This window comes from Cyprinodon tularosa, unplaced genomic scaffold (assembly GCF_016077235.1).
Source record: "Cyprinodon tularosa strain WSP-4 unplaced genomic scaffold, ASM1607723v1 ctg63, whole genome shotgun sequence".
In the NCBI taxonomy this organism is placed as follows: Eukaryota; Metazoa; Chordata; class Actinopteri; order Cyprinodontiformes; family Cyprinodontidae; genus Cyprinodon; species Cyprinodon tularosa.
The window spans coordinates 3,015,391-3,133,369 of record NW_024039374.1 but is presented as its reverse complement, the minus strand read 5'-3'; the positions used below and the strand labels follow the sequence as shown (position 1 = coordinate 3,133,369).

The 117,979-nt window shown below is 37.6% G+C and overlaps 3 protein-coding genes across 3 annotated transcripts; 1 reads left to right on the top strand and 2 right to left on the bottom strand.

Annotated features, from left to right (window-relative positions):
- Positions 1-6,834: 6,834 nt before the first annotated feature.
- Positions 6,835-38,058, bottom strand: plcxd3 (phosphatidylinositol-specific phospholipase C, X domain containing 3). The gene is made up of 6 exons (XM_038308160.1): positions 37,849-38,058; positions 16,383-16,639; positions 15,965-16,138; positions 12,910-13,085; positions 11,465-11,566; positions 6,835-8,387 (listed from the first exon to the last, which is right to left on the bottom strand). The coding sequence occupies exons 1-6, from the start codon at positions 37,949-37,951 to the stop codon at positions 8,225-8,227; spliced, it is 975 nt and encodes a 324-aa protein (XP_038164088.1). The 5' UTR covers positions 37,952-38,058; the 3' UTR covers positions 6,835-8,224.
- Positions 38,059-43,191: 5,133 nt separating this feature from the next.
- On the bottom strand, positions 43,192-107,500 carry oxct1a (3-oxoacid CoA transferase 1a). The gene is made up of 17 exons (XM_038308150.1): positions 107,305-107,500; positions 104,900-105,008; positions 103,674-103,764; positions 101,175-101,310; positions 100,858-101,007; positions 99,740-99,846; positions 98,829-98,889; positions 75,962-76,069; positions 75,635-75,749; positions 75,127-75,221; positions 74,462-74,510; positions 71,946-72,018; positions 69,943-70,018; positions 56,158-56,247; positions 53,224-53,304; positions 45,332-45,433; positions 43,192-43,924 (listed from the first exon to the last, which is right to left on the bottom strand). The coding sequence occupies exons 1-17, from the start codon at positions 107,407-107,409 to the stop codon at positions 43,889-43,891; spliced, it is 1,584 nt and encodes a 527-aa protein (XP_038164078.1). The 5' UTR covers positions 107,410-107,500; the 3' UTR covers positions 43,192-43,888.
- Positions 107,501-109,419: 1,919 nt separating this feature from the next.
- On the top strand, positions 109,420-113,971 carry cunh5orf51 (chromosome unknown C5orf51 homolog). The gene is made up of 6 exons (XM_038308110.1): positions 109,420-109,545; positions 110,107-110,216; positions 111,633-111,779; positions 112,044-112,175; positions 112,882-112,996; positions 113,085-113,971. Exons 1-6 carry the CDS (start codon positions 109,452-109,454, stop codon positions 113,318-113,320), a joined length of 834 nt encoding a protein of 277 aa, XP_038164038.1. The 5' UTR covers positions 109,420-109,451; the 3' UTR covers positions 113,321-113,971.
- Positions 113,972-117,979: the final 4,008 nt, after the last annotated feature.

Sequence of the window (117,979 nt, the reverse complement as noted above, 5' to 3'; positions counted from 1 at the left end):
AAGGGTTGTCACACAAGTTAAACATTCCAATAAAAGGTTCAATTGAAAATGAAGAAGAAATAACTAAGCTAAAGATAGGTCTCTACGATATGTATCTTTTTAAGTCTTGCTGAAATGCAAACGTACATTTTAAATATTGCATGATTAGTTATTTCACCTTTCCAATTCATGATCCACCACTGGTTCCTTGTTGGATTGCCAACTTGAAGAGGGAGGATTTGCCATCGACCTTCCGGCCAAAGAAAAAACATTTAATTAATCCATTACTCTCTGCTTCGCATTTTGGTCTTCGACATCATGGATAATAGCGCGTTGTGACAAACTCCAGATACAGCACTGGGACTTGCTCAACAGCCGATACCGCACCGTGACGTCACAAACCGGTGGATGGCAGTAGAGTTCTTTGACAAACATGGATGTCTCCCGTAAAGCACATTCAAATGAAATAACTCTTAATTAAAAAACACTTATCATTTATTGAAAAGTATGTAATAATTTGTATTCTGAATGTGACCAAACCTTTCCTTTCAGTCAGATAACTGACTTAAACGTATACCCTGTGTAAGTCTGTCTGGTTGGTCAGGCTCCTTAACATGTTTACATGCACACAACTCCCTTGCCTGTGTCTGTCATAGTACTGATGTCTCCTTTATTGTCATAATGATGTTTTTAAGTTTGTATACAACTTTCAAACACCCAAACAAAAAAAAACCCAGAAAACTGTAGCTGCAGTTTTTTTTAATCAATAATAAAAAAAAAAAATCCCTTTGCACATGGTAAATACTTACATTTGCATATATCATTTGCATTTATGTGGAAGAATTTGGGATGTGATCAAATTTGCTTTCAACTAACCTAGATCGATTGGAATGTTTTCAAACTAATTCACAATGCAAATCCCTGAGGTGAATAAAACATTATTTGGCTAAATAATGTTCCATTAAATGGTTTGCTTAATCAGGAACCAGTAATCTTTAGTTAAATTATTCTTTAGCTTCCTTGAAAAAACTAGCCAAGAATAGATATGAGGATTCCATTAAATGACTTTTGGTCATGAAAATGTAAAAAGCTCATGAGAAAACAAATGGACGCTAATGTTAAATCAGTTTTTAAAGTCTTAGTGAAATAAAAACTGTCAAAGCTTCAACAAAAGCTCAAAACATATTAATGTAGCAGAGCATACCATGTAATCCACCCTGCAAGGGCATAGGTTTGATTTCAACCTTGGTAGGGACACATTGGCCTGATGTCTTTGGTCCTATGCAAAAATATCCATGCTCTTTTTTTATGCTTAATGTGAGCATCAGGGCACATTTTGTCCAACGAGAACAGCAGCATTTCATCCTACATTAATACAAATCTTAATAAAGAAGAATAAACACTACACACACTAGATGATGTTTATCAATGTTTAAAGCATCACTGGCTCTGATGAATGTGGAGTTAGGACTTTTTTCTACTTTGAAAAGGTTTGCATTTAAACTTACCAGCGACTAAGACAGTGTCTATTTAACCAAAGTTAAAAAGTCTAAATATTTCTGTTATATGTGGATTTATCCTGTGTTTTCTTCTGAAGATTTAGAATTAGAGGTAGAGGTAAACCTAGGTAAACCCCACTCTTATTTACCGTATTTATTTTTTTATATCTAATATGCTCTTTCTGGATCATGCAAAATAATACATTCAAGGGACGGTAAATAAATGTATTGTATTTACATGAGCACTAGAACTATAAGAGGAACTGACACTAAGCATTTAAAATATTAATATTAGAAGTTGTATATCTGGGCTGTAGTTACTCTGTCTAGCTCATTTCATGTATTTTATCTAGGGCTCATCATATTAACAAATTATTTAAACAATTGTCAACTAATTTAGTAATTGATTAATCGTTAATTGGAGTATAAGGCCACTAAAATTTGCCTTTAGCCGACAAAGCGACCTACTTAGAGCAGGAATTATACCAAGATTGTAAAAAATATGTAAACATTTTGTATTTAAGATGAAAAAAAATTAGAAAAAAGTTTTTGTCTGTCAATATTCTCCATTCAGAACTCTTCAAGAGGAAATGTTTCTGTTTCACCTGGTTTCATTTCATAAAAGATCTTTAAGGAGCCTTTTGTTGGGATCCTGAGGCTTGCCCACCAGAGGGCGCCGATGATCCTCTTCTGTTTTTATTTGTTTTCTGTTAGGACTGTGGTTACTGTTGAGATCTGGAGATCTACCATCTGTCTCCAGCAGAGAGCGCTGTGGGTCTCCTGGGCTGGAGCTTCCAGCACACCTGAAGCTCATCAGCCCCTCAGGAGACCTTCCTTCATAAGCAGCAGTCAGACCTTCCTTCGACGCCGGAGTGTTTGACCAAGTTTGGTTAGCAAACCTAAGCCTCTGTTAATATAGTGAATCACAGTAGACTCTAGAGAGAAACTGAATTCTAACCTGCCTCTGTCTTCTTTACTCACAGAAAGCCTTATTTGGACTAGTTTCGTAGCCCAATATTAATTTGTTTTAGCGTCTTTTTTTTTTTGCGCTCCCAACACCCACGCGCACACACATACAGACTAGAAAACACGCAATTTGAAAGAGAGAAGGCGGAACTAAAGGCAGAATAATCAGAGAGTTAAACAGCGCAGCACAGTTGATGCGCTGCTATGTGAATGGGACAGGAAAGACCAGGCAGCTGCAGCTACCAGGCAGAGGAGCTGCGAGAGGAAAAGACGCGGGTGCTGCAACAATGCTGTATAGTAAATTATAAACATGTTGTTCACATCGAATTATTGGTAGGGACAAATAGGTCGGTCCAAAATTTTGGTAGGGACATGTCCCTATGGTCCCTATGCAAACCTACGCCCATGCCACCCTGTTAGCTTTGTCTTTACTCATCAGTGAAAACATGACTTGAACAAGATCATGAAACACAGATCAATGAAATCAAGTCATATTTGGGCAGATATCCCCTTTAAATGAGAGTATTTGGGCTTTAATCAGTTTCTAGCAAGTCGGCTGACATCAAAACGCCCTGCTAGAAATGGATTAAAGGCCAAATGTGGTTGAAGAAAGGTGATTTTTGCCTAAAAAGGACTTGTTCTATTTAAAATAAGATGCTTCTGAATGAAATCAAGTCATATTTGGGCAGATATCCCCTTTGAATGAGAGTATTTGGGCTTTAATACATTTTTTGCAAGTCAAAATGGCTATTTTGTGTTGTAATGGTCCTTTAAAAGAGTTCCAAGCTGTTTTGTGAGCTCGGATCTTTAAATCATGCATCTCCTGAAGGAAATCTAGACATATTTAGGTAGAAATAACCTTTGAGTGACTATACTGTGCCTTCAATCAATTTTTGACAGGTGAAAACCGATTGAAAACTGCAAAACACATAGAAACATGGGAAACTCGTGCTATATACGGCCAGATCAGATAAAACACAATGCAGAGTCACGAGGATCGTTGCAAAAGGTATCATATCTTTATTGAAACCCCTCCAGTAAATCATATTTATTGTAGTGTAGTCTCCAATGTCAGGGCTACACAAAGTCATCAGACCGAGTATAGAAACATGTCTATCACGTAACTGCCGTTATGTGACAAACGTTAAGCTTTCGAATCTTTAATTAGGCCTATATTATAATTTAATTAGGCCTATATTACAATGCAACTGTGTGTATCTGCATGTCATGACCGTTTAATCCAGAGAAAAGCAGGTTTACGCTACCGCTCAGTGGGCTGCGGTGTGCGCTCCCGCGAGCGCAATCAGATTCTCGCAGACATTCACTTTTTCGCACAACACCGGCATCAAAGTATTGCTTAATAGCAGCATGTACCTCGTCATTTGTGGCGCACATGATTTGGAAAAATGGAAACAAACCCCGTCTGTCGTTTTCCTGTCGCCCAAGGGTACCTAGCATTTCCGTTTTGGTTAATGTCGCTGTGTTTTCTCTTTTTGTGTTGTGTTTTCTGATTTGCTGTTGTGTTTTCTCTTTTTGTGTTGTGTTTTCTCTTTTTGTGTGTTGTTTTCTGATTTGCCATTGTGTTTTCTCTTTTTGTGTTGTTTTCTCTTTTTTTGTTGTGTTTTCTGATTTGCCGTTGTGTTTTCTGATTTGCCGTTGTGCTTTCTCTTTTTGTGTTGCGTTTTCTCTTTTTGTGTTGCGTTTTCCCTTTTTGTGTTGTGTTTTCTCTTTTTGTGTTGCGTTTTCCCTTTTTGTGTTGTGTTTTCTCTTTTTGTGTTGTGTTTTCCCTTTTTGTGTTGTGTTTTCTCTTTTTGTGTTGTGTTTTCTGATTTGCCGTTGTGTTGTCTGACTTGCCGTTGTGTTTTCTCTTTTTGTGTTGTGTTTTGCACCTCAGGGCCACTGTAATCCGTGGTGTTGTTGGAAGTATTTGTTCCTTTCTCAGTTGCAGTATCTTTGTGAGTACTGCCTCCTTTTTTTCTTTAAATTCACTTATTCATTCACTTCTGTATGTTGACTGCCTTCTGTCTAGCCAGTGGATTTACTTTTCTTTTTAGCATCTTTTCTGGATGTATCTTTCTTCTTATTCCTTGTTGATTTGGGTTGATTTGAGTGGGTTTCTTCCAGAGAATAAAAATCTCTGTCCTAAAGGGGGAAAATCTGTTTCCCCCTTTAGGACATCACAGGAAGCCCGATTGAGGTGGCTTCTTCTGATAGGGCTGATCTCTGTGGAGGATGGTCACTCAGTATTTCTGTCTTTCTTTGCATTATTTTGCAGACTCAGACATTTTTAAATGTTTTTATTAGTGGTTTTTCTGTATTCTTTTGCCCATCTATGCCAGTTATCCATCTTTTATCTGTAACATGTTAATCCTCTTCAGGATGAGCTGGAGGAGTGCTTGACACAAAAGGGATGGAGGAAAACACCTGAAAGGTAATTTCTCACAGGTGAAAGCTTGTACAAGCAAAAGCAAAAATATTTTGTAATAAAAATGCACACTGTAGACAGAGCAGCTGTCACCCTGTGCACACATGTACCTTAACAAGTATAGACAGAAGTGCCTGTAAAAACACTTCAAAGTTTTATGAAGCAGCACATCTCGCCACTGCCCCTCTTTAAACTGTCTGAATGCCATCATCCATCTCTGCCTCCCACACCTCAACCTCCTCTTCACTGCTGTGCGTGACAGAGAGAGACAGACATTTGACATGCACACTCTCTTAAACAAATCATTTGCATTTTCTCATCTTTTTTTGGCAAATTTATAATTTGCACAAATCCCTGGTAGCTTTGCAGAGCCATTTTTTTTTTCATTTACTTTTATTATATTAGCTATGCAAATAGTGCAACACATTTAGGTAAGCCTAGGTTTGGTTGAAAATGATGATTAGATTCCAACACTTCCACTCTGTGATTTGTTATTAAAGCATTTCAGTAAGACAGAGTTAGAACAAAAAATAATAATAATAATAACAGAACAAAAAATGCACAAGCACAACAATGAACAATGCAGAGTTATTGTTTCCTCTTCAGCACCTGGCTGCTAAATGTCTGAAACACAAGCTCAGCAAGGTCACACCAGGTGCTGCTGCCCACCCTCTCTGCTTGCCCATCACCCTGGAAACAGGTAGTTTTCAGATGCTGCTCTGCACAAACATGAAACAAGATGCTGCTATGCTTGCTTAACACCTGAAAAGTAATCTGCATCAGATCGGAGTAATGCAATAATGCTCATGAAATTACAGCCATGTTGAGCTTATTAATTTTGTCTTTTCTTTCAAGAAGCAAAGCAAGAAAGCGACCAGACAGCAAGCACTCAGTAAACTGCTCACAGAATAACCCTTCTCTGAAGGCATAGAAGCTTTATTTGATTGGCCTTTTTCCACGAAGAACAGTCACTTTATTTTGAGCAACATAGTTTGAAGATTTACAACAGCAAAGGACTCTTTTCACATCAAAAAACAAGGTCAATGACAACAGTTTGGACAGGGTGGAGACACAAATGTCCTTAAAAACACCATGTGGAATTTTCTCATTGGTGGGGTCAGGTGATGCACTGAGAAAAAACAGATATTTTTCTTAGAGGAGAGAAACATTTCCAGTTAAGATGTACACATGCTCTTTAGGGTTATAATGTAAAAACGAAAGTAGGTTTAGAGAAACCTCCTAGGGGCTTTCATTCATGCAAAAAAAGTGAAATACCAAATAGATCTGTAAATCAATACAAGAAATAGAAGAATATTTAAGTAAATTACATTTTTTCAGCAGTTGTAGAATGTAAAAACCTTTCACAATATAAAATGTTTGACGCTGCATGGTACCATGGAGAGGAGAAAGCACTGGAGCGGAAAATACATGTGTTCTGAAAGTCAGTCACTCAGATCAGACTTTTAAGAAACGACACATTTGCTCACAAAACCTACATTCAGTATTTCAAAGAGCTGAGTATGTTGTTTTTTTTTTGTTTTTTTCGACAACACCAAACTTTCCTAGAATATCCTGACAGTTTACATTCCCAACAGGAAATGTCACATTAATCATGATGTTTGCATGATATATTTTCTGCATGTTTAAGACCTTTACATTTTTTTGTATAATATGGAACATCCCGAAACCAATTGTTATTCCTGCGGATGGGCTCCTCTGAGCGATTTTGCACACCCAATTTTTAACAGTTTAGCACTTAAGCTGAGAAAATGGACTCAGCAATCTAATCTTGCAAAAGTCAAAATTATCTTAAATATCCTTTTAAAATAGTTAACAAATCATAAGCATATCAAGGCTGACCTGCAGAAACTTCAACTGGGACAAAACATCCGACTGTGGGAGAAAACACTGCAGTGTCTGGAATATTGTTGGTGACTGAAAGCGATACTAATGAGCCGAAGTGTATTAATGGAACTTCATAGCTACCATGTTTTCATGTGTTTACATGGCATTGACTCTATTAATTTTAACCAAGTAACAAATTATGACTTAAAATTCATAAAGGGGCCAGGTGTAGATTCAGCTTATTGTGATCAAATTTAAAATGCTTAATCTATAATGTATGCAATTTAATGACTTAAGTTGCTAAGTGACTGCTTGGTGTTTTGTCACCCTTTATTATAAAATACACATCTCATGGTGACTCACATATACTGCTGTATGGCAGTAACCACAAACACACAAAAAGGCAAGCTAGCAGCAAAGAAAAGCTGGATATGTGGGCGTACTCACGTATCAAAATATGTATTTTTTACACTTTGCTATCACATCTTAAGATCCACCATGTATAGAAGGAACAGTTTGATGCTTAACCATTAAAAATGGCAGCATGGGTGCATTTAGTCCATTTCTAACAGAGTGAATAGATGCTTGTCATGGAAATGGGGTAATTATTGTGGAGTGCAGACGGAAAAAATGTGTGTGTACTAACAGTGTTAATGCTTTTCTCCAGTTAGCCAAGATGCACTCTAAATCTCTCTTCCTGTGTGGTTATAAATGAGCGATTCTAGGGTTTTAATCAGTCGATCAATCCACAGCTTCCGATCCCATTACTGAGCAAAAACTTAAATGAAAGATTACTGCTGGGGGACAAACATGGAAATCTTTTTTGTTGGTATAATGAATATACCCACTGGCACAACACATTTTAAACACACGCATTCAGACATCAGGAGGAGGTTTTGAAAAACACCTGCAGATATATCTAAGAAGATGCATAATGTTTAAAACACAAAAAAAGAAGACTGCACTTGGACTGATCTTCTTTACAGGACATACAAGAGCTAGCTACAATTTACGAGCCAATGACTTCAGTTAAACATTTATTTTAAACACCCTCTGGCAAAACTGTTACTAGAATATCAAGACTGATGTAAAAGTCAAGCTATTGGAGGGTCAATGTGGCCTTAAGACACATGTGTTTGATAGAGTGGTATGCCTGAAAATGGTACATTTGTGGAAAAAGCTGATAGTTTTACAGCTAAGGGAGTAAGTAAAATAACCATCAATTCTGAAAAATAAAAAAAAAACCTTGATCCCAAAAACAGGAAACAAATAAACCTCATTCTCTAAGTGCTCCAACCAAACATTTGTGAAATGTTTACCAGCCTAAGCTTGGTCTCTTCTTCGCCCTCCCTGATCTCTCAGTTCACTATAGCCCTAAATAAAGAGAAAGGAGCCGAAATGTCACTTTCCTCCTGAAATAAATGCCAAAGAGTATAGGATTAGAGCACAGACCCAACCACCCCTTATTTGGTGGTGCCGGCTGCACTCTCCAATGCCCTACTGTGGCCTCTCAGGTTGCATCATCGTCCTCGTCTTCGTTCAGATGATGATAATTAAGGCTGATGACAGCGCTGATGAATTCTCCAAGCTCAACAAAATCTGCTGTTATAATGTTGATGCCGTTTTCACCAGGTCTTTGTGATCTTATCCACTGCATCATGCCTGGTAATGCCCTGCGAAGAAACAAACACAAATCATGTTAAAAATATGGAGCAGATGGTACATGTAGATGTTATTGAGTCATCATCATTTATTTTATTCTGGTTTTATGCAAAGGCAGTAGTGGCCTAGTAGTTAGAGGGCAATGAGTTTGCATTCTGGAGAGGCCACAGGTTCACCAGTTTGAAACTGATTTGAAAAAGACCTTTAGCCACAGAAAGCTTCCTGGGTGCTGAATAGCAATCAACTAAGCCCGAAGGGATGGGTTAAATGTAGTTGTTGGAATTTAAAATTGCATGCGTAAATAAAAATGTTACACTATTCTAATTATTGCTGACTTCTTCTCAGAGCTACCACAAGGCTAGAACTGATGCAAAACTCCGCAACTTGATTTTCAAATGGTACAAGATAATGTTGCATTTACACAAATTTTGTATCAAGTAACCAGCCTCCAGTTAATTTCCCATGTCAATTTTTTGTTGTTTAAGTCACCTAAAAGTGTGCTGCATTTAATTCATATGAACTGCTAGACCTTTTAGACCATCCAGTTGTTTTCAACTATGAGATCATTACCTTTAAAGGTTTTATGGTCAAATTACAGCCTCAGAGTTAATGGTGCCTTTTTATTGCAGCTTCCAAGACCCACATTGTGCAAACATATTTATCAAACCTAATTTTATCTTGTTAAATTAAGAATTCAGTGATTAGCAATGTCTATTCTTTGACAAAAACATGAAGTGGGTTAATAGATGCCAAAAAGCAGCAGTTAGAGCCATTATGTACAAATAAGAAAACATAAAACAACGATGGGGCTTCCAAAGAGAGGCAAGTCCAGAGCCTCAGAGATAATGGGCGACGTTTCGAAGAGCGATAGGACATTAGCCGCTCACACCATTAATTCCATAGACATTAGTAAATCATGCTAAACTACAGAAAAATCGACAACAGATCTTAAATATCGCATAATGTTCTCTGCTCCCCACTAGCGATAAGTAATAATAATAATATGTTAAAAATGGACAAACCCGACTGTTAATTTGTTACATGAAGTTATACAAAGTACAATATCTAAAATAAATATAAATTTATAGAGGGCAGTATTTGTAAGACTATATAAACATTTATTTAACACCTAATATGTTAGTACAAAAGGATATTCATGTTACTCTACTTATCTTTGATCACATAAAAGAAATGTTAACATCTATAAATGTTGCATATGAGTGAATGTGAGTGAGTGAATATGAAGGCAACAAATTCTAGATAAAAAAAAAAACACATTCCACACGGCTAACTTGCACGGCTTGCTAATTTATCAATATTCTGGATCCAACAATCCGAAAGACAAATAAAATGACGCCAAGAGGAGAGTATGGAAGCACACAGCACCGCTGAGCAAAAAGGTGTGCATCTTGTATCATCTATTATAAGGTTCACACAGCACTTCACAATAAGAGCATCAGATTTACAGTCAGAGAGTTGTGACAGTTTGATGATCTGATTCAGGACGTTGTCGAGATCTGCCTCCATTCAAAAAATCCTGAAGGAGAATATTGACTCAGTTTTCACCTTAAGCTTTGGTGCAATTCGGCAACAATTTTTATCATTGCAATGTAAAGGACTTTTCATTACCTACTGATGCTATTTGTTGCCAATGGTGCCACATTCCCTAATTAGGTATAGAGCCAATTTGGGCCAAGGTGATGTGGATAGCTTTGTATCTTTTGTAATTACACATGTTATTGTACATCTGAGCATGAAATTGGGTCAAAATATGTAATTGTGCGAAAAACAGCAAGTACTGTCCCTAATGAAGTAGATAAATACTTTTTCTTAGCCCCATACATCCCATTTAAAACTGTCATTTTATTTGCTGGCTTTCACACTCATGACCTCATTGTATTTACTCTGTCCTTATTGGTTTGATAGTTGTGCACTCTTGTATTGTTCGTATACCTTTGACATCTTGTGTGTGACTGTGCACTATTTATTCTCTCACCATCGTTTGGCTAACCTTGTTGTTTCTAAAATGCAAAATAAAAACAACAACAAAAAGAGGTACAGTACAGCACTGTATGGTTTTTCAGGGAAATGGATTGATCATTTTTGTGCAGAGAAGAGTGAGGAGTGATATAAGATATATTTTCACACAGCATGTCATGTCTGACTTCTGGGTGTCCTTCTCACAGCTAGTGTCAAGCTGTGAGAAGTGCACGCTGAGCGCACATTGGACATGTTCATAGATGTCAAACACCAGGGAAGGACATTATCTTCACAGTACCTTGCTTCACATATTTCTGGCTGATAGAATTGTAGGAGCTTTCTTCCTCCCCCCCTTGTGGAGCATGGTTGCTTTCTTGTGAGGTTTCGTTTTGTGAAATGAACCCTTGCAATTTTGAAGGATGTGTGCATCAAAGTAGCTAGCTGCCTGGTGTGAATTGTAGATAGACAAATTATCAAATGAATAATTCATTCATCCATCCATCTTCTCCCACTTAATCCGTCAGCAAATGTGGTGGGGCCTGTGCCTATTTCCGGCAGTCTATGGCCGAAAGGTGGGGTACACCTTGGACAGGTTGCCAGCCTGTCGCAGTGAATAATTCATGCAAGGAAAACAAAAGTTTGGGTTTTGGTGCCAAAGCTTTAACAGACTGGTGACAGATAGAAAAATAGACAAAGCAGAATTTCAGAAAATTAATCCTGCAACTTGGGGGGGATACAAATCGAGCGATGAGGGAAAAAAAAATATGGTTGTTTTTTAAAAGCAACAAACCAGCTCAAATGAGGTCAGTGTCAAATGCCAGGGGACATGTGTAAAAACCAATACTCATGTTGATGAAGTTATTTTATGCCACAGTGGCTCACATATTTGTATCTGTGTGTACCCACACTGCGAGTTGTTATATGTAAATTATCCCACCTTAGAGACCACTGGCGCTTGAGGTGTTACAACAGTTATGGTCCCAGAGTGCCAGCTGTTTATTGCACTGTGTCCTAATTGGTGCAAACTCTGCATGATTTGCATGCCCTGTCATTATGCCGAAAACAAACATTAAAAAGCCTTTTTTTTGTGTGTCTCTGGAAAACAAACCTTTCTGTTATCGTCTCCCTCAGTCCGCTGGCCATTCCCTTCATCACAGTGCTTGCCTTCGGTGTTAACACCACCTGGGAGACAAAGAATGTCCCCTTCCTCCTGCAGAAAAAAAAATGACACTTTTTTAAACTCTTGTTTTTAACCCAACTATTTTGCTAGTTTTGGAATAATGCTTCTGTCTGAATTGCCACTTAAAAAAATGTTTTACATGTTTTTACATATCACATTTAGTGCTTTTTGCCAAATTCTCCTCCTATGTATTAATAACACTGTAATTAGGGAGCGTTTGACTATTTACTATTCTTACAGACATGAGCTGATTTTTGTTGGATTTGCCTCCTTTTAAGATTTAAAATGATTTTAATCTTTACTTTCCACAATAGTAAATACAATTAAATAACTATGATAGTTTCCTCTGAATCAGAGGAAGGTAAAACAGAAACCACCAAAATACATGACTCTTAACAGAACAGCCTCTTTTGTTTGAATCAAGCATTCATCTTATTTTTGGAAATAAAACAGATATGCTTATAATGGGGATGATGTCATACTAATGGGTTTAAGATTCATACAAAATATTTCTTTCTTGGTGAAATGATGGCACAACAGATGTCAATGATGTACTTGAAAACCTGTACTTAGTTGAAATGTAATTTTTTTTTATTGTGCAGGCTTAAAAACTATGCATATATATATATATATATATATATATATATATATATATATATATATATATATATATATATATATATATATATATATATATATATATATATATATATATATATATATATATACCTTTGCCTAATACCTTTGCAAGGTAATTATGTAAAGGTACCTAATACCTTTGCAATTTGGAACCATTTTAGTTAGCCATCAGCAAACTGTTTACATTATCTGGCAGTATTTATGAACATTTTTCTTTGCAGATAAATTCACTGTATGTAAACAGGAAGGTTTCCTGGCACTGACTTGATATTTGAGCATCTTTTTAAGCTGTTAATAAACACATATAAAAGCCTTGCTTTATAGATAGACTTGACTGATATCAAGCGTCTGCAATGACCCTGACCTAACTCTTATTAAATATACATAGCCTTTGCTTAAAAGTCAAGCCAGCGACAGGAAACCTTGGAATGGTAATGCAGAGAAAGCATGTTAGTTATCCAACTGAAATAATGACAGAATCTTAAGGTATATGAAAAATATATCCCTGCAACCTGCTAATTGACATTTATACAAAGAAGACTTGGAATGGAGATAATATTGGAGGTTATAGACATAAATTTGATTTTGCACGATTTAAAGAAATTCATACAAATTAATCAGTACAAATACAGTAATAAAAGACGAATAAAATAACATAACATTTATGCTTAGGTGGCTTGTATGTAATCTGATGAAAATTGTATTTGAGTTGCCAATTGAAGTCTGCCACAAACCTGCGGTCAGTTACAGATGCCTGGAGAAACTGAACCAGCTTTTCTGGGTCAGTGGTGTTTGCCCACGGAGCAGGCATCATCTGGCCAGGCCAGAGGAAGGGCACCTCTAGGGCCATGGGGTGGTGATAGAAGACAAGCACCTGGTACTCCTTCTCCCAAAGATATTTCAGGGTCACCTAGGCTCAATCACATAACATTCAAGGTAAAAAGTAATGTAGTGAGACAAAATGTGAGACAAAAAACAGTTTAAGAGAGCCAAATCATATGCATAACAGAGGATCCAAAACTCAAAACAATGAACATTATACATTAGGGTTCCACTAAATTTGACAATAGAAATACAGCTCATTACCACTGTTTCATTTCATTTCGGTACATGAGATAATATTTACAGAATCATCCAATATTTATACATAGTGCTGATTCATTTTGATAAAACCAAAAAGACTCCTACAAACCCTAAAACGTCTATATATTTTGGAATATATTCCAAAATCCACAAAAAAATATTAAATACTAAAATGATTTGAACAAGAAATGTTTCTATATATTTTACTCTGTGCATGTTTAATTCAAGGAAATATTTAACCTACAAATGAGCAGAAAAATTTAAGCATTCAGTGTTTCATTGTCCTTACAAGCACACAGAAATTTCTTCTACAACATGTGATTTTATGCCAAGCTGCAAGAGGGATGCCAAAGACTAGTAATTCTAAGAGCCGCCATCCAGGATTGTAAGAACAAATTACATTACAAAGATGCAGACAATGGAACTGTTAGAATTAATTTCTCAAGCAACAGAAACAGATTGCAAGGAGAGGACCACAAGGAACCACAGAGCAAAATACCTACTCACTCCAGAAGTCTGAGTAATGGCTGAAGAGCAGCAGAAAGCATATAGGTACTTATCATAACTGCAAAGAAGCAAACTCTAGATCCAAGGAAAATAGAGGCTGAAGCTGTCATGATTCAGCACTGACCTAATTGCTCATTTCCCTCACCTGCCTTCCTCTGCCAAGTTACCCATTATCACTCATCTCATCCACCTGCTCCTGCAACTTTATATACGGCTCAGGCCCAGCTATCGGGGCCAGATGGTTGATGGTGTTTGTTGAGTTGGGATCATTGTAGCTTCCATAGTTAATGTTCTCATTCCCGGAGGCCAGTGGTGAGAGGTTTTTAGTTATCGTAGCGTTCCTGATCATTTCCGGTCTCTTATTCAACGATAGTTGCCTGCTCCTGTTCTTTTCTCAATGGAGGGAGCTAGTTTTAAAGTACCATAGTTTTCCTGTTATCATTCCTTTTTCTGCCTCTCAACTACTGAGCTTGCCTGTTCCCATCTGAACGTTCTGCCTAAACTCTCTGGAACTGGAACCCTGGACCTGTCTGTTCCTGTTTTGAGCGGAACCCCTTACCAGGTTACGGACTCCTGGATCTCTGAGCCTATCTGTTCTGAACTGTTTCCCTGACCTTGCTCGCATTCATGCTTGTTTACTGGGGCTGCAGCATCTGGTTCACTTTGGGCGGCAACCGCCGCAACTCGTTTGGCAGTCCATCGGTTGGATCCTGCCTCACTTTGAAGGGACGGACTGAACTGTTAAACAAGGTAAATTACTCTCATGGATAATCATCTTCTTTCAGATTATCATAGTTACTTACCTGTGTGGTTGGCAGTTCCCCTGCCTCCCCCGCTGCCGCTGCAGATGCACAGCTCCACATCCTGATTATATTTTCTAAAAAAAATTTTAAGCGTTTTGAATCTTGCCACAGTTCCCCTGGCCTCGAGTATTGGGTCCTAAGTTCTGAGCTCATTACAGAAGCAAAGGGCAAGACCCAGGATGCATTTACTCCAAAGAGATTACTATAAACCATCTAGAAATAACATATGAGCTAAGTGCAGGTTTAAAGGCTTCCCATCATCATCAAGACTTGACTGTAATGATCAAAATAAAATCCAGCACGGGGGGGTGAGGGGTGGATGAGTTATACTGCTCTCTGCCCAGGGACTTATTGAATCATGAAATGGCACATAACAAATGTCGTCAATGGTAATAGTTGTCATTGCAGCAATGTGAACCAGGAAAGGTAAAGGTTAGATGGTACAACTTCTGATATCTTACATGAGGGCAGTTCTAGCAGCAGCTAAGATGTGGAAAAGCGAGGAAAGAAAATACTTCCAACTACATGTCAACCAATTGTTTTATAATTTGTCAATTTCTGTCAGTCACAAAGAAATCAATATTGAAATCCTAAATGGAGGCCACTATTATAAGAGAGTGAGAAAGTATCATCTATATGTGATAAGCCAAAAGCTGGGAAGATGTGAAGAGAAAGTCATTTAGAATCATTCAGGCAAAAAATGAATTTGAGTAGATGCAAAGCGGGTAGGGTTTTGAGGGCGTGACGACAAAGCCGCGCGAAACTGGAGAAAGTCCAACAAGAAAGACGGCAACAACTATTGAACAGTTCTCGTTTTACTCAGCTTTGGAATCAGTTTTGGAAAAACTACACTTGGGTTTTTTTGTTAAAACGAGACCAGGAAGAGGCTCTATGCTCATTCATTTTTAAGAAGGTAGTATTCACCGCTTTACAGACAGGCTGTTTTTTTTACACTCCCCCACCAGCTTTCTGTCGCGCTTACTACATCACAGTCAGTTGCGCTCATTTGTCAAAGCGTTGGCCAATAGGCACAGATATGGTTTGAAAAACAACGGGTTGTTCTCATCAACAATCTTCCGTCTTCTGTCTCATTCGTCAGGGCCAGACTAAATTACACATTTAATCTCACATTTAGTATGGTTTATCAGGCTACTTATTATAAGCATCATAGTGAAAACAGGAGATCAAAACATAAACAGGCTTTTGTACAGGGCAGAGAAGATGAAAATGAACCACCACCATAAATCTATATTAAATTCTATTTGTGATACGTTGTTTAAATTAAAAAGCCCCCTAAAATAAAACACATGATACTGATAATAATCTATAATGAACACAAATTTACTTGAACATTCTTACTGCTACACTCCTTTTTAGAATTTAAACACATTTGTACCTCTTGAGCAAAAATCACTGGGCAGAGTTTCTCTCCAAACACTTCTTTAAGCATGGTCACTAGCTTTTCATGATGTAGGTTCTGTACACCGTAGAAGTGGTTGAAGTCCAGGAAAACAACCTCTTTGGCATGAGCTGACAGGAAACTGCTGATCTGCTCCAAACCTTCCCGTACCTGAAAACAGACACATAAAATCCCCCTATTAAGAAATCCTTTCACTGGCTGCCTGACATCAACTGACTTCCCACTTGAACCCCTTGTAGTGACTTAAATGATTAGGCTCTCAGTCTGCACTTGAGAGTAAGCTTAAATAAACTACCAAATGCAGGGAAATGAAATAACATCATTAAGCAACAACAAACATAACTAAAAAGCCAGTATATCAAAACCCATGAGGGCTGTGTGCTACTCTGCTGACCGTGGCGCTGAAGAGCCCGTGGGCGAAGTAGAGCTCGTTGTCAGGGTCACGGGGCTTGGTTGAGATGCGCAGGTCAAAGAAACGGATCCCAGCCTCCAGCTGGCAAGTGAAATTCATAGTTTGTGTGGCCAACCATTTTCTCATTAGCTTCTTGGCTACTGTACCGAAAACAGACACAAAGTTCTGCACCGTCTCTGGCTGCTCTGGGCCCACTGGAGATGCTTCATCAATGTAAAAGCTGAAGGAATCGTGAGAACCTGGGGAGGACACAAGCATAAGTCTGCATGAAGGTCCTGTCAGTTGCAGGTTGTATTTCTGGTTAAATTCAGCTGTAAAGAAATCACGGTCAATATAGGAAAACAGCAGGATGCCATGGCAACAAGCAACTGAATAACAACAGCTGCGGCCGATTAGTCTTATACCACAATATCTAAAAATGTCAACTCTGAATGGTTGGAAAATATCTTTCATTGATCATACTTTAAAATGTATTTTTCTTCTGTGCAAAGTTTACTTACAATATGTGTACGCACCTTACAATAATTCACTTTACAATGAAGTGTGCTACCACAAAGGTTTATTTCACTTTCAAGGTAAAGTAGGGAAAACAATTGACCTTTAATTGTAAGCAGATAAGGATATTTTCCTGGCTCTGAATGTTGAAAAAAAAATACAAGTAAAGTTCTGGAAAGCATTTTGTGCACATGTCAGAGCGTGTGAGCGGAGCATGGAGAGGAGCGGAAGAAATATGGTGGAGCGCAGAGTAATTTTCAAGTCAAAGGCCGACGATTTAACTCCGCTCCAGTTTGCTCCGACTTTATTTAAATTCATGTTTGACTTAAAACCTAGGCCAAGGCCTATGCTGTAGTCTGTTTCAACTTTACCACGGAATCGCTGAGACGAAGATTGCATATTGTGTGATAAAAAGTGGGATAAAGTATAATAAAAACATACACTAACTATACTTAGTAATTTACATAAAATGATCATTGTGGTAAGATCCTGTTTTTGAAAATGGATCGCATACGTGTATTATACGCTAGTATCTCATTTGCAATGGGATACAAAGTGACATTTTTTAATGTAATCTTGTAAAATGAATTAATAATTAAATAGGAAACGTGGGGCAATATGAATGGAGCGAGTTGTTACATTCACAGCCTGCTATGCAAGTTCTTCTACTTAGAATAATGAGAGGGTTCTGTTTTTTTAATCATAGGTACACTTCAACTATGAGAGACAAAATTAGGAAAAACAATGCAGGAAATAACATTGTAGGATTTTTTTAATATTTATTTGTAAATTATGGTGGAAAATAAGTATTTGGTCACCCACAAACCAGTAAGATGTCTGACTCTGACAAACCTGTAACTTCTTCTTTAAGAAGCTCTCCTGTCCTCCACTCGCTAACTGTATTATTGGCACATGTTTGAACTTGTTATCTGTATAAAAAACTCAAACAGTCACACTCTAAACTCAACCAAAGAGCTGTCGAAGGACACCAGGAACAACATTGTAGACCTGCACCATGCTGGGAAGAGTGAATCTACAATAGGCAAGCAGCTTGGTGTGAAAAAAAAAACTATGGGAGCAATTCTAAGAAAATGGAAGACATATAAGAACACTGATAATCTTCCTCGTTCTGGGGCTCCATGCAAGATCTCATCCATGGGATCAAAATGATCCTGAGAATGGTGAGAAAAAATCCCAGAACTACACTGAGGTACCTGATGAATGACCTGCAGAGAGTTGGGAACAAAGTAACAAAGGCTACCATAAGTAACACACTACACCGAGAGGGACTCAAATCCTGCAGTGCCAGAATTGTCCCCCTGTTCAAGCCAGTACATGGCCAGGCCTGCCTGAAGATTGCCAGGGAGCATATGGATGACCAAGAAGAGGATTGGGAGAATATCATGTGGTCAGATGAAACCGAAATAGAACTCGTCCTGTTTGGAGAAAGAAGAATGCAGAATTGCATCCTGAGAACATCATACCTGAGTAGCAAGGGGAGGAAGCATCATACTATTGGGCTGTTTTTCTGCAAAGGGGACAGGATAAATGATCCATGTTGAGGGAAGAATGAATCTTGAGATTTATGTATCATGAGTTTTTAAGCCAAAACCTCCCTCCATCAGTGAGAGCCTTGAGATGATGAAATGTGGCTGGATCTTGCAGCATGACCTTGATCCCAAACACACCGCCCAGGCAACGAAGGAGTGGCTCCATAAAACGCATTTCAAGGTCCTGGAGTGGCCTAGCCAGTCTCCAGACATCAACACCATAGAAAATGTGTTTCTGTGATGTTTTTCAATTGTCATTTTAGCAGATTGTTTAACCTAAGCTGTTGCTATTAGTATCCCCTAGAGTTAATGAGGGCTTATTAGATACTTATCTGATTATGTCGTCCTCGTTCAGCCTGTTAGTTTAGTTCAAAGGTGTCCAACCAATACCTTTGAGATTTAATGAGTCCTGAGGGTGCGTGATATTGCTGCATTATTTCATTAGAGTGTGTTTAACCCAGGAACCCTCTGACACAGGGTTCTTTAATTCCAGTCCTTGAGGTTCGGTGTGCTGCACCTTTTAGATGTCTTTCTGCTTCAACACACTTGAGTCAAATAATCAGGTCATTAGCAGAACTGAATAACTTGGCTTAATCCAAGTACAGTAAATCACTAAGAAAGCTTAAGCAAAAGGGAAAGTGTGTCAGCTGTCTTTGTGATAAAAGCTGTCCAAATCATGCTGACAGTAAAGAAGGAGGTAGAAAAAAGAAAGCTGGGTGCTTCCTATCATAGTTCATTTAGCAGAGGGACTTTCTGACATTTACATTTGGTGCTTAGAAAACATAATGTATTTTTCTATTTAGTTTTTTTATTAAATTGTTTAAATATGTGCGACTAGTCAAGGGATTGATTATTCAGTTGCAAATTTGTTACTTTGAAGATGTTCTTAAAACTATCTGAAAATACACTATAAGAAAAAAATAAAGATTTTGTTATAATGAAATCTAAGCATAATGAAAATCATGTACTATAAAGTTTGCATACTTACTTGGTTGGGGCTCATTTTGCATGAACTTCTGCATTAAGTGAGCATGAAATGGAAGTGATCAGCCCTTCATTGGATCTAATTTGTGTGGCGAAACTTTTTCACCTCACCAAATTAGCAATCTTTCCCACAATTTTGTAGACCTTATGTAAAAGTAGGTCAGTGCATCTAATTTTTGAGCTAATAATTGAAGTCTTTTGATTAACGCCGCTGAAAAATCTTAATGTTCACTGATCTGAACCACATGATGTCACATGTTTGTGATGATGTTACATAGCAAGTTTCTCTAATTATTCAATACATGAAGGAGAACACTTCCTGGATATTTTTATTTGATGAATGTATGAAACTTTTCCTAACATGGTTAAACTTGTAAAATCTCTAACATTTGTTTTAAACACCAGTCATTTTCAAGTCCCAAAGCAATCTCATAATCTTTGAGTTGTTATCCTGTCCTTGAAATACCTTGTTTACACGTGTGTTTACTGTGCGAGTATTTTGAGGCATTTTACATTTGAGGCTTTTCACATTTTTATCTTAAACAGAACAAAATCGAATTTCAATAGTTAAACCTGAAGGTTGAGTCCATAAGGGTAAAGTTCTTTTAGCAAATTGTATCTATTCAAACCTGTCTTGTCTTTGCAATCTATGCTTCCTCAGGATCACATTTTCCACTTAGGCACACAGAAATATGCGTTTCCATCAACAACAAACTGACAAGGAACCTGAACTGACCTTCAACTATCTACATGCACCAGAGCCAGGTCTTTACTGCCAACAGAGAATGACCATAAGCAGGGCGGACAGCTGAATCCTGGGGCAGAGGATCTAACTGTATCACAACTGGCTGAGCCGTACCATTAGGGTCAGAGCGTGACACAGTGCGGCCATAACCAGCTGCAACGTTGCACTGCTGACTATTTTGTATTTCCTTTTTTTGACACAGGGGTGTTTTGCTTCATTAGACATGAACACACAAAAGTCCTTGCAACAAAGTTCTGTTTGATGATAAATATGATGAAATTGAAACAGAAAGCAAATATAACTGATATTCTCACTGACATCCTACAATTATCTATATCAAAGCATGTATGTCAATAATCAGTCTCGGTCTCACAATTTATCACAAAAAGCACTATGGAGGAGTTCTTTCTACGGTATGTAATCTAGGTTAAAGCTTCTCTGTTGCTTCAGGCTTTCTCTGTGTCAAATATTATACTACCAACAGTTGAGAAATACCAAGGAAATATTTTGTATTGCTTATATATTTATCAAGTGAGAATAAACAGATTAAATAAAAACACCAAAAATGATTCTACACAATACTACTACTAGGAAAAAAGAGAAAAATTTCTTCAAAATTTTATCGAGAGTCTTATTAAAAATATGCTCGTTCAGCAGTTTAAAATAGGGGCTTCATGACCTAGAATTTTGAGTCATAATGCCTAACATTAATTATGAGATAGAGAAGACGGGGGGAATTTTTCGAAAGCTGTCACACCATTTAGATGAGTCATTTTAACAGTCCAAGGGTCTCCTTTAAAAAGGACTGCATAGAATCGCAACTAAAAGTGTACATACACTCAAAAGGCATAAGTAGCATCTGCCACTTAAATTTATTTTTGAAAAATTTATAAAAATAAAAAAAAACTGTTGCGCATTAGTTTTAATAAAATTTTCTATGATTCATCTCATTTAGGAAAATGCAAGCATTTGAGGTTCTAATGCTTCTGCCATCAATCCTTCGCTCATTACACAGATTATGTATCGAAAATTAGGGCTCAGGCTGTGCCATTCAACAGTGTGAATATTATTCACAGTCAGGGGGCCACGTTATGTTTTAAGTTGTTGTAATGAATTACTTTGGGATAAGTGCGTATTGCTTTAAGATAGAAACAGCAGAATAAAAGAAATGAAAAATAGTTGGCTGAAACAGAAGTTGATATGAAGAAAAGAATGTAAACAACTGGCTAAAAGCAGGGGGATTTAGATTCAGAAAAAATAACAAAACAAACAAATCCCAGCTGTCATGGACTGGAAATGATTAGACAGAAGTGGCATTTCATAAGGATGATACTGGTGCCTTTTCAATCAAACTCGTAACAGTAAATGCAGTTTGGTACATTGGTATTTTTGATACATTTATCATTTCATCATTTACAAGTAGGTTTGTTATCCAATAAATATATTTTTTATAATCTGAATCAGCTTTAAATGATCTGCTGTCATAGCCGGCCTAAATTACTCATGCCTCTCACCTGCTTAACTCTTTCCAGCTCCTAATTATCACTAATTTCATTCGCCTGCCAGTTTCCCTTATATTGGGCTCAGTTCCAGCTATCATGACCAAATCAGATGCTTTCTGTTTGCTCCCTTTTTTGTGTCCAGTCAGTGTACTTAGTTTTAGTTTTTTTCTAGGGTTCATGTTCCAGTGAGGAGTTTATTCTCTAGGCAGTGTCCTTAGAAAAATATTCTGTAACCAGTGGTGAGAGCGTTTAAGCTCCCTTGGGGTTCTGTCTTCCTGATTCCGTTCCCTCTCACCCACTGAGCCTGTCTGTCCCTGCCTGATCTGTTCGCCTGAACCATGGTTGGAGTCCTCCTGGATTTCACAGTGTGCTTTTCTGTGTGAGCAGGATGCTCGATGCACAGTGAGAGAAAAGAATATCCAACAAAAGTGACAATAGGTAATGTTTTGCATATAATGTCCAAGGGGGAGGTTGCTGACCCTTGTCCGTCTTCCTGTCACCTTTTCCTTCCCCCAAGTGAAGAGTTCTACAGCTTGATGGCTTGTACAACTGGAGAAACAGTCCCACAGAGCTTCTTCTGCTTTCAAAAACCCTCTCATCATTTTGCATTTCATAGCTGGTTCTCTGCACACCGATAGTTTGTGCAAACACAACACCATCAGGTTCTTTTTCTGATTTCTTGGGACATCAACCATGTCTCCCTGTTTTCCACCCTTCCCACATTCACACACTATGTTAACTGCAGGAGACAATAAAACACTGGATCTACTGTATGCTAACACTAAGGAGGCACACAGCTCATCGCCTCTCCCTCCCCTGGGGAACTCTGACCACAATGTAGTTTATCTCCTGCCTTTGTACAAACCCCTGGTGTGCAGAGAACCAGCTATGAAACACACAGTGATGAGATGGTCTGTGGAAGCTGAAGAAGCTCTGAGGGACTGTTTCTCCAATCCTGTGTTGGAAGAGCTCCGTGCTCCTAATCAACAGGACATCAATAGTATCAAAGACTGCATCACAGATTACATTAACTTCTGTGAGGACAACACTGTGCCTATCAGAAAGATTTGTCACTTCTCCAATAGCAAACCGTGGATCAACCCTGAGATAAAGGTACTTTTGAAAGAAAAGAAGATATCCTTTACATCAGGGAACGAGGAGGAGCTGAGAGGAGTGCAGAAAGAACTAAGGAAGAAATTCAGGGATTGGAAGAACAGCTACAAGAAGAAGATTTAGGATCAGCTGCAACGGAACAACACTAGAGCAATCTGGAAAAGCCTGAAGACAATCTCAGGCCAAAATCAGAGGACCCGGGCTGTTGGAGACTTGAAGTGGGTTCACTATCAGAACCAGTAATTCAACAGGTTTGATCAGTCCTCCCCCAGCCCAGAACCCCTTACTGTTACCTTCAGCTTCTTCAACGACTAACTAGTTCACACCTCCCAGCTCCAAAATATCACCCAACACCCCTAGTCCAAAGAATTCCAACACACAGCCCACCCCCTCCATCTTAACGCATTCAACAAAACAGGTGAGGAATGAGCTGCAAAAGGTCAAGGTGCGAAAGGCTGCAGGTCCAGATGGCATCAGCTTCAGGCTTCTGAGAAGTTGTGCAGATGAACTGTGGCATCTTGTGCTACATGTTTTATTGTTTATCTTTTAACTTTTCATTATTAAGTATTATTATTATGAGCGCCTTGGGGTTCCCCTGGAGGAGCTGGCCCAAGTGGCCGGGGAGAGGGACATCTGGGCCTCTCCCCTTCCACTTGGGCCATGGATGGATGGATGGATGGATGGATGGATGGATGGATGGATGGATGGATGGATGGATGGATGGATGGATGGATGGATGGATGGATGGATGGATGGATGGATGGAATGTTATTCTTATACATTTACATCTAAATTCCACATTTGTGTGACCATTTTTTCTATAATCCTATTGCTGCTGTAAACACATGAATTTCCTCATTGTGGGACAATAAAGGGATTTTTTTTTTCAATTCTATTATATTCTTTTCTAACCTTAGCAGTCTTCGTTAGGTTTAGTTCAAGCCCAGTGCAAACAGTTGTTTTGCTGGACAAGAGACTGCCCAGTCTCTCATTCTGTTATCGGTCATTCAGTAAGCTGGGGATCCATTGATTGGTGGAGGCCAGCACTAAGGTGCGTGAGCTTCTGGTGGAGGTTATCTGGGTCCTAGCCTATGTTCCCTGGTGGCTGAGATGGTACAGTCCCAGACTGACAGCATAATCTGCTTTCCTGGTAAGTGAAATATAGGGGATCCAGCAGGTTTGTGATCCCTTTCAAATCATCAACACCAGCAACTCAAAGGAGGTCATGACCAAAGATATGAGGGCTACAGGCTTGTAGTCATTGTATCCTATAATAGTTCACTTCTTGGGAATTTGTCAAAAAAGAAAAACTGAAATATCACAATGGCAAATATCAATTTAAAACCCAAACAGGTTAGTGTAAGTTCAAGGTACAAATTAATTGATTATCTTTAGGTATTAAGCCAACACAAGCCAATAAAAATATTTGTTTATGGTAAGTTTAAAATAAGACAGGTTTATTTTTCTTTTTATTGTCCTCCACAGAAAATTTAACATTTCTTACAATTTAAAAGAAGAAGAAGGGAGAAAATATCTACAGTATAACTTGTATGTAGCAAGATGTATCTGATATTTTTCATTTCATGGCACTGGGAAGGCTCTTAATTTTATTCTGGCATCTTAGGATTTACTCGCTTTCTGCAACTCTTCCTGTTGAACCTGCAGCTAGAAGTCTTGTTTTTCACATTTAAAGCTGACTCTTGCTTACTAAGACTTTTCTTAAGCTGTGCTGGAGGCTTTTGTCCTGTGAGCCGCCTATCGTGCAAGCTGTTAACTCTCAGAACCTTGTCCTCTAAGTTAGATGTGGCTTTGGGTTGGCCAGACCACTTCCTGTCAGTGTCCCCCAGGCTGTCAGTGACTTTTGATGGATAGGAAAAATGGAAAAATAGAATTTTTTTTTCCAGCTCTCTTGGTAGAAGATTCTCAGGTTTAAAAAAAAGAGTTCATATAGCCTTTTTTTAGTACTTACTAATTTGGCTTGAGATGCTTTCTTTCCCTTTATTAGCTATATATCAAAGGCTAACTCCACAAAAGGGAGGGCCTGGATAACCAAGGATCTTGTAGAATAAATAAACTGTAATATAAAATCTATATAAAATATATAAAAAAAGATTTAAAGCTGATTTAAGAAAATAAGTATTTTTATACAAATATATTCACCCAGGCCTCAAATGATGTCGGGTCTACCTGGAACCTTATCAATAATTTGCTAAACTGCAAGAAATATCCAGTTTCTCCACCAACATCGATCTGTTAGATGGTAGGGAAATTTTCTAACCCAAACTAAATTGCACATTGTTTAATAACTTTTGTTAATTTTGTTTATGTCCTGGAAACAAATTTCTCAGATTCCAGTGATGACCCCTGTGGTTTTATTATGGCCCAATATTCTCATATAAAGACATGTGACCCTTCAACTACAGAAGCATAGGCGGATCTACTGGGCTGGCATAGGGTTGCAAATGTCACCCCTGCTGCTATCCCAGTTGGTGGTAGGGGTTTCGAGGCTTATGAATGATGGATAATTTGAAAATTACGGCCGCTAATTTCCAATGTCGGACTGCAGTGAATGCAGCACGAGATGACACGAGAGCGACTGAGACTGATTTATTTTGAAAACCTAATGGGGCAAAGCGAGGGAGCCAGGGGTGATGGGGAGAGGAGACACGGGATGAAACAGGTAAAAACCGATGAACTATCTATCAAGAAATTAAATCATAATGAAAGCACAATGTTGCTAGCATAGCTGCAATGCTGATTTTGAGATGATAAAAATCAGGTTGCAGAACATTATTTCTCTAACTATGCTGTTAGTTAGGTCTGACGTCTCAGGCTCATAAAGACATATTTGCGGTCAACTATGACGGAAAAGAGACTATCAAGTTTGTTTGTACTTAAATCAAAACGTACAAAGGCATTGGATCTAAATAAATTTGTGAAGCGTTTTGCTGAGCAACATGGAAATCGCCGCATTCAGCTGTTATAGTCATGTCAACTCTATGTTATGCTCTCTGGTGAGCCTTTACAGAGCTGTTACATTTTGTTTTGGCACCTGAGAAAATCTGATATTTCCTTTAATAAAACCAAAAGTGTTAAAAGTTAAGTTAAAAATGTGATACTGCTGTAAATCGTGCGTAATATAAAGCAGTGTTGTTGTTTCGGGGGTTTTTTTTGTACATATAGTATGAAACTATCCAGAAGTGACCTGTATGAAACTACTCACTTTTTCAGACTGGAAGCAAAATGTATTTTTATGTTGCTTCTTTTCAGATTTCTGGAGATTTTGATGTAACATACAGTACCTGCCTTTTTGTTGATTTGTTGATACAGCAGCTCTATCTACAGCATATTTACATGCATAAAATGTCCCTTTCATGTTGCATTTACTGCTGTATATCAAGTTACTGAGGAAATAAATAGGGTAAATGTGTGTTCAGAGTAAACAATACATGGATGTCCAGTACCTTGTCTGGGTGCCCTGACCCATTTATTTCTACTGTGTAGTAATGCTCACTTTAGTCCAGCTCAGTCCATAGATCTCTGATGGGTAAGTTTTTCTTTCTATAGTTTCTTCTTGTGCAAATGCTGCAAAGCTGCCTCTCTGACAGTCAATCTCAAACATCTGCACCTCAGCACCTGTGTCTTACCTTAATACCTTTCCTGTGATAAGGCCACTCTAGAAGTAGTGTTATCATTGTTCTATCTCCCATTAAGTGAGATCACATTGTACAATGTATTACTAATATGAACTGTTTCACATGAAACACTTACTGTTCTTACTGTTCTTACTATTCTCACCAAACTGTGATCACTGTGATTAAATTCAGTGTAAACAAATGCCATATGGTGCCACCCCTCAAAAATTCCTGCCCCCCTCCCGCCACCCCATAAATATTTTTCTAGATCTGCCCCTGTACAGAAGAGGTCTATAATATCATCATTAAGTTGAAGAACTCTTTTGATCAAAGAAACTATTGCATGAAAAAAACAAAGAAAAACTTCAAGAAACTTCCCAGATCTCTCTCAGAGAATCACTTCTCGCTACCTCAGTCAGCATATAAACCACCCCATGGGCTTTATTGCTGTTTTTTTTTTTTCTTTAGAATAACTTTTCGTTATGTTTTTAATATGGGCATTTGAACATTCCCTATTTGTTCTGGTTTGAGATGCTGCACAGACTCGTTAAGTGGGGCTTTTCTTTATAGAATGTGCCAGTTTTTGTTTTTTTTAATAACTCAAATGTGGGATATTGTTTTAATTTGTTTTAATAGAGACAGAAGCGAAAAAAAATCTAGCCACCCACCATGTCTTGTCAGAGCCTCTCTTTAGGCAGTCAGTGTGACATGGGAAAAAAATGGGATTGGAGATTAAATAATCATACTCAACTGGTGTGTTCAGGCATTTAATCAAAGTCCTATCTTAAAATCTTTCTTTTTTCCCCCGTTATTTTATGCAGGCCAGTTAGTTAAACGCCAGCTTGAACACCTAAATTCAGCCAACGGTTATCTGTCAATCTAATTTTTTTTCGGTCATAGCATCTTGATTCATATGTTGCAGCTATTATTAGCATTGGTTGAAATATCTATCATTATTTACTTTCCCATTGAATTACGTCCCAGTGTTCACGGGGATGGACGTCTGTGTCTTCGGCAGGCGTAGACCTAACAGAACTGGCAGCGTTGCGAGGCAAGGGCTCAAACATGTACGGCTGTAAGCCTTCTACACCAGGCGAAGCTTCTGCCGCCTTGGCGTCCTCTTCCAAAACATCTTTGTCCCCGCTTTCCTCCTCTAAATAAAAAAATGTATGACGGAGGAGACTCATCCACAACCTCCGGCACAAAACTCTCCTCCTCTTGCATGTTTCCACTGTCCATAGCGTTCCTTGACAGTGTCGTTTCTAAGTCACCAATTTAGTGATACTTGGTCCCAATGTAATTTCCCATTGGGAACCTACTAGCACTAAGATGCTAACTGGTTAGCAAGATGCTTCTGAGACACCGGTACATCGGCCACAACCAAACTTGCTTGCGAATCTTCCACCACAACAATCCTGCCCCCTTGATAAACGACCAATCATATTCACTTTATTCACTGGTTTAAAATCGGGCACCACTCAGGAGAATTCCAAAATGCAACCGTTGGAACAGTCGTTTCCCTAGGGAAAAAAGGAAAAGCACAGCACACCCTTTCTTAAGAGTCAGAATGAGCCTTTTGTTTTCCTTGACACAGCAAGAGCATTACTGATTTTCTGAAAAATAGGGCTAACTTTCTCGACTGCCTCAACAGAACCTCAGGATTACCACAGAACAACTTCAGTAATGCCCTGCTGCTTCTCTACATTCATGTAAAACTGGGTTGGGGCAGTCCTCTCTAGTCTTTGTGAAACTGTTTTTATGTTTTTGTTTTTTTTTGCAGAGGCAATATAAACATAGTTATTCAAACTGGAAATGTTGATTTGCAGTGTAATAGTAACTTTTTAAACTTCTTTACGCTACTAAGAACCCTGCTTTTACTTAAGGAAAAAAAACCTGTTAAAGTGGTTATACTCTTACCCAAGAAAGATCTTTGGCTACACTACCCACCTCTGGAAGTGAGACTTAGCAGTGACATTTTGTGCTTAAGCTGAGTCAGAATAAGCCATCCAAATTTGGCTTCTTTGAGCAAGCCTTATGAAATACACCTCAGGTCTTAACTCACAGCATTTTTATGCACCGTAGGACAAGAACTAATATACAAATTACTTGTTTACACTAATAGCCCCTGAAGTCCTCTCATAAAAAAAAAAAACTTCAAAATTGTTTTATAATGTGTGCCAAGAAATCTTTAATTTATTTATTTTTAGCCTAATTTCAGACAAGGTTAACAGCAGTGCTGAGTCAGATTTCCTCAAAGTGACAAATGAGTCACTGGGCTTAGCAAATCCTGCTATTTTAAAACAGCTGGACAAGTGAACTCACAACACTGAAGCTATTTCTTATATCAAAGAACAGTCCGATATCAGGAAATCTTATAAGTCCCCGATATTAATAAGTACCTCTTTCTTCACTTAATATAATGCTTCTTGCCCCTTTTAAACTTGTCAAAAATATTAGATGAATAACAATGAACAATGAATTAGTGATGTGTTTTTATTTCTTGAATTCCAACTTTTTGTTAATGACTGGAAGACAAAGCTTAAATGAGGAGAAAGGCAGCAGCTTAAAGCATTCTGTCACTTGTAACTTTTCTTCAAACCACTGTACATTTAGTACAGTCAAATTTACAGAAGAAACCTTTTGTTTTTATTTTAGTTTATATTGATAGCAAAAATTCAGAAAATATTGTCTAATGGCACTTCCCAAGAAAGGTCTGTTCAGTTCAATCATATACACAGATTCTAACCCTGAGATTCCACAAACCATTCCACCGCTCCGATCCTTCATGTACGTCTAGCAGAGCACTTGCACAGTCATGTTAATAAGTCTATTCCATATATACCGTGACTCCTCCAAACATCATCATCTATATACACTCACCGGCCACTTTATTAGGTACACCTGTCCAACTGCTCGTTAACACTTAATTTCTAAGCAGCCAATCACATGGCGGCAACTCAGTGCATTTAGGCATGTAGACATGGTCAAGAGAATCTCCTGCAGTTCAAACCGAGCATCAGTATGGGGAAGAAAGGTGATTTGAGTGACTTTGAACGTGGCATGATTGTTGGTGCCAGAAGGGCTGGTCTGAGTATTTCAGAAACTGCTGATCTACTGGGATTTTCACGCACAACCATCTCTAGGGTTTACAGAGAATGGTCCGAAAAAGAAAAAACATCCAGTGAGCGGCAGTTCTGTGGGCGGAAATGCCTCGTTGATGCCAGAGGTCAGAGGAGAATGGCCAGACTGGTTCGAGCTGATAGAAGGGCAACAGTGACTCAAATAACCACCCGTTACAACCAAGGTGGGCAGAAGAGCATCTCTGAACGCACAGTACGTCGAACTTTGAGGCAGATGGGCTACAGCAGCAGAAGACCACACCGGGTGCCACTCCTTTCAGCTAAGAACAGGAAACTGAGGCTACAATTTGCACAAGCTCATCGAAATTGGACAATAGAAGATTGAAAAAACGTTGCCTGGTCTGATGAGTCTCGATTTCTGCTGCGACATTCGGATGGTAGGGTCAGAATTTGGCGTCTACAACATGAAAGCATGGATCCATCCTGCCTTGTATCAACGGTTCAGGCTGGTGGTGGTGGTGTCATGGTGTGGGGAATATTTTCTTGGCACTCTTTGGGCCCCTTGTTACCAATTGAGCATCGTTGCAACGCCACAGCCTACCTGAGTATTGCTGCTGACCATGTCCATCCCTTTATGACCACAATGTACCCAACTTCTGATGGCTACTTTCAGCAGGATAATGCGCCATGTCATAAAGCTGGAATCATCTCAGACTGGTTTCTTGAACATGACAATGAGTTCACTGTACTCAAATGGCCTCCACAGTCACCAGATCTCAATCCAATAGAGCATCTTTGGGATGTGGTGGAACGGGAGATTCGCATCATGGATGTGCAGCCGACAAATCTGCGGCAACTGTGTGATGCCATCATGTCAATATGGACCAAACTCCCTGAGGAATGCTTCCAGCACCTTGTTGAATCTATGCCACAAAGAATTGAGGCAGTTCTGAAGGCAAAAGGGGGTCCAACCCGTTACTAGCATGGGGTACCTAATAAAGTGGCCGGTGAGTGTATGTGTTCTCCGTCTTTTACCGAGCCAGGTAAAAGCTCTCCTTGCAAAGCATCATGGGATTTGTTTTGGGGGCAAGAAAGAACACAGAGATTACTGAGGACATAAACTCTGGGGGGTTAGTCTGTTGCTTGCTTTACAGTACATAATAAAACCTAGTTTTCAATGCAGTATAGTTTAGTTTATTATTAGAATTTGTAAAATTCTAATTGTAAAAAAAAAAAATATATATATATATATGTACTTTATATATAACAAAAACCAGCAAATCATTTGAAGTCATCGACTATCAGCATTCCTGAATGAATGTCTAAAATCAGCGGAGAGTCAAACGCATTTTGTCGTAAAAATGTGTGTACGATGGCAGTCCCTCATACCAAGCATGCTTGTAGAAGTAGTAGAAAAGAAAAAAAAAAACTCCCCTTTAACAGGAGAAACCTCTTCTGCCATGACTGAATGTGGGGTTGAGAATACAGAGAATACACTGATATCGAACACAAAAAAACTGTGAAGAAGAACTGTGCTAGCTCTTTTCCTGCTTTCACCTAGAAGACACGCACAGCAAAATGGAGCTGTAGGAACATTTAGGCAGTTTTAGAGTTGAAGTAGGATGAAGCAGATCAGGAACAGGTGGTAGCAGCAAAAGCATAGCCAGTAGCTATGTCTAGGAGAGAGATTGTATACAAGTTGTCTTTAATTGACATAAATTAAATTTTGTCGGTAATAAAAAAAAAAACAGATTTTCATTAAAGGGGAACAATAATATCACAGGAGTTAAAAGGGGTCTGAAATTGACACTTTAGCCCCGAATCATCAAAGTCAGTCATTACGGCAATAAGACCGGCATATGGAATTTTGAAATAATGAAATACTACTAAGGGTACAAACATCCATCCATTTTCCATCATGCTTATCCCAAGTGGGGTCGCGAAGTGATGCTGATGCCTATTTCCAGCTTTCTACGGGCGGGAGGCGGGTACACCCAGGACAGGTCGCCAGTCCATCGCAGGGCAACACAGAGAAAAACAGGACAAACAACCATTCACGCACACACTCACACCTAAGGAGAATTTAGAGAAGCCAATCATCCTAACAGTCATATTTTTGGACTGTGGGAGGAAACTGGAGTACCCGGAGAGAACCCACGCATGCTCAGGGAAAACATGCAAACTCCATGCAAAAAGACCCTGGGCCAGAGGGTTACAAACAACCTGCAAATATATAATTGACAACAAATTCAAAAAGTACTGCAAATAAAAACACAAGGCTCACAAATAACAAAATAGACTAACAGAAAACACATGGAAAGGAAAAAATGCTGGAAAATAGAGAGTAACATGGTCCCATATGTGTAGATGATCTTCTTTCCTCCAGTGGTCTGAAGTTCTTATGTTAACCCGATACATTTCAGCTGCATGAATGCTCTGTGTTTTTTTATTAGTATCATTTCTAGGTTTTGGATTGCAGTTCGGTTCCACTCTGTGGTTCTCTATTTTCTGTGATTGCAACATTTTCTGTTTGCCTCGGTTATGTGTGCTCGCAAGCCTTTTGTCTTTGCAGTATTTGTTTTTTTTTTGCTTGACAATTATGTATTTGCATCAAGTTTTTAGCCCTTGGCCAACGGTCAAATATAGTCCAGTGAGCAAATACATCAGGGGAGCATAACAGGCTGGATAAGCTGGAAAAGGCTGGGTTACAAAAATAGGCGAGAACATAACCAATTTATGAACTGGTGAATGACGCCATAACCATCCATCCATATATATTTTTAGACATTATTTTAAACAAACTATGATAAAAATGATTCAACCTAATTCATACCTCACCACCTTAACATCATGCTTACTTTACAGCTCTAAAATTTACATTAATTCCTCTATTTTCACTTTAGGGGAATAGAACTAGGTGTAGTTGTTCAGGGTCAACTGACATTACATTGTCTTTATTTCACAGAATTTCTCAAAGGTGCAAGTATTTTGAAAGCATCTTTACTGATTACAGGACTGGAAAATGTCAAGCTTTTATCAGTGTGTGTGCTGAATGCTGTGAGTCACTGCATTTCCCAGACAGTCAATTGGTCATGTCTAGTACTGTATGTGTTTTGTTCAATAAGCGACTCTGCATTTTAAGACAGTTTATGTCTTAGCATCAAAGTATTTGATACATCTGGTAGGCACACCTAAGGTGAAAACATAGACAGCTCAGAGTGCATTTATTTTGTGCAACTAAAGCAGGTAAACAGCAGTGTTTTCTTTTTTCAATTTAGGCAGAAAGCTTTGCCCATTTAGATCAAACAATGAAGCATTGAGCATCCAGTGTAAAAAAAAAAGCTCTGGTCTAAAATTGCCTAAACTGAAGAGGTCAAGTGAATACTGGTCAGACAGTTTCTATTCTATTTAGACCAGAAGCAAATGTTCTGCTCCACCATTTGGGTTTGTAACAAAACCCACTCCTTTGTGAAACAGACTGATTTATTATAAAGCAATAAAGGCTGAGCGATTCACTGATTGTTCTGGGAGAATACAAGCAAACTTGATAAATTAAGGAAATGCTCTTGAAAAAATGAGAATGGAATGTTTTAATGAGATGTAAATTAGCTGTTTCTATAAAGTATTAACTAATTGGGAAAAAAAAACATTTCAGCAACTCCGTAATGGCACCCGGTTGTGGGAACATCCTGAACCACAGGTGTTGAACCAGGGGAAAAATAGTTGAAGATAAGATTATAGTAAGTTTCACCAGGGATATTTTAGACAACTCAGTCAGCGTGTCTCAAAACCTTAAGGTGCTTAGGGGTTCTAGTCTGCAATGGTCAGAATCTCTCAATGATGTCAGAGGAGGTAACAGTGATGAGCTGGATATACATATAAGGATGCTGGCCTGCATGCTCCAATCCAACAGACCACTAACTATGGCTAAAATGTAATGGTGGGTTTAAATCAGAGATGGGGGATCTGGAGTAAAAAGAAATCATCTCTATGTCATATGTTTGTTCTGCCCAGCCACTGAACCAGGTGAGTCCGATCTGCCGAGTGACCAGGTTCAGTGGCTGGGCAAAACAAATATATGACATAGAGATGAGTTATCGAATCCAGATCCCCCATAACTGGTTTAAATACAAAGTTATTTAAAAACTTTCTAGAGAACAGTATCTTATCAAGCTGCATAACTGACGAGCACCCAAGATGTGCAAGCTAACCCCACGCTAACCAATAAAAGTACCAACCATGTGTCATGGAGCATCGGAAATGTAATGATCTGCCCTGATAGCTCCCCTTAATTACTCACGCCTTTCACTTGCTTAACTCTTTCCAGTTTCTAATTATCACTCATCTCATCCACCTGCTGGTTTCCCTTATATCGCACTCCGTTCCAGCTATCATGGCCAGATCATTTTTTGCTGTTTGGTTGTTCCCTGTTTGCCTTCTGTTTGTGTCCTCTCTGTCAGTTTTAGTTATTTCCAAGGTTCATGTCCCCATTCCCAGCAGGAGATTATTTTTCAGCCCCCTAGCCTAGTTAAATCCTTAACCAGTGGTGAGAGCGTTTTTAGTTTTTCCTGAGTGATTCTGTTTTCCTGATTCTGTTCCCTCTCATCCACTGGCCCTGCCTATCCCTGCTTGATCTGTTCACCTGAACCCCGGTTGGACTCCTGCTGGATTCTGCCTCCCAGGTGCATTTCTGTCTGAGCTGGATGCTCGACACATGGGACTCTGAACCTGCCTTCACGCCCTGATGAATTCCTGGAACCCAGATCTGTCCGTTCCTGTGTGGATCGGAACCTCTCCTGGATTATAGAACTACTCAAGTCTGATCTTAATCCCTGTCCTGGATCGGAGTTATGCTTCCTCACTGAGGTTGCTGCATTGGGGATGCTCTGGACGGCTCAGGGCCGCTATTCGTTGGCAGTGCATTGGCTGATCCTGAATATGATTGAGAGGATGGACTGAACTGTTAAACCAGAGTGTCAGTGATTGGGCGGTGCCCAGCCCCCCTCCTGCAGTCGCTACAGGTCCGCATATCCTCAGCAGCCCACTTCAGTTCTGTCACTGTGCTTGTTTTAATAAACGTTTTGAACTTTCCTACTGACTGTCTCACCTTGAATAATGGGTCCATCTGTCCCGCTTTCATGATAGGAAATATATAACAGTATACTGTGGTCAGATCTGATAAATCCTGTCAGCGACTAGATGGTTTCTTTCACTGGTGATTTTCTACCAAGGAAAGTAGGATATAGATACCTGAGCTGAGCATATCAACTAATACCTGTCCAATTCTACTGTTGAATAATGAACCATATATCTTGGCATGTGAATGAAGGCTTTGGCCTTACATAAATATTGTTAAAAGAAGGTAACCAATTAATACTGATATAAATGTACTCTACACCAATTATCAACAAATAAGCAGCAAAAAGAAAGAAATAATTTTTCCATGTAAAGTGTGCTGGATTGGATCTCCGATATCCAATATCAAATCACTGATATCCGATCCAGCTTATTAGTATCAGAGCCGATGTCCAAACCAGGTATAGGATTGGTGCATCTTAAGCCGCTGGAGGCAGAGCAGTGGTTTAGGCTTACTCTGACATATATCACCTATTTAAGCATTCCTGCTTTTTATGTACAAGTTTCATCGGAAAGCAATTCCTCATTATTGTGGCATTATTTAGTAGGATAAATAAAGCAATACCCTGCAGCTAAAATTGGTTCTGTTAGGGTCTCTGGGGTTCTTGCTGTGTTTCTTGTGTGAATGAGCTTCCTCGCACAGAGAGGATCTTTCCTGATAGCTGGGCCGATGCAATTTGCTGCACACCTAAGAAAAGTTCTCAATCAAGATGTCTAGTGTGTATATAAGGGGGCAGAGTATCATCTCTCTTTGCCAGATGACTACCCCTGCTGGTATTCTAGCCAAAGACCTAAACCAGAAATATCCTTCTTATTTAAATGTATCTTCTTGTGAATCTCTTTTAATGTGGACTCTGTTATTGTTCCAGCAAAACGTCTCTTGCAAGTACCAATGCTCCCGCATCAAAATCACATTCTCCTGAACATCTGGGGTACAGTCGGCAAAGCCCACTAAATCAAACCCCTACAGATCCATGCTACCTCCCCTTCATCCCTCAAGTACGCAAATCAATCATTTTATGGTTGTCATCAACCAAGTCCTTCCTGATCACCCTTTTTTCTCTCCTGAGACCAACCAGACAGTTCAACTGACTTCCAGCCATTCTCCACATCCAGATGTTTGTTGTTTTGTGGATAAAACGTTAAAACTCACTGGTTCTCTGTGTGATTCTGCCTGTGGGTCAAATAAAAAAAAAACTATAAACCAACATATCAGGTTCAGGAACGCTTTGTGAAGCCCAAGGACTTAACTTGTCTCTAAATTCCTCAAACCTTAATCCAATCAAGCATCTGTAGGGAACAGGTAGTATCCATCTCAAAATTGGCAGGACTTCGAATTACTTTTTTTCTATGATTAAGTGTCCGATATCACAGCAAATCTTTAAGGGTCTACTGAAGTCGATCCATAAATAGATCAGACTGTTCATATTTAGAGCTAGATTGTAGCATAGTTCTTAGAGCTAGGTCACTTTGAGATTAGCCACTGCTTCACCACTGCTACCACCTCAGGCTCAATTATCGACTGAAGTGTCTGCTTGTTATTAACCTCTTCATCTTTTCAGTGCACCAGTTCAAGATAGATTTTTTTTTATACACAAGCAAACCAAACTGCTTATTCAGGTATTAAGACAAAGGTGGACGTCTTTCGGTGGTAGAAAGAATTATCCTAGTCATTTGAGAAAGTATCACCAGTATATGCAGATGTAACCTATCAACTTTGTCGTATCATGTCAGTCAACCTGGCATGAGTCTCTGAAAAACCATTGTGTTATAAAGGCATGAACACCCCCCGCAAAAATCAGTTCTGCAGCATAATACCTCAAAGGAAACAATTTCCACAGCACACAGAAGGCATTTACAAGCTTACAGCTGTGAAAAACTGGGAACGCAGACAGCCTTGTCTTTGAGCTTCTTGGCAGAAGAAATCATTGTGACCTGTATCATCCAAACTGTGGTACACTGTACAAGTAAACAGCCCTTATGATTAATCATACATCCTGCAAAATAAAATTTCTTCAATTATAATGGTACTTTAATAAAGGTTTTTTCAAGTTGAATCCAAATGTGATGTCAGACGAGCTTTTAAAAATCAGAATCCAACCTGAAAGGAACACATGGTTCCTGCTGGAATAAACCATTCTAAAAACGCTGGGAATTTGTAGAATCATCTCTAAAAACATTATGCCAATTGTATGCAAACAAATGCAAAAAGCCAGACTAACTGAGCCTTTTCAAAACCAGCATCCAAATGGAGGACAGGCAAAGGGCAGCAGCAGGGCTGCAGAGAAGTAATGACACCTAATTAAATGAGACAGAACATATTCTCACGCTGCTTTTGTCACGGGAAATTGTGAATCAGCTACATGCAAAGCATGCAATTCATTCCTAGCCCTGTCCTAGTGACAGGTGAAATCTATAAGGAAATACATGCTTGCATGTGGTTAGGCATCATCGGAAGCTGACCACTGCTGGTGGGAAAAAATGCCACGCCTCATTGGACATTGAGTATTATTTCATTTGCATGTAAGAAACAGCTATAGTTTTATATGCGCTTTAGAAAGCATGCGATTGCTCTATCAGCAGGACAGGGGTTAAAAATTTAAGAGAAACAGGATCTTTTTTGTGGAGCATTAATCGGTAGGGCAGCAGATTTTGAGATTAATGGGCTTTTAATAAGCAAACCTATCGGCCAGATGAGCGCTGAGCTCCACAAACAGCGTGTCTGCTTTGAATGGAGTTTAAGAGACCTGCGCACTGACTGGGTGAAGGTCTAACAGCTCATTTCCTATCATCATCCCCATCATCATCTGCGCCCTGACAGAACCCATCCTATCCCCTTCTGGGCACAACCCCGCCACAAGCAGGAGCGGCTATTCTCACCATTTCTCTCTTCTAGTATTGAGGTAATAAGGACATAAAAGCGAGCGCTCATCCCTGTGCTATTTATAGGCGCACCGCGTTAACAAATGGATGGCACATCTGTTGCGCAACAGGTCTCACCTTTTGTTGCGTTGACGCACAGTTCAAGTGGAGCACAATTCTTTGATATGCTTTGTTTCAAGTCAAAGTGAAACGCCAGAGTTTGAAAAGTGGTTTTATTACCGTAAATGTTTAGCTATTATGAAAGGATCGGACTCGCGCTGCTGGAAACAGTTGCGGATCAGAACAAGGGGTAAAGGTGTAAGCAGAGGAGATAATAAAACCTTACCGGGGATTGCCATGTTGGCAAGCGGGACGGTGTGCATGCTCTGCGGTAAACTTGCCATCCAGTCTGCGAAGCGCAGGTCGCTTCTTCCGTGAGATGAAGCCATGCTGCCAGCTCCAAGGCGTTCAGTTCTCCAGGACCGGTGCCTGCGCCAACCTGGAGTGCGCGCGCTCTGTCTTTCCCTCTCTCCCTCTCTACACACTCACAAAGCACCACTCTCTCTCACACATTTAAAAGCCTGTGCGCTCCACCGTTCAACCAGAGGCGTAGCCAGAACATTTTAATAAGGTGGGCCAGGCAATAATACACTGAGGGGTGGCCGAAAGGGGATAGGCAATGGCGTAACTATCGGTAAACAGAGTATGCAGTAAGGGGCCCCATCACTGACACCTAATTGGCCACAGATACAGTTGTGGATTGGGATGTCTCTTTGCAAATGTAATGGTGCAAAAAATTGGTCTAAAACCCACCCTAAACTCAATTGATTGACCGGACCGTATTTATACGTACCACAACACATAGCCGATTTCAACATGATGGTGAGCCTTTAAACACCACACCAGTAGCAAAGCAGTCAGTGCTACTTTTAATTACTACGTCCATAACTCTGTATAGTTCATTAGACGGTTTGTAAAAGATACACTCCTATAATGTTTCAAACCTCAATAAAGATGTTAAAATAACAATGTATTTGAGTATTTAATTTTTTTACAATACGACTTGGAATTATGGGTAATCCAGAGCGTCGATTAAAAACATAACCGTTATGTACAATGGGTTAGCGACGATGGATACCAAAAAGAGGTACTTAAGGGGATTCCAGAAAAGAAAAAGCAAAGAAGAGCTGCTGGAAGAACGGAAAAAAAAACTTCCTAAAATAGGTGGACGTTGCTTCTACAGTGAGTAAAGATTGCAACCAGGAGATGAATGGAGAGATGCGTGGGTGAGGAGGGGGGCTGTGAAACTCAATGTAGGCCGATAAGACTCATTTTCCAGCTGAATATACTAAAGTATATCCGCGTCTAGTGAAAGTGAAGAATGATGAAAGGATAAAGTGTGCATGTAAGGGGCACATTTCGAGTTGGTTGTCTACGGCAGTGGCCCGGGTGGTGGGGGGTGAATTGGTGAGGGGGTTGGGGTGTTGTACTTCGTATGGGGCGCACCCAGATAATGTTGCTTACCGGCCTATTGTTGTGTCGTTACGCCATTGGAGATAGGTGCCAGAATCTCAGGGTCATTTTACACTGTTCCAACAGGAAAATTAACGAGCACAACTATATTTTCTAAATAAAGACTAACTATATTTTCCTACAGCCTTTGCTATCAAATAGATGCCTATATTTAAACATCCATGCTGTATAAATTAAAGGTGTAGTGGACTAAATTCTTTCAGGTTTGAGTTCTGTGGCGAACATCTTATTCATTGCCATTACTAACATACTTTTATCAACAACCATTCTGCATAGAAGTAATGTTTACAAGTACTTATATCTAAATTAAATGGATTATTATTAAAGTTATTTATCTGTAATTTCACTGAAGACTCAGAGGTGACTTGGATAGACATAATTTTCTCTTCACCCCTTAAGACATGTAGTTGTGAAAAGAGCATGAATTCTGTATTTATCATCTTTAATGTTAATATATTCATGAGCATAATTAACCACAGGGTTTTTGTTTTTTAAGTAATTGTTAATATATGAACAATTAAAATGTTAAATTAGTTACAACATTCCACTTTAAGAGTATTACTGCTGCCACCATCTGTATTAGAGGGAAGAAATGGTAAGGGTGGCCCAAGGGAAGGCCAACGATTGGCTAAGGGTGGCCATGGCCACCCCTGACCCCCCATCTAGCTCCGCTCCTGTGTTCAACATCAAAGGATAGAATTATATTAAAATGAAATTAAATGGAGACTACTTAAACACACCTTATACGTGTCTCTACGCCACGGACAGATAAAGTGCAGCAACAGCAGCTTCATACTTTTAATCATCTCCAATTTGGTACATTATTTTAGTAATTAAATTAAAAGAGAGATGAAACGACTGGACCTCTTAAAAATACGTAATGATTTTATTATTTCATTTTGCATTTTAACGCTATATTCAATATTTGAATAAAGTAGGCCTTTAAAAGTTATATCTACTGATTTCTGTCATGATGTCTGTGTGTGGCTGAGACTTCAGGTTTGCCAACAGATCTCCAATTGGAGGGCGTGCCAACCCGACAGGTGACTCACCTGTTTCTCATCTGGTGCAACACTTATAAGGAGCAGCTGGACTACCATTCACCGCCTGATTGTCCGACTAAGTTGGCTCCGCTGTTACTCCGTCTGCCTGCCCGCTCTCCACCGTTTGGTCTCCAGCCCACCTTTCCAATCCTCAAGCCCCCTCCGGGATCTGCTCCTCATCTGGAACAAAGCAGCTGAACTGTCTGAACCCTGCTTGGATTCTGTTTTCTGTTCAATAAAGATACCGATCCTTTGAATCCTGCTTGTGGTTTCCTGCATGTGGGTCAGAAAAATCCCCATCATGACAATTTAATTGTAGATACATTTGTTTATTTCACGTTACATTAAACAAATATGTATTTCATGGTATCACATCACCATGATTGTGAAAACCATTTAACAATCACCCCTTATATTGTGACCACCAGTTTGGAAATGCTTGCTCTAGGGTGGCACAATTCTTTTGAAAAACCACATGATGTTCCTCAAATCCTTATGGAAGATTGATTGGCTGCAGTCTTCAATCTCTCCTGGATCTTTACACTTCCAGGACTCTGAGGCGTGCAGGGAAAATTGTGGCTGATCCCTCGCACTCCAGCCACTAACTATTTCAGACACTGCGGTCTATCAGGACCAAAACCTCAGGCCACAAAAACAGTTTCTTCCCACCCGCTACCAGCCTTATCAACACGGCTCAGAGACCCCCGTGACACTGCCCCTCTCCCTCCCCCGTTCATGACCTACAAACTGCACCAAGGTAGCATCTCCAGACCTCTTGTGTTACATTAATGCACATTCTACTGTGTATATAGTATATATATATTGCATATAGCTACAGATTCTTCATTCTGTATACATATCTAATTTGTCTGCACTGTCAACACTAGGGGGAATTCTTTGTACTTGCAAACCTACTTGACAAACTTGATTCTGAAATTCATGTGTATGATGGGGAAATTAGCAAATGCATTTAACAATAAAGAAGTCACATAAATATGTTACATTTTCATTAGTATAACTAAAATTTGTCACCCAAATTTTTCTTTCGTAGGGAATTAGAATATAAAACCAATAAAACATATTTTCTTGAGAAATTCCCACACCTACACAATGGGGAAGACTCCTGATTAAAAATTGTCCTTCAGATGGTATTAGAGACCCTCAACAAGGAGGATATGCCACAAATTGACATTGTTAAGATTTCTGTTCAAAGTTCTGCTTTCATACAAGTTAAGTATATAACGGTTTGGTAAAGAGAGCTGCAGTCTTAACAGGAAGGAAAAGAAAGCTACTCAAGAGTTTGGGAGAGATTAGATTAGTGACATGATCAAGTTTAGGTATCAAGAATATTCTTAAATTGTGTTTTTACAAAGAATATTTCTGAACCCACAACTGACTAGGAAAGTTAATTTAAACACATTATTCCCACTAAGACAGAGTTTGCAATTTAGGATTAAGTAGCTTACTATCTGTGGTGAAAATCAGCTGTGCTGGCTGGCCATCTTCATATGAGTCATTCTGTAAAATAGGTCACAGTGGTATAAAGATTGAGAACATAGACCTAAATCCTTTTCATATGCATACTGCTTGAACATTAGCACATCCCACAGCTAAATTAAGCAATAGTCTCGGCTCTCTGTGCGTTGGTGTTGAACAATTTTTTATGACAAGTGTGCTGACATGTCAGCATAAAACAGCAGAAATGTTGGAGCGCTCATTTTCAAGGATACTGGCTATAACATTGCCCACATACATAGCATCTAGTCACACTGCTTCATTTACTATCTTGCAAGAGTATTCCCAGATCGGGCCCTTAATATGATGCCAAATTAAAGTCACATTCGTCTTTGTGTTTTAGGTAATGAACCAAAACCAAATCCATAACTACAAAGATGAAGGGGAAAAATTCAAAGTTTCAACAAAAAACACTTTTAAGATTTCACTAAAACCAAACCAGTATGTATTTCTGTGGAAATGTTTTACCAGCCTTGTGCATCTTGACACCCAAGTTTGTGCAGAATTAAACTAATCTGTGTGTCTGGATTTAAATTTTCAAATCTCACCACAGATTCTCGGTTTGATCAGTTTTGGGCTTTGCCTTTTAAATGCATAAATACGTTTTGATGGAAACCATTCCGCTGTTGCTCTGGCTGTTTGAGGTCATTCCCCAGCTGGAAATTAAACCTCCCATGAAGTCTAAAATCTTTCCAAGCCTTTAAAGAAGTATTGTTTTTTCTTAGGATTTCCCTGCATTTAGCTTCATCCATCTTCCTGTATACTCTGATCAGCCGCCTTGTCCCTGCTGGGGAAAAACATTGCCACAGCACACTCCCACCATAAAGCATCTCTGTGTGGGTGGTGTGTTCAGGGGGGATGTGCAGTGATTGTGTCTGCTGCACAAATTCTGCAGTTTAATGACATGAAGATTTTATATTATCCTGTTCTGAGATCCCAATAAAATCTGAGATCTACTCACCTTGCCTATTGCGGACCAGTTTGCCATGTTTCTCCGGCTGCATTAACCTTTTTTGTTTTTATTATAAGAAACATCCTGCGACTTAAACTGAAACATAAAATCTGCCTACTTAAAAAGAAAACACTCCTTCACACACTTTAGTGTTGAAGTCCCACTGAATTAAACCCATTTACTGAGCCAATTTCAGATGAGTCACTTTGAAAAGGTATGCTCAATTATTTTTGATGACATTAAGTCCTAGATAAATCTAATCATATCTTTGAAATCCATTTATAAACTATGAGAAATGAGTTGCGAGATGTATAGTAGGCTTATCAGGGACCACTTGGTTTTAACGCGGATACAGTTGTGCTGGATTAAAATAAACACCCGTTAGCAAAAGCCCCTGTCACTTTCTTCCATTTTTCTGCTTGATGATCCAACCTAGTTGATCTTCCTGAACACCAAAAAGCCTTCTGGCTTAATTCAGAGGTTACGTAACGGCCCTCAGGTACCTGCAGCACATCTCTGGTTGAGTAGAGAAATCACATCAAGACCATCATGTAGATGGAGAAAGTTCCAACATGTGTTGCCCTCAAAGCAGCAATCTACTGGTTGTTGACATTTGCAAATATAACGTAATAAAATAAACAATTTCTTGTATGTTAAATCACCACAGCATGTTTTATTTCACCTTATGTACAAACGGATATTTGTTAAAACATTAAGGCTTCTTTTCTAATTGCATTGCAGAAGTTACAGAGAAATAAAAAAAATCAGATTCCATACAAGAGATTTCTTCAACTATCATGTAATTTTAAACCACTTTATGAAATCTCTCTCATTCTCCAAATGGAATAATTGAAAAAGGGATCAAACAGTGGATGAGTAGTATATAAAGCCTTTGTTCATTCACAAAAGACAAATTTACAGATCTAAAATACAATCTGAAACCGTTTGGCTTTGCATTTTTAATCGTTTTCTATTACAATCAAAGCATTGATCTTACAGTAAGTGTGATCCAATTCCTATGCGGCCGCCATGTTCAATATAATGCTGCCTTTTTTCCATTTCCAAAGCGTTTAAAATGGACGTTTGATTGCAACTGCACACGTAAATGATAAGTTATTACGCCCCAACAGTGAGACATTCATGATAAAAATCATGCACTTCAGTTGAATCCTGTTCCTGAGTCAGTGATGATGAGTAATTCCTGATATTTGAACACTCATTACGGTAACTGAACCAGACGAGTGTATGCAACCTTATTTGACACAGGCCATCATGTTTGATGGACAGCTGGTTAGCACATAGTAAATTAAACCAAAAAAACTTTGTATCCACTTGAAACACCTTTAAATCTGCTGCATGGGCTTCAAGGTGGGAGACACCTGGATGGGAAAACAAAAAGAGAAATATCACGCATAGCAGGCTTTTGGTTATAAAATTATATATTATGACATGTGGCAAGGGAAACAGATGCTGATACTGCTGGTGAAAATTTATTAAAAAAAAAAAATAGGGCATAATTTATCATTGGCCATTTTAATTGATGCAACACACAATTGAGTACAAAATATGGAACCAAGTTGGCATTTGAATACATATAATATTTTCAAATAAGCTCTTTTCCCATCAGTGGGGGAACGTAACTACATTTAAATACCAACAATCCTATAAAATACATATAACCGAAGCACCTTTTTATATTATTTTTTGGTACTCTTTGGTAATTGTCTAACTTCCTGTTTTTTTGTTTATACATACGACATGAATCCAGCAATTATTTCTAATAACCATTGACCACTAGGATGGATGAGGACCTGTTTATGGGTGTAGAGAAGAGGGTAGTTATGATAGGTTACAAAAAGCTACTTCTTAGACCTAGACAAAGTTTGTCAATTTTGTACGGTGTGAACGTACATTTTAGACCCATTTTAAGACATAATTTTTTTAAAGCCTTTATAATTTTTATTATATTAAGCCTTTTTTAAGCCTTAATCTTGTTGTGCTCTCTGAAGTGCCGGACTGTTTTGTTTTTTTTTTGGTTGTTTCATTTACTCTTTTACAAGAGCAGTCAAAACAACACCTGCAACATCCGTCTCTACTGCAACTCCTAGCTGAATTCTGATACAATCCTTGGAGTCTTTTTGCTTTAAACATTGAAGTGCTACCTACTGTTGCTCTTTGTGTCATGACAAGGAGATGATGGAAAAAAAGAGGGAAAACATTTTCTAAGTGCAATATATGGATGTCTTTCTGTCTGTACAACAAGCAGAAAGAATTCAGTCCTTCACCTCCACCAGTTGTTTCCACTCATGTGTAATAAATACTCGTGCAAGCAGTTTTATTTAAAAGCGCAGGCATGTTAACGACTCTCACTGCAAATGTTGAACATTTTATGGATGCAGATTAAATACCTTGAGGCCCTCAATATGTCACAAGCATGAGTGAATTTGCCTCCCCTACACTCGTGGCTTGCTTTTTATGCTTTATATTTAATGTAATCTGAGGTTTGACTCAACCAGAGAAAGTAAACCATCTTTGATTAACTACTTTTCAAAAAATACCACCTTTATTGTTTTTTTTTTGTTTTTTTTTCTAGTTCCAGCTAATAACCTTAGCAAACCATCTGGAGGCTAAAATGTGAAGTTGGTCAAGATAAGTTGTCATTAAACAATTAAGTTCAACAAAGTCACAATTGTGTTTTAATATTCAAAATTCAATTGAATACAATCTTCCTTGGGGAGGAAAATATATCAGCCACTACAGTAGGTACAGTAGGTTGAGATGCTCACCTCAAAATCTGTGCCGGTGCATGCCTTGATGTCCTCAGGAGTTAGTCCCTCCCATAGTTCAATCAGAGTTAGACCTTTTACTTTATCCACATCAAACACAGCCTGTTAAAAAGAGACAGATGGTCGAACAAAATGAGCATGAAAAAAAGAAGTGGAGGGAAAATGTTCAAAAGATGGTTGATGATGGGACATAATGACAAAATCCATTGGAGTACACCATACTACTAGGCTAAAAGAAATAAATAAATAAAAATATCAAGATGACATTAACAGAACTATAAAGACATCCAAAGTAATAAAATACAAAGCATCAGTTCAGGTATGAAGACAAAGTAGCATTTCAGTGTCATCTACACAGAAGATGGCAAAAAAGCTGCAGTTATTGAAGACACATATAGGACAGAGAAAACAACGCTCCTGACTCCCTAAATCTGGACCACTACAAATAGGTGAACAGTTGAAAATAGGTATGAATGTTTAAAAATGAACTATAGTTTATATTTTATAATTTTAAATATTAGATTCAACCTTTCCAATTCTTGTATCAATGATTTGTGATGAAAGCTGAATACACAAAAAAATGCTCAATACATCAGAGGTCTTGAACCTTTATAATGCATCAAACCCTGGTCAAGAAGAATGTAAAAAAACAAAATTGTTTGGAGGCGCTAATGATTAAAGATGCTTTTTTTTTAACATTTTTGTCATAATTATTAACTGGAAAATGAATGCCACATTGCAAAATGCATAAAACATTAACATAGTTTGTTTTAGAGATCAAATGCAATCATTCCATTTAAAGAAAAATGTAATACTATTGAAGCTTTTTTGTTATATCTGGATTCAAAAACAAATTGCAGACCCCTGCACTTTCTACCTATTGATTTATTTTATCCACTTGTCCCTTATAGGGTCTTGTGGAGGACCTTGTAAACATAAAATGCCAAAAATCTCTGCAAAAGTCCTGTCTCATCAGAAGGTAATGTGGTAAAGAGAATGTTTATTTCTTACCCACCAAATAAAGTATCTGTTAGAAACACTTTTAATGAAACACATGATGGTTTTAAAGGGGATAAAACAGTAGTGATGAAAGAAGTCAATACAGTTCATGCCTGGGCCTAGCCTATTAGCTCAGGCAGGGAGTAAACAGTCAGACCAGCAAAGTGATCAGCATTAACTTAAACAAGTAAAAAAAATACTTTTGTTGACAGCAGTTTTAATTTTACAAACAGAAGACATTTTAATTTTGTCTTCCGTTTGTAGAAAAGAAAATCACTTTTTTTTTTTTTAGAAATATAGTAATATTAATAACTGCTCTCTCAGAGAGCAGATTCAGTGATATGACAAACATGTCCTCAGTATATGATTCTTACAGCAAAAAGATTGTAGTGCTATGAAAGTCCCTGGAATTAAAGCATGTACTGATTATGTGTAAATAAATAATAAAAAAAAAGTCAGTTTATTGGCGCTCTAGTGGAATAGGGACAATGGTACTGTGTCAGACTGTTGGTTTTAGTTAGCAATTAATTAAACAACATCTAGTTTATTATTATTAAGCACAAAACATACCAGAGCACAAATAATTTGTAACTAATTCTATATACAATTTGTGATTTTACATTTCTACTTAAGCAGTGTTGTTTTCGTCAACGATGAGGATGACGAAATTTTTTTGTGTACGCTTTTTTTTTTCCCATGATGACAAGTTAAACATGAATCTTTGTTGACAAAAACTTGAGAGTTATGGCTCTGAGTTTTAGTTAACTCACAGAAGATGAGACTAAATAAAATTTACAGGGTAGTCTGTCAGATATTTAAAATGTTGTCATTGTGCTGCTAGGCGGTATCAGCCGTGCTGCTGGATCATGTTTGGCCCCGCAGCATGCCAGGTGGGCATCTGTGGTCATTCTGCATGTCCACAGATGGAAACCCGGACCATTCTGGATTATTTTCAGCCTGCTGCTGTTGCCATGGTCCGACAGAACAACTGTACGGCGCACTGAACTCTGAAAAACTGTTCTTCCAGTTTTGCTTGTGCAGAAATGCATCTTTGCGTGCGCATAGCTCAGAGTCTGCGTCTCTCTTTCCCCACCGAGGGTTCACTCTCAGCAGTATGGCTCTTCCTGCTCTCGTTACTTAATAAACTAGGTTGCTGATCATCCTCTGCCAAGCGTAAAATTCCTTTTGTCTATCCAGAATGTATTTATGATTGGAGGTGACTGCCATTAAAAAATGTTTCTATGTTTCCTTTAAATATTTAAACATAAGAGTTATTATATTAATTCATTTTAGGTCTGGATTGCCATGGCATTACAAGGCAAATATGTAGGTCATCTCTGTATTTTTGGCAAAAATTGCCAAAGCAGAAAGAAGATTTTCTATGTTCTTTGCTTTTTTGGAGTAAATAAGATTTTACTGATCTGTGTGTAATGCATAATTCATAGTAGATCAGGATTTTTTTTGCTTTGGGATGTAAACCTTGTATGTCTAAAACCATTCCTTTATTGTACAATTTTTTAGCTTTTCTCTCTGCTATATTAACCATCATTAAGTGTTGAGCTAAATCTGGAATTTTCACAACTTTTGTGAGACAATTTTGTGTAAAGTAGGGCAATAATTCATAAAAAGTTTATTTGAATTCTATGAATCAAAGTTTTCTTCCCAACAGCAGTGATGAAGTGCATGGAAGCATTCAATACCCAGCCATTGTAGCATCTAGGCAAGAGCAGTCAGTCTGGCAAAGAATCTGGTTGTTATTCGAAATTGTAAGGGTTAACTTTTTATTTTACAACATAAAACTGACAAAAGGTTTTAGTCTAGTTTTAAACTTTTAGTAGACTAAAACCGACTAATACTATCACATATCCTAATGGCTAAAATGTGACTAATACTAATAATAGTTTTCATCCTGAAGACTAAGACTAAATCCAAGATGGCTGTCAAAAACAAATCACAAAATAAAAATTTGTGCTACATCTCATATTGTTGTATTATTTCAGCAGCAATTGGAGCACCCATTGTTTCTCCATTGTAAATAAAACTATTAAGTTCAAGTTAGAAATATCGAGCAAAAATGTTCTTGTAAATGTTGTGAAGCAATGACATTCTCATCTATAACTGTCATACTGTTAGAAGCTCAAACTGACTCATGTCTCGAGAAAACCTCATAAAAACAAGTGTTAAAAGTGAATCTAAAAAAAAAATAACCTTATTTTGCTACTGTGATGAACAATATAAGATTAGCTAAGTAAATATCAGGAAAACTCTGCAGAGCTGATGCCTTTTTTTCAGCACAGACTAACAGGCTAAGCCTCAACCACATCCATGCAAAGCCTGTCAGGACTCTCAGCTCATTAGGACCCCACACAGTGACAGGGCAGGAGGCAGATATCTCACTTCAATATAGCAAGACAGATGGAATGTCACGAGGAACAAGGGTCTACGGGTGGCACAGATACCGACATGCATCTCTAATTGTGAAACTTGTCATAAATGATTAAGTGGGATTAAATGTTAATCAAAATAACCCAAATGTGGTGGTAAAAAATATGAGAATGGTGTGCAGTTATAATAGGTGTCATCGTTATGTCACCGACGGTAAGCTCTGGCTCTGCTTTGAAATGCATGACATGCAGTAGTCTGGGTCGGTACATTCTGAATTAACCTGTTGACTTAATCTCTAATTATCACACTTTGTGCATATTGTGCTCCATTTTGTACCATTTTAGTTTGAACTTTTGGCCACCTTTCTTTACAGTTTTTAAATCCACTGCTAAAAATTGTTAATTAAGAAGTAGAATGATATGCTTGTATAGCTGGAAGTGGGGTTAATGTCTATTAAAAAACAAAGCTTGATGTTTTTAGGAAACAACATGACTATGAACAAGGCAAAAGCAGCAATTAGTCAAAGGTTATTTCAACCAACCATTTCAGCAAATGCAATAAACAAATTTGGAAATGTGTTTAGGAAAAACTCCTGATGGGGCTATAAAAGAATTTCAATTTGGCTCCAGCAGTTGTAAGTGTTGTCATTGGAGTTACTGCCATTATGCAAAATTACAAGGTGACATTTTGCTGGGACCATTATCATGACTGAATTATCTTAAAGACATTAAACTTAATTTAGACGTGAATGTTTTTTTCTAAAACAAAATCCCAAAATGAAAACAATTTTTTAGTATTCAAAGATTGAGGGGGACTCAAAGGACCTCTTATTTTATTATTCCACCTCTGATAAACCACACAAAACTACTGCAGGTAAACAGGCATTCACACAGCGTCTGTGCGGTTTAAAAAATAAAGAGTGAATATTAGCTGATTCTCCCACAAAGATGAGCAGTGTAAACACAGCCTGAGGCAACAGGTTTCCCACCACCCTAGGTTTACAAATAAAAGAAAACAACTCTTTAGGACAACTCTCAATTTACCATCCCTGCAGGCTGCTAAGAGCCAACAAAGATTATGTGTTTGAGAGATATTGTGCATGTCAGCATCTGTGCATGTATCAGTCAGCTGGTGCATTCTCAATAGTCCTTTTTTATTTTTTGTTGAAAGGCATTTGTTAAAAAAAAAAAAAAGTTCAGTATAAAATGCTATAGAATGGCCTTTTTCATGTTATAATGTAATCTTTTAGACAAACATTCCCCAAGTACTTATCAATTTCAGGAAAAATAAGAAGAAAAAAGAAGATGATAACTTGGAATGGAAGAACGAAGGAAAAAAAGGCAGGAAGGAAGGCAGGCAGGCAGGAAGGAAGGAATGAAATAAGGAAGGAAGGCAGGCAGGAAGCAAGGAAGGCACCTGAAGATTGATTTAAGGTGCTCAAAATCAGGCTAATGATTCACCACTGATGAGCACCGTAACAATAATTTTCTGAGCCCACAGGCAGCCCTAAACAGCTTTATGAGAGACCAGATAGCTGCAACCCTGTATTATTCTGACGTTAAGCTGCAAAATAACAACACCAGATAATAGACACTAATTGCTGGGATGTCTTATGAAAAAAAAGAAGAAAAAAAGACACAAGTAAAACATCAGTTAAAGTCTTCAGTTGTTGTCGTGGAAGGATTTTTTTTCTTTCAAAACAATCTTATGGCCTTGATAATAAAGCAGTAAAATGTTGCATAACTCTTCTTCTGATAGCCTTTCAGGCAGCTTCTCGACTGATATTGATCATCGTTTGTAAATGATTTAAAACACTGTTTCTCTCTTCTTTATTGTCATAAAGCGTGATGGAAGTAGATTAGAGTTATTGCTTTCCTTTCACACTAGACAATTCCAGCAGAGACCATATATGAAAAATTCTCATAATTGACATGAAAGCGTTGTTGTTTTTAGAGAACAACTTGTAAAGGCTCACCGGTAGTAAATGGATAGCAAAAAAATACATTAAAAACCTTGATATCTTCTCGTTGAGTAATCCAAGCAATTTTCCAATTTATATTTCCATGTTGAACCCCATCTTGGTTATGTAATGTAAATCCCTTGATTGTCCAACAATGGGGAAATTCACTTTGTTTGAGCTGGGATGAATCTTGATTAAAGAAAAAAAAAAATTTGGTGAAAACAAAGATTACAAAGAGGCCACCTGCATTGTCAAAGACTACCTTCAAAATTCTCACAAATTGAAATAAAATGGAATAAAGTGGAAAAAAAAATGAAGCTTAGGAGGCAAAGTTAAAAATACAAATGACAAACAAAAGAAACGTTTCGAAAGAGAAGAAAATTAAGTCACCAGTTAGGAAGTTTAGAAATGTATCCTGGAGAGAAAACAGATCTGGGAGTGTATTCAGGGAGTGTTTTAGAGGCAAGACAGCAGAGGCTGGCATGAAGGAGACGGGGAGCAGAACTAGCAATGCAGCACAAAGGGCTTTAACCTTTTCCAAATGTTAGCAGAAAAGTACTTGCTGAGAAAAGCTGTGAGATCACAATGGAAATGAGCCGCACAGAAAGGAATGAGTGGGTTGGTGGGTGGATGGTGGGGGTCACACAGACTTTGTCCCTGACAGGTCATGCTTTTAGAGAACAAAGTTTAAAAGTAGTCATTACGGGTGGAAAAAGGGAACTGACCAAAGTGAACACAAGCTACATCTGCACTAAAATCTAAAACAAGAAGGGGCTCCTCTCTTGACTTGATTTTCATTTCTCTCCAATACTTTTAACATTTAGTACTCAAATATCTGGATGAATATTGCTAGCCACTTTTTACTTCCAAGCTTTCTCCATTTTAAACAAAGGGTCCAATTATATAGATAATTCTTTATTACCAACAGCTGTTCTCTGTGAACCTTTACCGGTATCAAATGGCAACCAGTGCTCATCGACCAGCCTCTGGGCTCCATTTCATTAGTCTCAAATTGAACCGCTTGAAAATCATATTCCACATAATCAAAGTGCAACACATGTGAGCATGTAATCATATCTGTAAGAAAAGCATACAGACTTAAAGGAAATGCAGACCTAATTTAGAAAATAGATGTTTCTTTGTTTTTAAAGCTTTCTTTCCATTATCTGTTAATAATAATATAAAATCATGTTCTGGAAAGAAAAATCTTCAGGTAAGACCTTTTTTTCCAGCTTTCTTATTGTCATTACACTCTGAAAAGTACAGTGCAATGAAATTCATCTGCATTTATTCCATCCCCTTGGGGAGCAGTGGGCTGCCATTGTGCGGCACCAGGGGAGTGGTGTGTGGTTAAGGGTCTTGCTCTGGAACCCTGAGTCCAGTGGGAATAGTTTCATTAATTTCTAGACATTGTAGTTTTTGATCGTTACTCATGTGTATGCAAAATCTAACAGACTGAAAACTATTTTATATAAAGTGTGCAAATTCACTGGAGGAGAGAATTTTCCTTTTTAGTTTTTTAATATTGTATTTGTTAAAAACAAATCCATAACAGACAGAGTGACCTGTAAACATACATTAAATAAACTGCCTCTCTCTGATTCTGAAAACAGCTAGTCTCAGGTTTGGATCAGTTCTGTCTCAAGTTTAAATAGATAAAAAAAAATGCTTTTGTGTGTGTGGCCATGTTTTTGTTACCCCGTGGGAACAATTTCCCAGGAATATGCTTCATCGTGGGGACTTATAGACACTTGTGGAGACCAAAGAATGTTTCCCATGTGGAGAAGTTCTCTTTTTGGGGTGGTGGTCAGGGTTTAGGTTTAAGGAGTTAACTGAGTTTAGATTAGGTTTAGGTTAAGTATGTGTTGGTAATGGTTAAGAATAAGGTTCTGAGTTAGAAATTAATGTATTATAAATGGAAGCCTATGCAAAGTCCCCACAACGATAGTGTGAATCAACGTGTATGTGTGTGTTTACCGGTTTATGGTACCTATTTAGGAACTTTTTTGGCATATCCACTGGCCTTCTGAGGACCAACAGGGCGTGTGGGAACCAATGGCTCATCCTAATGTGGTGGTAACCCCATTTGTAATGTTAGAGAGACAATTTAGAGGTATGGTGTGAAGTAACTGTTCAAACCTAACTAAAACCAACAGCTGAATCAATGTCAGCACTGAGCTGAAAACAATATACAGGCCATTATTCTCATCTGCTTTCCTCTCCCTTCACGCCTAAAAGTGAATTGGTTACAAATAAAAGGGAGCATTAAACTCCATTAAACTCTCAGATGTGAACATCGAAAAAAAACGATGTTGAATTATCCTAAAAAGGAACAACAAAAAAAAAAAAAAAAAAAAAAAAACCCAGCTCAATCTCAGTAGAGAGCCAGTCCAAATAAGTGTCTGAAATATATATATATATATATATATAAACATTGTTCACAGTCTAACTTCTAGTTTATAGCTAAGGAGCTCATTGATCTAATTGTTTTCATTGACTCTTTATTTCAATTCAAATTGACCTTGGCAGAGTTGCAAAGTTTTCACACCTTTTCCGTAATGATTCGATCCACACACTGCTTTCCAGTCAAAGGAAGGCTGCACTTCTCCAAAATCTTGTGTTTCCCTCCCTGTAAGAAAACAGAAGCATAAACATGCAGACACTTAATTTGCTAACACATGTAGTTTAAATTATGCAGGAACATCATGATAAAACAGAGGTTTTTAATCTCTACAAATGTGGGCAACAAAAGACATAAAAACATTATAGTGTGTCTTCAGATGTAAAAAGAAAAAAATAAGACTTCACTCTTCTGAGGTCCTGCTGGTAATACAGTTTAAATCCTTGACCATTAAGCCCAATCTTTTCTCATAAGTTTAATTTTTTTATCCATTGCTTCAATAATGAAACAACAGCATCCTGTTGCATTATAATATAGTTAGTTATTATCTCAATCTTAAATATATCATAGACAATTTCAAACCACTCCTCTAAATTAGAGTGTTTGGCGCTTAAGTCATTTCCTGGTAATGGATTTCTTGGCTGCTGTACTAAGATTGAAAGAAATATCATTCCTCCTGTGTTGCATTGTGCCATAGTCAGCTGCATATTAAACTGAGTCTCAGACTGAAGTAGAATAGCAGTCTAAAAGGTGGCTATTAAAATCTTAAAGACACCTCTTTCCAAAAAGGGCCAAATCCAGAATGCATGCCTTTGGTTTTCCCTCCACCAGGCTATTTAGGTTTGAAAATAAAGAAAAACATAAAACTACTTTTCAAAAATAGGATGAATGCATTTCTTTTCTATGGAATGTTGGTATCTGAGAAAAAGTCTATAAATTCTGTTTTCTCCCTCATGACAAGAAACTAAAATACTGCTAGTACTTTTAGTGTCCCAGGATTCAGGAATTATTCTGTAAAGATAAACAATGGAAAAGCTGATAGAGTCTGCACTTGTTCTAACTTCTGTATTTACCTGTATCCATGGATGTCTCCTCATCTGCAAACATGCACGATGTAATGATGTGGCATACTGGAGTTGTATAAAATGCTTCTTTAACTGTGATTCGGGGCCACTTCTTCTGTAACCCTAAGCAACTTTTTGGTCTAAATCTGTTGTCATGTCTCGTGGTTATTTAATACAGATACATTATAAAGTATTATTTAAAGAGTTTGTCCCAAGTGATCTCAGGAAAAGAACCGGAGAGAGAAAGCTTCAAGATGTAAACAGAGAGCTTTTCTGGTATATCTTATAGATATACCAAACATAAACCGTTTTGTTTTTTTTTTTGTTTTTTTTTAGAAAAGGAAGACAAATTCCTACATGTCCTAGTGTTTTTTTCTCCCCAATTCATGCATGAAAGCAGGCTTTAGGGCGGTAAATTTACCCTCACCTGCTGCACCATCTGGACCTGAGCTGGGTGCTAGACAGACTCCCATTAGTCAAAAAAAGAAAACACCCTGAATCCTTCTGTTAATACAACAAAATGACCATCTGCACAATTTCAGTTTAGACTTTTCAATTATACTATATATACTTTACTGTTATATTTTATCAGTAAAGTACACTTCAGAAAAAAAAAAATTGCCAACCAACTACTAATCACCCACCTCAACAAAAACAACAAACAGAAATACAAAAAATATACTCCAATTCTGGAGTCATTTTTAAATTAGCCAAAGAAAAATGCAAATGAAGAAGCAATGCGTCTGGGCAAAACCTCATTAGGAATGAACTTGCCTTCTCAGATAAAGAGGCATTAGGCAATCTATTAACAGACTTGTCCCTAATCAGCCATAACAGTCACTGTCATTATTACAGAAAGCAAAGCATACTGGCAAAGGAGACAGACATGGAAAAAAGGAAATCCTCAGCTTAGTTTGGCTCTTAAAGAAAAATAAATTGGAACAAATTTGTTCAAATGCAAAAGTCAAACACTCATTGGCTTCAGTTAAAAACACTTACTTTGTTTGCCAAGCCTCTATGCAAGAAATGCAACTTATAAACCTGGTAAAGTTCAAATGCATTGCTGAATACCTTTTGCATAACTGATAGAAGATCTGTGAAAGTGGTAAAAATGTGCTAAAGGTGTAGAATGCACACTACAACAGAATTAACAGGGGGCTTAGCACAGGATCTTAAGGTACACCATCATTATATACAAATTATTACTTAAGTAACTGTAAAAAAAATCTTTTAAATAAAAAGTCTTTTAAATATGGAGTGAATCATTTAATTGAGATACTGGTAAATCAATCCAGTCCTCTACCAGTTGATAACAGCCTGATGGTTAACTGCATGAAAGGTTGAGGGATCAGGTCCAGCATAAGCCAGACCAAATTAGTTGGCTTAATGACATTGAAAATATTTACATTTCTCTAAGTAAATAGGGTAAAGTGGAATAGGAAGTGACACCTTATCCAAAAATCTTATTTCAGACATCAACTTTACAAATTAAGCAATCACTCCATTGGAATAAATGAATGACAGGAAGGGATTTCCTGGTTCTTCAAAACAACATTGTAACTTTTAGTTACTAGTTCGTACCCCCCAAAGGCCACAAAAAAAAGCACAGTGGCAAAAAGGTCACCTTCAATGTTTTGGCATCTGATAGCAGATAACTTTGGATGAGTAGATTGAGAAGTCAGGAAAGCTACATTTATCCCTCTAGATTAAATCCTACATTAGAGAACCATAAATTTGTCTGATCAGATAAGTGTACCTCATTACAACTTCTAGCCAAGTTAGGTCTTGTATTTAAGAGGAGTTTAAATTGCCATAAAGTGACACTCTGGGTCACAATATCTTTAAGTTACATAGGTGTGTTTTTAATAGGAGCAAAAAACTGAAAAATAATCTAATATATCTAAAATTAAGCTATTATAGTCAGTAACAATATAATAATGCAGTGATGCTTTAACTTAAGTGAATTTAAAGGAAGTTAAAAGCCCACAATCACACACCAAACATATTGTATACACACCTTAGCAGAGTGCTCCATGGTGACCACCACTTTGGTTCCAGCACTAGCCACTAGATCCATGGCTCCTCCCATCCCCTTAACCATTTTACCCTAATGGAGGAAAAGAAGCAGATTTTGATTTTAGGTTATCAAAAGTAATTTATATTACTGTTCAGAAAATACAACAACACTGTTGTAACCCCCCAAGACTATAATAAAGTATTTTGGCATTAATAATAAAAAAAAAATAGGGCAATTTGTAATAAAGAATCATTGAAATTCAAAATGGAAATATAATAATGCAGGCACATAATTAACCACAACAGAAGAAAGCATAAACATGTTTCTAAATATGGGTCCATATATTAATATTCAGTCAGTATTTTTATGATCCAAACCTCTAATATAATGGAAGACATTTTTTAATGTTTCAAAACATGCATTTAGAGGAGCCGTTTTGGGATATTAGTATTCTGATTAATTCTATATAAACATGAGGAAGCCTCCAGGGATAAACTGCTGTAAACAATTGTTAAATATAAAAAGATATTTTCATAGTTCACGGAAAGATGAGAGAATATTTCTCTGCATTTTAAAATTTTACACAACTTTAGCAAAAATATTACAACACACAATAAAGCCCAAAATAAAACTAATACTGGTTTGCTTTAATTCAATTTAACTAGAATTTTGTTTCTAGTACTTAACGACACAGGCATCTCTCAAAATATAAGGAAGTGTACAATAACTATAAGGATTGAAATAGAAATCAATTGCAATTCAATAAAATTATGAAAATTATAATTTTATTGTATATTAACACCAATCTCAATTATTAAAAGACAATTCTTCCCTTATATTTTAGCTGCCAAACCCTAAAAATAAATTGACCAGCTGTTTTCATCATACTCACAATCTATGGTGAGTATTATGGATTGAAAGGCCATTACTCTAGTATACTACTCGCTCAACACACAATTCAAAGATTAATTTTAACCTAAACCTGCCAGGGGTATGAATAATTTTGGGTCTACATGTTTATGTTTTTTTTGGAACTGATATTTTTATCCCATTTTATGACCTCGTGAAAATCTGTTTGGGTTTAGCCTTTATGTTTTGGCAGAGTAGTACATCGCACATTAGTAAGTTTGAATAACAGAAATCAGAAAACATGTGACAGACTTACAATATTTAAGAAACAAACAAATATATATTTTTTCAAATTACTAAAGCATTTATTAAGAAGAGCCAAGAAAGATCTTTTAAAATTGTAAAAAGCAATTTGCAAGATCATAATCACAACAGAATTTGTCAGATGGGTGAAAAATCGTTTTTTTTCCTCGTCTTCCATTGTTCCCAGCAAAGCTGGTTTCCAAATGTAGATGGTTGACATGCAGATATGGCCACAGGGTGACGGCTCAGTAACTGAATTAAAATCCCACTTCCTCATCAATCATATGAAGAGCCTGTTTTGCTCTCTGCTCAATGACCCCGGGAAATATGTGCCAAGTGTGGTGCATCATAAGGATACTTTCTGCAAGCTGCTTGCAAAAGATATCAACTGAGTGCAGAAAAGAGGTTCAGGAGACAAGGTGCTTTTGCGATGAGAGGGAAAAAGCATAGGCTATGCTATGCTTAACAGTGTTATCCTATGGAGCAAACTGAAAGTGGACTGATATCACAGTTTATCAACAGCCATAAATTAAATCATGAATTTAATTTTTTTTCTCCCACTTTTGATCTTCAAATGCAGCTTTGTTATCAACTCTTCTTTCATCAATTTATCAAACAGCTAAAGGGTGGGATTTTTGCAGGATGAAAAAAAAAAAAATGCACTTTTCCCACATCATCAATGTCAATGTGCTCCATGGCAGTATGTGAGGAGGGTGGTGGGTATAAAGCTTTAGATAACCACAGACAGCCTGATGCTTATGGGAGAAAGATTGAATGGATACCTGCTATCTTTGCTGGACACCTGCAATTGCTTTTAAGATAACTACAGTGATGTTGAATAAGAAACACAGAGGTCAAACGTTTACTGTAAGTCTTCACCAGGTTCAAACTTCTTGGTACGGAGGGAGGAATTTTTTTTCCCCCAAATACCTGGGAAGATTTGTATGCATCAGAAACTAAGAGAGGACTCACTTTAATCTGCTGGGGTATGGAAAAAAAAAGATAAATTATAAAAACAATCAAATATTTGGTTAAACATTAAAAATCTTGGTTCATTCATAGTGAAGTGCTTGGAAAGAAATTATTGAACATTTTCTAAATGAAGTAATTAAAAGTAGCCTCGAAAACTTCCATGATGTGCCCTGAATATCAGTCAAAACCCAATAAGACTGTCTCTATCCGATCCGTATGGGAAGCACGATCCGTACCATCACCTCATTTGCGAATGTGCAAGCAGATATTCATCTGGGTCGCCCTCGATTTTACTTTGTACTTTTAGGGGGAAGGGGATGTAATTTAGGTATTTTTTACAAAGTACAAACTATAATGCGTTAAAGGTTAATAATTTCCTGAGAAAATAAATGTATCTAAAAGAAGGGAAGTCATATTTCAATTTCAAAACATTCTGGCCCAAACATGTATCTAAATGTATCCTTTATCAGATGATATTGTCCCAAAAGTTAGAAAATTTCTATTTAAAAAAACCCTGTCTTAAAATCTGTGTCTTTTTTTCCCGTTGTTTTATGCAGGCCAGTTAGTTATAAGTCAGCTTGTACACCTGCATTCGGCCAATCATATATCAACGGTCGTCTGTCGATCACATTCTTTTGGTCATAGCATCTTGATTCATATGTTGCAGCTAATATATGGAACGGTTGAAATAAGAATAATTTACTTTACCATTGAGTTACGTCCCAGTGTTCACCAGGATGGGCGTCTGTGTCTCCAGACACAAAACTATCCTCCTCTTGCATGTTTCTGCTGTTCATAGCAGAAACATGCAGTATGTTCTCCTTGGTACCAATATAATTTCCCATTGGGAACCTACTAGCACTAAGTTGCTAACTGGTTAGCAAGATGCTTCCGAGACACCGGCCACAACCAAACCTGCTTGCGAATCTTCCGCCACAACAATCCTGCCCCCTTGATAATCGAACAATCACATTCACTTTATTCACTCGTGTAAAGTCGGGCACCACTCGGCAGAATTCAGAACTGCAAACGTTGGAACAGCCGCTTCTCTACGACTTTAAATCCTGTTTTATCACTCATCTCTGCTAGAAATGGAATCGTACACTACTTCCGAGAGCTAACTTTTTCAGCTTTGGATTTAAACTATATCTAGTCTTTTTGAGTTTTTTTTTTCCCTTTCATGCTAACCTTACGGTATACAGTGCTTAATCTAAAGAAAGAGAATGGCAATAATTCAGATCAATGTGATTTATCATATTTTGCCAGACTACATTAAATTGTCTCAGAAAAGTCACAAAATATTTTTTAGAGAAGTATAGCATTCTTTAGTGATTAAAGGATAGAAATTTAATATAATTTAAATTTAATATGTTGATATAATTTTAGTACAATAATAACCTTATTTATGGCATCCAGGATTAATATCTGGTTGAACATGCACAAATGAGCTTACGATACAGATTGTGCTTCCGGTATGGATCAGGTAGTGACAAAGACAAAGGAGTTTGGATAATAAAAAATAAAAAAATTGAAACAACATTTAGTTGTCAGTCTCTGCTGTTTAAGATTTCATCTTTGTGCTTCTTTGGGGAACTTATAGAGCCATCATGGACCAATTATATTCAAGACAACTGGCAAAAAAATATTACTAAAAAGTATCACACAAGTATAACACACAAAAAAGGTGCCTCACAAAATGATTTGAGATTCTGGTGTATACTTGGTGTCATTTCTTTTCCCCAACTACATACTGGGACTACAAGTGAATTGAAAGCATCCTATGTTTCACACCAAGCAGTTTCCTGACTCCTATACTGGGAAGCAGCTGCTAACAGCATCAGAAGCAGCAAATCTCTGTCACTTAAGGATAAGACTGAAAAAAAGTAGGGGGGGAACACAGGTAGCGAGTTTAAAAACAGATTTGATAAAATGGAAGATAAAATGCTTTTACGGTACGTTTGATTATAAAATGAGAGCTCTCAAGCCATTAAGCAATATCATAATAGAAGGCCTTTCATATGTTAGAGAGTACAAGTTTTGTACCGTTTCAGGTATGAGCTAATGTTTACACTCTACTAAGTGACCTGGAGCAAAGTACAAATGTTTACTCCATCTGGCAATTTCATCAGTCTCTCTTTTCAATGTGAAATAAATTCTGGTTTCATCGCTTAAAATAAAATAAAACTAAAACAAAAAAGAAGACAAAACAAAAAAAATTAGAACAAATCATATTATGGATTTTTTGGCAAATCAATGTTGAAAAGCCAGTTCACTGGTTGACCTAGTCTGACTGGCAGAACATGTGGCCACACAAATGGAAAAAACACATTTTTAACAATATCTACAGAAACACCCTCTGCCAGAACCGCCACCAACCGCAGAGTAATTTAGTCATTTAATTAAAGCCTTGATGTTATTGACCTTGCTGATCATACTGAGGCACCACAGGTTTTTAATTTCCTCAGCGCTTTTATTGTGTCCATGAGGCTGCTGTAATCTGAGTAACAGGTCCCTCAAAAGCATGTTTCTACTAATATTTAATTGGTAAAAAAATGAACCTTTACCTCAAGACACCTTCTGTTAAAAGGAAATTACTTTAGCAGCACATTTATAACTGTATTGAAAACACTTAACACATAGTATCAACTCTCACTTATGTATAATGTCTTTACACAGACAATATACACTCACCGGCCACTTAATTAGGTACCCCATGCTAGTAACGGGTTGGACCCCCTTTTGCCTTCAGAACTGCCTCAATTCTTCGTGGCATAGATTCAACAAGGTGCTGGAAGCATTCCTCAGGGAGTTTTGTCCATATTGACATGATGGCATCACACAGTTGCCGCAGATTTGTCGGCTGCAGATACATGATGTGAATCTCCCGTTCCACCACATCCCAAAGATGCTCTATTGGATTGAGATCTGGTGACTGTGGTGGCCATTTGAGTACAGTGAACTCATTGTCATGTTCAAGAAACCAGTCTGAGATGATTCCAGCTTTATGACATGGCGCATTATCCTGCTGAAAGTAGCCATCAGAAGTTGGGTACATTGTGATCATAAAGGGATGGACATGGTCAGCAACAATACTCAGGTAGGCTGTGGCATTGCAACGATGCTCAATTGGTACCAAGGGGCCCAAAGAGTGCCAAGAAAATATTCCCCACACCATCACACCACCACCACCAGCCTGAACCATTGATACAAGACAGGAAGGATCCATGCTTTCATGTTGTAGACGCCAAATTCTGACCCTACCATCCGAATGTCGCAGCAGAAATCGAGACTCATCAGACCAGGCAACATTTTTCCAATCTTCTATTGTCCAATTTCGATGAGCTTGTGCAAATTGTAGCCTCAGTTTCCTGTTCTTAGCTGAAAGGAGTGGCACCCGGTGTGGTCTTCTGCTGCTGTAGCCCATCTGCCTCAAAGTTCGACGTACTGTGCGTTCAGAGATGCTCTTCTGCCCACCTTGGTTGTAACGGGTGGTTATTTGAGTCACTGTTGCCCTTCTATCAGCTCGAACCAGTCTGGCCTTTCTCCTCTGACCTCTGGCATCAACAAGGCATTTCTGTCCACAGAACTGCCGCTCACTGGATGTTTTTTCTTTTTCGGACCATTCTCTGTAAACCCTAGAGATGGTTGTGCATGAAAATCCCAGTAGAAATACTCAGAGTGATAATACCAGCCCTTCTGGCACCAACAATCATGCCACCTTCAAAGTCACTCAAATCACCTTTCTTCCCCATACTGATGCTCGGTTTGAACTGCAGGAGATTGTCTTGACCATGTCTACATGCCTACATGCACTGAGTTGCCGCCATGTGATTGGCTGCTTAGAAATTAAGTGTTAACGAGCAGTTGGACAGGTGTACCTAATAAAGTGGCCGGTGAGTGTAATTCGGATCAAAAATCTTTTAAAAGAAATTAGGTTAGAATATTTAAGGACTTCATTTAGCTTGAGACAAAATCACAAACGTATATATTGTGTATAATCTACAGTTACATTTGGCCTTTCTTTATTTCTAATCCAGCTGAGTTATTACATATTGCACATTTCATGGTTGCCAAGTAGAAATAAGCAAGTCAATCCATTCATAAAAGCACAATAAAAGCAGTAGCCTGATATGTACATTCTATAAGTAATTTAATGATAATAAATAAGGAAGGTATGAAGAAAATGTGAAGTTTATAAGGATTATATATACCCACTCCTAAAACTAAGAATTAACACTATTGTGTAGTATCGAAACAGTATTTCACATAATATAACAACTGTAGGCCATATCACTGGTGTTATATCCAGACAAAACTACATTTTATACCATCACTTGCAAGTGTTTTAATATATCCTTGGAATATTTATGCCTTTTTTCCATCGTCTTCACAATAAAGGACGGTGGTGGAATTATCAAACTGGAAGATGTTTATCAGCAGGGACAGGAGAGCCGATCAGAGTTAAAGGGACATTAAATGAACGTTCATAATGAAAATTATTATTGAGTGTACAGCACGTATCAGCTCTACTCCTCAGATGTTTTGTGTAAAAGTTGTCTAAAATATGTCATCCATGTCCTTGGAGATTATAGACATGTGGAATTTTATTATTGGTGAATCATAGAAAAATTCCTCTAAAAGATTGTGTTGGCAGCATGACAAAAAGGTTCAAGGGGCTTAGCCTGTTTTCTGCAAGACACTTACATTTCCAGCTTTTTACAGGGGAAAAAAAACTATTACACAAATAAAAGAAGTAAGAAATTAGAGTCAACCACCTTTTTTGCAAGTGAAGAGATTTTCATAAAATCCAACTTATAAATGTAACTGGGGAAAATGTGAAGCAAAATATTTTTAACATGTTTCTAAAACGTGACAAATCCAATCAAAATTATTACAAAATGGTAAGAAAAGGGATTTATTCAGACCTAAAAAAAAAAAAAATAAATAAATAAAAAACATTTCTCAATAAATGAGCAAATCATGACAATGTGGCAATACCAAGAGAATCCTGGGAAGGATACTTTTGATTGCAGCTTCATCTAAAAGGGGGCTTGCTGCATTTTTTGAGTTGCCATGGGAACACTGGAATTTATTGTGGAAGTGTTTAAATTTTAGTTTGTGGTGGATGCACCGCAGAAAATGACCCCCTTCACAATGCAAGAGTTCCCACTTACCAACTGGCTTTTATATTCTCCCTCTCTCTGACACTTTCCACTGCTTGTTACAAATGGCTCTCTATTTAATAACATAGCGACAGACTGCCACTCTACTTTGTTACCACGACAACTAATGACAAGAATCAGAGAGACAAAACTGACAGGAACACAATGGAAACTGTGTTCCAAATAAAACAAAAACAAAAAAAGACACCATTTTATACTACATTTGACATAAATGAAGAGCATTCTTATGTTAAAAAAATAGTTAAATAAATAATATGTAAAAAGCAGAGTAAAACATACAGATTTGCTATCTAAATAATAAAAAAAACATAATTACTTAAGCATTATGCACGGAGATGAGAGGAGTGTGGATCAATGTTACCCCTAATTTTTGTCTGGGTAAAGACACAAACTCTGTGAAGAAACTGAGGACCACTGTGAGCAACATCAGATGTGCACAATGAGGCCTCCAACCAATATTAATCTTGTTATAAACCCGGGATCATAGCAAGCTCATTAAAATAAGATATTACAGCAGCAGTTTCTATTATTTCTCTTTTAATTTTAGTGATTGGCATTCTTAAAATAAAAAAATTAAAAAACGAGATGTGTAGAATGCTATATGTAACAGCCGTGCTTTGGTCAGAGTAAGGGTCCTGCTCTGGAAAACATTTGGGGTTGTTTTTGTACTGCCTTTCTGAAGCCTAGGTTTTATCATTCACTGCAATCTTGAGCCTTTCAGGCATTAAAGTCATAATTGTCAGAAAATACTAGCTTAAAATTGTAGATAATTAAAAAGAAACATTAACTTGCATAAATACAAACTAAATACACATTTTCTAAGTCCTGGCTGCTAGAATATTTGACTCAGTTGTTTGGAAAGGAGACAATTTACACAGGTCAGCGAATTCTGTCCGAGCAACCAGGACGACTTTACAAGAACTGTAAAATAGGGTGATACTCTGTACGTTCAAAGTCTGCAAACTAAGGTTTACTTCACTGTCGGAGCTCAAAAAGAAGTGAGAAGTGGGAGAAGCTAGATTCTTGTGCAATCACACATAGGTGTATGAAACCCAGGACTTGGGCAAGTACATTGCCTGTACAAACAAATTTGTTTGACTTTTTAAAAGAGCACCCAGAATAATAGCCAAAGCTTCACACAAAAAAGTCTCAATCTATATGAAAGTCTGTCCCAAAGGGCGACAGTGGCGTTGGATGTAGGAGTTTGCCCTGTAATCGAAGGGTTGACGGTTCAAGCCCCGACTCCGACTTTCATTGTCGTTGTGTCCTTGGGCAAGACACTTCACCTGCATTGTCTACTGATGGTGGTCAGAGGGCCCGGTGGCGCCAGTGTACGGCAGCCTCGCTTCTGTCAGTGAGCCCCAGGGCAGCTGTGGCTACAATGTAGCTTGCCACCATCAGTGTGTGAGTGTGTGTGTGAATGGGTGAATGAATGTAGTGTAAAGCGCTTTGGTCAGGTCTCCTAACTTGAATAAAGGCGCTATATAAGTACATGCCATTTACCATTTACCATTTACCAAAGGAGTTAAAGCATGTGTTAAAATATTGATCAACATTGGAAACTCAAGTTAATATGTGTGGAAAGTCAGATGACTGAATATATTGATAATACATTGTATCTTTTGATATTTTAGCATTTGAACTAATTTCAATTTGTTGAAGGTATGGGTTGGATTCCAGCTAGGGCTGAATGAGTTGGCCAAGAATCAAAATGGCGATTATTTTTAACCAATACTGTGATTTTATTTCAAATTTGCTTTGCACTGACCACAAGCTTGTAGATGTTTTGTTAAAAGGATTCACGTTTTTGTAAATTTAAAGCTTACTTATCCAGCCCATTGTTGCAAGAGTTTAGAGTATCTTTGTGTGAAATATCGCTTGCTTCTGTTATGCATTAATAAGTGTGCTAGCTGCAACTCTCTCTACCTTTCTGTGTGGCGGCAAACTCCTTTCGCCTGCATTCCTGCCACCTAAAAAGATACCGTGACAAATTTCCTATTTCCCTTATTAAATATAAAGCAACAAAAATTGGAGTGCCACTGCGATTTGAAAATTGCATTTTGTTTATTGTGATTATATTGCAAATGCAATGAATTGCCCAGCCCTAATTCAAACACACAGGTTTACAAAGATTCTAAAAAGTTATACTTTGGCTTATTTTGTCTGTGATACAATTTCAACAACTCAGTTTCAAGAGAACACATTGTATAGACAACTTAAGTGATTCATAAACACATAGTAAATGGATAAAAAAAATGGATCTTAGCAACTATATGATGAAAGATTGAAGTGCTTTTCTATTGCATCACCCTCTTGTCTATGTTCATTTGATTTTTTTTTCCAAGATGTTACAGCCAAGTGAAGATGCAAAAGCCCTTTTAAAGCCACGAGGTGTAAAATTCTCATCTGCATTTTGCATATTAAATGCATTAAAAATATACAGTCATGCAGGGTGTGCTGCAACCCAAACTCCTACGTAGAGCCTTTTCAATTTCATGCTAGAAAACGATCTGGATACTCTCCATTATCATAATCAACAGGAATTGCAATTCTCTTTATCTATCCTTACAGAAGAAAAGCTAATGAAAATTCAAGGGCACTTTAGGGGTAAGATTCCTGCCAGAATTGTATCACTATTTTGCAATTTATGCCATCAAGCACCAGTCAAACTGTGCTAAACAGCTCATGAACAATTAAGTACCAGTTAATTAGCAATTACCATATAGGCAAACAAGCACGACTGAAGAGATTAAACAACACTTTAGAAATTAACATCAGTAGAATCTTACTTTTTATTTTAGATCAAGTTGAATAGCAAATGTTTTGTGTTATATTATTGAACAGATATTCAGACTAAATGATTGAGCTGTTTCCAAAAGAACAGAGAGCTACTAACTGCATCTAGATGAAATTTCTGGTTTAGCGCTTTTGACTGGAACCAGCATTTTATATCATTTTGAACTTAGCAGTTGATAACCAGCAGTTAATAACCACTAGAGTTTAAAGAGCAATTCACTTGGAGTACAAAGTAAAGGTAATAACACTGCTTTTTGATCTTATGCTACGTTCAGACCACAAGCAGCAGGAGTAGCCAAAGCATCTTTGCGGTTCTAGCTGCGTGGTCGAAAAATGGGTCTGATGCACGTCATGTGTGTATATATATATATATATATATATATATATATATATATATATATATATATAGGATGGTACGGTTTATGAAAACCGTCCGAACCATTCAGTTCGGTTCGACTGTCTCGGTTCGGTTCGCGTGTGTTTCGTTCGGTTCATGCGCTGCTCATTTTTCTCATAGAGGAAGCGATTACACTCCAGAGCGGAAGGTGGCGGTACTGCGACCAAAGTCAACCACCAGTAGTAAACAAGAAGAAGAAGAAGCGAAGCAGCTTAGCCGGGTGTAGCAGAAAAAAATCAGTTGTTGTGGAGAATTGTGTGGGTATGGCGAGTGGGAAAGAACAGGAGTTGGAAGACGCGCCAGCAGCACTTTATAGGTCTGCTGTATGGGACCGCTTTGCATTTAGAGTGACCTACGATGACGGCGGAAAGAAAGTTGTGGATAAATGTGCAACAGTGTGCAAGCATTGTGCAACACGTTTTGTTTATGCTAACAGCAACATGACAAACATGTCAGGCTAACCCCGAAATCCCACATACTCCGTCAGCGCTCCGCCGCACTCCAGACCGCCTGCACAAAGCAAAGCCTAAAGCCTCAGCTGCGGCTACCAGCCGCTCAGCTCTGAGTTCCTTGGAGATCATAGAGGGCATGCGCGAGATGATTAAATTCAAAGCAGCAAAACATGCGGAAATGATCCATGGTTTCCGCGGATCATTAAAAATAAATACAATTCATTATTTTTTGGGGATTTTTTCATTAATTTCATACATTTTCATGTTTTCATTCATTTTTCCATTATATTTTTATTCATTAATTTTATAGAAGCATATCAAGGCTCTGGCGTGGCCTTGCCATTCTGCAGACCTAAACCCAATAGAGAATCTTTGGAGGGAGCTCAAACTCTGCATTTCTCACGACAGCCCAGTAACCTGCCTAATCTAGAGAAGATCTGTGTGGAGGAGTGGGAAAAAATCCCTCCTGCAGTGTTTGCAAACCTGGTGGAAAAACTACAGGAACCTCTGTTATTAGGCTACTGTACCAAATATCAACATTGATTTTCTCAGGTGTTTAAATACTTATTTTCAGCTGTATCATACAAATAAATAGTAAAAAAACATACATTGTGATTTCTGGATTTTTTTTTTTCTAGTTTAGATCTCTCACTGTGAACAAGAACCCACAATAACAATTTCAGACCCCTCCATGTTTTATACGTGGGAGAACTTGCAAAATACTTATTTTTCCACACATGTGGGTGTGTTTGTGTGTGTGCGTGTGTGTGTGCGTCTTAATAAATATATATATATATATACAGGTGCTGGTCATAAAATTAGAATATCATGAAAAAGTAGATTGATTTCAGTAATTCCATTTAAAAAGTGAAACTTGTATATTATATTCATACATTACATACAAACTCATATATTTCAGATGTTTATTTTGTTTAATTTTGATGATTACAAATGACAACAAATGAAAATCTCAAATTCATCATATCAGAAAATTAGAATATTGTGAAAAGGTTCAAAATTGATGGCCCCTGGTGCCACACTCTAATCAGCTAATTAACTCAAACGACCTGCAAAAGCCTTTAAATGGTCTTTCAGTCTAGTTCTATAGGCTACACAATCATGGGGAAGACTGCTGACTTGACAGTTGTCCAAAAGACGACCATCGACACCTTGCACAAGGAGGGCAAGACACAAAAGGTCATCGCTAAAGAGGCTGGCTGTTCACAGAGCTCAGTGTCCAAGCACATTAATAGAGAGGCGAAGGGAAGGAAAAGATGTGGTCGAAAAAAGTGTACAAGCAAGAGAGATAACCACACCCTGGAGGGGATTGTGAAACAAAACCCATTCAAAAATGTGGGGGAGATTCACAAAGAGTGGACTGCAGCTGGAGTGAGTGCTTCAAGAACCACCACACACAGACGTATGAAAGACATGGGTTTCTGCTGTCGCATTCCTTGTGTCAAGCCACTCTTGAACCACAGACAGCGTCAGAAGCGTCTTGCCTGGGCTAAAGAGAAACAGGACTGGACTGCTGGTGAGTGGTCCAAAGTCATGTTCTCTGATGAAAGTAAATTTTGCATTTCCTTTGGAAATCAAGGTCCCAGAGTCTGGAGGAAAAGAAGAGAGGCACTTCATCCACGTTGCTTGAAGTCCAGTGTAAAGTTTCCACAGTCAGTGATGGTTTGGGGTGCCATGTCATCTGCTGGTGTTGGTCCATTGTGTTTTCTGAGGTCCAGGGTCAACGCAGCCACATACCAGGAAGTTTTAGAGCACTTCATGCTTCCTGCAGCTGACCAACTTTTTGGAGATGCAGATTTCATTTTCCAACAGGACTTGGCACCTGCACACAGTGCCAAAGCTACCAGTACCTGGTTGAAGGACCATGGTATCCCTGTTCTTAATTGGCCAGCAAACTCTCCTGACCTTAACCCCATAGAAAATCTATGGGGTATTGTGAAGAAGAAGATGCAATACACCAGACCCAACAATTCAGAAGAGCTAAAAGCCACTATTAGAGCAACCTGGGCTATCATAACACCTGAGCAGTGCCACAGACTGATCGACTCCATGCCACGCCGCATTGCTGCAGTAATACAGGCCAAAGGAGGCCCAACTAAATACTGAGTGCTGTACATGCTCATACTTTTCATGTTCATACTTTTCAGTTGGCCAACATTTCTATAAATCCTTTGTTTTTATTGGTCTTCAGTAATATTCTAATTTTCTGATATGATGAATTTGAGATTTTCATTTGTTGTCATTTGTAATCATCAAAATTAAACAAAATAAACATCTGAAATATATGAGTTTGTATGTAATGTATGAATATAATATACAAGTTTCACTTTTTAAATGGAATTACTGAAATCAATCTACTTTTTCATGATATTCTAATTTTATGACCAGCACCTGTATATACACACGTAAATAGATACATATACATAAAATGTTCTTTTTCCACATCAAGCTTAATTAGTTATATTATGTCAGAGAGTTAGAAAAAAACGGAGAAAAAGCTGAATCATTGCTGATTGAATTTCTGTGGAAGCTTAGTCAGACTTTACTTAGAATCTCTGATACATCCCATGACAGATTCCATACGTTCATGGATGCATGGATGCATCTTGGCACTACTTCTAGACCAAAACCTCTGGCAATCATGTCATAAACCTCTGTGTAATTATGTCATCACCACAACTTGTGCAAGCAGAATTTAGAACATGCTTGCCTTAATAATGTCTTGAAAGGCATCAAGATCAGGGAAAATAAGTAAAGTTTTCAATGCAATAAATGAATACATTTGTATGAAAGAAAAAAAAAAAAAAAACCTCACCGGTATCATCCAGTTGGCTAAGTCTCCATGTTTTGACACCTGCATGGCTCCCAGCATTGTCAGGTTGATGTGACCCCTTAAGAGTGACACAACAGAGGAGGACAGCTGTCAGCTTTGGGAATCAGTTAAACTTATGAACTTAGGTCCTTCATGAGAGAAGGACAAGACATTTTATATACTCTAAAAACAGTCAATGATTATTAATCTATAAAAACATGAAGAAAAAAAAAAATAAATCACACAAAATTAAGCTGACTAATCTCTTCACCACTCATTTTATGAGGCCAATTTAAGCAATACTTTATGTATTTTAAGTACATGTTTTATGGCTATAAATGGACACCTTAGCATGGCTGGCATCTAATTTAAATAAGCTTATTTTTATTTTATTTTTTTTAAACTGCAGTTTGCAAGGTAATTTTATTTTATGCATAAAATTCAGCCTATTATAAACAGTCATATAAAAAAGCTAATTTTTGGTCAAAAATGGATGAAATATCAAGCCAAGAAGATCTGATGCTGTCAAATAGCTTTGAAACTAATAAAAATCTGCGAAGATAAAAATGCTACGCTAAACACGGAACCTCCTTCAAATGCTGTTGAAATGTTTTATTTTCTGTTTAATAAAATCTGAAGAGCAGAACCAAAACAAAAATTCCCTTCTTGTGTTTCCCCAATACTTCTTCAATGCTTAAAAAAGGGTTTTACACAGAGTTACTAAAATAATTAGAATATTTTAATGAATCCATAGAATGAGAAAAATTCCCAAAACTCCTGTTAGGGTACTTCATATTTTCTATATTTTTAACAGATATGAATATAATATTGTTAATCCCAAAAGACTGAAGGAAAAATGACTGGTTGATGGCAATGTAAGAATATAAGACAGAATTTTACATGACACCGTGTGTTTTGTGATTCTCCATTCATAATGCGGAGCTTGTCTTTGGAAGCAGGGTTGCGCACACAGCTGATTTATTTAGTCTGTCTCTGAAAAACAAAAATGGCATGCCTGAAACTGCCATCTGCACACACAGATCAAATACATTGGGGTGGGCTGTTTTTGGATTATTGGAACGCCCAACTCTTTCTTTTGCTTGTATAGAACCCTTTCACAAGCTCTCTTTCAGAAAATTATAGGGTTCTGCATCAATTTCAGATTTCCGGTTTCAGTAAAACTCTGACCTACCAAGTATACCAATACATATGAGAAGCCTAAAAATGATTCCCTTTTAGACCAGCTGCCTTAAGTGGTCATTAATTATTTATATCGTGAGCACAATCACGCTGTGTTTGAGGAAGGACTTTCTGTAATCGTTTGCTATTACGGTACTTTAGATCAAAGACAAAAAAAATGAGAGGAAAGCTAAAATGAATCAAGATTTATAAAGCTAAAGTTTAAGCAAATGCAGTTTAAATTCCCCACTTCAAGCAACAATAGTCAAATGACCAATCACAGCAGCTTAACTTATTCAAATTAGTGTGCCTTAGCAGGTAGCAATCCATCTCATTTTGACATGTTTTTAAGCATCTCCCCTGTGTCTGTAACGTATGACTCAAAAGTGTCCACAAATTAATCTCGGTTCCTTTTAGTCTCAGCCAGTGTGACTGGACGTTATATTGTTTATGACCACTATTGAATTTCCTCTGGGTGGCAAAACAAAAGTAATGCTGCAGGGAGCACGGGTGGGCAATATCATTCAGCAGGCAAATCAATAAAAACAAAAGACTTGGGATTTATTGACATGGCTGCTGTCTAGTTGTGCTGGTGACAGCAGCCATGTGTTAATACCTAGTGTTTCATCTTCATAGCTTTAGAGAGGTGGTTTAAATTAAATGAAGGATCTGTGGCACTTCTTTCCTCATTTCATGGGGTTGAGTCAACACATTATAAAAAATATATTCTAAAAGATATATATTGCAAAGTTTTCCATTAAAGCTCACCCATAACTAACTTTCATTCTGCAAATAAACTTTTCAAAGCTTGTCTGTCAGGGTCTTACCCTCGGATCATGGCAAATGACTCATCACTGGAAAAATAGGCGGCGCCAGGGAGTACAGTGACAGTCTCCTTCCCTGCAGAATAGGGGCACAAAGTGCTCATGTTAATACATTACAGCAATAAATCCAACAACACACACTACATGCAAACACAACATAAAATGAAACTATGGTAGATCAAAGTCTGAATTTAACCGTCAAATAGGAAAGAATGTAGATAGATAAGATTGGTTTGCAAAAATACTCCGATCCCTTTTTACTATTTCTCAATCATAACTTCAACGTCTTTTAACCCTTTATAGCGCACTCAGCGAAACACTTTGAAAATCTAAATTTCAAGCCAATAGTGTTATTGGAGGACAGGACAAGACCTTATTACTTTTGTAACATTCAAAAATATGGATATTTTGATGGCAAAAATCAATGTCACTGTAATAACAAGAAACAGCCAATTTCCACAATATATGAAGAAAATAACAAAAGTGCTTTTTTTAAAGAAATTAATGAAAAACACTCAAGAGTGAAAGAAACACATTTTCTTGTTAAATCGTAACCATAGAGGCATTAATGCTGATGCAGGCACTTAGACTTTTTACTGTTTAAATTTAACTTTTGAACTTAAACTTTAAATTTTTTAATTAGCTTTTTAACTTCCTTTTTCAACTTCATTTACAGTAGGTAATACAGTATATCGTTCAAAGGCTCATCTAATTGGTGAAATTACTCTTACTAAGGGGTATGCAAGTGATCAGAAACGGTAACTTGCCCTATAAAGGTTACATAAACTTTGTTGCTGCAAATGGGAGGAAAAGCAATAAGACTAGAAATCTGAAATGTTTTTGAAAGCATGGCATGCAAACGGTTTCCAGACCAGGGGTCAGTGTTTTGCTGGAACAGACATCACTGCAATAAGAGCTTCATTGAAAAGCTTTACCTTTAACAAATTAGAATGACAGCATCTACAAGCATCAATATTCAAGTGTTGCCACAAACTCTGAACTGGGTTTAGATCTAGACTTTGACAGGACAATTGTAATTAATTACTCTTGGTTCTCGCCAGTGTATTTCAGCGTAACGGACCAATACACCATCTTCTTTTTATTAGAGTAACATCCCTTCTGATGACATTTGGGCTTACTCCGCAGATAATTTCAGCACATTAGAATTAAAATGGAGTTATGCCGATACCCTGATTTTTAATGAGCATAACAGCCATGTAAATGGTGTTTTCAAATACCTTTACCTCATTTGCATAGAGACATGGAGTATTTTTAATTACTTTTTGTTTTGCCAATGTTGATTTAGCTAGAATATGAAAATGATGTGATGTAATCTTTGTTAGGCTCATAAAACAATCCTTGAGACTACGCTTTTGTTTAAATTATTACATTGTGTTTACGGTTGGAGACTTGTTAAAAGGTTGGCTCTGGTTAGAAGGGTTTTCTCTGCCACAAACACAGCTTTGCATGTGCATTTTTTTTACCGAACTGCACTAAAGGCTCTAATTTTGTATAATCTGTTATTTTGAAAATGTCTTATAGACAATCTTTGATGTTGTGTAATAAACCCCTAAACCCTCAGCAGAAAAACTGCATAATGGTGAGATAAGATTGTAATTTTTTTAAATAAAAAAAAAAAACCACAAAAAATTGTTTTCCCGCTAGACCTGATTTAAAACATTTATAAATTACCGCATGATATCCAAAGACACTGTCTAAGTTCACTTGCGCCGCCTTTTCTGTTAATATGGTAAAGCCGTTCGGAACGCCGGGACCAGGCTACATGTGATACAAATTAGCCAATGAGCTGTGTCAGTCTGGGTCGTGATATGATATGTGCTTGAGAATGGTTTTGTCGCCATTCAAACCCAGTTTAAAAGCCGGAAGCCTAAAGCCAATTTTTCTCACTAAGCCATAAAAAAAGAATGGAAAAAAAAAAATTTAAAATCACAAACGGTCAGTTCAGGTGTTTTATAAAATATCTGAATCATGAAATTGTCTATATACCATACTGAACAATTGTTGTTTCCTACTTAAAAATAAACACTTTATATTAAAATGGAGGAAATTTCCTATTTCGTTTTTGTTTTATTTAAAAATTCAAAGTATAACATGGATGCATAAAATCTTCATTTTATTTCAGTGTTAAATTCTGTTTAAGGTAACAGGTTATAATTAAAAATATCTCCGGACCTTTACTGGTTGATGATTTTTGTTTTATTCGGGACCCACGCTGATTTTTTATTTCGTTTTGTTTTAGTTTCCCTCACTCCAGACTACATGTTTAATTGAATGGCAATTTGTATGGCAAATATACTGTGTTGGACCTCAATCAAGCATATATAGGAGAAAAAGGTGAATGTTTTAAGAGAAGCTATCAATTAATTTGATACAGTGGCAAGAGTAAATACAAACTTTCTCGTAAAGTCTCTCGATCTATTCATAATTTAGTATGGTGTACTTTAAATTCATATTTAATCATAAATGTATCATTCAGGGTATTGATCAATAAAACTCACCGGCATTAATCAGGTCTGCATCCACTTCATTTTCAGTGGGGTAGGGTCCCTATCCAAAAAGAAATCAAACATGAGTGTGCACACAGGAATGCAGGCATACATCCACTCACACACACGTCACTCATCCTGCCCAGCCATGATCTTCCAAGAGAGAGACAGATACAATCACATCTCTCTGATTGGGTTAGACATTGATTTTTTTCCCCCACTGTGTACAACAAAGTGAGCAATCCTTTCACCTACTAAAAAACAAAAACAAAAGAATGGAGAAGAAAGATGGGTACCTCTTCAAAAAAAGGCCCTTTGAAATTAAAGGAAGGAAAAAAAAAATAATAATAGAAAACCGCATAGGCGCCCACATACTCCTGTAAACAACAAATTAAACAGTCATTCCACAACAGCCTTTATTAGGAGGCCTAGGCCACAAATGCTGTCTGGGACAAAGAAAAATGGAAGCAAAATGTGTCAAACTGCCACGGCTGTTATATGAACCTTATGAAGCTCAAATTAAGACCAAAAAGTACCATAGCAAAGACCAAATTTAATGTGTGACTATTCATCTTGCCTGAGACTCAAAGCAGATTTCAGAATTAAAACCTTATTTGCTGTCTAAATGGGCTTTCATGCTACTCAGTAGCTCTGAAAGCAGAGGGGAAAACTCTTACCAGTCCCAAAAGTCCATTTTCACTTTGTAGGTGTACAGTGATGTCTGGCTTGATGAAGTTACTGGCCAGCATAGGGATACCAATACCCAGGTTAGCTGTTTTTATCAAGTTAAAAAAAAAGTGATTTGCATTTATAAGACAGAGGTCAACAATGAGAATGCAGATTAACTGAAATAATCATGGTATTTTAAATGGGCTTTTAAATATTTAAGTAAAAATAATGCTCTAGACTCAGCTTTCCCGAATTATCCGTCATGTGAAATCAGTTGATAAAGTTTATTTATGGAAAATATGGGTTTAAATATATGTAAAATAAATAAAAAATAAATAAATAAAAATCAAAGTTAAGTAAAAATGGATAGAAATCACAGTATACCATCAGATGGTCAAGATGTTTTAAAGAGTTGATAAGGCAAAATAGTTTCCCAGGGCTTTGGAGAGGAAACCATCCTCAGGTATCACAGATCCTTTACTATTCTAATGGGTAGTCAAGAATGTCAAAGGATACCATACATCCCATCTTCAAACTCCAGCGCTGCCCTGCGAATGATCCTTTCCCGAACAATGTCTGAATCCTTCTTTGGTTTGGGTTTTTCTTCTTGGCTTTTCCTCACAGTGCGTTTCTGAGAGCGTACAAAAATAGATGAGAAACAGCATGATAGCACCTTGGGAGTCTATTTTTGCCCAAGTGCAAGGACACAGGGATAAAACATTGAGTGTGTGCTGTTACAATCTTAACTGGCCCTTGCAGTAAAAATAATGCACATGCAGAAAGAATGGCAACATCATCCTTCTGTCATATCCTTTTATCTGTGACACTGATAGGACTTGTTACCTCAATTCTTTTCTCATAGCCGCCTCCCTGAACAATCCTGTGGACATAGATGCTGGGTATGTGTATGTCCTCTGCAGCAAATGTTCCAACATCCACCACCTCCTCCACCTGTAGAGAGACGGTAATCAGCACTGGCTTCATCTCAAAAATTGACATACTATCCCTGAGATTGAAAGCAGAGATAGAAAAACTATGCATAGCTGGAGTTACAGCACCAGAAAATAACCCCTGTTGCAAAGCAAAAAAAATTCAGCAAGATGGTACAAAAAAAAGAAATTTCCTGCAGACCTTTTGCACCCGTACAGCAATCAAGATAATTTTATCTCCAGACAGTATAATTATTTCTAAGATTTGTTTTTTTAAATGGATCTTTACAGATGAGAAATAGAGAACTTAATGATTGATTAATAAATCAGTTTAGAGTGCCTTGCAAGCTGTTGACAATCATAAGTAGCCTTTTAAAAAAATGATGTGATGTGAGATATAAAAAAAAAAAAAAGAAAAGAAATAAAAAAAAATAGAAGAAGAGTTGATGGCTTTCCCCAAACAAAATGTGATGTATCTAAAGGATCACCAATAGTTACTGTAAAAAAAAGCGATTCCTTGTTAAATAAGATTTTTTGTGTACATTTTAACTATGGATATTTGCTCTATTATTGCATTATCTTAAACAAATAAAAAAAATTGACAGATGGCCAGTATGAAATGTTCCATGTTAGAGGCTGTCATCTTTTAGTGAATAAGTTCTTATCAGTCAGTTTGTTTCAGAAACTGAGGTGATATATTGTAGCAATATGTACCCAAAATAGCAGGATCTTTTTGTAATATATTTTCCCTAAATCTAAAGTCATGTACAAGATCTTTCAGTAATTAGGATACTAAAATAAAAAATTGTGTAGATAACATAACCTTTTAGACATAGCAATTATGTTTTATCAGTTTTGGCATTTTAATGTTTTCTATTTACAATTTGGATATATATATATATATATTTTAGAGAATTCTACATAATACAACTACCAATTTCTATATTGCAATAATTTGTTAGCCTTAAAGCTACAGTGTGTAATAATTACAGGGATATACAGTTAGAAATGTAATATATTATACATAACTATGTTATTTATCATCATCTACGAGCTCAGCCTCTTAACCTTAATATTTGCGTTGCCTTAGAATTCGTTATTTATAATTACATAGGAGCGGGTCTCGCAGCCATGGAGGCAGACATCTTTGCGCTACGGCAGCGCAGAGCCAACAAACTAGCGATTGCGAGATCGCCAAAACGTCACAACGATGTAGAAAAAATAACGGGTATATTTATTATCTTAAGTCTACATGAAATCCATACCCTACACAGACTAATGAAATACTATCTGTAAAATTATCTATGTAAACAAACCTCATCACTTGAGAATGTAGGTGATGCGGACGTCGTGGAAGACATTTTGTCCCGTAACGCTCGCTGTACTGTTGGGGGGGGAGAAGCGGTGGGGGGGGGGGGGGGGTGTTCATGTTGCTGTGGTCTGCAGTCTGACCGCTAGATGTCGCTAAAAGTTACACACTGTAGCTTTAAGTAAAAGTAAAAAAAAAAAAAAAAACATAGTTGAGTACATAAAGGAGTATTGTGCAGGGTCCTTCCTCCCTGCAGCTTTTAGACTCCTAACCCTTCACTGCTTCAGAAAATTCAAGATAGTTGTTTAATCCCTGCTATTATTGGCACAAATTTCCATATTTTTGTGAACAGTCTATTTCTTCCCAAAATATGAAAAGCACAGCTTGCACTTTTAAATTGCTATTTTTTTTTATTTTCTTTAATTGTTCATGTAAGTCAATATTCCTTCTATGACTACTGTTTATCTGTAGATGTAGCTGCGTGCTTCTTTTTGCACGTCTTTGCGGCTTTAACACTTTAATTTCCACATTAGATAAAATAAAGGATATTTTTATAACTATTATATTAAATTACTATTATATTATATTACTATCACTATTATAACTATAATCACTATTATATTATATTACTATTGCTTTTAAGATCTTTTTCTTCCCTCAGATCAGGGAATCTGGCCAGAGTGGATGGGACAACCCTGTTCAAGTAATAGGACTAGGCTTGGAGGTGCACTTTCCAGCTAGATAGGAACCCTAAACAGCCAGAACAACAAAAAAAGCATTATAATGTTCTCGACTTGCTAAGTATATGTTCAGACTTAAATCTAAAGTTTAGACCTTTATTTTCAGAAACTGTAAAACATGCATCCCTTTCCTTCCACTTAAGAATTATCCAAAACTGTGTGTTACACTACCACATAAAACCCTAATTTAAAAAGCTGATTTTTTTTTGTAATTTAAGAAAAACATTCAAGGTTTATGACAAACTAAAGGTGAGAAAAACAATCCCATTGCAGTGCAATAAGCTTTTCCTCCTATTCAATAGTCTGCCATTCTCCACAATTGATGTATGCTGTACAATTCACGATAAAAAGGGGGCCAGTATTAGTCAAGGACTCTAAGTTTATCAAGCTGTTAGTCTAGAATCTTTATAGAGACCAATAATAGCTGCCTATGTACACAAATCCAGCTGGGATATCTGAAAAGAGAAGAGGATCACCTGACAAAACAAGCATAGGATATAGACCCTGATCCAGGGATCAAAGGCAGCAGAAAGCAGAGGTGGAAAGGAAAGACTGTACCAGAGTATCAAAGACTAAACATGTGGCTTCTCAAAAATAAGCTTGATTAAAAAACAGAGTAAAATGAAAAGACTAAATAAACCTTATGCTTCAATTACCCTCACATTTAACACAGCATTAGAGTATTATGAAGTCTACAGTGAACAAAGCAATATATTCTGGGCTTAAGAACACGAGTGCATCAGCTTTTTGTATAAAGTGTGAAGCACCAGCAGAAAAATGTACATAAGAGATTATTTCTGTCTGTCGACAAGGACAGAGATGGAAATGGTTATTGATTCAACCAGCGCTGGGTCAACATGACTGGTAAAGGAATCCCACAAGAAATGCAGCTGCTCCCTCCTCTCCTTAGGTAAGATTAGGCCATGTTTAAAAGCAGGCTTCCAACAGCCTGCAGCCTAACAGGTGTGAGAAGGGAGAGCTGCAGCATAAATGGATTTCACTAACCTTATCAGCCATTTGTTTTCTGCTGAAAGCCTTTAGAAAATTCTGTGTTTTACGTTTTACCATTAAGCAAGAATGCATCTGGAAAAGTATTTATTTGGAGTAAGGATTTAACATCAAGAAATGTGGGGAAACAAGTATTTTGAATGTCCTCTGGATGTACTATATAGATGTTTCTTTTGTTTTTAATTTAAGCTGCATATCCTCAGAGGAAGTCAGGCGGTATTATTAAACTTCCATCTTTTTAATATGAAGTTGATGCAGCCTTTCTCCGTTGCTTTTCATTGGTGCAAACCATTTTTACAGTACCTTACTACGGTAAACAAAATAATCTTTAAGTCCTCCCCACAGAATGATACTGCTACCACCCTGTTTTACAGTGTTAACTCCATCTTCAGTGAAGTGCAAAGTTAATATTCCTCATAAATCGTCATTTCAATGTAGTGCACGACGTTTCATTTTGGTTTAATCTGACTATAGGGTATTCTTACACATGTATGCTTTGTTCCTTGCATGGTTTATTGAATGTCTGTTGCAGGAAGTAAATGGTTGAAGCTACAATGTGTAAAAATAAATCTTAAAAATAAATAAATAAAAGATAAAAAATAAATAAAAAAATACAAAAACGAATTAAAAAGCAATCATATTCTGTTGATTGAAAGAGAATTTATCCATGACAACACAATCACTCCGCCTCCCTCCTACTTTTCAGTGCTTTTCTTCCTGTGCAGCTCACTGTGTAACCTACTTATTCCATTTACATGAGGGGCAGCCGTTCAGAGCAAATTGAATTGAATCTCTCCTTATCTCTGCTTCTCTCCCTCTGCTCTCAGCACTGACTGAGAGGAGTCAATGGCCAGGAGTGGATCACGTCTTCCTGTTGTCATGGATACAAAGGCTTTGGTCTCTGAGGAACTAGGGCCACTTAGGATGGCAAAGTGATTTTGGACTCCTTTTATGGGTCTTTAGGCTGGTTTTTTAGTAAACCTCTGGTGATGGATAACAAGGAATTAGACCGATTGAGAAGATCCTGGAAGTACAGATACAGTTGTCTACCACACAAAGCTCATCTCTCCCCTGGGGCTCAATCCAACTTTTTAGAGAGTGAGGAATTATAACACATTTGTGTCAGGTAGAAAACATGTGTTTATCGCAATATATAACTGTAGCAAAATAGTAAAACCATAAGCACAACAAACAAAAATTTCTACGCCTTTCAAGGCTAAAGATGAAAGAATTTAATTATCACTTCTCAATGAGAGCACCAAACAAAATTGAATCCACACCTCAGATGAGTTTTTTTTTGTGTGCAGTTTTGTCACCCTCTCTAAAACACACAAAAACAGCCCTCAAATTTAGCACTGCTTTCAATTAGACCTCCAAAGCTAAATGACGGCACAATAAGAAGCTCATACAATTTAAATGTGGCATGTAGATAAAAAGCCTCAGTTCCTTTCATCTACAGTATGTGATGTGTCTGGACTGCACAGGAGGTGCAACGGACAAGGAGGGACAAAGCACTGAAATAAAATACGCACAAACACAATTAAACAGGTGTGTAGAGCAAGTAAACAGACAGATGCATTGAGATTGATATTCCTGTATCTGTGGACAGATTTTCACATCAATGAGAGCAAAGCTAGGCATGAAGTGAGCAGGCAGGAGGAATCGGGGAATCAAAGTACCCTCCAGGGACACAGCAAGCATTTGTTTTTGTTTTTTTTGACAGGGTGCGCTTTTTTTAGGCCACAAGCTTTGTCAAATCTTGTTAATCTCACTTGGATCTGTTTGCAATGCAGCCAGATCCTTAGAAAAGGAAAAAAAAACAAAAAACACTGTTGCTGCACAAGGGTTTTCAGTCATTTAAAAGGAAAATCAGACATGCCATGCCCCTATCGAATGTTTTGACATTAGAATTAGACCTCAGGAAATAAGTTTTACGTATTAAATATAATTGTGGTTGTAGCGACAAGAAAAGCTGTTAATTTTTCATAACTGCTTAGACTGAAAGACCATGGGCATTTTGGCAAAAGAGAATTTAAGAAATCTAAATAAACCAATATTGTTTGAAAGGGTCTAGTAGAGCTGATGAGGCTTCGGCTGGCAGGACAGATTATTTCTCAACCCCCAAGTAAACAAATGAGAGGTCATATAATGCGTTTTGTACCAGTACACCATCTGGCATTAAGCAAGCAGTTTGATAAGAAGTCCAGGAGGATATGATGTTCATACCATCCTTTATTATAAGAATATTTGGTAGAAAAAGTGAAAGGTAATTGCCAGTGTGTTGTTCCTCTATCAAATCGCATAAATAAGAGTAAATGCACCCCCAGGCAAATCTTACCACAAAAGCCTCACATAAACTTAGACAAAAAAAAAAAAACACAATGCCCATGGCCATAAACAGCCTTAACAGCTCCCCAAACCAATCCAATCCAACTTTATTTATATAGCACATTAACAGGACAACAATCAACAGGACTAATATACTCTCTTTTTTTTATTATTAACATTTTAAAAGTTTATAGGCATCCAAGCTTCTGCATCATTCAAACATTTAAAAAGACTTAAATATTTTCTTTCCCATTTCACCTCAGTGGGACAAAGATCTGACTATCATCTGCATTATCCTTCCTAAGAATAGATAATACTGGGAGCAGATAAAGAGAAAACAGAAGGGAGGCAAGACAGGACCCTGAGGAACTCCACATAAAGAGGACACAGAATTTCCCAGAATGACATAATGTTTGATCACTCAGATAGTACCTCATCAATGCAGTGATGTTCGTTGGATCCCCACCCAATGCACCAAATGAGATAAAAGCATATTATGATCCATTGTATCAAAAGCAACAGTTTTGTCATGTATAAATCGAGACCCCCGACTTTCCTGCATCCAACCAACTTAAAATCTTTTATGACTCTGTGGTGGCCTCAGCCCTCCTCTACGCTGTTGTCTGCTGGGCCCCTGGCAGCTCAGAGCGGGACAGAAAGAGACTGAATAAGCTGGTGAGGAAGGCCACATCTGTCCTGGGCTGCCCTCTGGACTCGGTGGAGGAAGTGGCTGAAAGGAGGATGCTGTCCAAACTCACATCCATCATGGACAACACCTCTCACCCCCTGCACCAGACTGTAGAGGAGCTGAGCAGCTCCTTTAGTCAGAGACTTAGACAGTCTGTCTGTAAGAAGGAGCACTACCACAGGTAATTCATCCCTGCTGCCACCAGACTCTATAATAATGCACTATAACAACAATAACTCCTGTAAAAACCACTGTGCAGCTATATTATAGTTTTTTATTTATTGACTGTGAACAATATCCTGTGCAATATGCTGAATGTGCAATATTTCTCCACCTGTATATAAGCCATCCGGATTGTACATATTTTTATTTCTTATTTTTATTTTGTTTTTCATTGTGTGCGATACATGTACACTTGCACCTTAATCCTATTTATCTTGATATACTGTACATACCTGGATATACTGTATATATATTGCTTATTCTTAATGCACCTTTTTCCTCCCTGTTTGCACCTTCTGTAACTTCTATGCCAATATGTAACGAGTGAATTTCTCCGCTGTGAGATCAATAAAGCTCATCTAATCATCTAATCTAATCTTTTTACAGTGTTGGAGATGCTTGGAAACCGCAGCATTAGTTTTCATATGCAAACATTTTATATCTAGCTTTAAGATGATAGACTAGGATTAAATCACTAAAACAAACACATTTGACATAACAGAATATCTAACGCTTCATATAAAAAGTATCATTCCTGATTAATACCAGGTAAAATATAAATGCAGATTTGGAAAGAGACGGGTGCTGACATGCTAAAAGAGAGACACAGGAACGAGAAGAGAGAGAAATCATTAAGGCTGGAATCCATTTTGATTTTCTTCTTTTTTGTTTTTCCTTTATGTGTCATCTGTATACAGGAACTTGCCTCAACTTGCAAGATTACTTTTCATATGAGAAAAGCCTTCATGAGTAGGCAGAAAAGCGGTTGAACCAGTGACAGACAATCCCGCCAGTCAGGAGACAGAAAAAATTAAGGGTAAATAGATCTAATAGAAATTAAGGAATCATTATTCAACAAGTTGCAGTTAATTGTTCTGTTATTAGATTAAGGTTATTTTCCAGTATTGGATTCTGGTAAAACCCAATAGCCTTCTTTTCCATTTCCCTATTTCCACCATAAAATGAATTCCTTGGAATGTCAGCTTATGAGCAGAAAGGCTCGCTTTTACATTTCCAAAAAAACTCAGATTCAACATTCAATAAAAATATGATAAAACAGCATTTTAAGCATCGATTCACAGTAACTTTCAGAAGTTCTCCTGAGTAGTCAGAGTTAACGTTGTTTTAGGCTTACACTTGAAATTACTGAAATATATTAAGGATAATTACTCGTGAAACAAACTTTTGATTCTATGAGTGACTAGTTCCAATACCTTCAACTTCAAATAAAGTTTTATAGTTGTGATAATTATTTTTTCATGATATATTACTGCAACTTACATTTCATAAAGTAAGAAATAAAGCCTCACTCACCAAATAAGATAAATATTCCTTCAGAATATTATTTAAATTTGAGGGCAATAAAAAAGAAAAAAAGGTCAATGCAACTGATGGGCTTCATATATACATACACATGATGTCTTTACCCATCTTACTGTATAATTCTCTATTGGGAAATATAACACTAATTAGGGTAAAGGACAGTTGACAACTCTTAAGCAAACATAACAGTTTTTTTCTGATTACCAATGAAGGCACCTAATGCTGGTTACAGGCTTTAGGAACATATTCATGTACTAGTTTATTCTTGGAATGAAATTAACATTATTATTATTATTTATTTATTTATTTTTTTAAGGATAGGCATTTTAACTGTTGGCCTGGTAGAAGTATGCAGCAGTAATGAGTAACAATGTGGCCACCCCAGTGAAAAACCGCTGGAGGTGCCACAGATTATATCCCGCAAAGATCACAGAAAAATAAGAGTGACAAACCACCTTAGAAGCAAATAGCAGAGGTAAGGCATTGAGGTTGGAAGAAAATGCTCATTTCAAAACAAAGCGGTGTAGGAGAGTCAATTCCAGGACCTTCTTCCTTCAAACATATGTGCCCCAATCTGGTTCAAATCAACTATAAAGACAGATTCTAAGTCAATGACATATATTGTAAATTGATCTTAGCTTTCAGACACTGCAGCAAAGTTCAGTTTATTGTCAAAACAAGTTACATTTTTTTTTTAAGAATCCAGAAGATTACATCACAGTCATTGACTTGGCTTTGTTCCTTCTGGATAAATATGTAGCAACAATTAACCATCTTATGCATTGTGTTTTCCTTGCAACAATGCTTCAGATGGCTTATTCATGTAGCAAGAGAGTAAAGGAAAACCTTTTAAAAGAAGAAGAGTCCTCCTGCAGAACCGGGTTCAGTGTGAGCACCCCCTCGAAAACCCTTGGGACCCCCTCGAAAACGAGATGGATCATCTCAAGGGGCTATCCCTTAATAAAAGAATTGAATTGAACTGCCACAAACAAATTAAAGTTTGAGAAGACAGAGCATAAAGAAAAAACCTAAACTCAAACCATACCCAATCTTAGACTTCAAAAAAATAAAAGGAGGGCTTATCTTTAGGGTCTCTTACTTTTGATTTACCTTTCTAACCAGTGACAAATACAAACCAAAAACACCAAAAAGACAACAAAATGAGACTTCAGAGTAAAAAAAAAAAAAAAAAAAGCTTGCAGTTACTAAGGACCCATTGCACCCTGCACACCATCATGCAAATAAGCCTGACAAGCTGCAACACAGAAGTCATGAGCATTATCATTATAAGGTGCAATGCATCAGAGGCTCAATGATTCAGCTAGATTTTCATATATCAATCAGATATATCAATACACTACGATATTAAGACTATTAATATTTGAGGTGTACACTAAAGCTGAGACATTCACTCACTAAAAACTGGATAAAATCCCACAAAGGAGTTAGGAATTGTACATCACCAGAATAAACCCCTATGCAATGAAATGTTCAGTGCCACATAGAGTAATAGTAAATGTACATTAACTTATCTTCCTTCTAAGTGTTTTTACAAGAACAAAAAAAAAAAACAATAGAAAGGAGATGAGTAGAAATGGCTAGTCTGGCTCCAGGAAAAAAAATAAATACGACACCACACTCTCATTACAGTGTGTATTTTTAGCCTTTCCATCTTCTCCCTGTGGTGTGGGCACTTGGCCATGCTCTGTTGACACTTTCTGGGATCAGTCTCGTAACACAAAATACAGGCATTTGCGAGCAATCTGTTTCCTGTCTGAGGAAACTCAACCACCTCGATGGCACTTAGAAAATAGAAGCCAGCCAGCAGATTGGAAACCGATAACATCACAACCAAAAATACATGTTTTTTTCCAAATGACAAGGCACCAAAGGTTGCAATGCAATGTGCATTTGGAGAGAGCAAAATCAACTGCACTTTCAAAACGGTTTATATTATACAAGAAAAAGAAAAGATGATATACAATTCTTTAGGTCTGTTGATCTGATTAAATTATAAAAGTCAATATCAGCTATAGAAATATACAGTTAATTAAAATGAGGCAAGATCAAATGTTTGCTTTGAGATAAATGTGTTAATATTGCATAAAATCTAGAAGTCATGAGTTTGGCAATTTATAATGTTCCTAAAACTGTATCCAACATCAGATAAGATTTTTTGTTTGTTTTTTCTTTTTAATTTTAATTGTAAATGATATAAAATATGGCTCCATCTGTATGCCTGCTAATTTTTCGATCTGGATCCTGAGTATCTAGAAACAATTAATTAATGAAAATAAGTATTTGAATCAATGCTTTTATTTGTGAGAATCCAAGTATCCATCTATCCATCCATCACACTGATGGTGTGACATATTCCATCCCTTACTTTTTTACTGATGCAGATCTGCACTGGGGGGTGCTTCCATTTGATCTCAATTCTTTTTTTCTCTCTCAAAAATCATTTCTAAAGAAATGGGCTTAAAAAAAGCCTTAGTATTCTAATTACATACCAAAAAATAAAACTTAGAGGCACTTAATTTTCTCATGGTTTTCTAAATTCTTTTAAATCTTAAAGTAATTTCAATAATCTGATTAAAAACGATTCCTGCACACATAATGACGTAATACCACAGATTGACTACTTCTTCAAAAACCCTGTCAAAATATATACTAAAAATTTATGATGAATTATTAACTGCAATTGGAGGTGCCACAAGATCTGCAAGTTTCCTTTGCATTTTATTACCAGCCATTTTCGGAGACAGGTAACTTAGTTAACGTTAGAACTAATAATATGGGGAACATGCTATATTAATTGAAACATAAAGCTGAATTGAGAACCCAAAAGGTAAAGCTAAATTATATAAAAACTTATTTCCCTCTTGCTTAGTGGTTTTATAATGTTATTACTCGTTAACTCCGTTTACTCTTCTTTTTCTAATCATTACAGAATCTACCCAACTAACCCCGATCGAACATTTACGTGATTAAGAGGTTTTGGCCTGATAGCATGCAAAAAATTGAGGACATTAAATTAGAAATTAAAAGGCAACAAGTCTCACCTGCAATGCCTTTTATTACTTTGCATTTAGTGTGAGAGTGTGAAATGGGAGTTTCTGAGATCCTGAATGACAAATGTACGTTTCATCCAGCACTGCATTGATGTTTCTGAAATTTGAGCCATGGGAAAAGGAAAAAAAGAAAATACATGCGATTAAAAACATTCTTCCCATCATTGGTGGGGCTTCACAGAATTGAGTCCTAAGTTGATACAGATCTAGGTTTCAAATTATTTTATAACTTTCTTTTAGTCCAAATATAATTGCTATATTTTGGGAATTACAATGGCAAACACCAACTGCTGCTAAGTCCCTGAAACACTCAGAGGTTACCTGCCTGCATGTAAACTAGGGGTGTGCAAAATAATCGTCATGATGATGCATCGTGATTCTAATTTTCGTGATATACTGCATCGATTCTTGACGCTAAGTATCGATTATTAATTTAAAAAAAATGAATAAATAAAATTGCATGAATGGTTGGCGAACATCAGCCAAAAACAAGTGTAATACAACTTCCAGTCCAGTAGATGTCGCTGCGGATGTGTTAACGCACGCTGCCTTGTGTCACAAGCATTTCCTGCCGCAGGATACTGCGCTGAGTCATTCAAAAACAAAAAATGGAGGAGAAAATATTGCAATGCATCGCAATAATTCAAGTATCGTGATGCATCATGATAGAATCGCATCGTGGCCTATGAATCGTGATTCGAATCGAATCGTGACTTCTTTGGCAATACCCACCCCTAATGTAAACTAAATCCTCCTAGGAAATCTGGCCAAACAAGCTGAGGTATCGCAAACTAGGCTACAAATAAAAGTCACAGTTTCATAAAGATTAACAATGTCTGCTGGTTATTTAACAAGTGCACTTAGACAGCAGGTCGATAATGACAACAGATCATCAAATTTATGACAAAGCCTGGCCCCAAGCCTAAAGATAAGTCTGTCTTCACCGAGACAGCAATTACATCACTATCAAAGATAATAGTTTTTTTTTATGACATTGCAGCATGGGTTTATCATTTTCTAATCATGAAAGGGTAGTCACAGATAACACTGATGGTACCTCTGGTGCAATAAAAAGGTACCATAAACCTGGAGAATCGCTTCCTGGTTGTATGTCTGTTCGAACCAATCTTAACAGAGTTTTTATCCTGCTCATTAATGGGAGTTTATCTATATTGAGGATGCAAAGAATGTTGAGGATGTGTTGGCTCTTTGGACAGCAGGGGGGAAAAAAGCCAGGATATGATTTGCAATATAGAGAAACCCTTAAATTTTATTTTATTTTTTTAAATATAAGTTTACAGGAAAAAACAAACAAAAAACCATTACCATGGGTTGTTTCCGAGAAGATCATCAAAATTAAAAATTGATTATTTGCTGAAGGACAACTCATTTTACATAAAATGAAAGTGTGTTGTATTCTTTAAGGGACAACAACAAACATTCTATGAGCATAATCTAAATACAGGTGCTGGTCATAAAATTAGAATATCATGAAAAAGTAGATTGATTTCAGTAATTCCATTTAAAAAGTGAAACTTGTATATTATATTCATACATTACATACAAACTCATATATTTCAGATGTTTATTTTGTTTAATTTTGATGATTACAAATGACAACAAATGAAAATCTCAAATTCATCATATCAGAAAATTAGAATATTACTGAAGACCAATAAAAACAAAGGATTTATAGAAATGTTGGCCAACTGAAAAGTATGAACATGAAAAGTATGAGCATGTACAGCACTCAGTATTTAGTTGGGCCTCCTTTGGCCTGTATTACTGCAGCAATGCGGCGTGGCATGGACTCGATCAGTCTGTGGCACTGCTCAGGTGTTATGATAGCCCAGGTTGCTCTAATAGTGGCTTTTAGCTCTTCTGAATTGTTGGGTCTGGTGTATTGCATCTTCTTCTTCACAATGCCCCATAGATTTTCTATGGGGTTAAGGTCAGGAGAGTTTGCTGGCCAATTAAGAACAGGGATACCATGGTCCTTCAACCAGGTACTGGTAGCTTTGGCACTGTGTGCAGGTGCCAAGTCCTGTTGGAAAATGAAATCTGCATCTCCAAAAAGTTGGTCAGCTGCAGGAAGCATGAAGTGCTCTAAAACTTCCTGGTATGTGGCTGCGTTGACCCTGGACCTCAGAAAACACAATGGACCAACACCAGCAGATGACATGGCACCCCAAACCATCACTGACTGTGGAAACTTTACACTGGACTTCAAGCAACGTGGATGAAGTGCCTCTCTTCTTTTCCTCCAGACTCTTGGACCTTGATTTCCAAAGGAAATGCAAAATTTACTTTCATCAGAGAACATGACTTTGGACCACTCACCAGCAGTCCAGTCCTGTTTCTCTTTAGCCCAGAGAAGATGCTTCTGACGCTGTCTGTGGTTCAAGAGTGGCTTGACACAAGGAATGCGACAGCAGAAACCCATGTCTTTCATACGTCTGTGTGTGGTGGTTCTTGAAGCACTCACTCCAGCTGCAGTCCACTCTTTGTGAATCTCCCCCACATTTTTGAATGGGTTTTGTTTCACAATCCTCTCCAGGGTGCGGTTATCTCTCTTGCTTGTACACTTTTTTCGACCACATCTTTTCCTTCCCTTCGCCTCTCTATTAATGTGCTTGGACACTGAGCTCTGTGAACAGCCAGCCTCTTTAGCGATGACCTTTTGTGTCTTGCCCTCCTTGTGCAAGGTGTCGATGGTCGTCTTTTGGACAACTGTCAAGTCAGCAGTCTTCCCCATGATTGTGTAGCCTATAGAACTAGACTGAAAGACCATTTAAAGGCTTTTGCAGGTGGTTTGAGTTAATTAGCTGATTAGAGTGTGGCACCAGGGGCCATCAATTTTGAACCTTTTCACAATATTCTAATTTTCTGATATGATGAATTTGAGATTTTCATTTGTTGTCATTTGTAATCATCAAAATTAAACAAAATAAACATCTGAAATATATGAGTTTGTATGTAATGTATGAATATAATATACAAGTTTCACTTTTTAAATGGAATTACTGAAATCAATCTACTTTTTCATGATATTCTAATTTTATGACCAGCACCTGTACATTACTTACTAAAAAGTGTTAATACAGCTAACAGGCTATGAAAATGCAAAGTGTTTCTCATGAGGATCTGTAGATTACATAAGACTAAAACATAATTCTAATACTTTACTAGGGGGAAGCTTGTTGGCATGATAGTTGTCACTAGCCATGTTTCTATCAATGTCTATCAAAATTTTACATTCGCCAACAAGGAGAAGTTTGCTGAATAAGACAGCATGTAACAGAACAATTAAAACGTGTGTGCTACCAATACATTCCTAAGGAAATTTCCCTGGATTTTTCTCAGATGTGTGGTACATGCTATTTTGCATCCCATACTTGCTGTTTATTACAGCCATGTGTAATTTAAACAAGTTAAACTGGTGCAAAACGTAGCCTGGTTCATTTGCTCGATACCAGGAGAAGGAGAGGATTTCAAATATATTTTTATTTTATGCGACAGTTCAAAAGTCAGTTATTATATTTGCTAGTCAATTGGATGGAAACAGAAACTGACTCTCCTTGACTGTAATATGTAAAGAGTCATTGCTTAGCAAATTGGTTCTTACTGTGTAGAAATACTGTTCAAGAGTTGAGTGGATAAGTGCACAGGGTTAAAAAAAAGGATGTAAAAACTTACATAATGCCATTATTTTTTAATTACTTTGAGTAAATTTCATACTATAAGCAAGTTTGGGGGTGTAGGAGTTTTGGAATCATTACATCCGACAGCCCACATGAGGCTGTTGTAAGAATTTATAATTGGAACAACTTTATAAGGTTTTAATTGAATTGTGCCTCGTCCATCACTATAGCCCCGAGCACACTGAATCCGATTTTGGGTCAGGTCCGACAGAAAATTGTGTTGGAGGCCGTGGCATTTAGTGCTCATAGAAAGTCAATGGGGATGAACACGCCTCAACTTGATTTTCTGCAAGAGGGCTGCCCTAGCTCCAACTGAGATAGACCCTAGATCTATTTTAGTCGGATACGCAGAAACTCTGCCGCAATTTAATGACAGGAAGAGAGGTGTGGTTACCGCGCAAAAAACATCCACTTTGAGGGGAAATGACAAAATAAAGTCTGCCTAATCGCAAGAGAAAACCGTTAGGTTTGGAGTCACACAAGCGCGTATATAGAGGGATTATCAGGCAACGTCACTCTACGTCACTTCCGGCCCCAATGCGCATGTCGCCTGCAGAAAGAGCCGCTAACATGTCTTGTTGTGCTGTCGGTTGCACGAACCGTTTTGATAAAAACAATAAAACGCGCAAGTTTTACCGAATCCCATCAACTCGCACCTCTTTCAAGGCAAACAAGAGACGTCTTTGGTTGCAAGCCATCAGAAGAAGCGATTGGAACGAGCAGATGATTAAAAATGCATCAATCTGCAGCGATCACTTTATATCAGGTAAGTCTTATCTATAAAAAAGCTAAACGGCATCGCTGGTTTTACAAACAATGGTTTTACATACAATTATTAAGTATTACATATATAAACGGGATTAATGAATCTTACAAAACACATTAGAGCATAACTAGCATACAAGCTAATGTACCTTGATTCAGCCTTATCAAGTTGCAACTCATCGGGTCAGCCATAAGTTTTATCATTAACATCATCACGTTGTCTGGTCTAAACTTCTGTGTTGATAGAATAATAGGGAGATGGAAAACTTTCCGAATTCTTACTACTGTTATTCCTTTATCACAGGTGGACCGGTTAGATGACATTGTGATTGTTTGTGCAGCATTGACGAACATTTGCAAATGCATAGTCCCTAGAAAATAAATTAAAAGCCCTTAATTGAATTGTGCCAAAATTAAGACATCTATGAATTGAGGTTTAAATGTCATTGAATATTATTTTTTTGAAAAAAAATGATTGCCTAAGTATTTTCACTGCATAAGCTCATTGAACATTCAAAAGCTGTGGTTTAAAACATTTTGCAGCAGTTTTGGTTCAAAATGTGTGTTGTATCCAGTTTGCTTTTGAATATTGAGATTTTCCCTCATTCCTCTGTTGTATAATATATTTCAAAATCTTAAATGAAATATGCAGATATTTTGCTTTGTGTTTTGCCATTGAAAAGAAAACAATTCAATCAGCTGATACCTGTGTAAACCCTGTGTAAATATTAATAAAGTATTCAAGAGTCAAGGAAACATTGAAATATATTTATTCTTGTGCATGTAACCAATAATAAAAATAACAATATTAAACAATCTTGTCATAAGATGCACACTGAGAACCTTAGTGCATACTTTGAATGGTAAGCACAGGTACAGTTACAACTCTATGTTTCAGATTTCATTTTTTCTAGTTTTTCTGTTTTTTGCGCTGATCACAATACCATTCTCTAGCCTTTCTTTTTACTTTTGCACATTCGTAATGGAAATGCCTATTGCACTTTGCACAGGTGGGAATGAATGTCCGGCCACTGAATTTTGGGCCATTTTTTCTCGTCATTTATCCACTCACCGGCATGTAACGCGTATGGTCATTAAGACGTATTCCATTAACTAGTGTTAATTTAGCAGCATAACTTATTTTATCACTTGGTGATAAACTGTTGTAGAACGCTGACAACATCGCTAGTTAGCAGATCGCAACTGCTAAATAACTGCGTATAATCACAACATTCGACCAGACGCTTTAAAGGACCCGGCACTTTTTGCAGTCAAGATGCCAAGCATCCGCCGTGTTGATAAACAAATAATCCCTCTATAGCAGATGGGAAAGACGTGTGCATAAATGATAAAATTATATTAAAACAAACAGATTGCCAATGATTGGAGTACAGGATGATAGAAATGGGAAAAGTATTGACCCTTTTTGAACCTCCCAAAAACAAGGAGCAGTGAAAAGTGCAGCTTATCACTCTCCCCTCTTTATAAAAAAAAAAAGAATAAAAACAAAAACTTTGCAAACTTAACAGATACCCATCTGCAATTAACCACTCTGCCTCAGTTAGCATATAAACCGTCCAATAGTGTTTACTGCAGTGTTTACTGCATTTTCCTTTTCTTTAAACGTAGTTCCAATTATGTTTAACAGAGCATTTCTGCTGGCTTTAAACACCAGATTACCGTATATTGAACAGACTAAGTTTTTAATATAGGTCTATGAAAATTCTCTTTTCGTTCTGGTTTAAGGGATGCTCCACAGACTCAATAAGTGGGGCATTGCTTTTTAGCCGTGCCGCTTGTTTTTTCATTTTTACTTTTTACATGTTTTCATAATCTGTCCCAGTCAAATGAGGGAAATTATTCCAATTTGTGTGGCACAGAGGGGGAAGTGGAAAAATCTGCACAGATCTGCTCACCCTGCTAGGTCGGAGCCACTCTTTACGCAGCCAGTGTGACATGGAATTAAAAAAATCGGATCGGAGATTGAAAAGTGGGCGTAAACCGGTGTGACAAGGCTTATCCCTTTTCCTACTTTGCTCTAAGGTTCTCTTATAAACAGCTTGTTTTAATTTTTCAAAAAAAAAAAATTATCCAACCCTTTAAACAATGTATTCATATATTTTTACAAGAAAGGCCTGATTAAGAAGCATGTTTTCTGGTATATGGAACGAAAGGAATGGAATGCTTTTTATGTGTTGTTTGGAATAAAAAAAAAGCATTTAATAAAGAAAGCCTCCAGTCTCCAATTTATAATTTAAAAATGAACTATCTCCAAAGAATAACAAGAGTGGGAACCATATATTATGCAGAGACAGATGTACTAATGGGTTTAGAGCACATCTGCTGTACGTATTTCAAAGACAGGAACCTATTAATTGCTCTACTTAAGAGGCTATCATTGAATTAACTTCAATCCACTCAATCATTACAAAGTAAGACTTGCAATTCATATAACTTAAAGGTCTCAGTGAACTTTTAAGTGAACTATTAAGAGATACATCCATCCATTCCCTCAGGGACACGGTGGGGCCGGTGCCCATCTCCAGCAGTCTGTGGGCGAGAGGCGGGGCACACCCTGTACAGGTCAAACTGTCGCAGGGCAACGCAGAGACACATTAACATTTAGAGATGCCAGTAAACCTAACGGTCATGTTTTTGGACTGTACTGAAGCCGGAGTACTCAGAGAGAACCCACACATTCTCTGGGAGGACATGCAAAGTCCACGTAGAAAGATTCAAACCCAGAACCTTCTTGCAGCAATGCAACCGTGCTACAAACTGTGCCACCCTGCAGCCCTTCAGCAATGCAGTTAAGGTAAATTAAACTTGGTGCAGTAAGCCAAATTCACTTGAACTCTGTCATTTACTGGGGCAGTGCAGATTACATCAGTGTCCAGAATTTGTTTCTTGAAGCAACTCTTAAGCTTCAACTGTTTGAAAAAGGATAACTCCATAGTAACTGGATTTTGAAAGAAAAAGAACCTTCCTTGAAAAAAGTTCAAAATAACAAAAATAAAATTCATAATGATTCATTTCTGCTGGTCTTTTCCCCTACAAATACAAGCAATTAGTGCAGGCAGAGAACAATTAAACAAAACACACCTTTACAATCACACCGTTACACACAAAGTCATGATTTAAAACATAGAATAATAATTTTTTTTGTCCCATCAATCAATTTGTTTTGGATCTAAGCAGAACAAACCTGCTGATAAGATTAAAGGATTTGAATAAACTTCAACATATGGCATTACCTGTACAAATTCAAAACAATAATTTAAAAATAAGTCTGCTCAGTGGAGCAGTGGGTAGCACTGCTGCCTTCAAGCATGTTGGTTCCGGGTTCAATTCCTGACCCGGGGTCTTTCTGCAAGGAGTTTGCATGTTCTCCGTGAGCATGCGTGGGTTCTCTCTGGGTACTCTGACTTCCTCCCACAGTCCAAAAACATGACTATTAGGTTAATTGGCTTCTCTAAATTCTCCTTAGGTGTGAGTGTGTGCGTGAATGGTTGTTTTTCCTGTTTGTCTCCATATTGCCCTGCAATGGACTGGCGACCTGTCCGGGATGTAGCCACCTCTCCACTCCTCGTGACCTCAGCAGGGTTATAGCGTCAAGGAAGGAAATGGATGGATATTTAAAAATAAAATCAAAATTATAAGATATCAGGATATGTGTTGAGACACTGACTGTTAGAATCCATTTTAAGACTAGAAATTTTAAGGATTTGTATGGTGATGCCCAATTATAACAACATGTTAGATGAAATATATCCACATTTCCGCACCCCTAATAAGATACATACTGTGTCCATTACAGAGAAAGTAAAAAAATATATATAATTTTCATTAAGCAAACTTTGCAGAAGCAGTTTGTGATCACCTCTCTCAGACCTTGTTAAATAGAATGTCAGCCACATCCTGCAAGCATGTAATAGTTTAAGTAGCAAATATTTTTCAACCACTTCCATCCATTTTTCTTTGCAACCATCACGCCTACAATTTGCCACAGTCTGCGAAAAAAGAACTCCTCCAAAAACAATCTTAGACATGCAGCAGGCGGCTGCTGAAAATGGCTCTATGTGCAACATGTTTTTTTCAAAAATATCTCAAGGAGAAAACAGTTGGTCCACAAACTTCAATTTTGAACTCAATCATTTGCAAATTATGGTTTTTAATTAACATGAAAGCCACTCCAGATTAAAGCCCTTATACAAAAAAAAGGTGCTCCTTTGTACCATAAACACCGTATCCTATTCGGATTGCACCAGCTGTTCATAATTTATCAAGTCATCATTGCCATAATTGTGACCACATCAAATCTGTACGATGACACGCAGCAGAAATCCAGAAGTCCTTTTGATCAAGGAGACTTAATGCCCGACTGACTGAAACAAATTGCTTTAAAGTAGTAAGCCATCAGCAGGTTCATGGTGAGTCAATTTACTTTTCCTTTCTAAATGGTTTTAAACATTTCTAAAATAAACAGCAGGCCCAACAACCTTGAAATACTTAAAAATATGCTTTTTGGAACTCATATTTACAGTATTATATAAGAGCCGAGTGCCGATACTTATTTTGGGAAAGTGCTCGCATTTTATAGTCAACCCTCACACATACACCTTTTTTTGAACCAGGCAGTGTCTTATGGGAGGTGTGAAGCAGTCTGTGTTGGAGGAGCCAAGAGGGATGCAGAGACATACACACCCACAGAAAATGAGTGATGATGATTCTAAACTGCCAAATGCTAGACAAGTAGGAGACCAGACAGATAGATCGATACCAGTCGTGTCATGGACAGCGAGAGACAATAAAGCCATCTGTACAGAGTAACGCGTCCTTTTTATCTATTAATAATACTTAATGTAAGAGCTCGGTGAAATATAAATTATACGTTATTATGTTGCTCTCAAGCTGTAATAATTCTTAGCTGGGCACTTTAAAGGTCCTATGAAATCAAATTTTCCAATGTTTATATAGCTGGAATTTCATTATGCGAAAATATTTGAAGTAATATACAAGGGAATGTTTTTCTGACCTTAAACCTTAATAACTTGTTTTTAGAATTCTTGGCAATAAATGCCACTTTCTTCTGTTACTTTCTGGTGGTTTATTGGTAGCAATGAAAGAAGAAGCCGGTTTTGAATACAAAGAAATGTTGAAAGGTTCTGGGATTAATAGGTATTTAACCATACATTCATGAACCTGCACCGATAGCTGGATATCCAAAATCAAATTATAACTCTCCTGTTTCAGATTCATAACTACCACACTGCTGTGAACTTGGATTCAGACTTGTTGTATCTGATTAAACAGGAGAACAATGCTGTGGAAACGCTCATAGCCTGTGATGATCAAATGGTGGGCTTTGTCATATACTGTATTCAACACTTTATAATGTGTTTCCTCTTTTCCAAAACTTGCTTTGTGAAATCTTAAAAGTCTATTTCCAGACTGGCTGTTTGCACCACAGGAAGTCTGTCTGCTAACCAACTATGTGATCATGGTTCTGCTTCAACTTGTTCCTCTTTATTGTATTTTCACTTATTTTTTATACTTGTAGGATGCAGATTAATTCTCCTAAGTTTGCCTTTCTAGAACTTGATGCATTTCAAATTTTGGAGTGAAATAACTTTAATGACATTATTTGAATGTTGGTCTTGTTATGCCAGTTTCCCTATTTCTGCAGGTCCTTGTTTTTACGCTGTTTTGTACTAAAATAATATTTTAAAATATTTTAATTTGTCTCCCACAAATGTCGTTTTGATAGCTTTAGTTGCATTTTGATGCATTGTAACCAAAATCTGAAGATGATCACCCAGCTCCACCTAAAAGAAATTACCCTACAGATGATAGGGAAACTTCTGTTCGAGGTTTCCATAAGATTGTATAATGAAAAAGTATTATATACTGACCTTATTAATCAAAGAGTAGAGATCAGTAAAATAATTAACTCATATGTATACAGTAACAGTACACCCAGTTGAGGGGGAATCACCTCATCCGCTCAGCCTATAGTTTGTCGCAAATGTGAAAAGGTGGTGTGCAGTAGCTGTAAATAGGTTGTGTTTGTGGACTTCAAAAAATGTATTACATCCATTCTCTTACATTGTAAATAGTTTGTATGACACTCCCTTTGTGAAATGTTTTGATTTTTTATACGTTATAATTTGAGTAGTAAAAGTCCTTTTTAAATTCAATTTACAGTTCTGTTCTCTAAATAATCTCAGACTAAAAATAATCATACCATATAATGTAGGCTTTGATAAAAATTGCATCTTTTAGACTGCAATATTACGTCTACATTTTCTTAATGGGTTAGTAGTATATTTCACTATACCCATTTAAGTCAATGACATAACTAATCTTGCATTTTATTGTCCAGAACGTTGCCGGCCAAAATGACTGATTTTCACTGACACTAGTGAGGCTGCCACACATCAGCATCAGCCCCGACGCCATCTGACCACCGACAGCAGGCCAGATGGGTGAATTGTCTTGCCCAAGGACACCACGACGGAGATGGATGGGTTGGAAGATAAACTGTTACCTTCTGGACCACAGTCCACCCATAACAACCCCAAACTAATTCTCACAACTAAGATAACATATCCATGTCTGTCTTTTTTTCTTTAGAGAAACTGAAAAAATGAACATCAAGAATAATCCAAATCCATGAATAATCCAAATGTTAGTATAATAATTTCAGTTCACTTGTACTTATTATGTCATGTATATATATAATGCCTTTAGTTTCTGAGCTTTAAAACACTCATTTTCGCCTTTAAAGAGCCCTTTTTTATAGCCCTTCTAGATGTTTATTTGAGCATTAAAGAACCTTCTTTTCTTCTACAAACCTTCATGTTATCAGGTGAAGAGATCAAATACACCACTTTAATAATAATAATAATAATAAATCCAATTTGTACCGCACTTTTCATTAAGAAAAATCTCAAAGTGCTACACAGTGCAAATAAAATCAAAGATAAAAATCAGCCATAAAAATCATGTGGTCATTAACAAAAATCTCAAAGTGCTACACAGTGCAAATAAAATCAAAGATAAAAATCAACAACATAAAAATCATGTGGAGGCAGAATAGGCTTGCTTAAATAAAAAAGTCTTCAAGCCACATTGATTTACAAAACTTAAAATAACAAATCCCAATCTCTCCAACATGGTTTAAGCCATTCTTTCTGGTAATGTTCTAATACAGCAACTTAATTTTACTAATATTTTGTTAATATATTAAAATATTGGAGACAAGGTTAAGTCATACAAATAAATATGATATCTTTATAAGGGTTAAGCATGGCACACTTAAGATTCAGCATTTGGAAAATCTTGTAAAATTTTGCATCACTTAAATTCCCTTCATACATATGAATTACCTTTAATAGGAAAAGCAATAATACATTGGGTTGAACTTGAGCAATATTGATTTAGCAAGACGCTGCAGTAATTTTACAGAGCAAAACACCACAAGAGTCCCAGCTAGCTTTAGAAGAAGTGTTTGTTTTTTGTTATAGATACACACACACACACACACACACACACACACACACACACACACACACACAATTCCTCTTACCCATAAATCTACTTGATTTAGTGAAAAACTCAACATACCTCAACAATGGTGGTTTTGGCTGCCTTGCACATGGGTTGGTTGAAGTTTCTGGCTGTCTTCCTGCAAGAACAAAAGCAAGGCATATTATTATTACTTTTTTTAATGCCTTGTAGATTTGTATGCTATCCGACATTTAGATTCAGCTGGAAAAGAACATGAGAAGACTGCCCTCTAGGGGAACAAAAAAAAAATACTAGAAACTGATTAGTGCACTCAAGTGAAAAAAAGCTAAAATTATTTATTTTATTCTGAGTGAGGGATCTACCAAAGCCAGTGAAATACTTTAAGACAACGGTCATTCTAGGAGGCACATAAGGGACTTCATAAATAGTATTTCTTAATTCCTGACAACATATTTTTATAAAAATGCATAGTAAAATACTTAATATACTTAATACTTAATAAATAGCTTTCTTAGAATAGAAGCCCCAGCATATTTCTTAACTAAAAATAAAGAAACTACAGTACGTAAGCATATTAGACTCAAAACAGAAACTTGATGGACACTTTTACAACAAGGTACGAGAAAACAGTAAAGCAACATGTACGAGGGCTAAAACTACTAAATACCAATAACGAATGTGTACAAACCAGTTTGTAAACACTGCAAAACAGGGCTGATAAATGGCTGACAGCCTGCATGACTGCAATACATTAGCATTACCAAATGTGGGTCCTGACACTACCAATATTACTATATATACTAGTCTGAATAAATAAGCAAAAACTAAGCTGATGTGGGTGCAAAAAGGATAGGTTAATGATGGTTTCTATTTCCCTAGTTCCATTTTTCCAATGAAAATACAGCTTGAACATACGAAATGTACAATCACACTAAGCTCAAACTAATGACAAGAAAAGCAGACTTATTCAAGTATTTTGTTTTCCTTTCAATTAGTTTTATATTTACCTAAAAACAATGTTCCCTGCCTTGTCAGCTTTCCATGCCTTGATCAGGGCAAAATCCCCAGTGATAGCCTTTTCCATAATATAGTGTCTGCCATTGAACTCCCGCACCTGTAGACAAACACAACCACAAATAAAAAGGATAAAAATTCAGACTATCATATAGTCCAGTAAACTAAAGCCCACACCATTGTAAAACATAACATTGTAATATCACAATAACTTATGTTGTGATTTATTGTGCAATTTATTAACACTTTTTTATTGTTAAAACTGTGGAGACAAAAGTTTGCTAATTTAAACTAGATACAGAGGAAAATAAAAAGAACATTTATGAAATTAACAAATGTACAAAAGCTGCATGATGCAGTTTGTAGCACTGTTGCCTTACAGCAAGTCCTTATTTAGCATATCAAAGAGTGTAAATAAATAATCTAACATGAAGAAAAATATGTGGCGGCCCAAATTATTTATAAGTCTAGGCTTCCAGAACAATAAAACCCACCGGTTTGTAACAGCCATGCTATCCAATATGCACACAGCTCATGCACATTAAGGCAAATGTTCAGAGCACTGCACAATGCTCCATGGGACATTTTATTTTTGCTTTTTTGGTTTTATATATTGCCCCAATCAGAGAGGCATGTTCTGATTGGCACAGGTAGGAAAGGATATCCCTGATTCAGAAATCCAATAATTTATCAATCATACTTTCTGTTTGAACTCACTTACGGGTGACAGAACCAAACATAACAAAACCAAGGTAAGGTGATAAGATAAAGAGCAGACATACGAGGCATTGGCAAAATAATCACTTCACTGGTTTATTGTTTTATTTAAAGTCTACAATCAGTTCAATCATGCAATGGCGCAATCATCGAGTGATCTGTGTCCAAATGCAGAGAGGCGCTCCCCTCTGAAAGAGTGGAATAGGATACACTGCTCTTCCGCAGTCAGTGGAACCCAGGAAGAAGTGTTAAGAGTGGAGGGAGTTTTTTTCACTCACTAGAAATCCTCATTCAATTGAAAAAGCATCCCCCCTCCAAGCATTTTATAAGAAATTTAATCTTGAATGCAACATGAGACACAAGCAAAAGCAGAAGAAGCACATTAGAGTCTTACCTCTCTCGCTTCGCTAGCGATTGCAATGCTGCCATCTTTGTTGTACTTAATAGGAGAGCCTCCCTCTTGGATCAGAGTACCATAACCGGTGGGTGTGAAGAAGGCTGGAACACCAGCACCTCCTGCCCTGATTCTCTCTGCAAGAGTCCCCTTTGGAAAAGAAGCGAGCAATTAAATTATTTTGAAAAAGAAGATTTCAGATTCCAAAGAATTGTTTGAAACAACAAGAACATTTTGTTATTTCATTTCAAATGGTCATTAACCTTTATTGTTTACTTGATAAGGCATGTGTTTTATTATTATATTTTCAACGCAACCTGTGGCGTAAGCTCCACTTCCAGCTCTCCGGACAAATACTGCCTCTCAAACTCGGCATTCTCTCCAACGTATGAGGAAATCATCCTTTTGATCTGCTTGGTTTGCAGCAATAGGCCCAGGCCAAAGTTATCCACTCTAGTAACAATAAGAAATAAACAAAAACAACATAAAAAATGACTTGGAATAGATTTAATTTTCCTTTTACATTTTTTGGTAAGCATGTATAGATATGTTGTAATCTCAATGTATCCTTCAACACGATTATTATGAAATCTAATACTTTTATTTTCTTTCCTATAATAAAATCCGTATCCTGAAGAAATATAATAATCATAATAATGACAACAACAATATGAATAAACAATCCCTTACCAAAACATTAGACAACAAAAGGTGGCAGAGGTTATACAGTAGAGCCCTACACTCAAGCGGGAGTCCTGCGGGACAAATATTGAAAGCTCATTGCGGGTGCGGGCGGGAGGGAGAGCACACAGTGCGGGTGGTGATAAGCGGCAGTCCCGCGAACTAAAAACGCGTTTTAAAATGTAAAATAAATTCATAAATTATCAGTCTATGTCTATCATATATACCGTAATTTTCGGACTATAGGCCGCGACTTTTTCCCCATATTTCGACCAGTTTTCGACCTTGCGGCTTATATAACAATGCGGCTTATCTATGGACTTTTACAGCTAACGGCCACTAGGGTAATACGGTACCTAAATCTATGGATTTTACCATCCACCATGTTGACGTCACATTTGCTTCAACACACAAGTAGCTGCGCGCGCGGGAATAAGGACATCCTCCGGAAGCAAACTCTGAGAAAGACGGACATTGCGAGCGCAGGACAGTTTGTGTGACATCCTCATTATGGAAAACAAACGTTGAAATGCATATGATGCAGGTTTTAAGTTAAAGGCAGTCAATTTGCCAGTAAACGAAGGAAATCGAACCGCTGCATGTAACCTTGGAATCAACTAGTCAATGTTGAGAAGTTGGAAACGCCAGCAGGAAGAATTGTCTCAATTCAACTGTGTTGAAATGTTAATAAATAGGAGCTTCCCCAATCAGTTGCCTCTTTCCCGACAATCCTCTCTGTGCACGAACCATATGGTAATTAAACATAAAAAACCTGCGGCTTATAGTCCGGTGCGGCTTGTATATGTAGATCATGCAATTTAGCTTCTGCAGCTTATATTCAGGTGCAGCTTATAGTCCGAAAATGACGGTATACACATCACAATGTGTAGGGTGGGGCTCCATCATACGGTGTTTAAAATTATTAATTATAACTTATTATATTTTTATTTCATACGTGAACGTGATGATGAGTGGCATATAAGATTATGCACGATATATTATTCTTAATATAATATATTATTCTTAATATCCTCAGTAGATTTTGGTAGGTTAGTTGGGTAGTGCTGTGAAGCAGCAGCTCGTGCCACCTAACGAGCGTCATGTACTATGCGGTGAAGATCGGCCAGTAATGTGCTCAGCTAAGCACAGCGTGTTTAATTCCTCAAACTAATTGCACGAATTGCCTTGAGCAGTAGGCGAACATCGAAATCATGCGGGAATTGCGGGCGGAAGCGGGACAAACTGGTACATGTGCAGTCGGGGGCGGGACTAAAAATCATAATTCTTTGCGGAAGCGGGCGGGCGCCGGACTGCAAAATCTGTCCAGTGCAGGACTATTATACAGTTTAAAATTCTATAATTTTAAAGGAAAAACTTCTGTGTTAAATCACTTTAGAAAGCACTGAAAAGGTCTACAAAGTCAGAAAAAAATTTACTGTATTCTCTGGACTATAAGCTGCGGCCACAAAATTTTTTGAAAAATCTGGAAATGTACATGTTTAAGCCACTGATATCTACTGAACTGTCTCCCTCCAAACCTGTAGGGGGAGCTCTACATATAGACCCTGGAGTAGGGACAAAGAAGAACGCTAGACGCCGTAAGATACTTAGCTCGCAGCAGTAAGAGCTTCTACTGAAAGATGGGGCTTCTTAGGTTCTTTATTTCACCTTTGCAGGAGTTGAGCCATCTCTTCAATGGTTCAGCAGCTTTAACACGGCAGATAAATGTCAAAATGTGTGAATTTGGGAGATTTGTTCTCCACCATACCTGCAGTTAGCATGTTCTTTTGCTAAATGAAAATTAGCCCCTTATTATTTAATTTCCAATTTTGACTTCCCCCTCTAGGGGTTAGCAAAAATCCACAGAAGAGCCGGATCTTCTTATAATGGTATAATGGTTATAATGATTCAAAGCGTTTGAAAAAATCAGTGGCTTATAGCAAGGAAAATACGGTATTAGATTATTATTCCTATTATGTAATTCCTAATACTTGTGTGGCATTTTCCCCCCTATATTATAAGAAAATACAAACCCAAGACTTTACAAAACATATTTTCTTCTTCTGTTTAACATATCTGAATATATAACTACCAGACTTCATATATTCACATCCAGAGGGTACACAGACACGCACCCTGCATTGTTACTGACTGCAGTAAGGCCCTTTACGCCAGTCTTCAGCAAACTGTTGATCAGATTTTCCGGTATACCGCATAACCCAAAGCCTAGGTTGAAAAACACCAGAGATTTCATTATTACATTACACATAAAAGAAGAGCAACAAACCAGCAACAACAGCAGCAGATAACTGTGTGAAAGGTGAAGTATGGTGATCTAGTTGAACTTTCACCTAGAATATCTGGAACATGTCAAATTTGTAGGGCAAATAAACAAATTATGCTGGTCTCTTGGACAATTACAAATCACACGCAGAAACCCAAAGTCCAAGTACCCTTAATGACGGCATTGAAAAGCTAACTCCTTTACATAAACCCATGTCAGATAATCATGAGCATGGATGTACTGGTCGTATGGGGGTTTAAAAAACATCTTTACCAAAACTATTGCTTTAAGGTGAAGATTTTAGAAGAAAACCAAGAGGTTTGAATTAATGGTTGATTTTTTTAATCAGCAGAAGTTTAAAATGTATACATATCAGCTCAAATGTTTTCATGCACGCTGCACTGATATTTGGGTTGTAAGCCGTGTGACTTTTTATTTACATCATAGCAGTGTATTGGATGGATATCTTACTAATCTTCTTGATCAGAATTGGGCCATTTCAGAGTGTTTATCTATCCTTAACCAGTTAAATCTGTGTCTGCCCAAAACTCCAAAATAATTAACCAAAAATCCACATCCATGTGAAGAAACAAAGGAAATAAAATTAATTCAATTTAATCCTGGCAAGAAGAGAGCTCAGGTATACACAATCGCAACATGGTTCAAATTATACAGTCTTCTAAAAGGACAAAAAAAAGGATGAAATTTATGAGTCTTATGAGGGTATGCAAACTCAATGTAGAAATTATGTTTCGTCATACTGCCGTTTATATCACTGCTCTAGATTGGAAATCCTTTAGCCAGAAGTGTGACACAGTGGAAAATGTTCAACAATGTCACTGAGCTTGACTATAAATAAGAGCTAAGGAATCTGTTCATGCTCAGTGTTTGGATATCATTAAGCCAGCATTCTAAAGCTAACAACACTTTAAAGTTGCAATTGCATATATACTTTCAGTTTCGCTTTCTTATTTTAGTACAATACATATTGGCAAATATTGTGTGCAAGTGAAGCCCTTTAATAAGTGTAGACATCTCTTTTTTTTTTTCTTCATTTTCTGTTATGCTAAATATTACCTCCAACCAGAACAGTGGATCCATCTGGAATATCCTTTACTGCCTCTGTTGGATCTGAGTAAAACTGTGACCCTCTCAGGCTGGAGGTGGAGAAGTAGCAACCACAAGTCTGCAAAAAAGAGAAAGGGATTTTTGTTTTAAGTACATAAACAAGATAGAAGAGCAGCACATTGTGTTAAAAATATGGTGCAAAATGAAACAACCTTATTAGACCTAAAGCATCATCTATACAATTTGATGGCCGTCCAGTAGACAGCCAGTAACTACCATAACAGAGAGACGTTACTACAAATGAGCACAACCTCCAAGCATATAGATGAGAAGTTCAGTGGAAGGATAAACGTGGAAGAAATCAGGGATTATTAGGGAGTTGAAGGTATTGCCAAGAAAATTCTGTTCAAGTGTGTGCAATCAGTCAATGCTTCTGCAGTCACTGCAAGGAAAAATAATGTAATGTCACTCCCTTTATTGTCCCACAATGGGGAAATTCACTCTCTCCATTTAACCCATCCCCGTGGGGAGCAGTGGGCTGCCATTGTGTGGCGCCCGGGGAGCAGTGTGGGCTTAAGGATTTTGCTCAGGAACCCAGAGTGGAAGCTATGGGGATCAAACCAGGTACTTGCAACTTTCTCATAAGACATGCACATTGCTCTAATTCACTAGGCCAAGACTACCCAGAATATATAGTTATAGTTAGTTAAGCCTCTGATAACGTCAGAAGCATATTACCGACACTGAGCAGAGAAGAAACTACACAATGGCCACTACCCTAAAGTACAGTTTGAACTTAAGGGAAGGGTGGAGAGACACAGAGTCCAACTACTCTATAGGTAAAGTGTAAAGTTTCTTCCATGAATGTAACTTGTCATCTTTAGGTGTTAGTCCACTAAGTTTGATCAACTGTAAATGCATTGTAGCCATGCTGCCCCTGGTTATTTAAAACACATAATGCTCATCTTTTGTTGACAGACTTTGTGGGGGTTTTTTTGCTTGTTTTGCCCCCCCCACAAGCAGGATTTGGCACAGACAAAGGCATGAACAGCTGAGTTATAATGACAGTATCACTGTGCCTGACTGGTTGGGGAAACTAAACTGACCTTAGACCTATTTGGAATACATGACATATTACTGAGATGTAGATGAAAAAAAAAAAAAAAACAATGGAAAGAAGCCAATGCCTGCCCCCCAATATGATATGCATGCAGGCAGAATTATGCTTTTTAAACAATCCCTGTGCTCACTGAACCTTTGTGAATGTTACATTTTAAATTGAATTACTGGATCAAAATATTTTTTCTAATTTATAATCTATGTAGCTGGTTCGTTTTATTTTGATTCTTTTTTTTATCTGCACACCTTTTTTAGGTTTTCATTTTACACAACCAAACATCCCCAGGTAAAAAAAAAAAAATTAAACAAAAATGTAATCAGGAGCTCATAACTTTTAGATACCACATCAACATAGTAAACAGAGCCCCAGCTGGCTGGGATATACGGAAGAGGATTAGGGTCTCTGAAAAAATTTTTAAAAGTTAACTGATTTTTAAATATTATTTCAGTATAATGTCAGAAAAATTCTGACTTTAATCTCAGAATTCTGACTTTTTTTCCCCTCAAAGTTCTGATTTCATACAGGCTAAACTAGCTCTCTTGTTTTAATCACTGTCTGCTCTTCCATTAATGAAAAAGCATCACCAGGGATCTCTGTGGCACGTAAAAAGTCGCCATATTCCATCATTTTTTCACCAATGTGTAACTGGCCCTCTCAAACAACTCGCATGTTTATCAGTGAAGCTCGGTGCTCCCACATCTCTTCCTTCATGGTGCCCAGCTACATTAAGATCCAAAATTCTGAGATCAAAGTCAGAATTCTGCAAAAGTCACATTCTGGGATCAAACAGAAATTAAACTCAGAATCTCTCTCTCTCTCTCTCTCTCTCAGAATTCTGAGATTAAAATCAGAATTCTGAGATCAAACTCATAATACTGAGATTAAACTCTCAGAATTCTGAGATCAAAGTCAGAATCTCTCTTTCTCTCTCTCAGAATTCTGAGATTAAACTTAGAATCCTGAGATTGAAATCGGAATTTTTTTCCCATATTAAACCGAAATAATATTTAAAAATCAGCTAATCAGCTTGCGTTTTCAGAAACTCGACTGCAAAATGTGTCGTTTACCACTTTGCATGTTATCTAGTTTATACAGTAGCTAAGAAAACGAGAAGCACAGATAATCCACGCAAGGTTAAACTGCAGATAAAAACATCGATAACAATCTGCGAGAACTTCCGTGCAGGGACAAAATACGACGGATGTTATCTCGAAGACTCCTGCACGACATAGAAAGATAATCCATGACAACTTTTACTTGCGCTATACATTAAGGTCAGAGTTCATTTACAGACCTTATTGAGCTGGAGGCCGGCCCAGTTTAATCTGGCTCTGCGGTCACCTCCGAGGTTTCTGAAGAGGATACTTTCTGCTCTGCAAAATGCTTTTAGTGTCGCCATCTTTAGGTTTTACACACAGGGTCAGAGATGTGGAGCGCTATAAGGACGCTGAATGTGACTAAAAGCCCGACGACATGAGTCTGCGTCCCTGAACGCAACTCACAAAGGGGGCGTTTTAAAGGCATGACCCTTTCATTTAATGTTAACCCTCACACCACCGGTCTGCTGCTGCTTTGCAAATAATAAACCCGACAGTAATTTACCTTAAACCTAGTTTCATTAGACAGTTTGAATAATATATGCCATAGTAAACATGTGTTTATTAACTTTGTTTTGGATTCGCCGCTTATGCACACTAAAAGTAAAAAATTAGAAGAACAAACCCTTTATGGTTGTACTCAATGCTGCCACCATGTTGTGTGTGGCACTGTTGTGGAAATACAAGAGTTTCCATTAGCAGTTGTGTGGTTGTGTGTGATTGCATTCATGATCCAAGTGAATGCAATTAAAAAGAGAAAACATAATCAAAGATTGTTTCACAGAAGTTAATTTAAAAGCCTTTTCCAAACTTCAATGAGTCCAAACTTTCTCTGCAGTTCCCATATTAAGAAACTAAATAAGAAGTCTAATTTAATTCAGTTTCGATTTAAATATTTACAAAATCATTTCACGCACACAAGAAGAGGCAAAAATAAATTCATAATATCCGTTAAGGGACAAACAATGCCTATTTAATTTCCACAGAGTTGACAAACATAAGAATTTTCATATAAAATAAAATAAAAAACTTGCATCAGACCCATTTTTCCTATAATATTCAATCACTATTCAGAATTGCATTCTCCCACTTCATGCACTTACTTCGTTTTATTGTTTATATAGATGGCTGTCTTTTTCTGTGTACAATCTTTCCTAACATATTGTATTTATTTTATCGGATTCCTTTAATATCTGTACATAAATTAAATTTCACTTACCTTAAATGCTTATTTAGCCTTTATTTTTATTTCATTTGTCTTATTAGAGACAAATGGAAGTCTTTAATTTTTTTTATACTAATAGTTGAACTAAATAAAGTGGAGTCAAATTTGGGTATTGCAAACAAATAATATTGCATTTTTGTTGAGAATTTTAAAATGACAAGAACAACTGTTGAAGAGCATTAACTGGGAGATGAGTGAAACAAAATCTACCCAAACCTGTAAGAAACAATTAACATATTTACATCCCAAGCTTCATCTTTAGAAGTCCATCTGATTGTGTGGCAATCCAAAGTTTTTTCTCCCTAGCAATGATGATATCTGCCTGCTTTTGTCTATTTTGGCAAATGTTCATGCACAAGAAAAGAATTTGAGGTCTGCTGAGGAAGGATTCAAGAATGGATACAATTGATTTTGCCTTTAAAGCAGATTGACATTTCAAAGAAAAATATAAAAAATTTAAATTTTCCTTTCAGAAATGACACAAAAAATTAAAATGTTCTTAAAATGAATAACGTAACTTGCAACATATTATTTTATCCGTTATGTTTTTAACTTGTAATTTCATTTAATTGCAAGAAGAAAAAACAGAAAGCCAGTAACATATAGCAAAGAAAAGACTTGGAAGGGCCATTTTTTAGAGATGTCAAAATTAATTTAAAAAATGAATATACCATGTACTTGCTGGAAAAAATACACCAAAAATTAAAAAGAAATTTATATCATTTACTCTTTTTTTAACAAGGGAGACCTACTTTAATATTTAAATTTAAGGTGAGTTACAGATCTCTTTTCAAAAGCAGTTGGACTACTGTGCATTTCACATTTAAATTTATTTTTTAAAAGCTCATTGTTGAGTTAGAAAATCTTTTTAAAAACAAAACCCTTTGCGCAGTTTTAATATGCTATATTTCAAAGCTCCTGCCCCCTCAGGGTGTTAAACCTGACATTTTGTCCCCTTATGGCAATAGATTTGAATACCACTTACCACTCACAATATGGCGTACTCACTGACGTGAGACCAAAAACGTCGACGTTTCGATGGCGTCGTGGTGACAGTACCCAAAGCGGTTTACGTTCTGCCGTAACCGCCTGCTCACGTGACGCACACTTCACGTAGTCATGGCAGACGACTACAGGCGACAAGATTTTGAGTTGGAAAGGAGAATATTTGAGCTGGACAACAAATGTTCATGTCTCCGAGCTGAAAAGCAAGGTCTCTATTAGGCATCTTGTTCTATTATTTATGAGTTGTAACTGTCCTAAATAGTTTATTTATAGAAGAGGAACAATTTTCCTGTGTTGTTTAGCCAAGAAGCTAACCAACGAACGTTAGCTTGCAGCCATAGCAACAACTGTTGTCTTAAACTGCTGTTTGACAACTTATTTATTGTTATTTTGAACTAACCCGCGTAGCACCAACTTTATAATAGATATTACTGTTTAAGTCGTGGTGTTTTTCGTATTTACTGTTATTTTGGTTAATGACAAACATTAAATCTTGACTTAAGGTTTTAGTTTTTTATACTAATGACTTTAAATTGGGGTGTGTATGTGAATTGCGTATAGCTGTTCACATGTCCTAATAATAAAACCAAACAAGCACGATCACGGTAGATAAAAGGTGCTTGCAAAACATATATCCTTAAATCTAGTTACTATGCTGCCAATGCTAAAAAAACACCCCTTTTGAAGAGTGCTGGGTGTCAAGACCCATTCTTAATGTTATGTCTATTCTGTAAATGTTAATGTAATTTGATCTTCTTTCTTTCCATAGATGATGACTATTTGCAGAATGCATCTGCTGTGCTAGAGAAATTAAAAGGCTTCTACAGAGAAGGAGGAGAAAGCTTTAACATTTCCAAGCTCCTGCAGGATTACACACAGGTTTTTGTTTTTTCACTCACTAACCCATTACTCACTAAATGCTACTAATAAATTGTTGTGAAGCTTAAACTTGATCAATTACAGATTTGTTAGCTCTTTATCCCAGGTTTCAGGTTTAGCCAGAATTTTTCTCTGTGGGTTTTTAGGATTTCCTCCTCATGCATAATTGAGTTATTATAGGGTGCTCCAGCTGCTTCTTGATTACTTGTTCTCTCTCTAAATTACCATTTGGTATCACATACACCCATACTATATATCCTGTATGTGTTTTTGTTGGCCCTGTAATCATGAGCATGCATTTCAAGGGATAAATGTAAAACATTTGACAAACAGTGAAATGATCAAATTATATCTGACCCTAACCATCTATCCATAGTACGTTTTCTCACACTTGCCAAATGGCAAGACATTTTTCAGTGAGAGTCGATTAAGTTAAACTCTCTTTGGCACCAATAATTGATGGTAGTCCATTGTAATAACAAGGTTTGGGTTCTGCAATAACAATAATAAAAAGATTTGTAACACAACAAATAACACGTATTTGATTAGAGAAATTGCTCAACTTCAGAATAATTTTAGGAACCTTCCGGGAGGAGATGGACAATCCTTGATTTTGTGATTTTGTGTTTCATTTTCAAATTATCTGTGTAATTCGAGCAACTGCTATCTTAAAGATTTCTTTTTTTTTTAAATCAACTCTTACTTGTATAAATGTATGTAGACATTGCTGGGGGTTTCCCCCAGATAAACGTTGCATCAGTGCAGAGATGCTATTTACTGGGTAAAGGTCCTGTAGGGGTCTAGTTTATTTGAGTCTAGGTCCGAGTTATAAGTCCCCCATAGATTCATACTTGCCCACACTTAGCACCCACAAATATTTTGAATATAAACAAAACAGCATTAAGTGGATGAAGTTGAAAGTATTTCTGTTGGGAAAAGGACATTTTTGCTGCAGCCACCCCTTGTTAGGCTTAGATGGTGCAAAGCGTGTTATGTTTTGCAACTAATCTACAAAAACAGTTGAAGAAAAATTTGAGCATGATTATAAAGGGATTTAAAGAGAAAAGCCATGTTTTTGATACAAAAATCCATTTTACTTCAGTCTAAATCCTTGTTTGTTTTTTTGCAGAATCTACATCAAAGGCACATTCACATCAAAAAACACAGATTTTACTGACTTTTTCTAGATAAACAGGAAGAAGTCATTGTGCCGATTTTAATAAAAGAAACTATTAGCCTCACAGAGAAAATTAAAATCAATTCAGATATGTATAAATCTGGTTTAGTAAGGGCGTCTGTCTCAAGCTACTTACAGTTGTTTATCTATTAGCTTCTCAAGGCTTTTAAGTTAATTGAGCTTTTGTTGTAGAATTAGAACATTTATTTCTAATAGAGATTTTTGTTTTTTCTATGCAGGCGATACTTGACATCACTTTTTATGAAGAGAATCAACTGGTAGATCAGGAATTCCCTGAGGACTCCTCGCCGGTTAAGATCCAGCAGCTGCTGCAAGACTTGACTGAGCCAGAAGTTTTAGTGGGCAGACTGACACCTGGACAGGAGGTCAGCATGGTTTTCTTAGAGTTTTTTGGTTGTGTCTTATTCTACTGTCTTCTTCACGCATTCTGAAATGACACAGTCTATATGTGTAAGTGGTGGTCCTTAAAGCCCACTAAAGGTGAAGACACTATCATCTAATAAGAGCGTATTTCCATTGTGATTTAAGGCTGCTTCATTCTTTGATTGATTTTCAGAATCTCTGTAACATTATTTTGTACCTTTGCACCCTGAAACACGGAGCTATTCATGGGTTTTGGTCTTTGATAGGTGCAGTGTGTGTTGGGCACAGAGATGTTGGAGTGCCTCTACTGGAGACGTGGAGCTCTGCTGTACATGTACTGCCACACCCTTCATCAGCGAAACCAATGGACAAAGAAAAACAAGGACACATTCATAAAGGTACCACACTCTAAATGGAGACTGCCTTTGAAAAGGATTCATACTCTGGGTGCCTTTTTACATTTTGTCACCCTGTACCCACAGAAATCATTGGGTTTTATTTGGGACTTTACTAAATAGACCTGTACAAACTAGGATTAAAGGGATGATTATACATGGTACTTCTAAAACTCAAAATGGTGTGCTGTGCATTTGTATTTTCCACATTTAATGCTGATCATTTTTAAACAAAGCCCAGTTCCAGCTATAACATTGATATTAAGTAAACAGTCCATCTTCATGTTATTTAACCATAAACAGCTATATTAAGGCCAGAACAACAAGTTTGTTGACAAGAACAACAAAGACAAGTGTACAGTGGAAATAAATTTAATTGCAACAATTACAAGCTTTGGCCGAGGAGGAGGAGCTGAATACATACCCCCCCAACCCCCCCTCCCCCTTCATTTTTTCCTTTGCATAAAAAAAAAAATGGCAACCATGTATATCCGTTCTACCCCCTTATTATTATAGTCATCCACTTTGTGCAAGGGCAAACACACAAATTCCAAGTAAAATGCAAAAAAGTTCCTCTCTATGATATAACCAAATCTGGAAAGGGCAAGGAGTAAAATCTCAAGTCCCTTGACTATTTAGTATGTCACTATAATGCTTTTGAGACTTTTCTCGTCATACCATGTTAAACTCAATACATTTTTTGATCCAGTGTATTCAGGAAGGCGTTCGATATTTGATGCGAATGCTACAAGTAAGAAACACAGTGAAGCTCAGCGATGGGGTGGTTCTTCATGAAGGCGCTACAGCAAGCATTTTATCTGAAGGTAAATATGGTCATCTCTGCCTAATAAAAACTTTACTCATGTTGTTTTTTTCTTCCTCACACGTTTACTCCGTTATGTTTTTTGAAAGGCATTTTTTCTGACACTCACCTTCTGACAATGATGTACATTGGAGAGATGTGTTTCTGGGCTGTGAAGTATGAGGACTGCAGCGGTGACTCCACAGAGCACAGAGAAGATGGCCTTCAGTTTCGGGACATCGGTACTCAGATACTGAACAAATACGTGCATGCCTGCGAGGGCCCTTTGCAGGGGCAGGGCTGGAATACGGAAAATGCCAAGGAAATCCTTAGTGTTTTACAGTGAAATAAACTGCTCCTATGTAAAAGTTACCACCAGGCACAGGTCAGTGTTCAGTTGTGTCAAACCTAATAAATATGGAGCTCCATGAAAGAGGTGTTGTGTTGTAGAAGGTAAAAGAGGGGAACATGCAAGTTTATTTGAAGAAGAGGTCTGGATTTTCTTACACCCAAAGAATTTGGGTGTGGAGGGGGCCAGGAGCATGTGAATGTGAGTTTAGAAAATACTGCTGGAGGAAAAACGAAGGTGATAAAGAGAAGAAGCTCAGCAATTGTTTCTTTTCTGCTGACTAAGCAGAACTCATCCTGAATAGTGCTTGGAGCAGTTGTTTTGCTCTAAAGATGTTATAATTTTATTATTAATATTCAGAAGGTATTATTTAAATAAAATGACCATCTCTAATTTTAAAGGTTTGTTTCAGATTTAAAGATAATCTGGCAGGATATGTAACATTGCACGTAACATATTATTTATTGTTTTGTTGCAATTTTTTGTGTTTAAGGTGTAGTTGTGGTTAATATGTGTGTATAAAATATACACATAATAGATAAAACAAGTTGTTTCAGAACCAATGACCAATTTTATGTATGTTTAGTTGTGTTCATGCCATTCTTCAGTTTTCCTATATATAATGAAAATAAATTTCCTTCCACTCCACTTGAATAATATCGGCTGTGTAGCTATTAATACAGAGCCTGTTATTTGATGAAGAGAAATCAGTTTTTTATGTCTTTGTTGACAATAAAGATATGATTTGTTTTCAGAAAGCGTTTTTTTCTGTTATATAATTTGTATTGTTTGAAGAAAATTAAAAAAGCATTGCTTGCTTCTTCTATGTGTAAAACTACACTACCCATAATCCTCCATTACTGCCACTCACAAGGAAGTACAGACAGGTAAAGTCTAAGTTGTTTGGAAACGTAGGATGAGTTGGAAGCAGCTTGTCATTCGCTTCTACCGTTGAAGCCATGGCTGAGAGACACGGGCAGCTAAGATCTGTGGTTATTCGCAGCTTCAGGCGGTTCAGTGAGCGATATTTTCCAGAGAAAAATGGACAATCCTTGACGTCTGAAGTGGAACAAGAAGCAGAGGGATCACACTTTGGGTATTTGGACAGTTTACCAGTAAGTCGAACAAGAATTGGCAATGGTAGCTAAAGGGGGAATTTACAAGTAATCGAAGGGTTGTCCTCAGAAGCAACACTGTTCAGGCTTTGTACTTGACTTGACTCTTTCGATGCGGTTGGTGACAAAGACTTGAAATCTTCTAGCATCGTTGTTTATGTAGCCAAGAACAACTCTGGAATCTGTCCAGAAGAACTCTTGTAGATCTTGGATTTCGAGCTCATTCCGGAGCATATCGCTGGTTCGAACTGCAACAACTGCTGCAGCGAGTTCAAGTCTGGGTATTGTTGTGACTTTTGTTGGAGTAACTCTTGCCTTTCCCATTACGAGACAGCAGTGGACTTCATCAGATTCATTGATGGATCGCAGGTAGCTACATTCGCCGTATCCTGAGACGCTTGCATCTGCGAAATGGTGAAGTTCGTAGCTTTTGACGTTGCCGAAATCTGAAGGTAAGTAGCATCTCCTGATGTGTGTCTCAGACAGATTGGGTAGGTCTCTGAGCCATGACTCCCATTGAGGTCTTAGGGCTTCTGATAGTTCTTCATCCCAGTCGACTTTGTCTCGGCACATCTGCTGGAGAACTTGCTTCCCAACGAGGACGAAGGGTGCCACGAACCCCAGGGGGTCATATATGGAGGCTACGGTTGAGAGCAGACCTCTTCTTGTCAGTGGATGGGGCTTTACTTGGACTTTGACTGATGTAACGCACCACTCTACCCCAAGAACTCTCTCCACGTGTAGTACTCCGAAGTCCATGTCTTGTTCTTTGACCGCAGCACATTCTTCTTCTGGGATGCTCGCCATGACGTTCTTGCTGTTTGAGACAAACTTGTGTAGTCTCAACTTCCCAGTGCTGCAAAGTTCTCTTGATTCTCTGACAAGTTGTATGGCTTTATCTTCATTTTCCACACTTGTCAGACCGTCGTCCACATAGAAATCTCATTGGATAAAGCGTTTAGTTTCTTCACTGAACTGACCTTTTCCTTGTGCTGCCAGATGTTTGAGGCCGAAGTTGGCACAGCCAGGGGACGATGCTGCCCCAAACAGGTGGACTTTCATTCTGTAGACTGATGGTACTGTATCCATGCAGCCATTCTCCCACCATAAGAAGCGTAGATAGTCTTGATCATCCTTTCTTACTTGAAACTGGTGGAACATTCTTTCGACATCACACATGACTGCAACAGGGCTCTTTCGGAAGCGGCACAGGACACCAACCAGTGCGTTTGTCAGGTCAGGACCAGTGAGGAGATGGTCATTAAGGGATGTATCTCGGAACTGGGCAGAACAGTCAAATACGACACGAATTTTTCCTGGTTTCTGCGGATGATACACTCCATGATGAGGGATGTACCAAGCTGGGCTGTTGTTGATTTCTTCCTCAGGGACTCTTTCTGCATCACCACGAGAGATGATATCCTCCATAAAGGTACAGTAATCCTTGTAGTAGTTTTCATCTTTCTTTAGTCTTCTTTCAAGACAGTTCAGGCGGTGCATTGCACTTATCTTGTTGTTAGGTAGCTCTGGTCGCTCCCTTTTGAATGGTAAGGGCATCTCGTAGTGACTGTTCTCCTTTTGTGTGATGTTCTCTTTCAGCTTTGACAGGAACTTCATATTGTCTTGTGAGATCGGATTATCTTCCTTGGCTCTTTCTGAGAAGTCAGACTCGAGGACCTTAATGATTTCTGAAGTGGTCACTTCTTTCACCTTGAATCGGTTTATATAGTGTACTTCCGTTCGGAGGTTGATAGAAGACTCAACATCTGGTGTCATTTGTCTCACTTCTATACAATGACTCGTTCCGATGGCATCTCCATAGTCTACACAGGGACTTCCACACCCCACGATGCTCCATCCAAGGTCTGTGCGTTGTGCGTAGGGCTGGTTTGTTTTGCCAGATACAACTTCTCTTGGTAGAAGTGCTTGTGAGCAGTTTTACCCGATGAGCAGGCCTACTTCACATTCCAGTAGAGGTGAGATCTTTTCCTGAAGGTGCTCCAGGTGGGACCAAGCTTTTGCCTTTTCGTTTGTAGATATGTGAGCTCTGTTGGCTGGAATGAACTCCCTTGTATAGGCTGGTGGTAGGGAGATCTTCTTTCGTGAGTAGAAGCCACGGACTTGTAGATTGTTCACTCTTTGGGAGTTTGCTGTTGAGGTTGCAGTCATCATAGTGAGCTTGAGCTTAATTTGGTCTTTGTTGGCTTTCAGCTTGTCAGCTACTTCACTTAGAATAAAGGTTGAGTCGCTTTGAGAGTCCAGTAGCGCATACACAAGGACTTCTTCTTCTGGACAGGTTGTAGATGAGAGCCAGACAGGAAGTATTGCAGAGGTATGTGTGCCAGCCTCACCAGAGATCGTTCTGTATGCAGTAGCAGCTGTGCTTGTTTCTTCACGAGGCGACGATTCAGCTTCCTCTTGGCTTTGACTTTGCCTTTCCTTAGCTTGTGTTGGTTTCTTGTCACCTTTGGCTCTATCCACGTGCAGGCAGGTGGGGTGCTGCTTATGGCAAACATCACACTCACTTCTACTGCTACATTTCTTTGAGTAGTGGCCAGGCTTGAGACAACCAAAGCACAGCTTGTTTTCTTTAACAAAGGTTGTTCGCTCTTGAACTTCCTCCTTCATGAACTTTCTGCATTTGAGCAAGGTGTGTCCATGCTTCTTGCAGAAGACACATGTCATGACCTCCTTTTTGTCTGAGCTTGTAGCTAGTACCTTTGCTCCCATGGTCCTGTTCCTGTTGCCTCTTGGGCTCTCTGCTTCGCCTTGCTTGAGTGACTGCAGAGAGGTGATAGGGTGACAGGCGATCTTTGCTTCTTTGATTAGAAATGCAACAAACTGGCTGAAGGTGGGGAACTGGCCGATCTGTTCTTCTATTTCAGTAGACTTCCGATTCCACCTGGCCGTTAACCAGTCTGGTAGCTTGGAGAGAATCTTCCTGTTTTCGTTGCAGTCATTCAAGATTTCCAGAGCCTTTATGTGAGTCATAGCAGCCTCACAACTGCGGAGAAAATCTGTAAACCTTCTGAGCTCGAGGCAATCCTTAGGTCCCATTTTGGGCGATGTGTGGAGCTTGTCTCTAAACGACTGTGCGATTGTGAATGGGTTTCCATATCTCTCGTCCAAGAGCTCCCACGCCGCAACATAGGCAGACGCTGTGCCAAGTAGGAAATAGCCATTGATCGCTTTCTTTGCATCTCCATCCACATACCTGCGGAGGTAGTAGATCTTCTCATTTTCCTGGATGTTCTTCTGGTTGATCAGCGTTTTAAATGAAAGTCTCCAGTCACTGTACATCAATGGATCCCCACTGAATACTGATGGTTCGGGGATTGGGATTCTGTTGGTACTCACAGCATCTGCTAGCACCTTGATGAGCTCTGCTGTACTTTCATTTGGGGAGGTGATCACAGTCCTTGGTGCAGAAAACACATACGTGGATGGAGGACTTGTGGGAACAGGCACTTGATTGACTGTTCTCAATTCACTCTTCATTATGATATCTTTCTTCTCTTCTTCTGTGACCTCCACTTGGTCA

Coding starts and splice junctions, on each gene's coding strand:
- plcxd3 (XM_038308160.1), bottom strand. CDS start 37,951: ATGGCTTCATCTCACGGAAGAAGCGACCTGCGCTTCGCAGACTGGATG. Junction 11,567..12,909: donor GCATCTGTAACTGACCGCAG/GTTTGTGGCAGA, acceptor TTTTTTCTGCAG/GAGGAAGGGGACATTCTTTG. Junction 8,388..11,464: donor AGGGAGACGATAACAGAAAG/GTTTGTTTTCCA, acceptor GTTTCTTCGCAG/GGCATTACCAGGCATGATGC.
- oxct1a (XM_038308150.1), bottom strand. CDS start 107,409: ATGGCGACACTAAAAGCATTTTGCAGAGCAGAAAGTATCCTCTTCAGA. Junction 101,008..101,174: donor AAGTGGAGCTTACGCCACAG/GTTGCGTTGAAA, acceptor TCTTTTCCAAAG/GGGACTCTTGCAGAGAGAAT. Junction 75,750..75,961: donor GCTATGAGAAAAGAATTGAG/GTAACAAGTCCT, acceptor GTACGCTCTCAG/AAACGCACTGTGAGGAAAAG.
- cunh5orf51 (XM_038308110.1), top strand. CDS start 109,452: ATGGCAGACGACTACAGGCGACAAGATTTTGAGTTGGAAAGGAGAATA. Junction 111,780..112,043: donor GACTGACACCTGGACAGGAG/GTCAGCATGGTT, acceptor GGTCTTTGATAG/GTGCAGTGTGTGTTGGGCAC. Junction 112,997..113,084: donor AGCAAGCATTTTATCTGAAG/GTAAATATGGTC, acceptor GTTTTTTGAAAG/GCATTTTTTCTGACACTCAC.